The following is a 141,951-nucleotide window of genomic DNA, read 5'->3' as shown; positions in this document are numbered from 1 at the left end:
CCAGGCCCCCAGTTTTCCAGAAGCTTGCCAGTCACACCCACAAACTGTTCCCGGCACCATGTAATCTCATCAACGACCAAGACCCAGATACTATAAACTAAAACTCCTGGAAGAGAACATCAAAGAATTTCCTGGACATTATATTCTATCTATACACAAGCAATACAAAACAAATTGTCTAGCATTGCCTTTTCGGCAGATTTGAGTGGTGGTGGAAATATTGGAAATATCGAATGCAACCAAAGTAGAGAGAGAGTATTGTCTGCCACACAGGCAGGGGAAGGGCTGGAATGGGTGTGGGGAGGATACTGGGGATTTTGGTGGTAGAAAATGTGCACTGGTGAAGGGATGAGTGTTTGATGATTGTATGACCGAAGCTCAAACATGAAAGCTTTGAAACTGTATGTTTCAGTAAATCAATAAAAAGGGGGTAAAATAATAATAAAATTAAATTAACATTCTGAATTTAAAAAAGTAATGTGTAGTTCATGCCCAATTCAATCAATTAATCAATGGTTGGATAAATAGCAGTACTCTTACATTATAAAAAAAAATTAAAAATAAAATAAAAATTAAAAGTTATTCATAATAGGGCTGGGGAGACAGTACAAAGGTTAAGGCACTTACCTAGCATGCTGCTGTAACTGAGACCCTGGTTTGAATCCCAGCACCGCATATGGTCCCCAAGCAACACCTAGTGTGACCCCCGAGCACAGAGCCAGGTGTGGTCCCTGAGCACCAAAGGTGTGGCCTCAAAACCAAAATCAACCAAAAGGAATCCATTATAGATGCTGTGTGACTAATGATATGGTGAGGCAAAGCAGGGCGAGCATGAGGCAGGGCGAGCATGAGTGTTGTACTAACAGAGGCAGAGGGTGACGGGGATGCTGACGTGGTGTCAGATCGGGGAGGACAGGAGCTGGTCTAAGCCTTCAGGGGAAGACAGGAAGGACACGGCTTCTAGGACAGAAGAAAGTGGACTGGAGAGCAAGCTGACGAGAAGATGGGATACACGAGGGTCAAAAGCAGGGTCCTGGGGCTGGAGCATTGCACAGCGGGTAGGGCGTTTGCCTTGCACGTAGCCAACATGGCCAACACAGGTTCGATTCCCAGCATCCCATATGGTCCCCCGAGCACTGCCAGGAGCAATTCCCGAGTGCATGAGCCAGGAGTAACCCCTGAGCATTGCCGGGTGTGACCCAAAAAGAAAAAAAAAAAAAGCAGGGTCCTGGAACTCGAGTCTGTCTCCTCACCTCGTGACCGCCTAACACAGGGAGCCCTTCCAGCTCCCCCTTTGCACTCGGCCTTCCATGGACTCCTCCAAACCCGTCTGCATGGCCGAGTTGAGCAGTACTGGGGTCTGCATCACTGCACAAGAAACCAAGTGCTCCAGCTGCCAAGTCACTTGCTCCGGGTTGCTTACATCGTAGCATGGCTGCTGAGAAGAGGGCGAGCTTTGGGATCGATCTGCAGGGTGGCCTTGGGTCGGCAGGAGGAATCTTGTTTCAGCGAGGTTGTCTAATGGGTCACACAGCAGCAGCGTTCTCAGACCACGTCTCGGTGTCCAGCACAAGCGCTAGCACTCAGTCATGAGTCTCTCCTAGATTCCTTCCTCTCAGGTGTTTTTCTTGCTCTGGATTCTGTTTTTTTTTTTTTAATTTTTATTGAAATCACCGTGAGAAAGTTACACGTTTTCATGTTTGGGTTACAATCACACAATGATCAAACACTCATCCCTCCACCAGTGCACATTCCCCACCACCAATATCCCCGGTATATCCCCCCCTCCCAACCCTCCCCCCGCCTCCATGGCAGACAATATTCCCCATACTCTCTCTCCACTTTTGGGAATTATGGTTTGCAATACAGATCCTGAGAGGTCATCATGTTTGGTTCAATATCTATTTTCGGCACACATCTCCCATCCCGGCTGATTCCTCCACCCATCATTTTCTTAGTGACCCCTTCTCTATTCCATCTGCCTTCTCCCCTCTACTCATGAGACAGGCTTCTAGCTATAGGGCAATCCTGGATTCTGTTCTTACATGGTTTTTTTTTTTTTTGGCGGGGGGAGGGAGCACACCTGGAAGTTCTCCAGGCTACTCCTGCCTTGCGCAGTTGGTGGTGTGTGTGTGTGTGGGGGGGGGGGGGGGAGAGGAGTAGGTTCACACCTGGCCTCCTGCACACACACAAAGCATGCAGCCTGTTGAGTTCTCCCATGGGCCCTCTGTGTGCTTTACATCATCCCTAACATGGTTACTGTTCACGGTCAATCTTCGCCAACCAAGATTCCCCTCTCTAGAAGTCAGTTTCTTCATCCATTTTATCCAAGTGTCCCAGAATCACCATGCAAAGTCCACACCTGCTGTACCTCAGGCCACCATCAGGGGCCACCGAGTGCCAAGGAAGCTTGGGTGGCACAAGGCTGCCTAACACTTCCCATGGCGTCCTAAGAGCCAGACGTCCCAGTCATCTTCAGTGCCCTCCGAAAGGCAAGAGTCGGGAGACAGGGACATCTTCCGCTGATTCCATAGCTGAGGAAGTGGGGCAAGCCTGCTGAGTTTCCTTAATCTCCTAAAGGGATGGTCTAGGAAAGACAGAGGCACTTCTCAAGTTCTTGATAATTAAACTGGGTCACACAGGAGACCTCAGCTTCTCAGTACTGGCTTAAAGCAAGCTCTGCTCAGGGTGGGGCAGGCTGGCCGTGCTCCCCATTGCGGAGCCGCTCTTTGTCTTTGGGGGGTGAGAAGACAATTTCCTTGGCCCAAAAGAAAAGGAAAGGGCTGGAGTGATAGCACAGTGGGTAGGGCGTTTGCCTGGCACACAGCCAACCCGGGTTCAATTCCCAGCATCCCATATGGTCCCCTGAGCACCGCCACGAGTAATTCCTGAGTACAGAGTCAGGAGTAACCTCTGTGCATTGCCAGGTGTGATGCAAAAAAGAAGGAAGGAAAGAAAGAAAGAAAGAAAGAAAGAAAGAAAGAAAGGAAGGAAGGAAGGAAAGAAGGAAAAAAAAGATGGCGGAGTAGGATTATAACTCAGTGAAGAGTCCAGGATAACAGGACATTGCACCCCCCTCCCCCACCTTCTCCACTGGGAGGCCAAGAATTCATTGTCAGCTTCTTCTAGCCCTAATTTTTCCTGCTTTTTCATGAATTCATTGAGAAGACTTAGAGAGCAGCTTGCTGGCAGGTATGAGAACCTGTGTTTGACCACCCAAAAGAAGGAAACACCCAGTTCCACCCATGCAGGAAGGAGGTCATCTCTGGGTGACCCTCTGTCTCTTCATTCCCTCCCTTCAAAGTCCATCACCTCCCCTCACCCCGTCATTCCTGCCCCTTTCCCAGCACCTGTCAACAGAGTCTGACAAGGCTGTGGAGGGGGGGGACCCACAGGCTCTTTTGTTCTCATTGGTCTGTAAGTCCTCACAGCTGATTGTTTGTCTTTCAGATTTCTGGTGCTCAGGTCTTGTGCTTGCAAAAAGCAGCCTACTCAGCACTGGAGGGTGTAAATCTCTCTGGGCCTGACACCTGGCCGTAAGTTGTTGGAGAAATCACCAGAGCAGCTGCCAGAGGCACTGGTGACAATCTGCAGATGCAGTTCACAGCCCCGGCGTGAGTCTAAACACTGCCAAGGAGCTGGACAGCCCTGGGGCGCACCTCGAGCAAGACTCACAGGGTATGAACTCCTGGCTGGCATTTCGGGGCAAGTCTACAGATCAGAACCCTCCCCACCCCCACCCCCCCAAAAAAAGCATCTTTCTCACCTCCTAGGACTGACTGGGTAACTTTCCTCAGAAACGTAGGTGAACCCAGAGTTAGGGCGAGATGGCCCTGACTGGCCTCCGGCTAGAGCCAGACTTCCTTTGGTCTTAAGGGCTCAGAAGTGGAGCCTTAGCCAAGAAACTGTCCAACACACCAGACACCAGACTCCTCACACTGCTTGGGGCCGAAAGGGGGAAGTCAGCTCTGGTATGCAAACATCCTGAGAAATAAAACCTGGGCTCCCAGAGAAAAGGAAGGACCTAGGCCAGGTCCAAGTCACAGCGAACAGCCATATGTGGAAATCCACTGAGGGTAACCTTTGGGTACATCAAAGTTTTATAACTCTGGGGCCCCTGAACCTAGCCAACGCATTGTGTACTGCTGTCATACAGCATATTAAACATTTGATGATTTACTGGGTATCTCGTAAATCAGCCCCGACTATGGTCTTGGCTCAGGGAGTTTAACTAAGAACCCAGAAGATGATCTAATGATTTCCATAGACCTCTTCTTTCCATCAGGAAACCTGATATCTCATAAGCTTCATTAAAACTGAACTGAAGGGCTGGAGCGATAGCACAGCAGGTAGGGCATTTGCCTTGCACACCGCTGACCCGGGTTCAATTCCCAGCATCCCATATGGTCCCCTGAGCACCGCCAGGGGTAATTCCTGAGTGCAGAGCCAGGAGTAACCCCTGTGCATTGCCGAGTGTGATCCAAAAAGAAAAAAAAATCTGAACTGAGAGGGTTAAAGGGAGGAGATAATCAACTGGCTTTCACTGGAACTCTGACTTCAAGAGGACAATAATGTAGCATTTCTGAACCCCAGAAAAGGGGGTGGTAAGGTCGAGGTTATAAAAAAGATGGGAAATGCCACGGTATATTTATAACCCAAGACATCTGACCAACATAAACAATGCTCTGTCACAGACACACACAAACCGGGAGAATAGCTCGGCTCTGGCTCCCATGGCAGTGGGTAGTGGGCAGCCCTGCGTCTGGGCATGGTCCCAGGGTGTGAGTTGCATCTGCCCCAGCCCCAGGCACAGAGGACCCAGTCCCGCCCCCACACACCACTGGGTGCTGCTGGACCCAGATTTTGCCACTCACTGGGAACGGGAACCCCAGCGTTCAGGGAAGGGGTCGGGGGCAGCCTTGTCAGAGGCTCAGGCTTGCTCTTCTTCACGCAAACAGACTTTTCGTTATTTGTTTCATAGACTCAGGAAGAAATGGGGAAGGATTAGCGCAAATTTATAGCGTCTGTCAAAGGTCAGCTCTCAAAGTGAAAGGGAATTACGAAAAGAAAACAAATGGAGAGCAAGGAGGGCGACCAGGAACTGCCTCCCGTTCTATTTATTCATTTGTTTTTCAAAGGAACAGCAATAGTCGGCTCTAATGGCTCCTCTCCCATTGAACTACCCAGTCCCCCCTTCACCCCGAAAATCTGGCTGCTGTGAGGTAGATCAGAGCTATCCTGCCTCTAAGGTGAGGGCGGTGGGGCGGTGGGGCTTAGCGGGTCCACAGTGGGGAGGTCACCGACAAAGGTCCAAACTCGCATCAGTTTTTTTTGTTTGTTTGTTTTTTGCTTTTGGGGTCACCCCTGGCAATGCACAGGGTTTAATTCTGGTTCTGCACTCAGGAATCACCCCTGGCGGTGCTCAGGGGACCATACGGGATGCTGGGAATCGAACCTGGGTCGGCCGCATGCAAGGCAAACGCCCTACCCGCTATGCTATTGCTTCAGCCCCAGTTTTGAGCCTCATCCCCAGAGCACAGAGAACATCCAGTGGTCCGACAGGGTCTGGGCAGGGAAAGCAAAAGACCTGAAATGCCATCTTTGTGCCAAAGACAGTGAGCCAAGTGACGCTGCCCCACCAAAGCTGCCTGGCTGCTCCATGAGCAGGTAGGCACGGCAGGACCCGCTGAGGTAGTGGCCACATCCGGGCCAGGAGTCCAGACGCTCTCGGACACCGAGACAGAGAGAGGCTGTGGATGCCGGCTGGGCACAGGACAGTCCTGCTCCCCCAGAAATCTCCAGGGGCCCAGCCGGCAGGTTCTGATGGGCAGTTTCCCAGAAACTCCACAGGGCGCGTTCTGAACGGAGGCCAGAGGTTCTCCAAAGATTCTGGATCAACGGACTTTATGTTTCTTGTCCTTGAAGGTCACGAAGTTTCCCAGGAAACTCTATGGGAGAAAAAGGGAGGTAACGTTTCTCGGGTTGAGGAGGCAGAAGGTGGGCACAGGGGCACTAGAGGGGAGCAGAGGAGGTGGAGACCCGCCAGACGGGACCTTCTGCGATTGCAGAAAAGCATTCAGCACCCTTCAGCCACAAACGCCCACTCCCATCTCCTACCCGGCCTTCCTGCCACCAGAGGCAAAAACTGGTCCTCAAGTTCCCAAAGAACGTCCCTTCCTGAGCTAGCAAACCCGGGGCGGAGGCCCAGGGCTGCTCTGCTAGTGGGACCCAGCCACGAGCGCAGGAGGAACCGTGGCCCGCGCAGACCCTCGGAGGACAGCCGCCCAGCCGCGGTGCGCGCCCGGGTGCGGGGGACAAAGTCACCCGGGCTGGGGCCCCCGGTTCCGTGTTGGTTCCCTTCTCTCTGGCGTCGCAGAGACCCGCCCTGGCCTCCCTTGTCCCTGCCGAACCCCCAGCCCGAAAGCCGGCCCCAGCAGCCGCCGAGTCCCGGATCCCTCCGTTACCTACCGGTCCGCGGAGGCCGGGCGCGGCCCCGCCGCGGCGGGCAGGGGGCGGCCCGAGGGGGCGTCGGGGCGCCCGCCGCGGCACAGCAGGCGGCGGAAAGCGCTGCGGAAGTCGCGGCTGCGGCAGTAGATGAGCGGGTTGAAGGCCGAGTTGGCGTAGCCCAGCCAGTTCAGGGCGAGGAACACCGAGCCGGGCACGAGCGCGGGGCCCCCGAGGGCGCGCACCACGTTGGCCACGAAGAAGGGCAGCCAGCAGAGCGTGAAGGTGCCCATGATGAGGCCCAGCGTGCGCAGGGCGCGGTGCTCCCGCAGCGGCACGGGGGGCGCGGGGGGCCCCTCGGGAAAGCGACCCAGCTCCCCGCGCAGCTGGCGCCGCTGGCGCCGGGCCACGGCGAAGACGCGCGCGTAGACGAAGAGCATCACGAGCAGCGGCAGGTAGAAGGACACGGAGGAGGACAGCAGCGCGTAGGGCACGTTGGAGGCGAAGGCGCAGCAGCGCGGGTCCGAGTGGCAGCGCTGCGCCTCGGCGTCCGTGCCCACGCGCCACCACTGGCTCATGATGGGCGCGAAGGACACGGCAGCCGACACCGCCCACACCAGTGCCACGGCCGCGCGCGCGCGCCGTTTGGTGACCAGGACGCCGTAGCGCAGCGGGCTGGTGACCGCCAGGTAGCGGTCCACGGCCAGGGCGCACAGCGTCTCGATGCTGGCCGTCACGCACAGCACGTCCACCGATGTCCACAGCTCGCAGCTCGTGGCGCCCAGGGGCCAGTGGCCGGTCAGCGCCAGGCTGGCCCCCGGCGGCACCACCAGGAGCCCCACCACCAGGTCGGCCGCCGCCAGCGAAGTCACGAACACGTTGGTGATGGTCTGCAGTCGCGGCGTCCGCGCGATGGCCACGATGACCAGCAGGTTGCCGCCCACGGTGACCAGCGCCAGCAGCGCCCCCGCCAGTGCCAAGGCGCGCGGCGCCCCCGGCAGCCCACTCGAGTTGGCGGCCCCGGGCGCCAGGGTGGGCGCGTGGGACCCCCAGGCTGCAGAGCCGTTCCCGTGGGGGCGCGGGGGGCTGAGGGCCGTGGGAGCGACGCCCCCGGCCCCGGCCATCGCCCGCGGCTGGAGCTGACCCGGAGCGGGCACCCCCGCCGCCGCCCCCAACTCCCCCTGCGAGTGACGGTCCTTAAAGGCGCAGTGGCCAATCGCCGCTGCGGGCGGGGAGGACGGTGGGGTGGGCGCTCCGAGGACGCTGGGGCGCGCGGCCCCCCGGGCTCCCAGATTCCCTGAAGGTCCCGCAGCGGCTCCCCGCGAGGCGCAGGGAAGCTCGAACACTCACTTTCCTGCGGCAGAGGCCGAGCTGACCGTCCGCGCCGCACACACGGCCCGGGCGCCCTCCCCTCGGATCGCTCCCAAGCCCCCGCCCCACGGGGACTCGCTCTCCTCCCCGCTTCGCTCCCCTCCGCGCCAACGTTTTGTTTTTTCAGTTATTGGAGGGAGCGGCCGGTTCTGGAGAGTCTGTTGCTGCCTGTCCGTGTGTTGTTTGGACGGTCGGTGGGTTGGTTGCTGGACTGGTTGGGAGGGTCACCTTTAGTGGGGCCAGGCGCGGGAGGGTCGCTACTTCAGCTTTGGACTCGAGGGAGCAGGGTCAAGCCCCGGTGTCCGCTGCAGAAATGCGGGCTTCTGCCCTTCCCGCTGCCCTTCTGGCCCTGCCCACTGAAACTTGTTTGTCTTCATGTAACTGGGATGTGAAGAGTTTCAATGTCTCCCTGTTGTGGGGAGAAGTACAAGTAAGATGCTGCCTTGGGTGTCTCAATCCAGGTTCAGTCCCCACTACCACTTGACGGCTGAGATCACTAGGAATGCTCTCGGATTCTAGGCTGGGTGCTATCGCCACATTAAAAAAAAAATGCAGTGAGTAGGATGCTTGTCTAGCACTCAACTGATCCGGGTTCAATCCCTGGCGTTCCATATGGTTTCCAAAGTCCACCAGGAGTGAGCCCTGAGCACTGCTGGGTGTGACTCAAAAATTAAAAAAATAAATAAATAAACACTTCCTTGGAAATTTGATTTAAAAACTTTAAGAACGTAATCCCATCAACGGCCAAGACTCAGAGATTATAAGATCCACCTCCCGGAACCGCGCGGCCGCAAATGCGGCCGTGACATCTTATCAGAACATCTTTTATAACATCTTATCATCTCATTCCTACTTTGGACAAACTTGCAGGCTATCAAATGTAGCCTGCCCACAGGGCAGAGTCTGGCAAACTCCCCGTGGCGTACCAAATATGCCAAATACCAGTAACAATGATGGGTCTCATTCTCCTAAAGAGCCTTGAATATAATCTCAGGGCTAGGATGAAAGAGAAGTTACTGGGGCCTGCTCGAGGCAATCGACGAATGAAAAAGAACGTAAAAGACATTGAGTTAAGTAATTTACAGGTTGTGTCTTGAAGTGTGTGAACCCCTAGGCCTTGTGATTTTGTGCCTGTGAAGTCCGTGTGTGATCCCTCCAAAGGTTTTCTTCACCAGAGGACCCCCAGAGCCTCCTTCTATGTCCCCTGCCCCCCCAAGCCCAGGTCCCCCTGTCACCCTCACCCAGACTTAGGCTGATTATGCCAGCCAGGCTCGCTGATTTGGAAATAGGCTCCTCCCAAATTGGGTGCGGGGAGATGAGACGGGACATAAGAGGCATCCCCAAGTTTAGGCTGAGGGACTTGTAGAGGACTTCTTATCAAGGTGTGCCTTCATCCAGGCCTGTCAGAACCTGGTCCCTGAGCTTTCTTCCCTGAAACAATGGGAAGGGGGGAAATTCATGGAAAAATGCCTCCAGGGGCCGTGCCCTGGTACAGCTCTTTTGAACTGTTCTATATTTCAAAAGAACACTATATAGTCGCTGCTCTGAGCAATCCCTCTGGGAGACTGAACCAGGGGTTGGGAGTCCAAAAGCCTGGAAGGGAAATGAGGACCTAAAATTATCCCCGAGGAAAAAGCACCAGGCTTGTCTCCCAGGGACCCAGCGGCAGCTTTTGCCCTGGTGTGGGATTTCTCAGTGGTTTCCAGCAAACGCCATGCACACCCAGGTAGACCTAAGTAGATCCTTAGGTTCTGGAAATGCCGAGTGGGGGATGGGCAGGGGGAGGCCGAGCCCCGGCCCCCTGCCCCAGTCGTGCAAGTGCACCACAGGCCCCACTTGGCCCTGGCTGGCCTTGGTCTTCTGCTCACCAGCAAGGAGGTCATGCCCAAGTCAAGTTTTGCAACACAGCCCAGTGCTGCCAGTTATCTCAAAGGGCTGTCAGAAGATTCTGGAAGAGGGAAAATACATGCCATTCAGCATTTCTGTCCAGGGCGCTGGAGTGGGGAAGGACAGGGGTGTCAGGAAGACAGTTATCTTCAAATGATGGTATTGTGTGTGTGTGTGGGGGGGGGGTTGAGAGGTTGAGGGGGGGTTGTGCTATGCCCAGGAAGAGTGTAAAAAAAAAGTGTCTACATTTTCAGAATTTTCAGAAATGGTCAGATTTCCCTGATTGGGTTTGGGGAGCAAAGAGACTCGTGAGCGTATAAGATTGAGAGTTCCAGGCCCCTGTGAGTGAGTGAGGGTTCGTCTACAGGAGCTGGGCTGAGCCACGCCTGGGCTGCTTCTGCTTCCGCCCCCCCCACCCCAGCCACCCTCCCCGCCAGTTCCCAGTCTGCCCCTCTACATCCCCCTGTTTTTGCCATGTCCATCTGTGGCATGATTCTTTTTTCAAGCTTTAAGGGTTTTTCATTTAAAATTTTTTATTCACATTATCAAAATATACAATTGTATGTCTGAGAGCCGTGCCTTCATGAGGGTTTCCCTCAGGCAGTGTCAGGGGTAAAACCCCGGCTCCTACATGCACAGCCATGCTTTAAGTCTCTTCCTGGCACTCATCTTTCAATAGAAGACCACCATTAGTCTCTTGAGTATCCTTGCAATGAAACATTAGATAGGAACCGGAACTGTAGTACAGAGGGTAGGGTATTGTATGCCTTGCATGCAGCCGACCTCATATGTTTCCCTGAACACTTCCAGGAGTAACTGCTGAATGCAGAGTCAGGAGTAATACCTGAGAATTGCCGAGTGTGACCCAAAAAAACCTATACATATGTGTATATATATGTATATATATGATAGACATTAGGTTTATATACATATGTACATGTATAAGTCCAATTCATTTGTCCCTACCTTCCCATGCAAATAACTGTCAAATATAGCCACTGTTCTGGGTCCAGAGAAAGTATAGCAGATAAAGCATCTGACTTGTCTATGACCATCCCAGGTTCAATCACTGACACCACTTACTCTGCAAGCCTTGCCAGGAGTGACCCCTGAGAACAGAGTCAGTAGTAAGCCCTGAGCACAGCCAGGTGTGACCCCAAAACAAAATAAAAATAGCCACTGTTCTTTTTGTACCTTATATTTTAACTTAGTAAGTTTTAACCCTCATCTTTTAAGACTAGTACACAAAAGATTCCCTTTTAATATCCATTGTATGGGTGTAATATAATCTATGAAGTCAATGGACATCTAATTACTCCTTTACTATTAAATAATCCTTGTTAATAGATAACATTTTGCATGTGTGTCATTTCACTCATTATGCATGTTTGTAGGTTAACTTTCTGCTTTTAAAAAACTGCTATTGGTACTGACTGGAGAGACAGGACAGTGGGCAAAGTACTTACCTTGACATGGGTTCGATCCCCAACACACCATATGGTCTCCTGGGCCATCCTGCAGGAGTGATCCCTGGGTACAGAGCCAGGAGTAAGCTCTGAGCACAACCGTGTAGGTCCAAATTCAGACACAAATTTAAAAATAACTGTTAAGTATGCTAAAATATGTATCCATATATTTATGAATTATAAAAATATTGACCAGCTCCCCTATGCCCAATCATTACCCCTCATCAGCATTTTGATGACTTAGGGGTTTAGGCAAGAGACCTGGGCTCTGGGGAGTCTCCTGATGACGGGCTTCGGGGAATTAGAACTGCCTGGTGCATAGAGGTCAGCCAAGTCTGGACAGGAGCATGTGCTGCCCTGAGAGAGAGTTAGTCTGCCCTGGGCCCCTAGATGACCTTTATTCTGTACCCTTGGAAGCAGGCAAGGAATGAGGGCCACTGAGTCTCCTGTTTAGACCTCAGGTTTTATCCCTGACACTGCCTGGTTTCCTGTGCACCTCCAGGTGTCGCCTCCCCCGATAAAAATAAACACAAGAGAAGAAAAGCCTGCATGAAGGCGAATGTTTTTTCTTTCTGTTTTTTTTTTGGGGGGGGAGGGGTCACACTCGGCGATGCTCAAGGATTACTCCTAGCTCTGCACTCAGAAATTACTCCTGAAAAAAAAATTACTCTTGGAGTGCTCAGGGGACTATATGGGCTGCCGGGGATAGATCCCGGGTCAGCCGTGTGCAAGGCAAACGCCTCCCCTGCTGACTCTCGCTCTGGCCCTTCAGGTGATTTTCTATGGCATACATTTTGTATATGTTGATAACGGCCAGGATCCAGAGATTATCACACTCAGCTCCCGGGAAAGAACAAGGCAGAGTCTTCTACCCTGTGCCTGACTGTCTCCACCAGGGCCCAACAGCTGAAGACCTCCGGGCCCCAGCCAAGGCCATGCTGGGACCACTCTCCACACACTTGGATGAGCCTCACGCATAAAAGAACTGGCAGAGGAACCCAGGTTGTGGGACCCGGGACTGAGATCTCCAAGCCTGCACGGTTTGGGACTGGACCTGACAGTAGCTAGACAGTTACACCCACCAACTGCCGTGTAACCCCAACAACGGCCAGGATCCAGAGATTATCACACTCAGCTCCCGGCCGCGCGACATCTTATCATCTCATTCCTACTTTGGACAAACTGGCAGAATGTAACCTGCCCACACGGCAGAGTCTGGCAAACTCCCCGTGGTATACCCAATATGCCAAATACCAGTAACAATGATGGGTCTCATTCTCCTAACCCTGAAAGAGCCTTGAATATGGCACTTTAAAAAAAAAATCTCAGGGCTAGGACGAAGGAGACGTTACTAGGGCCTGCTCGAGGCAATCGACGAACAACAGGATGGTCGTGATAATGTGCACATAAATTTTAAAATGAAAAACCCTTAAAGTCTGAAAAAAGGAGAATTATGCATCAATACTCCACAACAAGGTGTGTGTGTGTGTGTGTGTGTGTGTGTGAGAGAGAGAGAGAGTACTCCACAACAAGGTGTGTGTGTGTGTGTGTGTGTGAGAGAGAGAGAGAGAGAGAGAGAGAGAGAGAGAGAGAGAGAGAGAGACATATGCATGACCAGGTAAGAAGAAATCTGGGGAGTTGAGTTGAGGTAACTGCAGCCTCTGCCTATCCAAGATGCCACTTGTGGGTGGTATTGTGTTCTACGGGTCATAAGTGACACCTTCTGACTATGCAATGCTCAGAGTGTCCCTGCCCCGGCACAAGTGTGTGTGCCACAGTGACCCTAGTGAGAACTACAACTAGAATGCACACAAACCCACAATGAAACAAGTGCCACCTGCAGTGAGCACCTGGGCACGCGCCACTGAAGTGTGTGAGCTCCTGGGAACACAGTGGCTGAGAGTGTGAAGACCTCCCCCCGTAGTACGGTCCATGGCAAGCATGACAACGAAGTGTGTGTGACCTTCAGTCATCACACAGTGTCAATCAGTGCAAGGGAAGGGGAGAAATAGAATAGAAGCTCTTTAGGGGGGGAAGGGGAACAGCTAGTTGTGCTCTGGGTTTGTTCCTGGCTTTGTGCTCAGGGATCACTCCTGGGGGTGCCATGGATTGAATCCAGGTTGGACACATGTGAGGCAAGGAACCCTACTCGCTGTACCTCCTGGCCCTACAAATAAAATATAAAGTCCTTGGGAGGGAACAAAGCTCAGTGGACATGTCCCCATGCTCTCCCCTGCCCATCTGCTCCAGAGCCTTCTGTGAGCGTCCACTCAGTACTTTCAAAGGCTGTGCATATGGGAACAATTAGTTTGGCATTTCCTGTTTCTCCTTTTGTCACATTAAGTCCAGGGGGTTACAGAATCAGAGTTGGAAAGGCTGTTATGGAACCCAACACCCACAATGTAGAGAATTGTTTAATTCTCTAAAAACAGAGGCCCAGAGCGGGAATGGAGACTTGCCCAGGATTATGCAGTTTGTTCTTCAAAGATGTCCTGCAGGGCCTGGAGAGGTAGTCGAGCAGGAGGGGCTTTTGCCTTGCATGCTGCCAACCCCGCACTGATCCCCAGTCCTGCCGGAAGTAATCCAGAAAGGCAGGGCCAGGAGTGAGCCCTGAACACATTGGGGTGTGGCCCAAAACAACAAAAAAACAAAGGTGAACTGTAGCCAGTCAGCTGGCCTATCCACCAAAGCCTGGAGGGTTCTGGGCCACCATCACTCTATCCTCTAGGGGGCGCCAGCATGGACCGTGGCCCTTCTCCAGAACTGAAAAGAAGCCCAAATCCAAGGCCTTCTTGTTTCCCTGGAGAGGCTGCCCCACTTCCACCTCGACACCTCTGGGCATCTGATCCATAGGAGCCTGGACAGCAGGCAGGGAAGGGGCCTCTCGGCTTAGAAGCAGAAGGCCCTGGGACCCGGCAGTAGGGAAGGGCATGCATGCTAAGAACATGAGGCTGTGCTTTTTCTTTCAGTTCCGGGTCAGCAATGGAAGAAGGGACCAGGGGAATATTAAGTTCATGCCTGAAAAAAGAAAGATATATGCGGGTTCTAATCGCTTTGAATAAGCACTGTAATCCTTGTCGGGGGCAAGGAGGCTGGAACCAGTACACCAGGTAGGTCACTCGCCTTGCACACGGCCAACATGGGTTCAATCCCCAATACCCCATATGGTTCCCTAGCCTGAGCCCCAGCAGACGTGAGCACAGGACCAGAAGCAATCCCTGGAGGAGTTCGGGAAGGCACCTTGCACATTTCTCTAGGAGACAGGGGAGAAATGCAGTCAGTGGAGGAGGGCGAACAGAAAATGGGTGCCCCTCCCCCACAGGAAGTACCCCTCCTCACTGCCCAGGCCTCCTGGCTACTGCTCTGCTGTCCCTTTCCTTGGGGAGCAGGAGGCAGCCTGGCAGGGGCGGCTGTCCAGGGCTGCTGGGAACTGAGAACCTCCCGCACCCCTGGGAGAAAGTGCTGGAGCCTGGTCACTCAGGGCCTGCTCCCCAGGCTGAGTGAGCTCCAGGACCTCTCACACTCACTCTGCACGACTGCTCTCCCCTGGGAGGCACAGTCTGAAAGGAAACAAACAGAGCAAAGGAAACAATGGCTTCTCTCCTCCCAAAATTGAGGCCTCTGCACTGGACAGTGAGGTCCGGTCCCACAGTGACGAGACACGCAGGGCCTCACGGGATGGGGGTGGAGCCCGTCCTTGTCTTCCCCCACCCCAATGAAACCCCAAGTTGCCACCCATGAATGGACCCTCCGGCTACTGATTAAGCTGCTTAATGGCCATGATCCCAGAGACACACAAAGGAATCTCGGAACCCAGTGGCTTTTGGCAGAAATCCCTCCAGATTTAATTATTAAGATTTCAGAATTCCAACATCGCACACTCACTGCAATAGCATAGATATCATATGCTGTTCATAATCAGCAATAGAAAATAAATTGTTTCATGTTGCCTTTTATGGCAGGTCTGGGTGTTGGGGGAAAATCCCAAATAATAATGTTGGGACCAGTGTTGAAATATTGAATGTAATCAAAGTAGAGAGAGAGTAATGTGGAAATCATCTCCCACACAGGTAGGGGGAGGTTGTGAGATAGGGGTCTACTGGGAGTTTTGGTGGTAGAAAATGTGCACTGGTGAAGGGACGGGTGTCTCACCATTGCATGGCTGAGACTTAAACCTGAAAGCTTCGTAACTGTTCTCACAGTGATTCAATAAATAAATGTATATTTAAAAAAAAAGAAAATTGTGTGGGATGGGGGGGTGGGAGGAATACTGGGATCCGTGGTGGTGGGAAATGGGCACCGGTGGAGGGATGGGTATTTGATCATTGTATAATTGAAACCCAAGCACAAAAATGTGTAAGTCTGCAACTGTTTCTCATGATGTCTCACTATTAAAAAAATCTTTAATAAAAAAAAAGTTTTAAAATATAAAAAAAAAATTGAGAGGCCTCTCATGATTGCTCTTCACGTGAGGCAGGAGCCAGCTGAAGAGCACGGGAATTCAAGTCCAAGCACTCGTGACACATGGGAAGCCTGTGCCCAGTTGCCGGCCACCACATGGTCCCCCCCACCCAGCAACAAAAGTAGGCCCTGAGCACTGAGCTGGGAGTAGCCCCCAAAACAAACAAAGAAATCAAGGGCCAGGGAGATGGCTCAATGGGCAGAGCACAAACTTTGCATGCAGAATCTCTGGCACCCGTGGTGTCCTGCGCACCATCAGGAGTGATACCACCTCTAAATAAATAAATAAATAGAGCCAGGAGAGGCACTTGAGCACCACTGGTGCGTCTCCAAAAAAAAAAAGAAAAAGAAACCAAGCAGAGTGTCTCGAGGGGGGACTGTGGAGGAAAGGGCTGACCTTTTAAGATATCACCAATAAGGAAAAAGCTTCATTTCCCATCCCAAAAGAGTCAGAGCACTTTCTTTCAGGTCCGGCTAGAACTATTCACCCTTCCCGCTCTTCAGGGCACATCCTCACTGGCTGGTCCCTGCTGTCCGGCTCCTGGCCACCTGACAGAGTGACCCCGACCAGCCCCTGTCCCCAGAAGGCGCCCTGAGCCCCCCACCCGCAGAGGCCCTGCCTCATCCCCTGCTGGAGAAGGATGCCTCTGGGGACACCACGGCCACGTCCTGGAGGGGGGCCAGCTGTCATTTCCCCCGCCTCCTCGGAGCACTCAGGCCCTTTCCCACTGTCAGGAGGAGAGATGCGACTTGACCCTCTGTCCTCCTTCACATCCGGGGCTGCCTGGGCCAGGCTGTGCGCGCCCAGAGCTGCACTGGAACCGCTGCCCCAGGCAGGCTGTCCGTGCGGGGCGCTGCACCTGCACTCAGGGCCGGGCACACAGTGAGGAGCCACCAGCACAGGAGAGGGGTGGACTCCAGGGCTCGGGGTCGCTTGCCTGCTCACTCTCTCCCGCTGGCCGCAGGAGCAGAGGGCAGTGAGCCCGCAGGCCGGAAGCCGGTCGCCCCATGACCCTCCTCTGCTTCCTGGAATTTGAAGTGAGGCCCTGAAGGACACAGATGGTTTAATCCAGCAAATGGATATGGAGGGAGAGTGGGTGATGGAGGGCTGGGCCCCTCAGCAGGAAGGAGGACTTTGTTTGCAGGGGCACAGTTTGTCTGTAAGCCCGAAGTCAGGACGCCCTGGGAGGGGGAACACTAACCAGGCTGGTAAGGTCAGTGGTCTCTCTCAGAGAAGCAGCCCCGCAGGACTGGCCCAGGTTCCCACAAAGGTCTCCCCAGCGGGCACCTGGACCCTGTTACGGTCATGCAAAGGATGCCACTGGCTCTCCAGATCCTACAGGAGCACAGAGCACCAAGAGGTGGTGAAGAAGAGCGCTGGCCGTGCTGGGACTCTCACCCCAGTGCTCTGGGAGCTCTGGGTGGAGGCACCTGGGGCAGCTTTTGTCCTTGGCAGATGCCTGGAGAGCGGCCTGTGTTCACTCGGGGTGGCCGGCCACCAAAGCAGAGACACACAGCAGGCGGACTCAGATGGGGCCTGTCACATGCAGCCTCATGCGCACACATGTACATACACACATAGACACACACGCGTGTGCGCACACACACAGACACCACATACACATATACACACACGCGCACATACACACGTGCACACACACACGCATGCATGCACACACACACACATACACACACACACACACACAGTCAGAATCAAACAGCCTCACCTACCCCCAACCATCTGCACAGCCAGCCATGAGCAGCTAGCCTGCGTCCACCTTTCCACAGACACCAACCAGTGCCCACGTGGGAGCCCAGCGTTTTTGCTGCATGTAGATACACCCTACCCGCTGGCCAGGAATGAAGCCCCAAACTGCCCCAAACTGCATGGCTGCACAGCTCCATGCCCAGGGCAGAGAGAGGCCTCGCGGGCTTGGCTGCAGCTCTGGAGTGGTGCTGATGGCAGGGAACCTCGGGTCCAGGCCTGCCGTGGGAAAGTCCTGTGAAAGCCGGGGAGGCACAACAGCCTAAATTAAACTCAGCCCCAGGCCTGCTCACATGGAGGGAAGGAAGGGATGGCGTCAGCCCCACGTTCACTGTCTCCTGGCTCAGGGAAACTCCTCAGGCATGGCCTTTTTTTTGGAAGAGGATACCTGAGAAAAAACGCCTGGTCAGCTGGAAGAGCTCATTCACAGGTGGGCTGGCTGCACCAGGCGGGGCAAGGGAGACCCGTTCCCAGCAAGCAGCATCCCTGGAGGTGACACTTGACCACAGTGAAATCACTGTCCCAGCACGGAGAACACTCGCCTGCGACAGAGCAGGCAGGAGGCCCGGGTTCCATCCCCAACATCACATGGTCCCCCAAGCACTGCCAGGAGGAACCCTGAGCATCAAACCAGGAGCCATCCCTGAGTACTACTGGGTATCATCCTTCACCCACCTCAACCTTCCAGAAAAGATCATTGCAGGGGTGAGTGGAGGAGCGAGCATCTGGGACAGCAGCGTCTAAGCGAGAATAAATCACTTCCAGATGAAATTTCAAAGGAACAGAAAACTTCTCAAAGATGTGAATTGAACTTGAGTGTTAACAAATGAGTAGGGCTTGGAAAGACATCGAACAGGAAGAAACGCATCCCAGGTGGCAGGGCTGGCATCAACAGACACTCTGAGGTGCTGGTGGCCGGCTCCTCTAGACGGCCTTGCCACCTGTCTCTGTACCAAGCATCCCAGCACCCCTTGTGTCTGCTAGAAGTCCCAGCCTCACTCTCAGACGCCTCGCCTCTCTTTATTCATTTATTCTGGTTATATTCAAACTTCGGACACTACCTCCACTACCCAGCCGCAAACAGGATGAGAATGCTATTTGGGTCTCCCAAAGAGGAATTGAAAGAGCTATGCTTGGAATATCACGTTTTACTCAAATGAGAGAAAGAATCCGGAGTTCCGACCTCTGTCGACGATCAAGAATCAGGGACGCTGTCTCGTTTGCCAAGGTATCAAAAATCAGATGGGCTGGTCACGTAATGAGATTTAAAGACGACCGCTGGACTAGAGCTGTTACCGACTGGATCCCACGGGATGTCAAAAGATCGCGCGGCCGCCCCCCTACCAGATGGTCAGACTTCTTCATCAAGATCATGAACGATCAGTTTAAGGCTCTTCGTGTTCCTAGAGCGAACAGACGCCATTGGGCTACACTAGCATGCGACAGGGACAAATGGAGACATTCCTGGCGCCCACTCGAGCAAATCAACGATTAAGGGGAAGTCAAGTGATCAAATAATATTCAAACTTCAAACTTGATGTTTCAATACATTTTGTTTTTCAACTCTCATTTTAAATTTAGCTAAGTTTAACCTTCCTACCGAAAAGGTTTCTCAGGACCAGACAGCACAGTGGTTAAGGTTCTTGCCTTGCCTATAGTGACCCCAGATGGATCCCAGCATCCCATATGGTCCCCCGAGCACCGCTAGGAGTAATTGCTGAGTGCAGAGCCAGAAGTAACTGCTGTGCATCGCCGGGTGTGACCCAAAAAGCAGGGGGAAAAAATCTCCCAAGGAACAAAAGCCTAAAAAAAAAACAGTCCAGGTGGATTCTCTGATGAGTTCTTCCAAAAACTACATACTCCTCAAGCTCTTCCAAAATATTTAAACAGGAATCCTTCCCAACAACTTCTGTGAAGCCAATATTACACAACACTGAGAGCAGAAACATTACTTTAAAAAGGAAGCTACATGGCTGAGTTATGTTCAGAATTTAGTTACTGATACTTCGATGGGCTGTAGATTCTTTTCAGTGATTTCTCTCTGAACATCACTTCCAGTTTATTTTTTTATTCTTTCTTCCTTCATTCTCTTGAAATGTTTCTATTAGTTATTCATTCAGATTATTCCTCTAGTCAGCTCTCCATGATTTAGTCTCGAAACTGTTCATCCTTTGTTCATAACTTGTTATCACTTGTATCACTTGTCATCCTGTTGCTCATCGATTTGCTCAAGTGGGTGCCAGTAATGTCTCCATTTGTCCCTGTCTCGTGTTAGTGTAGCCCAGTGACATCTGCTCGCTCCCGGAACACGAAGAGCCTCAAACCGATTGTTCATGGTCTTGACGAAGAAATTCAGCCATCTTGTAGGTGGGCAGTCAGGCATTGTTTTGACGTCCTGTGGAATCCAGTCGGTAACGGCTCTAGTCCAGTGGTCGACTCCAAATTGCATTACGTGTCCAGCCCATCTGATTTTCGACGCCTTGGCAAACAAGATAGCATCCCTGCTTCTTGATTGGAGATGAAGGTTGGAACTCCAGATTCCTTCTCTCACTTGAGTGAAGGGTGATACTCCAAGCATAGCTCTTTCGATTCCTCTTTGGGTGATCCAAATAGCATTCTCTTCCTGTTTTCGTAGGCCCAAGTCTCAGAGGCATGTGTTAGTGCAGGAAGAATGGTGGAGTCGAAAAGATGGGCCTAGGGGACCTCATGGGAAGGGGGGCTTTGTGGGCCGTCCCCCACGCCCCACCGAGGTCGCCAGCTGCCCCCCACGAGCGGCTCTCCGGCACGGCCACGGCCCCGGAGGCACAAGGACTTAGCACAGAGAACCAGCCGCTTGGAGCAGAAAAGCAAATGGACTTGTGTTGATCCGCGCCACCAAGCCTGCCCGGAGGGGGAAGGGCGTTGACCAGCCCGCCCGCTCCTCTCTGGAAAGAAAGATGGCGGCCGCACGGGAACCTTGTGGAAAGCGGGTTTGAGCCGGGCTCGGGGGAGCGGCGGGGACCTCATGGGAAGGGGGGCTTTGTGGGCCGTCCCCCACGCCCCACCGAGGTCGCCAGCTGCCCCCCACGAGCGGCTCTCCGGCACGGCCACGACTCCAGGGCACAGAAACCAATCTCTTAACTAGCTAACTTTTAATAGAAATTCTTCCAGGGTCAATAAGTAAAATAGCAGAAATTCAAAACCGCGCGGCCGCTATTGCGGCCGCGCGACATCATTTTATTCTTAAACCAAGTTGTAGAAAGCAAATCATTTCACAACGCTGTTTCAGCATGTCTGATTGGGGGGGGGGGGTGGGTCGTAAACTCTAAACAATAATTGTGCATCTTCTATCGAAATAATCTATCTAGTCAAAGTAGATAGAGTATTAACTAGAACTCATCTGCCTCATAAGAATTGGGAGGGGTGGGAGGTGGGGGTCTATTGGGGTTCGGGGTTAAAAATGAGTATTGGTAAAGGGAAATGTGTTCGGTATCTACATGACTGAGACCTAAACCCGAAAGCTCTGTAACTTTTCCCACAGTGATTCAATAAATAAATAAATTATAAAAAAAAAAAAAGAAAAGATGGGCCTGTAGGTTCTTCGTCCTCTTAACAACTTCTTTGACACTCTTGAAGGTGTTCCACGCCACTCTCTTCCTCCTACTCAGTTCTGGTGCCAAGTTGTTCTTGGAGGACTCTCTGGCAAGTCAAGCTTGCAGGGCTCTCCAAGAGGAACAGGGGCTTTTAGGGAGGCCTCTAATCATCCTTACAGGTGTTCCCAGTACACCAAATGTGAGCTTTCGGTTGACTGACATGTTGTAATGGTCTGCATGCTAACAAACATGCACCTGCCTGCATCTCTGGGCAAAGCACCTGTTGGTTCACTCTTCACTGGTTGGCACCATTGCTACCCCCCACCATGATGAAGTGGTGAACCATCGAGGGGAAATTGCTATATATTAGGTATATATGAGGTTATAGCATAATATTTAATTTATATTTTATTACTACTAATGATAGACAAAAGTATACAAATTATCATTTTATTTATATCATACATACATTATAAAGTATCATACATACATTGTAAAGTATCTATATTGTGTAAGTTGTACACAAATTCTATACGAATAAATAAAATATATCTACACTATTAAAAATAACAATAAATAAATAAAAAGGAAGCTTCTGCAAAATATTCTGATGAGCCTGGATGCAAAATTCCTCAAAAAAGTTCTAGCAAATCAAGTCCAACAGCATACTAAAGCACATCATGTTCAAGTAGGAGTCATCCTAGAAATACAAGAATTACTCAATATGCACAGTGGTGGAGGAAAGGTGACAGGGGTGGTGGGAATGGAATATTAAATGCCTATAACAAAACTTCACTTGATCACTTGATCACTTGACTTCCCGTTAATCGTCGATTTGCTCGAGCAGGTGCCAGTAACGTCTCCATTTGTCCCTGTCACGTGCTAGTGTAGCCCAGTAGTGTCTTTTCGTTCTAGGAACACGAAGAGCCTCAAACCAATCATTCAGGATCTTGTCCTACCTGAACACCTGAAGAACCTGCCGTCAGTACTCATCAATACGCTGACTCGGCTCTTCACACGCTACCTGTCTGAAAGCAAGGTTCTGTCCCAGTGGAAAACCAGCAGGACTGTACTACTGTACAAGAAGGGAGACATCCATGACATTGGCAACTATCACCCAATCTGCCTATTGTCTGTCATCTACAAGTTGTTCACTCGTGTCATCCTGAATAGGATTGGCAGAACACTAGATGAAGGACAACCATGTGAGCAAGCTGGGTTCCGCAAAGGATTCAGCACCATCGACCATTGATTGCCTCGAGCAGGCCCCAGTAACGTCTCCTTCATCCTAGTCCTGAGTTTATATTCAAGGCTCTTTAGGAGAATGAGACCATCGACCATATCCACACGATAACCAAGCTCATTGAGGTTTCTCAGGAGTTCAGGATGCCGCTCTGTCTAATGTTCATTGATTTAAAGAAGGCATTTGATTCTGTTGAGACTGAAGCAGTCGTTGAAGCCCATCAGGGCATTCAAACTCAATACATCAGGATCCTCCGTGAGCTGTATTACGGATTCACTACCAGGATCTCACCATTCTACAAAGAAGTAATCATCCATGTCAAGAGAGGGATTCGGCAGGGTGATACCATTTCACCAAAGCTCTTCAGTGCCACCCTCGAGAACATCATGCGACGACTGGAATGGGAAGGAATGGGAGTGAAGATAGATGGTCAGCAACTACACTACCTCCGCTTTGCTGATGACATTGTTTTAATAACACCAAACATTAGCCAAGCGGCACAAATGCTGGCCGACTTTGACCGTGAGTGTGGAAAGGTAGGACTACAACTGAATCTTATGAAGACAATGTTTATGAGAAACAGCCTCGTTCCTGACACCCCATTCCCAAAGAGGAATTGAAAGAGCTATGCTTGGAATATCACGTTTCACTCAAATGAAAGAAAGAATCCGGAGTTCAGACCTCCGTCGACGATCAAGAATCAGGGACATTGTCTCATTTGCCAAGGTGTCAAAACTCAGATGGGCTGGTCACATAATGAGATTTAGAGATGATCACTGGAATAGAGCCATTACCGACTGGATTCCACGGGATGTCAAAAGACCGTGTGGCCGCCCACCTACCAGATGGTCAGACTTCTTTATCAAGATCATGAACGATCGGTTTGAGGCTCTTCGTGTTCCTAGAGTGAACAGATGCCACTGGGCTACACTAGCACGCGACAGGGACAAATGGAGACGTTACTGGCGCCCGCTCGAGCAAATCGCCGATTAATGGGAAGTCAAGTGATCAAGTGATCAGATATGGCATGGCAATTCTGGAAGATGAGTATTAAGTATCTTATAATGTGTCGCGCAGCCGCAAAGCAGCCACACGGTCTGGAAAGCATCCTGGAGCGTGGCAGCAGCTGGGTAATGAAGGTAGTGGAGGTCAAAATTTCATAAGAAATTTTGTAAATTATTATGTTTAAATAAAATGGGGGAAAATAGAATGGCTCAATATGCAAAAATAAATTAATATAATACACCATAACAACAAAGGGAAAGATAAAAACTATATTCCAATCAACACAGAGAAAGCTTTTAACAAAACTTAACATCCATTTGTGTTTTATTAAAAAAACTCAACAAAATTGGTATAGGTAAAATGTTTGAAAGAGTAATGTCTATTTACAACAAACTCACAGCCAACATACTCAATGGCGAAAAACTGAAAGTCGTCCCCCCCAACCCGAGATCAGATATAAGGCAAAGATGTTCACTTTCACCACTACTTAATATGGTCTCAGAAGCCTTCATCATAGGAATTAGACAAGAAAATAAAATCAAACTCAAGGGACCAGAGATATAGTATAGCTAGCCTTGCAAGTGGCTGACCCAAACTCAATCCCTTTATGGTTCCCAAAGATCACCAGGGCAAAGTAAGGAGTAATCCCTGAGCATAGCTGGTGTGGCCCAAAAAACAAAAAATAAAATAATGAAATCATAAACTCAAAGTGGACTAAAGACCACAATGTCAGGCCAGAAACCATAAAATACATTTGAAAAAACATTCTAGAACTCTCCAGAAAAACTGACCTCAGTGGTATCGGAGGATTGTCACAGAAAAAAAGACAACAAAACCCCAAATAAACCAGTGGGACTATCACTTGATCACTTGACATCCCATTACTCATCGATTTGCTCGAGCGGGCGCAATAATGTCTCCATTCGTCCCGGTCACGTGCTAGTGTAGCCCAATGGCATCTGCTCGCTCCAGGAACATGAAGAGCCTCAAACCGATTGTTCAGAGTCTTGATGAAGAAGTCTGATCATCTCGTAGGTGGGCGGCCACACGATCTTTTGACGTCCCGTGGAATCCAGTCGATAATGGCTCTAGTCCAGCGGTCGTCTCCAAATCGCATTACGTGGCCAGTCCATCTGATTTTCAACACCTTGGCAAACGAGACAGCGTCCCTGTTTCTCAATCATCAACGGAGGTTGGAACTCAGGATTCTTTATCTCACTTGAGTGAAGCACAATACTCCAAGCATAGCTCTTCGATACCTCTCTGGGAGACCCGAATAGCGTTCTCATCCTGTTTTCATAGGGCCCAGGTCTCTGAGGCATATGTTACTGCAGGAAGAACAGTGGAATCGAAGAGATGTGCCCGGAGCTGGAGGGTTTTTGTCCTCTTAGCTACTTCTTCGATGCTCTTGAAGGCATTCAAGCCACTCTCTTCCTCCTGTGCAACTCAGGTGCCAGTTCATTTGTCATGTTGACTTCTGGACCTAGGTCCACATAACTGTTGCATTTGGAGATGTTCGTTCCATTGAGAGTGAATGGAACGTCAGGAACGAGACCGTTTCTCATAAACATTGTCTTCGTGAGATTCAGCTGTAGTCCGACCTCTCCACACTCATGGTCGAAGTCGGCCAGCCATTTGTGCCTCTTGGCTAATGTTTAGTGTTATTAGAACAATGTCATCAGCAAAGCAGTGACAAGAAGGGAGACATCCACGACATTGGCAACTATCACCTGGTCTGCCTGTTATCTATCATCTACAAGCTCTTCACTCGAGTCATCCTGAATAGGATTGGCAGAACACTAGATGAAGGACAACCATGCAATGAAGCCAGTTTCTGCAAAGGATTCCGACCATATCAACACAATAACCAAGCTCATTGAGGTTTCTCAGGAATTCAAGATGCCGCTATGTCTAACGTTCATTGATTTCAAGAAGGTCTTTGATTCTGTTGAGACTGAAGTGGTCATCGAAGCCCTAGCTAAACAGGGCATTCAAACTCAATACATCAGGATCCTCCATGAGCTGAATTACGGATTCACTACCAGGATCTCACCATTCTATAAGTAAGTGATCATCTATGTAAAGAGAGGGGTTCGGCAGGGTGATACCATTTCACCGAAACTCTTCAGTGCCATCCTTGAGAACGTCATGCGACGACTGGAATGGGAAGGAATGGGAGTGAAGATAGACGGTCGGCAACTACACCACCTCCGCTTCACTTAATGGGACTATATATATATATATATATATCCAATTTAAAAGTTTCTGCAGAGCAAAAGTAACTCAAACTATATACATATATATAATAAAAAGATAAAATTGATTTAAAAAATGTTTGCACACAATACATCAGTTAAAGGGCTAATAGCCAAGATCTATAAAGCACTCACGAATCTCAACAGCAAAAATTCCAACGACCTCCCCTGCCCACCTCCAGCCCCATCCCATAATGAGGTGAGAAGGAGGAAGGAGCAATCGGACTGCAGGGAGGATGTTTGCCTAGCAGTTTCCAGCAACTTGGAAGGAGTTGGAGGGTTTTAGGTAGAAGATACAAATACAAGATGATTCCACTCATCAGTGGTATACAGAGTCTGTAGGTTGCAGAGAAGCTGTGCTCTGTGGCACTGATATATTCACTGTGAATGTCATGAAGCCATGTGGTCGGGCCCCAGCACATGACAATCTAGCACATGTGCTTCTCATGAGTTGGCCTGTTTATCTTATTGCATGGGCCACGAATGATGCTGTGAACATCCAAATGACCCTTGGCAGAAAGAGTAGTTCCTCACCTTGGAACTTATGATGCAGGAACTTACACACCATGAAAAACAGTGGAGCGTCCTGTCAGATGCTTTCCAGGTTCTTTGCCTAGAAGAATCAACACAATGGAGGGGCAGATAGCGAGAGAACAGGGAAGGGCTTGCCTTGCATTCAGCCAAGGCAAGCTGATTGATCCCCGGCACTCCAAATGCTCCTCTGACCTGCCAAGCGTGATCCAGAGCACAGACCTAGGAATGAGCCCTTAGCACCCCCATGTGACCCCCAAATCAAAAAACAGTTAAAATATTGCCAGGGAGGTGGCTTAATGGGAAAGCTATGTCTTCCTTGTGTTAAGCACCAGCAAAAATCAAGTTCTGATGGGGAAGTAATTCGCCGAGCTGTAATGCACGCTTCACATGATTAGATTGTGACTTGTACATGTTCATGTGGCTGAGAAAAACTCATGCTGGGGAAGGAGTGTGCACAGTCAGGTAAGCAAAAGAAACAGATATTTAAGACTTTTAGCACTGCCAAGAGAGAAAAGGGAAGGGAAGGGCTGTTCTTGAGAAGGGGTGCTCTGAGTTAGGTGAAAAGAAATGGGGTGTCACAGTACAATGTGTAGGCCGCTTGTTTTGCATGCGACTGACCCAGATTCAATCCCCGGCATCCCAAAGAGTCCCTTGAGCATCACTACGAGTAATTCCTGAGTGCAGAGTCAGGAGCAAGCCCTGAACATCACTAGTTGTGCCCACAACAGAAAAATGAAGAGAAGTAAGAAGTTCTAGACAGAGAGAATGGCCTGGCACAGCATGAGCCAAGATCCAGATGAATGAACTTGGCCTGTTCAGAGGACAATTTGTTCAGCATTGCAGAGTGTAAAGGTGTGAAGATGGTTTTTAGAGCGTCCCCCACACCCCTCAGGGGCTGGTAGTTGTGATAGTTCTGCGCTGGGTGGGCTGGGCAAACCTTGAGAATGCTTGCTCTTCAAGCTCATACTCTTCCTCAAACCCGTCACTTGCTCTGCATATCTCTGCTTGCCTTCCCACTCTGGAAAAAATACTTCCTACTCTTGAAAAAATACTTCCTCTCTTTCTTTCCCTTCAAACAGCTTTCTAAGTTTTCCTCAATGAAACTATCTGGCTTCACAAAAAAAAAAAAAAAAAGTCCTTCCTGCAAGGATGCCTGTTTGGGGGCTGGAGGGATACCACAGTGGATAGGGCATTTGCCTTGCACGTGGCTGACCTGGGTTCGATTCCCAGCATCCCTTACGGTCCCCGCAACACTGCCAGGACTAATTCCTGAGTGCAGAGGCAGGAGTAATACATGTGTATCACCAGGTATGACCCAAAAAGAAAAAAAAAAGGACTTTATTTTTTTTTTTAATTTTTTATTAGTGAAACACCATGAGGTACAGTTGTAGACTTACAAATAGTCGAAGTGACATCTGCTTGAACTTGTTTGTTCATTGCAGCACTCTTTGCAATAGCCAGAATCTGGAAAAAACCTGAGTGCCCGAGAACAGATGACTGGTTAAAGAAACTTTGGTACATCTACACAATGAAGTACTATGTAGCTGTTAGAAAAGATGAAGTTATAAAATTTACGTACAAGTGGTACTGAAAAAGGGTGCCTGTTTGTCAACGGGAATGAACACACCCAGGCACCAGCCAGGAGCCCTTACGGGGCACTGGAGCAGCGTCCACCTCCCAGGGAAATGCTGGATAGTCCAGCAGCTGAGCAGTGACTAGCCACCCCGCAAAGAAACCCCCAAAGAAACCCCCTGAGTACGGGGCTTTACCCCAGAACCCAGGGCGCAAGGCCTGTGTGTCTTGAGAATCCCAGTCCTCTGAACTCTGAAGGACAAAGAGCCAGAATCATGTGGAAAGGGAAAGGGAGTTTCCATTAGACGTGTCCTCTCTGACATCAGCAGAGGGTGTGTTCTCGAAGAAACAAGGAAAGAGGTGTAGGAGCATGCCGGACACACATGCACCAAGGGGCACTCCAGCGTCTGGATGTCACGTTGGAACTACTATGGCCCGCCACGTGGGCAGAGGCAGGACTGGGTGGCCATGAGGATTCCACGTTCCTGTTTCCCCTCAAGGCCCGGCAGAGGTTTGGAGCATATGTCGCGGTTCCCTTTTCTGCACAGCAACCCACTTGCAAGCCGCTCTGCCACGCCAGATGAGCATCCTGAGAGATGACAGCGTCCCCATCCTGTTGGCAACCCCAGGGGTCAGGGCCAGGGCTGAGGCATGCAAGGCAGGCATTTTACACGAGCCGCACCCAAGGACACTAAAACTTTTCTTTTTTTTTTTTTTTAAGTTTTTAGGCCTCACCCAGTGATGCTCAGGGGTTACTCCTGGCTTTGCACTTAGGGATTACTCCCCGTGATGCTCAGGGGACCACATGGGATGCCGGGGATTGAACCTGGGTCACCCGTGTGCAAGGCAAATTCCCTCCCTGCTGTACTATCACTCCAGCTCCTGAGAGCCTAAAATTGTATTATTGAAACTGATTCAAGACTGTTGGTTTCCACTGTATTGCTTGTATTATTTTGCTGCTGCTCTGCCTGTGAAAAAATCACAGAGGTATTCAAAAAAATTTTTGCACACACACACACAAAATTGTAAACTTCATTGATTACTTACATGAAATTTTTTTAAAGTAGGTTTAGGGGGTCCGGAGTGATAGTACAGAGGGTAGGGCGTTTGCCTTGCACTCGGCTGACCCGGATTTGATCCTCAGACTCCCACATCCAGTCTTTTGAGTCAACTCTCCATCTAATAAACCTGTTTTATTATTATTATTATTATTATTTTGATTTATCGCTATTGTTATTTTGGTCTTGGGGCCATACCCGGGTGGTCCCCCAAGCACCTCCAGGAATAATTCCTTAGTGCAGAATCAGGAGTAACCCTGAGCATCGCTGGGTGAGAACCCCCCCCACACACCTGCAAAAAAAAAGCAGTTGTTGGAGAGATAGTACAGCAGATAAGGCTCTTGCCTTGGATGCAGTTGACCAGGGTTCAATTCCCGGCATCCCGTATGGTCTCCTGATACTGGCAGGAATGATCTCTGAGTGCAAAGTCAGGAGTAACCCCTGAGTACCACCGGATATGGCCCCAAAACCAAAATAACATAGCACAGCGGGTAGGGCGTTCGCCTTACAAGCGGCCAACATGGCCGACCCGAGTTCGATTCCTCCGCCCCTCTCGGAGAGCCCGGCAAGCTACCGAGAGTATTCGATATGCCAGACACAGTAACAACAAAGTCTCCAATGGAGACGTTACTGGGCCCGCTCGAGCAAATCGACGATCAACGGGAGGGCCTTTACCTTTACCTTTAATAATAATAATAATAATAACAGGTTTATTAGATGGAGAGTTGACCCAAAAGTCTGGACGTGGGAGTCTGAGTGTAACCCCAATGAGTGTGCGCACACACATTTTAAAAAGTGATCCCAGGGGCTGGAGCAATAGCACAGCGGGTAGGGCGTTTGCCTTGCATGTGGCCGACCTAGGTTCGATTCCCAGCATCCCATATGGTCCCCTGAGCACCACCAGGAGTAATACCTGAGTGCATAAACCAGGAGTAACCCCTGTGCATTGCTGGGTGTGACCCAAAAAGCAAAAAAAAAAAAAAAAAGTGATCCCAGAGTGATGGTATAGCAGGTAGGGCACTAACCTTGCCCATGGCCAACCCAGGTGATCCGCCGCACCCCAGATGGTACCCAGAGCACTGAGCCAGGAGTTAGCTCTAAACAACACTGGGCGTGGCCAACAAGCAAAAAAACAGCAGCACACGGTAAGCAGAACTGGAGAGAGACTGAGCACCCAGCTTCAATCCCAGCTCTGCAGGGCCGAGTCCTGCCGAGAGCAAGGGGGTAGCTCAGAGGCGGGGCGCGTGTCTTGCGCGTTCAGAGTCGCCTGCTGGGAGCCCAGCAATGCACGCTCCTGTCCCCGCTCGGGGTCCTGCGTGTGCCTGATGGAGAGCTGTGACAGAGCATGAGGGGGAGACACCCGGGGAGTGGCAACGCCGTCACGTGCCCCTGCCCCGGGGCCTTTGCTCCGCGCTTCCAGGGCGCAGCAGAAGGAGTCGCTGCAAGGAGCAGCGGGGAACCGTGCCTGCTTCTCTGCAGAGGGAGCGTGCTCGTGGCTAGACGGCGGCCTGGGGAGAAGCCCCCAGAGGCCCGAGGGTGGGACAAAGGCTGGAGACGCTGGCCCGGGGGGCTGGCGCGGGGGGTTAGAGGGGCGCGTAGAGCAACGCCGGCCACGCCACCGCCACTTCCCTCCGCCCACCTTCTCTCCAGGGCTCAGTGCTGCTCCGGCAAGGAGCCTGCAAGTTCCCTGGGGATGCGGCTGAGAGTTTCGCCAGGACAGGGGGCAGGACCCAGATGGTGCTCCGAGAACGTGGTCCCGGAACCTACTGGCACCTGCCCCCGAGGGCCCCGTCACCAAGCTGTCACCCTGTGCCACCACCCGTCACCCCGTCCCACCACTGGGTGGGAGCAGGAAGCTGAGCCGTAGGAGTCCGCAGAAGTCAGGCGGTCTCTGCTGGCCCCCCGGAGCGCCGCTGGGCGTGGACCCCACACTGGGCTGCAAGGGGGTCAGCCCCGCCGGGTGGCCCCAAGCCCGCGCGTTCCGGAAGAATAGTCTTCCAGGGCACATGAAGGTGATGGGGGGCGGGAAAGCACGCAGGGGACCCGGGATCCCCCCAGGACTGCATGGTCCCCCCAGCACAGCTCGGCCAGGGCCCTGAGCCCCAGGCTGCTGCGGCAGAAGCGATCAGGTAGTCCCGGAGCACCACCGCTCAACGAGAGGAAAGGAAATGCTCCAAGTTAAAGTTCAGGGCCCCTCTGCAAAGCGGGTTTTGCGCAGGCACTGGGCAGATTCTGCCCCCGTCACAGCCCACCCTGTGGGACCAGAGGCTGATGCGACCCCCTTCAACCAGGGTTCTTCACCAAACGTGAGACTGAGACTGCAGGACCGGATGGGCGGGCTCCCTTGAATTTAGTCGGTTGCTTTTAACCCACCATGGAACAGGTAGCCAATCCCAGTAGATAACGGACAACAGGTAAAAGGAGGCGCCCCCCCCCCCCGCCCCCTCCCTCCCTCCATCTCCCTCCCTCCTTTTCTCTCTCCCTCCACCCTCTCCCTCCCTTTCTCTCCCTCCCTCTTTCCTTCTCTCTTTCCCTCTCTACCTTCTTCTCTCTCCCTCCCTCCTTCCGACTCTCTCCCTCTCCCCCTCCCCCTTCTCTTCCTTCCTCCCTTTTACCCTCCCTCTCTCTTTCCCTTCTTTCCTCTCCCTCTGTCCCTTCTCCCTCTCCTCCCTTCTCTCTGACTCCTTCTCCCTCTCTCCCTCTTCTTCTCTCCCTCTCTTTCCCTCCTTCCCTCCCTTCCTTTCCCTCCTCCCTCCCTTCCCTCCCTCTCCCTCTTTTCCTCCTTCTCTCTCCCTCCTTCTTTCTCTCTCTCTTTCTCTCCTCCCTCCCTCTTCCTCTTTCCCTCCTTCCCTCCCTCCTTCCTTCTCTCTCTCTCTTTCCTCCCTCCCTCTTCCCCGCTCCCTCCCTCCCTCCCTCTGGCCCCCCTAAACCCAGACAGGGGCAGAATAGAGAGAATAGAGAGCCGGGGAAGAAGAGCAGAGCTTGTGTGCCAGGAAAGCTCAGGTTCGACCACACTCGGATGCCAGGGTAGGGAGGAGGGTGGGCACCGGGTCTCACCCACACACACCAGGGCCGGGGCCAGAGACTAGGAGGGCTGAGAGGGGGTGACAAGAGCCACTGGGGCACAGTGGAGAGGCCAAGGGACAGGCGCAGAGCACAGGCAGCAGGAGACAGGGAAAACTGGAACTAGACATCAGGAACTGTCCCCAAGGGCCCAGGGACGCAAGTTCCGAGTAGGCAAGCGCTCAGGGGCCAGAGAGTGACGCAGGGAGGGGTCATCATAGACGAGAGGTGAGTAGACCATCTGGGACAGGCACGGGCAGGACTGTGGCATCATACAGAGGACAGGGCAGCACCAGGGGCTGACAAGTGACAAGGGTGAAGGACAGGCCCGGATACTTGGGGAGGAACCTGGACCCATGGACTGAAACTGTATGATAAACTTGAACTTCTGAACCTTGGAGTTTTGTTTGCAAATCTTCCTGACAATTCTCTGGAACCTGCCATTGTAGAAAACCCACTTTGACACTGGTGAGACCCGCATCAAGGGTGTTTCTACTCACTGTAGACCGGAGGGCCTGTTTGGGGCTGAACAGCCCTGCCAGGAAATCCTGAGACCCCCCAGGCTGGGGGAACCTGGGTCTGAGTGTTCTCTGGAGTCCTCCAACGGTCTGTCCACCTGCTGGGAGCAGGCCTGGGCTTAAGGAAAAGCACATCCTAAGGGATGCAGTGAGTTGGGCAGAGTCACTCTTGATCCTAGAGTCCTCCCTTAAAGCTGCTTCCTTCCCCGCCCCTCAGAGTCAGTCCTTTTTTGTTTTGTTTTTGTCCACACCCATAGGTGCTGGGGATTACTCCTGGACCAGGGAACTATTTACTGTGCCTCGAGCTCAAATGGGATTGGTTGTTGTAGCTTTGCTTTGGGGCCACTCCTGGCAGTGCTCAGGGCCTTACTCCTGGTTCTATGTCCAGGGGTCACTCTGACCTGGCTCAGTTGTATGCAGTACAACTGTATGACCTGTATGACCTGGCTCGGTTGTATGCAGTACAGTGGGTCAAACCAGGTCGGGTCACATACAAGGTAAGAGCCTCCCCACCGTGATATCTCCCTCCACTCCGGGGACTTTTTTTTTTCTTTGGTGAGAGGTCCCACACCTGGCAATGTTGCTCAGGGGTCACTCCTGGCTCTGCACTCAGGAACTACTCCTGTGGGTGCTCAGGGACCATACGGCAGGCTGGGGATCGATCGAACCCGGATCAGCGCCCTCCCTGCTGTGCTACTGACTCTCTGGCCCCTCAAGGTACTTTTTAAGAAGTGGAAACAGTGGGGTTGGAGAGATAGCACAGTGGGTAGGGCGTTTGCCTTGCACGCGGCTGACCTGAGTTCGATTCCCAGCATCCCACATGGTCCCCTGAGCACCGCCAGGAGTAATTCCTGAGTGCAGAGCCAAAAGTAACCCCTGTGCATTGCCAGGTGTGACCCAAAAAGAAAAAAAAAAGAAGTGGAAACAGGAAGAGAAAGAGGAAGGGTGAAAGGGGAAGAGGAGGAGGAGGGTGAGGAAGAAAGGAAGGAGGAAGAGGAGGACTGAAAGGAGGAGGGTGTGGAGGAGGCTGTAGGGCCCTAGTTGGACCCCGGCACCCCATAGGGTCCCCTGAGCTCCATCAGGAGTGAGCACTGAGCCAGGAGTCAGCCCTGAGCTCCCCTGGGTCTGGCCCCAAATCCTCCCTGGTCCAAAGAAAGTAATCCCATGAAGACAGCAGCAGGAGCTGGGGGAGCTTGGAGGCCACAGGCAGAGCCCAGGTCTGAGTCCTGGCACCCCGTGGTCCCCTGCTGGCTCCTGCACACTGTAAGTGACCCCAGGTCCCCTCTGCACTGCTGGGACACCACCCACTCCCCACTGCCCCCAGAAGAAAGCATTGCCAGGAAAGTAAAGAACCCCTGAGCTTACAGAGCTCAGATGGCACCAATACTCACCAGGGAAACGCAATGGGGCCCCCAGAGCACGCCCCCATGGCTGCTGGGAATTGAACCCGGGTATCTCTGTAACCGTTCCTGGTGTCTGGGGTCTTTGGGGTGCAGGAAGGAAGTCCCTCCAGTATAATCTTGCATGCCCTCTTCCACCCCCCCATATAAATGAAATGCTTGTCGCCTGCGAGGTCACTCACGCCTGCTTCCACTCCAACCCCCCTCCAGTTGCCCCCAGCCGCCCCCACTCCATGTGCCACTGAGTGGAAGAAGAGGAAACACCAGCAGGACGGGGAGCTGGCGCCTCACAGGCCCTGAAGCAGAGCTCCCTGGAGAAGGGGTCACTCTCGGAGCACTTCCTGCCCAGGCTGGTGCTGGAGGAGGTGCCCCTCTGAGGGCAGGCCTGTGATCTTGGGTTGCTGACCCCTCTTCGGGTAGACAAGAGGCCTGCGAAGAGAATATTCCCACAAGCACTTTCATCTCCGTGTGTCTATCCTAGAAGCAGATGCCCCTGAGAGATGCAAAAACGCACAGGGAACGCTCATATCTCACCCGGTGTCGTTGTCTATGATTGGATCCAAAGGCTATTCAGAATGCCAATGCCGATGGTGAGTGATGCCCATGCAGAACCGAGTCTCAGATAGGCAGGGGCTAAGCAGGAAGGCTCCTCAGAGGAGCTGAGTTTTGATTTTTTTGTTTGTTTTTTTGGGTCACACCTGGCGACGCACAGGGATTACTCCTGGCTCTGCACTTAGGAATTACTCCTGGCAGTGCTCAGGGGACCATATGGGATGCTGGGAATCGAACCCGGGTCGGCCGCGTGCAAGGCAAACGCCTTACCCGCTGTGCTATCTCTCCAGGTCCTGAGTTTTGATTTTGAACACTTCCTGGTGGTTGAGGGCAGGGGAAATGTGGGTAAATGAAGTTAATGAGTACTGTGGCATACCCTGCTAAGGGCAGCTGTCCAGAGAAGCACGCACGAACAAACTTTGGTTTCTCCACACCACTGCAACAACAAAAAAAGTTAAGTTAGAGATGAGGTGAGCCCAGCTACAGTTATTCAACAATGCGGGTGTCAGCGTTAGAGAATACCTGGTAGACATGCAGACACAACACACACCTTTTGCAGACGCCACTCACACCTTTCTCTCATGTCTGGAAGCCAGGAGACAGCTCAGAGGGCTAGGATCTAGCCCAAGCTGGCTGTATGCAAGGCCTTGCCCATTGGACCATCTCTCCAGCCCTCAATCATGCCTCCTAACTTTAATTTGAAGCAAATGCTACCCTTCCCTTTTCTTCTACTAAATAAGAGCTTGCTTGGGCCAGGCTTAGATGATCGAGAAGAGGGCACCTTGTTTGTTGCTCCCCAGAACCACATGAGGTCCTCTGAGCACAGCCAGGAGTGACCCCTGCACAGAGCCAAAAATAAGCCCCAAGCACAGCCGCGTGTGGTCTTCCAAAAATAAATGAGAGGCCACAAGAAGGCCACACAGTATATTCAGGACTGGGTCGAGCATGCAAGTATTAACCAGAAGTGAAGCATACCAACTGCCTGTGGATTGTGTGGATTGTGTGTGCATCAACACACCCAAGAGAAGGTGGCCAGAACTGTGGCACCATGGGGAGGGCACTTGTCTTGCACGTGGCTGACTGGGTTCGATTCCCAGCATCCCATATGGTCCTCCGAGCACCGCCAGGAGTAATTCCTGAGTGCAGAGCCAGGAGTAAGCCCTGAGCATCGCCGGGTGTGACCCAAAAAGCAAAAAACAAAAAGATATCATCTCTCACCTGTAAGAATGGCACTATAGCACTGCCGCACTGTCCTCCCGTTGTTCATCGATTTGCTCGAGCGGGCACCAGTAATGTCTCCATTGTGAGGCTTGTTGTTACTGTTTTTGGCATATTGAATATGCCATGGGGAGCTTGCCAGGCTCTGCCGTGCAGATGGGGTACTCTCGATAGCTTGCCAGGCTCTCCAAGAGCGATGGAGGAATTGAACCCGGGTCAGCTGCACACAAGGCAATTATCTATTAGTCTATAGAAACGTATTTTATTTTTGTGTGTATTATAGAGAGTATTCAATTTCACTGTATGCCTCTTACCAGGTGTATTATCTCTCTTCCAAGGACTTTAATCCTGCCATCTGCAAAAAACGAACAGTTTCGTTTCTTCCTTCCACCCTATATGCCCTTGGTTCCTTTTTCTCTGATTTATACCAGGCTAGAACTTCCTGTACCATGTTAAAGAATACTTCTACTACTGGCCTAATGAAAGAAATAAAAGGGGCTATTCCCTCCTTCATTTTCTCCTGGTAGGGATTAAGTGAAAGTGTTGCTTATTTTTCTTTAAGCATTTGGAAGAATTCTCCAGTGAAACTACTTACTCCTGCAGAATCCTTCACGGAAGCTTTGTCCACCTTTGATTCAAGTTTGCATTTCTTTGTTCTGTTTTGTCTTGGAAGGCGGGACGTATTCGACATGCCAAACACAGTAACAAGTCTCATGATGGAGATGTTACTGGGCCCGCTTGAGCAAATCGATGAACAACGGGAGGACCGTGATCACCGTTTCGTCTTGAGCCACACCCAGTGATGCTTTAGGTCTATTCCTGAGAGCAGGGATTGCGCCTGGCCAGCACTGGGGACCATCTGAGGTGCTCTGGATCAAACCTGAGTTGGAATGAGATATCATCTCACACCACAGAGACTGGACCACATCCAAAAGAACAAAAGCAACTGGAGTTGGCGCAGATGTGGCGAGAAAGGGACCCTCCTTCACTGCTGGTGGGAATGCCGACTGGTTCAACCCTTTTGGAAAACAGTATGGACGATTCTCAAAAAATTAGAAATTGAGCCCCCATTTGACCCAAAAATACAACTTCTGGGAATATATTCCAGAGAGGCAAACAAGTACAGTCGAAATGACATCTGCACTTCTATGTTTATTGCTGCCCTATTCATAATAGCCAAAATTTGGAAAAAAAACAGAGTGCCCTAGAACAGATGACTGGTTAAAAAAACTTTGGTACATCTACACAATGGAATACTATGCAGCTGTTAGAAAAGATGAAGTCATGAAATTTACATGCAAGTGGTTCTACATGGAAAATATCATGCTAAGTGAAATGAGCCAGAAAGAGAGGGACAGACATAGAAAGACTGCACTCATCTGGGGGATATAAAGTAACAGAATGGGAGTTGAACACCCAAGAATAGTTGAGATAAGTACCAGGAGGTCTGCTCCAGGGCTTGGAAGCCAGCAGCTCAGATAGAGAAGGGGACACCAAGTAAAGGTGTTTGGAGGACTCGCTCGGGTTGCAAGATGTGTGCTGAAAGTAGACTATAAACTGAACACGATGGTCACTCAATACCTTTATTGCAAACTACAACACCCTAAAGGAAAGAGTGAGCAAAAGGGAATTTCCTGCCACAGAGGTGTGAGGGGGGAAGGGGGGGAGGGCTACTGGGATCATTGGTGGTAGAGAATGGGCACTGGTGGAGGGATGGGTACTTGATCATTGTATAACTGAAACCCGAGCACGAAAGTTTGTAAGTCTACAACTGTACCTCATAGTGTTTCACTAAAAAAAAAAAATTTAAAAACCTGAGTTGGCTGTGTGCAAGGCCAGTGCCCTTCCATCCCCCCACCAAGACCCTGAACTTTGTAAACTCCCCCACTTGCTTTCTCCTCAAGGAGAGCAAATACTTCCCCGTGGCTAAGCCCTCCTCAATAAGATTCCCCAAATCCAGGGGTGGAGCAGGAAGGACAGAGGTCAGACAGGGAACCAGAACAGAGCTGGGGGGGCCAGGACCAAAGTTCTGACAGCCCAGGGCAGGAGGAAGAGTGGGGATAGGGCTTGCCTCGCACACACCGACCCTGCTTGCATCCTCGGCACCCCTTCTGGTCCCTTGAGCATCACCGGGAGTGATTCTCTGAGCATAGAGCCAGGGGTAGGCCCTGAACACAGCCAGGTGGGCCAAAACTTAATCACTTAATCACTTAACTTCCTGTTAGTCATCGATTTGCTCGAGCGGGCGCCAGTAACGTCTTCATTTGTCCCTGTCGCGTGCTAGTGTAGCCCAATGGCATCTGTTCGCTCTGGGAACATGAAGAGCCTCAAACCGATCGTTCATGATCTTGATGAAGAAGTCTGACCATCTGGTAGGTGGGCGGCCACGCGGTCTTTTGACATCCCGTGGAATCCAGTCGGTAACAGCTCTAGTCCAGCAGTCGTCTTTAAATCTCATTACCTGACCAGCCCATCTGATTTTTGACACATTAGCAAATGAGACAGAGTCCCTGATTCTTGATCATCCACAGAGGTTGGAACTTTGGACTCTTTCTCTCATTTGAGTGAAACGTGATATTCCAAGCATAGCTCTTTCTATTCTTCTTTGGGAGACCCGAATAGCGTTCTCATCCTGTTTGCGTAGGGCCCAGGTCTCTGAGGCGTATGTTAATGCAGGAAGAACAGTGGAATCAAAGAGATGTGCCCAGAGCCGGAGGTTCTTCGCCCTCTTAGTTATTTCTTCGACGTTCTTGAAGGCGTTCCAAGCCGCTCTCTTCCTCCTGTGCAGCTCAGGTGCCAGGTCATTTGTCATGTTGACTTCTCGATTTAGGTACACATAGCTGTTGCATTCGGAGATGAGAAAGGAGAGGCCGATAAAATCTCAAGGCCGACGTAGGCTGCCACAACGAAGGAGGACAAAAATGATCGTCTGTACTTTCAATGCACGTACACTAGCATCAGATGCATCCATCGAGGACCTGATGGTACAAGCGTGAATGATCAAGTATGACATCATTGGTCTGATCGAGACAAGAAGGCATGAATCTCACCATGCCGTTTTCGACACTGGAGAAGAATTTTTCCTCGGAACATGCGATAAAAGAGGTGTCGGAGGCGTCGGTGTCCTTGTCAACACAAACTTGGCCATGAGCATTGATTCATTCGAATGCCTAACAACCTGAATCGGACGTTTACATTTGAATAGAGGTGGGCCAAAACAATAAATTAAATTCACAGACACGGTCACAGTCCTCCCGTTGTTCATCGATTTGTTGTTCATCGATTTGCCCGAGCGGGCCCAGTAACGTCTCCATCATGAGACTTGTTGTTAATTAATTAAATTAAAACCAAAGAAAGTTTGGCAACCAGATCTCCCAAGGGAGTGCATGGGACTGAGAAGCTTGGGGACCAGCTCCCCCTGTTGGTCTGACATGCACTTGCAACAGACATTGGAGCAGCCCGGGAGGCTGGCCCACACCTTTCCAGACAGGGCACGAAGTGCAGGAAGTTAGCACTCCAGGTCACACTGTCTCAGTCTGTCTTTCTCTTCCTTTCTTTCTTTCTTTCTTTCTTTCATTCTTTCTTTCTTTCTTTCTCTCTTTCTCTCTATCTCTTTCTTTCTCTCTCTGTCTTTCTCTTTCTTTCTTCTTTCTCTTTCTTTTTGTCTTTCTCTTTCTTTCTTTCTTTCTTTCTTGTAAAAACAGTTTTTATTTGGAAGTTCTGAGGAAGAGGAGAGAGAGAGGGAGAGAGAGAGGGAGAGAGAGAGGGAGAGAGAAAGAGAGGGGGGAGAAAGGTAGAGAGAGTGGAAGAGGAGAGAGAGAGAGAGAGAGAGAGAGAGAGAGAGAGACTGCAGATTTCTGCAGAGAGGAGAGGCCTAGTCCACAGCCAGCATCCAGGTCCTCAGGTACGCACGTACACACTGGACAGGACCACGCGACGCCACAGCAGTACATGGGCTGGACGGCCTATACGGCATGTAAGTTTTTCCTCCAGTTGAAAGACAGCAGGAGGGGGGTATGGTGCCACCAGCAGGTCAGTCTGTAATTGTGAGGCGAGCGCATCAGCAGCCTGGTGGTGCTTTCAGACTTCCAGATACCCCCAAATTGCTGCTGTGCCTTTGGCCAGACCCCAACAGCTTGGGGCCAAGTTTACCAAGAAATTAAACAGCCAAAAGTTAGGTGTGTGGGAGCCATGCCCACAGACGCTTCTGGCTCAGCTATACAAGCTCATTTATTGGCCTTATTTCAGAGAGCCATAGATAATTCTCGAAAGAAATCCAAAGCCACAGTTAATCTTGGACCCACGCATGGCTGAACAGACTGGGGAAAACCCGAGAGGGGTAGGTTAGCCTGGTGGCCCGCCCGAGCAGAGCCCTCGCAGCAGCTAGTTGCTTTCACAGTCCAAAATTGCCTCCACAGCCCCAGCCTCACTCCACCGTCTCAGGACGAACCTCACCAAGATATAATCTGCTGAAAATTGGAGTATCGGGTTTTGTGACTGAAATCTCCAGGCTTTCTCAGAGTGTTGGTGGGCTATCTCCCCCCCACTTCCCAATGCACATAGAAGCACTGGCAGTCACCCCCACGAACCAGCTCCAGCGCCACCCTTTAAGCTCTACTGTTGGCCTTGCTTCAGAGACCCCCAAATAAATCTCAAAAGAGACCAAAAGCTGCAGAAAAGCTCAGACCCATGCATGGCTGAGCAGACCGGGATAAATTGGAGGGGGGCAGGTGGACCTGTGCCCACCCAAGCAGAGCCCCCAGCAGCCACTTGCTTCCAAAACCCAAAATCACCACCATACCCCCAGCCTGACTCCACCATCTCAGGATGGACCTCACCAAGTTATAATCTGCTGAAAATTTTGTAATATGGATATATAATATATAATAGGAATAAATCATCATGAACAACTTGGGGCTGGAGCGATAGCACAGCGGCTGACTCAGGTTCGATTCCCAGCATCCCATATGGTCCCCTGAACACCGCCAGGAGTAATTCCTGAGTGCAGAGCCAGGAGTAACCGCTTGCATCACCAGGTGTGACCCAAAAAGAAAAAAATCATCATGAACAACTTTATAAAAATTAAAAGTGTTCTAAAGTTAACTCTGACCCAGAGACACAGCAGCAAGTCCCGAAAGACACCACAGCACCAGAGGTCTCTCCAGGCCCCACACGGAGCCAATATCACCAGGGCACCCCAGATGGAGCAGGTGCAGTCTCCCCACCTACTCCAGACGGAATCCCAGTGACCAAGAGCTTCCACAAGCAAGGCCCAGGTATGCGGGTTCCAGGACTGAATCTCCAGTCCATATGGTGGCAGAAGACCTGGGTTCTCCCTCCCCGGGTCCCCACCAGCGCAGCGGACTGGCTGTCATGCCCACAATTTGCCTCTGGGCTCCAGCTTAGCACACTAACAGCCCTAGCTAGCCCAGAGACTCCCAGTTGAATCCCAAAATGGATTAGTGTCATGCAGAGATGTCTCTGGAACTCAATTATTTACAATCTAGAAATTTACAGTTACAATTGCAGCCATGCGAGCTCTCACGATATTCAAAATGAGCAGTGGAAAATAAATTATCTAGCGTCTGCCCCTGGCAGGTAGGCTTGAATGGTGGTGGGAAATCTTGAGCAAAACAGAGCACTGTAGCACTGTCCTCCCATTGTTCATCGGTTTGCTCGAGCGGACACCAGTAACGTCTCCATTGGGAGACTTCTTGTTACTGTTTTTGGCATATCGAATATGCCACGGGGAGCTTGCCGGGCTCTGCCATGCGGGTGAAAGTCCGGGCTCTCTGAGAGGGACGAAGGAATCAAACCCAGGTCAGCCACATGCAACGCAAATGCCCTACTCACTGTGCTATGGCTCCAGCCCCGATTTCCATAGATACATACCAAGATAAATTATATATATTTTTTGTATCACATCTGGTATGCTAGGGAGTTACTCCAGGTTCTGCTCTCAGGAATTACTTCTGGTGGAGTTTGGGGGACCATATGGGATGCTGGGATCAAACCCATGTAAGCTGCATGCAAGGCAAATGCCCTACCCACTGTACTATTGCTCCACATGCCGCTCCACTGCCCCATATAATATCATTGAAATGGTAAAAACTAAAGATAAAGGGGAAGAGAGTTTTCATCTTTGCCTGTTCAAAGCACAGGTTTGGCACAGCATAATCCCCTAAACACAAGCTGAGGGGAAAAAAACCCACCCTTCCTCAAAGCAATATCCCAGAGTAAGCCCTTATCAACACCAGGTATGATGCAAAAAAGATGATAAGGACAGAATATTAAAAACATGTACACTTCCAGTGGAGCTCACTGATAGAGCTTCACATATGTGGGCCCATGTTCAATCCACAGCATCAGAAGATAAAATAAAAACCAAACATGTTAGGGTCAGAGAGATGGCTCAGTGGGCTAATGATGGGCTCTGTATGTGGGAGACCCAGGTTTGGTCCCTGCAGCAACTGTCCCAAGGGAAACTCCAGGTGTGGCTTCTACGCACTGCAGAATGTGAACCAAAAATAATAACTTTCCTCTTTTTCCTTCTCTCTCTTCTCTCTCTCTCTCTCTCTCTCTCTCTCTCTCTCTCTCTCTCTCTCTCTCTCTCGGAGTTGGGGGAAAGGGCTTAGCCACACCTGCCAGTACTTAAGGCTCACTCCTAGCTCTGTACTCAGGGGTCACATTTGGATTGAATCTGGGCTCAGTCGCATTTAGGGTAAGCACCTTAATCCCTGTGCTAACTTGCTGGACCCAGGAATGACAATTTCTTAATCTAGAGAAAAATGAATCAGGTACAGGGAGACCCCTATTAGATTACCTATGATTACTTGGCAAAATCTTTCCAGGACAGAAGTGAAGCACACGCTATAGAAATAGTGCTGAAAAGAAGGGTTGTTTCCCTTTCCTTTTTGGTTTTCAGGTCATGCCTGGAAATATTCAAGGGTTACACCTGGCTCTGTGTTCAGGGGCTGCTAGACTACCACCCGGAATTGAAGTACAAAGGTTTAGGCACTTGCCCTGCACTCTGCAAACTTGGATTCCATTCCCATACAAATGATCCCCTGAATACTGCCAAGAGTGATCCCTGAGCACAGCCAAATGTAGCCCTCAAACCCAAAATACATAAACAAACAAAAACTAATGAGGGGGGATACGCTAGGACAATGGCAGGCGGGGTTGGGGGTAGCCAACTATACTCTGGTGGAGGGTGTAATCCTCGAATGTTTTATGCCCCAAACCCTGCCTTTATCAGTACTGTAAATCACATTGCTTAAAATAAAATGGAAAAACTGAAAATAATTTTTTTAAAGAATGATTTATAGGGTTGGAGGGAAGTACAAGCCTTAAGGTGCTTGACTTGCATGAGGCTGACCTCAGTTTGATTACCAACACTGCATAGGGTCTCCTGAGCACCACCAGGAGTGATCCCTGAGCACAGATCCAGGAATAAGCCCTAGGCACTTCCAAGTTTATCCCCAAAGCAAACAAACAAGCAAAAAGAATGAATTATAACTGAGTGATGTGTAGAGCTTCTTGGAAGGAATCTGGACCATCTCTGACATTTTCTCTCACCTCAAAAAAATAAACGACCACGACCACGATCATCCTGTTGTTCATCGATTGCCTCAAGCAGGCACCAGTAACGTCTCCTTCTTCCTAGCCCTGAGATTTTAAAAGAGCCATATTCAATGCTCTTTCAGGGCTAGGAGAATAAGACCTATCATTATTACTGGTATTTGGCATATTGAGTATGACACGGGAAGTTTGCCAGACTCTGCCATGTGGGCAGGATACTTCGGGTAGCCTGCCGGGTTCTCCAAAGTAAAAACGAGATAATAAGATGTCACGCAGCCGCAAATGCTGGGTTTTATAGTCTCTGGGTCTTGGCCGTTGATGGGACCACCTGTCACCAGCAGCAGCTGGAGAGTGTAATGCCTACCTACGGAAGATGGGGGATCTGGGTGGAGAAGGCCCAGTCCAGGTCCAAACAGGCTTGGAGATCGCAGACCGGGGACCTGCATGCCTGGGTTCCTTCATGCATGAGGCTTGTCCGGACTTGTGGAGAGTGGTCTCAGCATGGTTGTGGCTGGTTCTGGAGGTCTTCGACTGCCGGGGCTCTGCTTGGCGTGGGGAGGGAAAGTCAACCTGACCCCTTCCAAGGGGCCCCGGTGAGGACAGCCAGGCCCAGGGGCTGGAGACTCTTTTTTTTGTCAAAAAAATGGACAAACTATCAAAAAACCTCATCCAATTTTGGACTCCAAGGGGGAAAAAAAGGGCACAGTGTCCTGAGCTCCTGGAGATACTAGGGTGTCAACAATCGCACTTCTCCTGGACTGCAGAGATAGTTAAAAGGCCTGGTGCACACGCTGGGCATGTGGGAGCCCCAGACTTGATCTCTGGCTAGGAACAATACCCTAACACGGAAATGGGCACTGTTGAGTGTGGCAAAAACAGCACTTTCCCTCCCCTTTCTCTCTTCTGGATGCATTTGCAGATACTATTTTCTGAATTTTAAAAAATGAATAGTAGTAAAAACTAACAAGAGTGTCAGGGAAGAAGTGCATAAGAGGTGAGCCTCTAGGAAAAGGCTGCCTTTGCAGTCAGATCGCTAAAGTCTGGAGGGTAGCCCTAGAGTTGAAGGCTTTGTATCATAAATAGGGAAAATTGGGCTGGAGTGATAGCACAGTGGGTAGGGCGTTTGCCTTGCACGCGGCCGACCCGGGTTCGGTTCCCAGCATCCCATATGGTTCCCTGAGCGCCGCCAGGGGTAATTCCTGAGCGCAGAGCCAGGAGTAACCCCTGTGCATTGCCAGGTGTGACCCAAAAGAAAAAAAAATAGGAAAAATTGCTCATCTTTTACACATTAGATTTTTAGGTTCAAAAACACTACCCACCTGAATATAAAGTAACAGAATGGGAGACGAATACCCAAGAGTAGTTGAGATAACTACTAAGCAGGTGGTCTGTTCCATGGCTTGGAAACTGGCAGCACATGCTGGAGGAAAAGACAGCTCAGATAGAGAAGGGAACACCAAGTAAAATATGTTTGGAGGATTCGCTCGGGATGCACGACGCGTGCTGAAAGTAGACTATAGATCAAACATGAAGGCCACTCAATATCTCTATTGCAACCCACAACACCCTAAAGGAAAGAGAGAGCAAAAGGAAATGCCCTGCCACAGAGTTGGGGCGGGGCGGGGCGGGGCGCAGCGGGGAGGGCTACTAGGATCATTGGTGGTGGAGAATGGACACTGGTGGAGGGATGGGTACTCGATCATTGTATAACTGAAACCCAAGCACGAAAGTTTGTAAGTCTACAACTGTACCTCATAGTGTTTCACTTAAAAAAAATTAATTAATTAAAAAAAATACTACCCACCTGTATTTGATTTGAGTTCATTATGACTTTTATTTTTTGGGTTTGGTTTTGCTCAGGGCTCTGTGTTTAGGGATCATTCCTGGTCAGGAGACTAAGTATGGTGCCAGAGATCAAAATAGAGCCTCCCATATGCAACGCATGCAGTGAGCCCATTGAGATATCTCTCCAGCTCAAAAATACTTTAAAAAATGAAAACTACTCCCAGGAGGGGAGATGCATGTCGAAAGTAGACTATGGACTGAACATGTTTGCCACTCAATGCCTCTTTTGCAGACCACAACACCCAAAAGGAGAGAGAGAACACAGGGGATTGCCCTGCCACAGAGACAGGGGGGATGGGGGGATGGGGGTGGGAGGGATATTATCCATGGTGGTGGAAAATGGGCACTGGTGGAGGGATGGGTATCTGATCATTGTATAATTAAAACCAAAGCACAAAAAATTGTAAATCTACAACTTTAAAAAAATAAAATAAAATAAAGGGGAAAAAAAAATGAAAACTATGGTATATAAATGGGTGATGATCTTTCTGGCAGTTCTGGTAGGTGTCATCTCGATCTTATGGTATATATAACACCCTGAGAGCAAATTTCTGAGAGCAGCTCCACCCACACAAATAGCTGAGTGATCTGGGCATATGGAGGTTCGAGAGACAGTTAAGGAGACTGCTTACCTCCTCACGATCACGATCACGACCATCCTGTTGTTCGTCGATTGCCTCGAGCAGGTACCAGTAACGTCTCCTTTGTGCTAGCCCAGAGATTTTTTTAAAAGTGCCATATTCAAGGCTCTTTCAGGGTTAGGAGAATAAGACCCATCATTGTTACTGGTATTTGGCATATTGGGTACGCCATGGGGAGTTTGCCAGACTCTGCCGTATGGGCAGGTTGCAATGGGTAGCCTGCCAGTTTGTCCAAAGTAGGAATGAGATAATAAGATGTCGTGCTTCCGGGAGCTGGGTTTTATAGTCTCTGAGTCTTGGCCGTTGATGGGATTATACAGCGCCAGGGTGCCAGTTGGTGGGTGTGACCCCTGCCTACTGGAATTTGGAGGATCTGGGTGGAGGATGCTCAGCCCCGATCCGAGCAGGCTTGGAGATCTCAGTCCCGGGACCCGCATGCCTGTGTTCCTCTGCCGGTACCTTCATGCGTGTGGAGAGTGGTCTCAGCATGGTGGTGGCTGGTTCTGGAGGTCTTCGGCTGCCGGAGCCCTGCTTAACTCCTCAAAGATAAGTAAATCCACTGCACCACCACATCTGACTGCTAGTAAGCAAGCCACACCCCACAGAATGGGAGTTCGATGTAGCTCTTTCAAAGGTACCCAGTTAGAAAGGGGATTCCACCACCTGCTGTGCTCCCTGCCAAAGTGGGTGCTCTGTCATTAGCTGAGCCTGAGGCCCCCAGAGTCAGCACCTGCTTGTGGGATGTAAAAAAAAAAACATTGTATGAAACTAACACCCAAGACAGTAGAAACCTTGAGCTGTGGTTGGAAGCCTGCCTCAAGGGCTGGGGGAGGGGGCATCTGGGATAGAAAAGGGACCACTATGACAATGATGGTTAGAGGGATCACACTGGCTGGGGGAGTTGTGTGTGAAAGTGAGTAAAAGACCAAACATGATGGTTTCTCAGTATCTATATTGCAAACCATAATGCTCAAAAGCTGTGTGTGAAAGAGAAAGAGAGAGAGAGAGAGAGAGAGAGAGAGAAGAGAAGTGCCTGCCATAGAGGCAGGGGTGTGGGGAAGCGGGGTGCCAGAGGAATATGGAGTATATTGGTGGTGGGAAATGTACACTGATGAGCGGACAGGTGATGGAACAGCTTGTGTGACTGAAACCCAATCACGAAAGTTTTGTAACTGTATCTCATGTGATTCAATTAAAAATTTTTTAATTGAAATTAAATAGAATTGGAGGCCGGAGCGTTAGCACAGCAGGTAGGGTGTTTGCCTTGCACGTGGCCGACCTGGGTTCGATCCCCGGCATCTCATATGGTCCCCCAAGCATCACCAGGAGTAATTCCTGAGTTCAGAGCCAGGAATAACCCTTGAGCATCACTGAGTGTGACCCAAAAAGCAAAAATAAAATAAAATAAAAATAAAACTTCCATTACCCTCTTATAAAGGTAAAAGTAAAGGTAAAGGCCCTCCCGTTGATCGTCGATTTGCTCGAGCGGGCCCAGTAACGTCTCCATTGGAGACTTTGTTGTTACTGTGTCTGGCATATCGAATACTCTCGGTAGCTTGCCGGGCTCTCCGAGAGGGGCGGAGGAATCGAACTCGGGTCGGCCATGTTGGCAGCTTGTAAGGCGAACGCCCTACCACTGTGCTATCACTCCAGCCCCTCTTATAAAAAAATAAATTGAATTAAATTAAAATTTTAAAAAAAGATAGTGCAGCAGGTAAAGCACTTTCCTTGCTGACGGCTGACCCTGGCACCCCATATGAGCCCACCTGGGGTGATCCCTGAGAGCAGAGCTGGAATAACTCCTGGGAACAGCTGGCTGTGCCCTCCTCCCTGCCCCATCCACAAAAACACAGACTCCATCTCCTCTTAAACTTACCCCATCATAGCTTCCTTAGCCACCATTCAATGATAAGGCAGCCTGTCATTGCTCAGAACACTCAGATTCGGTCCCACAGCAAGGGGTTAAACTCACGACTGAATTCCTACTTGCCCCAGCTTAGTACAAAGCACCCTCAGCCACAGACTCCCAGTCAACCCTTCAGCCTGTTAGAAGTCAGAGCCACAGTTCGGGTTAAGACTCATGGCTGAGTAAGAGGTGGACTAGGAAGAACTTAAGTGATGTAGGCAGGTAGATAGGGAAAGGCCCTTTGCAATGAAAGAAAGTTTCATGGAAGAATTCTAGGAATGACCCACCTTGTGGATACAGAAAACAAAGGCCTGATAAGACCACCTGCAGACCCTGAGGATTTAGGCCTCCTCCCCATGAAATTCCTCTTTTTGGACCTCCCCTTTAATCTGATTAACTTTAGTGATTCAGCCCAAGGAAGACCATCACGGCTCCCAACCTCCCTGGTAACCTCCTTAGCAACGGACTTTTACCTGGGAAGAAGCTTCACGTGGGGGCAGGCTGGAGAAACCCTATAAAGCCACCTTGAACAAAGGAAGGACGTGCATATGCTGCCCGAGCCCATGTGCTGCTTGCGCCCACGTGGCTGAGCACATGTGGTCCCCGAGCACAAGTGTCACCCGCATCTCCCCTCTTGAGATGTGTACTTTCATGCTTTCATGTCTAATGCTAGGATGTGTGTAGGTTCTCTCTCTCTCTGCCCTTGGAGAAGCCTGTGTTCTCTCTTGAGTATCTCTCTCTCTCTCTCTCTCTCTCTCTCTCTCTCTCTCTCTCTCTCGCCTCTCTCCCTCTCTCTCCCCCTCCGCACCTGAAAATCCTCCAAATAAAATCTATTTCTTTCACTGCTTGTCTACTCCTGAAATTCCTTTCTGCAAGGCGAGACAAGAACCCAGTAACCCTGGGTCCCAGGTGGCAGCGGCGGGTGGGGAGAAAGTGACCGTCTTTCTCCTCCCCACTTTCACATAAGTCACCCGTGGGGCCCACATAAGGACCGTGGTGAAGGGTCTTGAACATTTTGGTAATTGTAATGATGGAGTCACTTTGCACAGCAAAACCATATAGGAGGAGGAGAGATGGTACCATGAGTAAGGTACTTGCTGTGCATGTGGTTAGCCCTGGCACCCCATTTTTTCTCCTGAACCCCGTTAGGAGTGGTCCCTGAGCACAGAGCCAGGAGTAAGCCCTGTGCACAACCAGATATGGCCATGAAACAAAACAAAAACATAAACACTTAATATTGTTATAGATGTGCCTAAAATTCTAATAAAAATAGAGGCAGGGCCTAAGTACAGCAGGTAAAGTGCTTGCCTTGCATGTGACTGATCCAGGTTCAATACCCAGTGTGTAAACACAAAAAGGGCCGGCGACAGCGGTCTCTCTCTCCTGCCGCCCGCGTTCGGTAGTCTCAGGCCGTTTCCCCCACTCCAGGGATGTCGATGACGATGGGTAAGCAAAGGAAGGAAACGAGGGCCAGGCTGGTTGGTCTTAGTAGCAGTTTATTACAAGGAAGTTTATCCCATAAAAGAAATTTATGTTATGGCTGGGCCCAAGATCTCTCTAGCACGTGTTCTCCAGAGAGCCCCCAAAATCTCCTTACATAGATCATGGTACCTCTAAAGTGCGCAATACAGATTGTTAATAAAGGAGTTACAGAAAGAACATGGGGGGGGGGGCAAAAGATACATTGTTTCTTTACATCTGCAGGCCAGTGTTTTTGGCCTCTGGAAAGAAGATACAAAACCAAGACTGAAACCTTTCACAAGCACTTTCACAAGCTACAAGCACTTGGATTTGCATCCCAAAGACCAGTCTGCTAGAGCTTGGAATCTACATCCCAAAGACTAGCCTGGCTGGAGCCGGGATCTAGGGAATCTTCGTCCTAAAGATCAGGCCTGGCTAGCGTCTAAGATCTGTGTATCTAAGACCAGCTAGGTTTCTGTGAGAGAAGGAAAACTGCCTCTTACAATATACTGAAATTATTTACTGAAGGCAGTTTGAAGGGGAGAAATGTTCAGCCTCATCCAAGCTAGTCAGGACACACGGGAAAGCCGTTTCTAGGACAGATTCTCATTTAGCAGATCAACCCACCCTAGAGGGGAATTCCCTGGGTGTGTTTCTCCTCTCCTTGTCCAACAACGTATAAGCATACATAATATAAATCATTTTGTATGGACACAGTAAGAAAAACTTTAAGCTTATAGAAGAATTGTTCTCCTAGGGCCATCTCGATCTCAGACTACAGCGCTCAGGCCAGATAGTCTTTCCTATCCCTAGCAGGTCTAGTCTCGATGTTACTTTTGGATCGTGACAATATTTGTCTATGATCAAACTCCTAACTTATAGTTAAGAAACGTGGCGCTTTGGCCTGGCCCATCTCGATGCCAGGGTAGCACATAGCTTATCTGCTTGCCCTGGTTCCATCCAGTCCCTCATTTGGGATCCTGCTTTGGGGGGGCACTGGAAGTGAGGGCAACTGAGGCTTAAGTTGAGAAAGCAGATGCCCGGGAGTGAATAATATTCAAAGCCAATCAAATCCTAAGTTACAAAGCATAATATTAATTGTCTTCCTGTAATATAATATTGTCTTCCAAAAAGGACATTGCATTAAAGTAAACTATTCAAAAGACATAAGGAGAGGAGAAAGGCGATATTAGCTTATAATACAAGCTCAGTGTCCTAGAAGGATCCGAACTTACAAATTAACAGATTCTCATTAGGGGAAAGCTGATTAACTGGTCAGGGAAGAGAGCATAAAGAAGTGGTTACACACAAAAGAATGGAAGTGACTCGGGAGCACTGTGATGGGTGTAACCTGATAAACCTAAGCTCCTTTTATTCCAACACCCAGCACCCCATTTGCTCCCCCAAGACTGTGTGCAGAGCCATGAATAAGCCCCAAGCACAGCTGTGTGTGGTCCAAAAGTAAACAAAAGCTCCAAACAAAATAGATGCACACCAAGAATTATTATAATTAATTATTTTTACGGTTTTGGGCTATACACAGCAATGCTCAGGGGTTACTTCTGGCTCTGCACTCAGGAATTATTACTCCTGGTGGTACTCAAGGGACCATAGAGGATGCTGGGGACAGAACTCAGTCAACCACATGCATGGCAAGAACCTACCCACTGTCCAGCCCTAGAAACATTATAATTTAACTGGCAAAAATCAAAGATAAAGAACCCAAAATAGCAAGAACATGTAAGAAGTCATATTTAAGGGACTCACTCCCAAAAAAAGACTATCAGATACCTCCACAAAATTTTTACAGACTTATTACGGGAAGATAGTTCTATAGCAAGCAGATAGGTTGGAGGGCCCTGGCAAAATGTTTTTTTCTGGAAATAAAACTTACGATGAATTTATGAGCAAAACATAATGCCCAAAATTAGAGAGAGAGTATTGGGGAAACTGTCTGCCGTAGAGGCAGGGTGAGGACTGGGATGTGGGTGGTAGAAAATGTGCACTGGTGGAGGGATGGGTGTTCTATCATTGTGTGGCTGAATCTCAAACAAAAAGCTCTGTAACTCTATCTCATGGTGATCACGGTCACGGTCCTCCCATTGTTCATCGATTTGCTTGAGGGGGCCCAGTAACATCTCCATCATGAGACTTGTTGTTACTGTGTTTGGCATATTCACCGGTAGCTTGCCAGGCTCTCCGAGAAGGGCGGAGGAATCGAACTCGGGTCGGCCATGTTGGCCGCTTGTAAGGCAAACGCCCTACTGCTGTGCTATCACTCTAGCCCTCTCATGGTGATACAATTAAAAATTAAAAAAAAAAAAAAAAAGGAAAAAGAAAGATGGCGGCGCACGGGAGCCTTGTGGACAGCAGGTTTGAGCTGGGGGTGGTGGGAGCGGCAGGGACCTCATGGGAAGGGGGGCGTAATGGGCCGTCCTTCACGCCCGACCGAGGTCGCCAGCTACCCCCCACGAGCGGCTCTCCGGCACGGCCATGACTCCAGAGCACAGAAACCAATCTCTTAACTATCTAACTTGTAATAGAAATTCTTCCAGGGTTAATAAGTAAAATAGCAGAAATCCAAATAGCGACATCATTTTATTCTTAAGCCAAGTTGTAGAAAGCAAATCATTTCACATCGCTGTTTCAGCATGTCTGATTGGGGGGGGGGGGGTCGTAAACTCTAAACAATAATTGTGCATCTTCTATCGAAACAATGTATCTAGTCAAAGTAGATAGAGTATTAACTAGAACTCATCTGCCTCACAGGAATTGGGAGGGGTGGGAGGTGGGGTTCTATTGGGGTTCGCGGTTAAAAATAAGTATTGGTAAAGGGAAATGTGTTTGATACTTACATGACTGAGACCTAAACCCGAAAGCTCTGTAACTTTTCCCACAGTGATTCATTAAAGAAATAAATTATAAAAAAAAAAAAAAGTAATGTGGAGTTCATGCCCAACTCAATCTGCTTAATCAATGGCTGAACAAACAGCAGTACTCCTACATACTAATTAAAAACAAAAAAAGGCAGCAGGATCTGGAGAGGTAGTGGGGGGCGGGGGGGAGGAGAAGAGGCGCTCTCCTTCCACAAGGCCCACCTGTCCCTTAGGGTCTCCCAAGCACCAGCAAGGGTAATTCCTGAGCCCAGGGCCAAGAGTAAGCACTTAGCAGCTCGGGTACACAGAAAAGGGGGGGCAGAAAAGGGAACTGGAAAGAGAACAAAAGGGTAAGATGCTTATCTCACATGTGGCTGACCCTGGGTCGGTTCCTGGCAATGCATAGAGACCCCTGAGCACAGAGTCAGCAGGAAGCCCAGCGCCCAGGCCAGGTGAGGCCCTAAAATCAAAAGAAAAAATTCAAAACTTGGGGACTGCAGAACTAGTTCAGCAGACACTAGTCTCTGTCCCTGGCTCCCCACGTCCCCCAAGACCCTCCCACAGTGACCCCCGAGAGCAGAGCCAGGAGGAAGCTCTTAGAACCGCCAGCCATGACCCCAACCAGAGAATAAAACACAACAAAGCAGAAGATCTGGGATGGTGCTCCACAGCGGAGCACACACACGCCTCACATGTGTGCTGCTGTGGGCTCAGTTCCCAGTACCCCAGAGGGCCCCCGGTAACAGCAGGAGTGAGCTGAACACTGCTTGCTGAGCATGGCCCCCAGATAGTTAAATACACAAACAACTTCAGACAAAGCTGGGCCCACAAGGAGGAGTGAGGCATGCAGTCCCCTGAGGATGTGGGCACGCCTCATCAGCCCTGAGCCCCAAACACCATACTGATCCCCGCTAAAAGCAGGCAAAGGAAGCAGAAGAAAGTGTGGATGGATCGGGCCACCCCACAGCTCACAGCACACCCCCCGCACTCACCCATCACCGTGAGCAGCCCACAGAACCTCTGCCACCAAGATCACGTGGCCATGCACCGTCAACCAGACTGCCACTGACCATAGGTAGTACTGGACACTGGAAATGTGAAAGCACCACTAAGGAATTTAATCTCATCTCGATTTGGTTTTGTTTGGGGGTCACACCTGGCTGAGTTCAGGGCTTACTCAGGCTTCTGTGCTCAAGGGTCACTCCTCTCGGGGCTCAGGAGAACATGGTATGCTGGGGATCGAACCCAGGTCAGCAGCATGCAAGGCAAACTTTTTTTTTCTTTTTGGGTCACACCCAGTGATGCTCAAGGAGTTACTCCTGGCTCTGCACTCAGGAACTCAGGAATCACTCCTGGCAGTGCTCAGGGGGCCATATGGGATGTTGGGAATTGAATCCAGGTTGGCAGCGTGCAAGGCAAATGCCCTGCCTGCTGTGCTGTAAGGGCTGGAGCCATAGCACAGTGGTAGGGCGTTTGCCTTGCACGCAGCCAACATGGCTGACCCGAGTTCGATTCCTCCGCCCCTCTCGGAGAGCCCGGCAAGCTACCGAAAGTATCTCGCCCGCATGGCAGAGCCTGGCAAGCTCCCCGTGACGTATTCCGATATGCCCAACACAGTAACAAGTGTCACAATGGAGACGTTACTGGGCCCGCTCGAGCAAATCGATGAACAACGGGAGGACCGTGACCGTGACCGCTGTGCTATAGGTCCAGCTCCAAGACAATCCTCTTTACCCTTTACTATATTTCCAGTTCCCTTCTTCCCTTCCTTTTCCTAACCTGCTATACTATCTCTCCAGCCCGAATCATATCTAATTTTAATGAATTTCAGTACGATCGTGTGCCTCTAGTAGAGACTTTATCAGACAGTGCAGAGCTAAAGGAATCCCTGGAACTGGTAAATGCATTTGTGAATAAAAGTAAACGTGGGTTGGGGACTGGAGAGACAGTACAGAGAGTAGGGCTCTTGCCTAATTCAAGTTCAATCCCCGGCATCCCATATGTCCCCCCAAACACCACCGGAAGTGATTTCTGAATGCAGAGCCAGGAGTAACCCCTGAGCATCGCTGGGTGTGATCTGAAAACAAAACAAAACAAAATGCTTGTGAACATCATACAAACAAACACTGTCCTCCCCTTGTTCATCGATTTGCTCGAGCGGGCCCAGTAACGTCTCCATTGTGGGACTTCTTGTTACTGTGTTTGGCATACTGAATACTCTCGGTAGCTTGCCAGGCTCTCTGAGAGGGGCGGAGGAATCGAACCTGGCTTAGGCCAGGCTGGCTGCATGCAAGGCAAACGCCCTACCGCTGTACTGTCACTCCATAATCTATAATAATGGAAGGAACACTAAGATTTAATGCTGGCTGTGTAAGCAAACATACTGTGGCACGTCACTTGAGAATAATCCAGGGGTCTGGAGCCATAGCACAGCTGGTAGGGTGTTGGGGCGTTTGCCTTGCACGGGACGGACTGGGGTTCAACTCCCAACACCCCATATGGTCCCGGGCCCCTGCCAGAAGTGATCACTGTGTGCCTGGCACAAAACAAAAATCCAGCGGCTGGAGCGATAGCACAGCGGGTAGGGCGTTTGCCTTGCACGCGGCCAACCTGGGTTCGATTCCCAGTATCCCATATGGTCCCCCGAGCACCGCCAGGAGTAATTCCTGAGTGCAGAGCCAGGAGTAACTCCTGAGCATTGCTGGGTGTGACGCCCCCTCCCCCCCCAAAAAAAACACAACGCAATAGAACAAGGAACCACTAGGGGGCGCCGAAGCCTGGCAATCAGGACTCAGTATGCAACTGGGCTCTTTGGGTCTCCTGACACTTCCCAGGGTAGTTCCAGAAGAGGAAGTCCCAGCTGCCCCACTTTCCCATCAGGCCCCTTGTCTCTCTTTCCTTTTCATTGGCCCACATGGTTTGTCACATGCATAAGCTAACTCAGAGGTCAGCGACTCTCAGTGGTAGAACGCTTCTATTCGTTTTTGTTTGGGTGCCATATCCGCAATGCGTTGGGGTTCCTCCTGCCTCTGCACTCAGGAATCACTCCTGGCAGACTCCAGGGACCATACGGGATGTCAGGGATTGAACTCAGATCGACCGTGCAAGGCAAGAGCCCCTCCCACTGCACTATGGCCTCAGCCCACGTGGAACGCTTTTTGGTTTTTTTTTTTTGCTTTTTGGGTCACACCCGGCGACGCTCAGGGGTTACTCCTGGCTCATGCACTCAGGAATTGCTCCTGGCGGTGCTCGGGGGACCATATGGGGTGCTGGGAATCGAACCTGTGTTGGCCATGTTGGCTGCGTGCAAAGCAAACGCCCTACCCGCTGTGCTATCGCTCCAGCCCCGTAGAGCACTTTTATTTTTTTAAAAATTATTTATTTATTTATTTTGAATACCCATCCCTCCACCAGTGACCATTTCCCACCACCGCGGATCCCAGTATCCCTCCCACCCCCAACCCTCCCCAACCCACCCTGTCTCTGTGGCAGGGCATTCCTTTTTGTTCTCTCTCTCCTATTGGGTGTTGTGGTTTGTATAAGAGTTAAGCCTGATTTTCAGGGAGAAACGTTGGATGATTTACTTTCCGTTGATCACTTTGTATAAACACGGCTGCGCGGTTTGGAGGAAAAGTCCTAGTTCCCGCATACTCGAGCTATGCTTGTAGAGGCTTCTGGTCACCGGGGTTCCATCTGGAGGAGGCGGGATGTGGCACCTACCCCATCTGGGACTTCCCGGTGATCTCGGCTCTTTTTGGGACCTGGTGTCTTCTCCAGGAGCTGTGGAGCCCCCCCCATGCGGCCTTTCTTCTCTGCCCAGCCCCGTAGAACACTTTTAAACACCACCTTTTCTTTTCTGCTTCAGATACAGGAAAAGAAGAAGAACAGGCAGCAGCCTGGGCCAGGGAATCCTAGGTGAATTTCTAGACCCCTGCGCCTTGACTGAATCTCCCTGTCCCAACACTCACCTGGCCCAGGGTGGGCAGTGGATGTTGCTCCCTCCCACACACAGACCTGGAGGAGGATTTTTGGTTTGTTTTCCCTTTTGTCCATTTTGCTGTTGTGCTCAAGCACCTCCAGGCTACTCCAGGCACTGTTCAAGGGGTCAGTGGTTTCAAAGGCTCAAATCCAGGCCCTTAAACATACCACCGTGGGCAAAAGAAATAGTACAGTCAGAAGGGCACTTGCCTTGAATATGGCAGACCTACCTGGGGCTGGAGCGATAGCACAGCGGGTAGGGCGTTCGCCTTACAAGCGGCCAACATGGCCGACCCGAGTTCGATTCCTCCGCCCCTCTCGGAGAGCCCGGCAAGCTACCGAGAGTATTCGATATGCCAGACACAGTAACAACAAAGTCTCCAATGGAGACGTTACTGGGCCCGCTCGAGCAAATCGACGATCAACGGGAGGGCCTTTACCTTACCTTACCTGGGTTCAAGCCTCGGCACCCCATGTGGACCCCCAACCCCTGCCAGGACTCATCCTGAGCACAGAACCAGAAGTAAGTCCTGAGAATTGCAGGGTGTGACTCAAAAACAGAACAAAAAGACAAACATGTGAACCACACATTCTGTCACTTGCGCTCTGTCTCTGGCCCTGAAAAAGGATTTTCTTTTAAATATTTGGATGTTGACTCTAATGGAGTTCCAGGTGTACATTGCTCTGACTCCAAACCTTCCACCAGTGTCATTATCCCTCAACCAACATTCCAAGGTTCTCTGCCAGCCCGAACCCACTTTCTTATCATTCATTGTTGGAGTTAACTGTCATAGTTTGGGTCACATGTTTACAGCAGTGCTGGCTCTAGTGGTTTTGTTGGTTTGGTTTGGTTTGGTTTGGTTTGGTTTGGTTTGGTTTGGGGTGGGGGCCACACACAGCGATGCTCAGGACGTACTCCTGGCATGTTTGGGGATTGAAAGTGGATTGGCTGTGGGCAAGGCAAACGCCCTGCTCAGTGTGCTCTCAGCCCCTAACAGTCCTGGTCCTCCACACCACTAAGCCCCCAAGGCCCCCCTGGAGATCCCTCAAGGCCAATCCGCCTCTTCACTCATCCTCCTCCTTCCTGCCTTGTCTTCTCATTTCTGTCATCTCAGGCGGAGTTTGCTGCCTCTGCTCCTTTCACTTCCTTGTCTTATACCTTCCATTCCCTACTCTGTGTACCCCAGATAAGGGAGGATACTTGGTATTGGTCCCTCTCCCTCACGTAACAAATGGCAGCAAATTGCATCATTTCATGCTTCCTTGGGTCATGTAGTACTTTACTGTGCATATACAGCACAACTTCCTTATCCTCTGATCTGCCGTTGGGCATTAGGCTGGTTTCCATACCCTGGCTACCACAGTAAGAACTGCAATTTCACCCATGTTCATTTTTTTTTTACTCATTTTTGACTCAATTTTATGCTTAGGGGGTATATGCCAAGAAGTGGAATCACTAGGTCTAATGGAAGTTCTATTCTTACTTTTTGGAGAAATTTCCGTATACTGTTTTTCCAAAGGGACTAAGCCAGACAGTTCCACCAGAAGTGAATGAGAGTTTCTTTCTTTCTTTCTTTCTTTCATTCATTCTTTCTTTCTTTCTTTCTTTCTCCAGATTTTGAGCTTTACCTGGCTATGTGCTCAGGACTAAATTCTGGCTCTGTACTCCTGGATCATTCTTGGCAGTGCTCTGGGGTCCCTATGTGGTGCTGGGGGTCTAACCACACCTGGATGCAAGCAAGACAAGCAAGCACCTTATCCCATGTACTGGCTCTAAGTCCCCTTCACCTAACTTTTTGAAGGGAACACATCCTCCTGTGCTTGGGCTGACTCCTGACTCTGCACTCAGGGATCACTCCGGGTGGGCTCGGGGGACCATATGGGGTGCTGGGGATCAAACCCAGGTCAATCAAGTGCAAGGTAAGCACCCTACCTGCTGTACTATCTCTCCGACTCATAAATGAATTTTTGACCCGAGAATGTTTTATCTACAAAACCTGGAGAACTAACACTATGCCATAGGCTTTGAGTTCTTTTCAAATACCTTACTAAGTCCGGAGAAAGCGTAGAAAGGTAAGGTCTTGCCTTGTACACAGCCTGGTTCAATCCCCAGCACAGTATATTGTTCCCCAAGCAACGGCAGGAGGGGACCTGAACATAAAGGCAGAAACAGCCACTAGCACCATGGAGTGTGACCGAACCCCTCCCGCAATATTAATTACTGAGGGTGTTCAAGGGGCTGAGGTACATTTTTACAGCAGGAACCTAAGGTTCAACCCACAGCATTGCAGCGCCCCCAAACAGCTCCCATGTACCCTCCTTTCCAAAAAAATTAGTCATAAATAATAAGAGGGGAAAACTGCAGGAAAGATGTTACTCTGGGGCTGTAGAGAGAGTATAGCAGGCAGGGCGTTGCCCAGATTCCATCTCAGCTCCTCAGAGAGTCCCTGAGCACCACCAAGAGCGATGCCTGAGATCAGAACTAGGTGTGACCCCCAAACAAACAAACAAACAAATTTTTTTTAAAAAGATGTTACTCCTGAGAGCATCACTTTCTGAGCCATCCGGTGGGGCCAAATGAGGGCTGGAGGCAGGAGGGACCTCTCACCCAGAGAGAGCCTGGCAAGTTGGTCAGATTCCTGTTAGGAAATGTTTTACTTCCCACTCTTGGTTTGGGGGACTTTTTTTTGGGGGGGTGGGGTTGGCAGGCCATTTATGGTGATGCTCAGGGGTTTCTCCTGGCTCTGTATGTACTCAGGAATCACTCCTGGCTGTGCTCGTGGGATATGGGTTACCGGGGATTGAATCTGGGCCCTCTGTGTGCAAGGCAAGTGCCCTCCCCTCTGTGCTATGTCTCCACCACTCACACTTCATTTTCCTCGATGCTTGACTTTTGGCTTTGTTCGTAGTGCTGTATCCACCCAGGACCAGGCTGAAGCTCTAACCCGGAGCTAGCCCAGTCCAGCACAATGAGGCTGAGAGGGCTTGGTCAGCTGAAGAGTCTCTGGCAAGGGAATGCTCCTGCAGGCACAGGGCGGGCAGGGACTCTGGAAGTGCTCACTGCCTCCTTCCTATCTTGTCTGCCAAAAATGTCAAGGACACTTTGCTGTGAGCAGAACCTTCGGGCCAAAGAAATCCTCAGGCCTGAAGCCAGAGCAATCATCAGGTTAAGGTAAGCGGTTTGCCTTGCACATACAGACCCAATTTTGTTTTTGGTTTTTTTTTGTTTGTTTTTTTGGGTTTTTTTTTTTTTTTTTTTTTGCTTTTTTGGGTCACACCCGGCGATGCACAGGGGTTATTCCTGGCTCATGCACTCAGGAATTACTCCTGGCGGTGCTCGGGGGACCATATGGGATGCTGGGAATCGAACCCAGGTTGGCTGTGTGCAAGGCAAACACCCTACCCGTTGTGCTATCGCTCCAGCCCCACAGATCCAATTTTGACCCCCAGAGCCTGGTATGTTTCCCCGAGCTCCACCAGAAGAGATCCCTGAGCACAGAGCCAGGAGTAAGCCCTGAGCACTCCCAGGTGTGGCCCCAGTTCCCCCCCCCCCCACATTAAAAAGAGGGACAGAGCATGTCCCTAGCACTGGGAAGCCCTGAGCCCACTGAACGGGACCACCAGGCACACAGCGCCTAGACACACTTCTCTGAAAACAGCAGCTTCCCCCATAACCAGCACTGGGGCAGGGGGTGGTGCAATTTCTTTAGGGGGTGGGGTCACACCTGAGGGTGCTGGAGCTTACTCCTGGCTCTGTGCTCAGGGATCACTCCTGCCAGTGCTTGGGAACCAGGTGCCATACCAGGGACAGAACTGGGATCTGTCACATGCACACCCAGTGCCTTAACCCTGGGCAGATGTCTCTTGTGAGGGTGAGGGACCCACACCCGGTGATGCTCAGGGCTTCCTCCTAGATTTGCACTCAGGAATTTCTGCTGGTGGCGCCCAGGAGATGCTGGGGATTGAACCCAGTCAACCACGTGCAAGGCAAGCGCCCTCCCTGCTGAACAATCACTCCAGGCCCCAGATTCTGATTTTGAAAAGGAGAACGGCACCTTAGTTTTTATTTATTGTTGTTCTACTCTACATTTACGGTTATTAAAAACTAACACAAGGGGGCTGGAGCGATAGCACAGCGGGTAGGGCATTTGCCTTGCACGCAGCCAAAATGGCCAACACAGGTTCGATTCCCAGCATCCCATATGGTCCCCCGAGCACCGCCAGGAGCAATTCCTGAGTGCATGAGCCAGGAGTAACCCCTGAGCATCGCCGGGTGTGACCCAAAAAGAAAAAAAAACTGACACAAACAGGACTGGAGAGATAATACCTTGTCTGGCACGTGGCTGTCCTAGGTTCGATCCCTGGAACCCCAGATGGTCCCCGGAGACCGCCAGGAGTGATCCCTGAGTTCAGAGCCGGGTCCATCGGGTGTGGTGGTTTAAAAACTGACACAAACAAAATCTGTGCCCCAAAGTGCCCCAAATCACATGACTGTGAAATGGTAATTTTGGGAGACTTCGTCGCCGGAACCCCTCTTTTCCCCACCTCGACCACTTCCTGCAGCAATTGTACTTTCCTTGGATTTCACCTTCGGTTCTGCACCCAAGCTGCCCGGCAGAGCAGAGTAGAGGCTAGCCTGTCCTTGAGTTCTCCGTGTTTGTGTCTGGACAGCTTGTCTGTTTTCCAGGGCCATTTTTAGAACCTTAAGATGCATATTTCGAGGCTGGAGAGACAGCACAGCAGGGAGGGCACATGCCTTGCACACCTACCTGCTCATTCAGTCCCTTAAGTAGGAGTGATCCCTGAGCACAGAGGCAGGAGTCAACCCTGAGCACAGCTGGTGTGGCTCAAATATCAAAAAATAAAATGTAGAAACAAAGTGTGTATTCAGGATGACATCCACACCTGTGATTGGCCCGTGGGCCTGAGTTCCATTCTTTTTTTTTTTTTTCACTGAAGAACTGTGATTTACAAGCCGTGATTTATTGATAGTTGAGCTTTAGACACATAAGAGTCAACACAATCCCTGCACCCATGTTTGTACCCTGCTCCACCCCCTCACCCACCCACCTGCCACTTTGACAGGCCCTGACAAAGCTCAGGGCTTGAGCCCAGGTCTCGTGTTCTCAGGGTTGCGGAGTCCCATTCTTTAATGTGGTGATTACAGTGTCATGACTCAGTTTCAGCAAAAATCTCAAGTGTTTTGGGGCTGGAGCGATAGCACAGTGGGTAGGGCGTTGGCCTTGCATGCAGCCGACCCGGGTTCGATTCCCAGCATCCCATATGATCCCCTGAGCACCGTCAGGGGTAATTCCTGAGTGCAGAGCCAGGAGTAACCCCTGTGCATCGGTGTGACCCAAAAAAGCCAAAAAAAAAAAATCTCAAGAGTTTTGGGACTGGAGAGATAGTACAGTGGGTAGAGTGCCCACCTTGCCCACAGCCCAAGCCAGGCTGAGTCTCCGGCACCCCAGATGGTCCTCCATCCCTTTCAGGGGTGATTCCTGAGCACAGAGCCAGGAGTAAGCCCTGAGCATGGTCGCGTGTGACCCCCAAACCAAAACCAGACTAAACCAAAATAAAATCTCACAGGCAACAAAGGCGGAGGGAAAACGAGAGTGCTGGTGGGATTGGTATTGAATGCCTGTAACAAATCATCATAAACAACTTTGTAAACCACAGTGATTAAATAAAGTGTAGGGGACACAAAATATTAGATAAGGCCTGATCTATTTCATGTAAACTCCAAAAGATATCAGCACATAATTCTTTTAGAGTTTTATTAATGACAGTTAAACCATGATAATTACCACAATGAGATCTAAAGTACAAAATAAAATTTAATGTAATATAATTTAGACTCCAGAGTTGAAAACTTACTCAAGTGAGAATAGGCATTTTATTATATTCTATTAACTGTTTTTCATTTCGTAACTTACATAGATTAAAATCCTATAGCGGGGCTGGAGCAATAGCACAGCGGGTTCGATTCCCAGCATCCCATATGGTCCCCTGAGCACCGTCAGGGGTAATTCCTGAGTGCAGAGCCAGGAGTAAACCCTGTGCATCGCCAGGTGTGACCCAAAAAAGCCAAAAAAAAAATCTCAAGAGTTTTGGGGCTGGAGAGATAGTACAGTGGGTAGAGTGCCCACCTTGCCCACAGCCCAAGCCAGGCTGAGTCTCCGGCACCCCAGATGGTCCTCCATCCCTTTCAGGGGTGATTCCTGAGCACAGAGCCAGGAGTAAGCCCTGAGCATGGTCGCGTGTGACCCCCAAACCAAAACCAGACTAAACCAAAATAAAATCTCACAGGCAACAAAGGTGGAGGGAAAACGAGAGTGCTGGTGGGATTGGTATTGAAATATTGAATGCCTGTAACAAATCATCATAAACAACTTTGTAAACCACAGTGATTAAATAAAGTGTAGGGGACACAAAATATTAGATAAGGCCTGATCTATTTCATGTAAACTCCAAAAGATATCAGCACATAATTCTTTTAGAGTTTTATTAATGACAGTTAAACCATGATAGTTACCACAATGAGATCTAAAGTACAAAATAAAATTTAATGTAATATAATTTAGACTCCAGAGTTGAAAACTTACTCAAGTGAGAATAGGCATTTTATTATATTCTATTAACTGTTTTTCATTTCGTAACTTACATAGATTAAAATCCTATAGCGGGACTGGAGCGAGAGCACAGCGGGGAGGGCGTTTGCCTTGCACGCGGGCGACCCGGGTTCGATTCCCAGCATCCCATATGGTCCCCTGAGCACCGCCAGGGGTAATTCCTGAGCACAGAGCCAGGAGTAACCCCTGTGCATCGCTGGGTATGACCCAATAAATAAATAAATAAATAAATAAATAAATAAAAATACAATAAAATCATAATAACAAATTGGCTTTTACTGATTTTATTTTCTGGTCATTCTATTAGCCATTTCTTTAAGTTTTGTTGGAATAAGCAATACAAGGTACATTTGTTTTATGTCTGAGGGGACAGGTTAGGGTTGGGAGGGAAACTGGTGACATTGGTGGAGGGAAGGTCACATTGGTGGTGCAGGAACACCAAATGCCTGAAATAACTGTATTATGAATAACATTGTAAATCACAGTGTTTTGACAAAAATGAACAGAATATATGTATTTTAATCTCCAGGGTTTCATCCGAGCTGCGCACCACAGCAAATAAGAGTGAGGGGACCAGCGTGTGAAGGGCCAAAAGTCCTGCTGCCTATCATAGCACGTGAGACAGAGCATCCCGCGACCCTGATGTCAGGGTCACGGGCACAGGGACTGTCCTCCCTCCTGTGCTGTGTACACATGTGCTCAGGCCAGGACTTGTTCCAAACGACTTCCCCACAAACACGCCTACTCAATCACTCCATTCTGGAATCTTCTCCCATCCCTTTGGATCCATTGCACCCTTCTCAGCTTGGCTCCGGGCCGCAGGGTTTGGCCTTTGGGCCCTGAGTTAAAGGGCATGAGTACCCTTTGTCCTTTGTCTTCTGCTGGCCTGCGTCTTAGGGAAGCCGGCAACGCCAATGAGGTTGAGCTTCTGCTTCCTGGCTGGCTCCCTGTACCCTGCCGGCACCTCTGTGACCCGGCCACGCAGCCCACAGCACACAGCACGCTCCCTCTCGCTCCAGAACACAGGGCTTGCCTACCTCCAGCTCATACCTTTGTCAATTGTCCCTTTATTAAACTCTGGTTGGTGGGCCGGGAAGATAGTACAGTGGGTAGAGCTTTAGCCTTGCACACAGCCTACCAGGTTCTATGCCCGGCACCCCATAAGGTCCCCTGAGCCCACCAGGAGTGATTCCTGAACACAGAGCTAGGAGTAAGCCTTGAGCACATCCAGGTCTGGCCCAGAAACCAAAAAGTTACATTAAATTAAAATGATAACTAGATATGTTAAAGGAAAAGCCAGATTTTTTACTGACCTGGGATAATGATCTTTGACAAGAAAATATCTGAGTGGGCCAGAGCGATAGTACAGTGGGTAGGACGCTGGCCCTGCACACAGCAGCTGGGGAGGGGGGAGGGTGTCTGTCCCCAGCACCTCATATGGTCCTCCAAGTCTTACTAGGAGTGATTCCTGAGTGTAGAGCCAGGAGTAAGCCGAGTGTGACCCAAAAAAAACCAAAATAGCTATCTGAGTAACACTATGAAAAATAACAACCTTGCCATTTTGTTTATCAGAAGCAAAGGAGAACAAGGCTCCTGACGTCCCCGCACTGGGCACAAAGAAACTGAAGGTTGGGATGTGGTTTGTGAGCAGGACCAGCCAGAAAGACAAAACAGAGTGAAAAGGGACAGGCATGCTCGGGAGATAAGAACGCTGGCCTTGAGGCCACATTCTGGAACTGGTAAGAACACACCAAAGGGTCCTTTTTTGTTTTTCAGCCTCCATTTGTTTTGTTTTGTTTTGAGGCCACACCCAGGGCTGACTCCTGGCCAGCTCAGGGGTCCCTCCAGGTGGGCTCAGGGAACCATGTGGGATGATGGGGATTGAACCCAGGTCTGCCGTGCAAGGTGTCCCCCGCCCCGCTGTACTATCACCTGGTGCCCAAGGCTTATTAATTTTATTGAGCTTCCAAAAACAATGTATCTGTTGGTTTCACGGAGTTCGTCTTTTCTTCCTTCCCTTCCCTCCTTCCTTTCTTCCTTTCTTTCTGTTGTTGTGTTTTGACTGCATGCCAGGCGTGCCCAGAGGTCATTCCCAGGACGGTGGCTGCTGTGCCAAGGCCGAGCTCTGCCTCTGCTCGTGGGTATGTGTTGGCCAGGCCTCACACGGGCCTCCCTGCAGGGCTCGCACTTCCGTTTCTCACCGAACATTCCCAGCTCCTAGTTCAGATTTTCCGGGTTTGGGATCAGGCCCCACACTGATGAGCAGAACCCGCCAGAAGTCCTTAGTTGCCAGGAGCCCCGAGAGCAGAGCAGAGTGAGGACTCCAGGACTCCCTCCAGGACTCCCTCCCGTGTGGGGAGGTGCTCTACCCCTCACCCCCTCAAGATGAACACTGGTGGGCGGAGCGATAGGACAGTGGGTGGGGGGCGCTTGCCTTGCACCCGACCAATGTGGAATCAATCCCTGGTATCACCACTGCCACTGTAAACTAAGACTGTAAGCTTGAGATCTCCAAGCCTGCTCGGATCGGGGCTGAGCATCCTCCACCCAGATCCTCCATATTCCAGTAGGCAGGGGTCACACCCACCAACTGGCCCCCTGGTGCCGTGTAATCCCATCAACGACCAAGACCTAGAGACTATAAAACCCAGCTCCCGGAAGAGAACAGCGCAGAGTCTCCTGCCCCCGCACCTGGCTTTCCTCGCCAGTGCCCCTTGGAGGGGAGCTGGTTGAGTTTCCCTCCCCGCCCCGACCAGGGCTCCGGCAGCCGAAGACCTCCAGAACCAGCCACCACCATGCTGAGACCACTCTCCACACACATGAAGGTACTGGCAAAGGAACAAAGGCATGCGGGTCCTGGGGCTGAGATCTCCAGGCCGGCTCGGATCGGGGCTGAGCATCCTCCACCCAGATCCTCCATATTCCAGTAGGCAGGGGTCACACCCACCAACTGGCCTCCTGGTGCCGTGCAATCCGATCAACAGCCAAGACCCAGAGACTATAAAACCCAGCTCCCAGAAGCGCGTGGCCGCATTTGTGGCCGCACGACTTCTTATTATCTCATTCTTACTTTGGACAAACCGGCAGGCTACTGAATGTAACCTGCCCACACGGCAGAATCTGGCAAACTCCCCTTGGTGTACCCAATGTGCCAAATACTGGTAACAAAAATGAGTCTCATTCTCCTAACCCTGAATGAGCTTTGATCTCAAGGCTAGGACGAAGGAGACGTTACTGATGCCTGCTCGAGGCAATCAATGAACAACAGAATGGTCGTGATCGTGATCGTGATCACCACTGCCAGGAGTGACTCCTGAACATACTCAGTGTGGTCCAAAACAGACATGAACGCCAGGCTGAGGAGACAATCCAGCAGTTAGAGCACATATCTGGCATGTGACTGACCTGGGTTCTGTCTCCTGAACACCACCAGGAGTGGTCCCAGAGAACAGGACCAGGAGTAAGCCCTGAACATCACTGGGTATGACCCCAAAGCAAGCAAACACCTTGGGGGCTAGGAAGATAGCTCAAACCACTGGAGTCCCTGCTTTGTATGCAGGAGGCCCAGGTCTGATACCCAGGACCGCATGGCCCCTGAGCACCATCAGGAGGAATCCCTGGGCTCAGAGGCAGGAGGAGCCTCTGCTCACCGTGTCTGTGGCCTCCTAACCAGGAAGAGCTGCAGCCAAAATATGAACCCTCAGAGCCTTGCCATGTGCGAACCCTGGTTTGCTCCCTAGCCTGGCAAAAAATATTAGCCCTGTCTTATCCCTCCATAACATACATGTCCTATCCCCACAACATACATGTCTCAACTAGGAGTGGGGGCCGGTGATCATATGAAGGTCCCACAAATCGGAAGAATGCAAGCTTGGTGAGCACTGCAGCCTGCCTTGTCCAGATATGCTGCAGCCGGTGCGTGGGCAACCTCTGGTCAGCACAGCCTCAATATCAGCAGGAACCCTGAAGGGAAGCGGGGCAAGGGGGAGGCAGGATACAACATGAAATAAATCAGGAAGTACATTTTTTAAAAGGAATTTTTAAAAAGTGAAGCAAGGGGCTGGAGCGATAGCACAGCGGGTAGGGCGTTGGCCTTGCACGCGGCCGACCTGAGTTCGATTCCCACCATCCCATATGGTCCCCTGAGCACCGCCAGGAGTAACTCCTGAGTGCAGAGCCAGGAATAACAGGAATAACCCTTGTGCATTGCCGGGTGTGGCCCAAAAAGCAAAAAATTTTAAAAATTTAAAAAATTTAAAAATAAAAGAGAGGGGCTGGAGAGATAGCACAGCGGGTAGGGCGTTTGCTTTGCATGTGGCCAACCCGGGTTCGATTCCCAGCATCCCATATGGTCCCTTGAGCACCGCCAGGAGTAACTCCTGAGTTCAGAGCCAGGAGTAACCCCTGTGCATCGCCAGGTGTGACCCAAAAAGCAAAATAAATAAATAAGTAAAATAAAAGAGAAGCAAATGACAAGTGGATCATCACCAAGTTTTTACTGTCATCTTCAGGTTTTGGGTTTTGCTTTTTATTTGGGGGGCCACACCCAGCAGTGCTCAGGGCTTATGACTGGCTCACTCCTGGTAGGGCTCAGGGGACATGTGGGGTACCAGGGACTGAACCCAGGTCGGCCGGCCCCGGGCAAAGCAAGCACCTCACACGCTGAACTCTCTCTCCAGCCCCTCTGTCATCCTGTTGTGGAGGAGGCTGGAGATGGACCGGGAAAGTGTGGCTGAGGAAGCCTCCACTGGAAGCCCGGGAGAGGGCTCTGAAGGCAGGAGTCCTGATCTAGATCCCTGGCACCACCAGGAGACCCTGAGCACTGCTGAGGGAGTTGCCCCAGCATCCTAGGATGTCGTCCCCCAAACAGCAACAAAATCCAAGTGGACCGCCAAAGTTTTATTTTATTTATTTATTTACTTATTTATTTTTGGGTGGGGTGGTCCAGACCCAGGAGTCTTCAGAGGCTACTTCGGCTCAGTGCTCAGGGGCACCTCCCAGCGGTGCTTGGGAGCCAGGTGGAGCCGGGCGTGGAACGCGGGGGGTCTGCCCAACCTTTTGGTGGGCCACACCAGGCGTGTGAGGCACTTGTCTGGCCATTAAGTATCTCTCTGAGCTGTCTCTCCCAGTTCAGCGACTGGGCTGCTCCAGGGTCAGCTCTGCATGACAACCGTTTTTGTTTTCTTTTGCTTGGTTTTGGCTGTTGGTGCAGGGGATAGAACCCAGGGCCTCAGCCCTGCAAGAACGTGCCCTGCCCGGAGCTCCATTCCCCCTGGGTGAGCCTCTCAGAACGTTTCATGCAAGCAGCACGGGGCCTCCGGGTCTCGTTGGCATCCAGAGAAATGCCACTTGGAGTGGTGAGCCCACCTCCCGTGCCCCCCTAGCTGTAGGACCAACACTGAAAAGTGTCCTCTGCCCTGCACCCAGCCTTCTCAGCGACACCCTCCTGCTTGCTTCCTTTTTTTCCCCTTTCAGTTTGGAGTCACTTGCTCAAGATTTCCAAAAGCCTCAGGGGTCGAAGAGACAGTACTGGGGTGAAGATGTTTGCCTTGCACGCACCCTGGCTCAACCCCCAGCATTACGAAGGGCCGCCAGGCACTGCCAAGAGTCACCCCCGAGCACTGCAGTGTTGACTACAAAACCCAATCAATCGCGCCTCAACCGGCAGACAGGAATAACGACGTTTGGCCAGGCCAGGGCTCTTGTGGTAGCTGTATCTGCCTCTCTCCATCCTCTGCAGCGGCTGGGGGTGAGGTCTCGCAGGCCTCCAGTGAAGAGGACACGGACCCAGGTCCACTCAGCCCCCAGCCCTTAGGCTGCCCTCCCTCCTCAGCATTCTGGAATCTTCTAAGCAGAATTCATTATGAGTGCCTCCCTTCCTCCTTTTATTTCTTGCTTCCTGCCTGCCTTCCTTTCCATCAAGGGTCACTCATGGCAGTGCTCCAGGACTATCTGCAGTGCCAGAGATCGATCTGGGTCGGCTGCATGCAAGGCGAGTGCCTTGACTTCTTGGTTTCTCTCCAGCCCGCATGTTGAGCTCTCCTTAAGGCGAGAGGGTTTCTCTGGAATCTGAGAACTCTGTGAGGTCAAGGCCTCAGCTCCAAGCATGTGCCCACCCAGTCAGGACCCGGCAAGCCTGTCTAAACAGCTTCTCCCCATAGAAAAGGAAGGGCCACTTTGTCACCGTCGTTGTTATTTTTCTGTGGGGGGGCGCGCCCAGATGTGCCAAGGCTTACTCCTGACTCTGCACTCAGAGACGTCGCCTGGTGGTGCTCGAGGGGCACTCGGGGGTGCCAGGGATCAAGCCCAGGTGAGCGGCATGCAAGGCCAGCACCTGCCTGCTGTTCTGTCCCTCTGGGTGCTCATTTTATTTCTAGGGTGATGAGAAAGGTCCAGGACGGAAGGGAAGGAGCCTGGGTTCCCCCTGGTTACCCACCATGCTGTGTGGCCTCGGGTAAGGCCTTGCACCTCTCTGGGTCTCTGGGATTTTGTTTCTCTTTGAGTAAGATGTATTATGTGTTCCCAGGATTGTATCCCAACTGAGTCAGGTGGGTTCCCTTCATGCGGTCCTGTCACTCTGACCTGGGGGTGCTCAGGGACTGAACCATGTGGCACTGGGGCTTGAACCCGGGCTACACGCAAAATAGATTTCTTGTTCTTTGAGCTATCTCTTTAGCCCCGGGGGTCTTTTAAAACTAAAAAAAAAAAAAATTAGTCCTTCTATTTGACTTAAAGTTTTAAATCAACTTTTAGGGGGCTGGAGTGATAGTACAGTGGGGAGGGTGCTTATCTTGCACACAGTCAACCGGGGTTCAATCCCTGGCCTCCCATATGTTCCCCTGAGCACCGCCAGGAGTGATTCCTGAGTGCAGAGCCAGGAGTAACCCTGAGTATTGCCAGGTGTGGTCCAAGAACAAAACAAAATTATAAATCAACCAGCCAAAACTGGTATTATTATTCTCAAAATGTAGCAAAATGCAACATATGTTTCTAAAAATATTAGAGGGGCTGGAGTGATAGCACAGCATGTAGGGCATTTGCCTTGCATGCAGCCAACCTGGGTTCGATTCCCAGCATCCCATATGGTCGCCCGAGCACCGCCAGGAGTGATTCCAGAGTGCAGAGCCAGGAGTAACTTCTGAGCCTCACCAGGTGTGACCCAAAAAGCACTTGACCACTTGACATCTTGTTACTCATCGATTTGCTTGAGTGGGCGCCAGTAACGTCTCCATTTGTCCCTGTTGCGTGCTAGTGTAGCCCAGTGGCATCTGCTCCTTCTAGAAACACAAAGAGCTTCAAACTGATCGTTCAGGGTCTTGACAAAAAAGTCTGATCATCTCGTAGGTGGGCGGCCACGCGGTCTTTTGACGTCCCGTAGAATCCAGTGGACCCAAAAAGCAAAATAAATAAATAAATAAATAAAAATAATAGCACTGTAGCACTGTCCTCCCATTGTTCATCAATTTGCTCCAGCAGGCACCAGTAACGTCTCCATTGTGAGGCTTGTTGTTACTGTTTTTGGCATATCAAATACACAACAGGGAGCTTGCCAGGCTCTGCCATGGGGGCAGGATACTCTCGGTAGCTTGCTGGGCTCTCTGAGAGGAATGGAGGAATCAAACTTCGGTCGGTCGCGTGCAACGCAAACACCCTACCTGCTGTGCTATCGCTCCAGCCCCCCCAAAAAATCTGTCACTGTCCTCCCGTTGTTCATCGATTTGCTCGAGCGGGCTCAGTAATGTCTCCATTGGAGACTTTGCTGTTACTGTGTCTGGCATATCGAATACATCTCGGGGAGCTTGCCAGGCTCTGCCGTGCAGGGCGAGATACTCTCGGTAGCTTGCCAGGCTCTCCAAGAGGGGCGGAGGAATCGAACTCGGGTCGGCCATGTTGGCTGCGTGCAAGGCAAACGCCCTACCGCTGTGCTATCGCTCCAGCCCCCCCCCAAAAAAAAATAATAAAATAAAAATATTAGAATAGGGCCTGAACTTTGCAGTACAGCCCGTCAGGCTCTTGTCTTAAATGCAACTGACCCAGATTCAATCCTCTGCAGTACAGATTCACATATGTTCCTTGAGCACCGGGCATCACCAGCAGTGATTCCTGAGTGCAGAGCTGGGAGTAACCTCTGAGCATCACAGGGTGTAAAGTAAAGTAAAGGCCCTCCCGTTGATTATCGATTTGCTCGAGCGGGCCCAGTAACGTCTCCATTGGAGACTTTGTTGTTACTGTGTCTGGCATATCAAATACTCTCGGTAGCTTGCCGGGCTCTCCGAGAGGGGCGGAGGAATCGAACTCGGGTCGGCCATATTGGCTGCATGCAAGGCAAATGCCCTACCGCTGTGCTATCGCTCCAGCCCACAGGGTGTAGACCTCCAAAAAAAATTTTTAAAAATAAAAATATTAGAGTAATGAACAGATTAGGAATCGTAGTATAACAGAGTAAAAGTGGCCACGGTAATCAAAACACGTTAAAGCTCTACCCTTTACTTTAACCATTGTGACTGGCAAGCAAACAGGCAAAGTCTCCTCATCCCAGGAGACAGAATTCCTGGTGCACTGACGTGTATTCTCAGTTCATGAGGTCAGCGTGGGGTGACAAGCTGCTCTGTCAGTGTCCTCTCTATCTTTAGCAGAACCATTTTGTCATGCTGTCCCGGCAGTGGGTTCTGAGGCCCCACAGACCCCTCCACAGATGGACCCAATATGAAGAGGAGGGAGTAAAAAAAACTGAGGCCCCGAAGAAGACCCCGTGATGGGAATTCTGCCCTTTGGGAGGAGGATAAACCCACTTAATCTTCCCACTGCTCTGGGGGTGGGCTGGAGTGATAGCACAGCGGTAGGGCGTTTGCCTTGCACGCAGCCAACATGGCTGACCCGAGTTCGATTCCTCCGCCCCTCTCAGAGAGCCTGGCAAGCTACCGAGAGTATCTCGCCCGCACGGCAGAGCCTGGCAAGCTACCCATGACGTATTCAATATGCCAAACACAGTAACAACAAATCTCACGATGGAGACGTTACTGGGCCCACTCGAGCAAATCCATGAACAACAGGAGGACCATGACCATGACCGTGGCCGTGACTGCTCTGGGGGTGAGCGGGGGGGGACATCACTGTCATGGAGTTACGGGGAATAAACACAGTTTGTTGAGTACCAATTTGTTGAGTCTGCTATTCTATATTCTGACTCTGAAAGTTTCCAAGGTATTTAAAATTTATTTTTATTTATTTCTTTTTTATTAAATCACCCTGAGCTACACAGTCACAAAGTTGTTCCTGACTGAGTTTCTGTCATACACTGTTCCAACACCTGTCCCTTTACCAGTGTACATTTCCCACCACCAATGTCCCAAGTTTCCCTCCCCTCTCTGCCTGTCTGTCTCTGTCTGTGTCTCTGTGTCTCTCTGTCTCTGTCTGTCTGTCTATCTGTCTCTTGCTCTCATTTTGGTCTTTATGGTTTGCAATCCAGGTACTAAATCACGTACCACCTTTCAGCACTCAGTTCTTGTCCAGGGTGATCATTTCCATGTGTCATTGTCATGGCGGACCCTTCTCTGTCCTAACCGACTCCATGCCACCTTGCAGCCCACTTCCAGCCCCAGGGGAATTTTAATGGAAGGGCACTGGGGGCTGCAGGGGGGTCTCTCCCTGGCAGTGGGACAGAATGCTCCTGGCCAAGTGCTCCCCATTCGACTGTGCCAGGACTCGATGGCCCACACTGAGATGCTCCCATGGCGTTCACCCACCATGCCTGGTGAGGAGGCAGAGACTGGGGCTCTCTGCAGGGCTCTGCTGGGCCTGGGTCACTCTACCGCTGCCCTGTGGCCTGCTTGCTGCCACCTGTCACATTCATGCCTGGCTCTGGGATGAAGTGCTCCCTGGTTTGTAGCTGAGTGTGCTGAGAAGCTCTTGCAGCGGCTGGAAGCTGAAGGACTTCTGTCTCTGGGGCCGGAAGCTGAAGGACTTCTGTCTCTGGAGCGGCCACTGAGAGAGGACCACTGCCTCAGGGCTGGGGGAAGAACTGAGACTACCCTAAATAAGCAGATCCGAGATGATGAAAGAGGAGGCGGTGTCATGTGAGGCATTTTCTTTTTGTTTTCTTTTTTTTTGTTTGTTTTATGATTTTGGACCACACCCAGCAATGCAGCAATGCTCAGGGGTTACTCCTGGCTCGGTAGATCAAGCCCGGGTGGACCCACGCAAACCAAATGACCTACCCACTGTACTATCACTCTGGCCCCAAGCGTTTGTCTTTTTTTTTAGACCCATAAATGTCTGGCATTGGTGAAGAGTCCCTAGAATTGAATTCAGGGCAATATTGGTTATGGGGATACGCTGGATTCACATGGATGCTGTTGAATTCAGTAAGAAAAAGACAGAACCAGACCAGAAATGACTGGGAGACAGCTCAAGAGCTGAGCACAGGTTTCATACGTGCACCCCTGAACCCCAAACACCGTTGACAGTGAAAACCCTCCCCAAGCACAAAGCCAGGAGTGATTCCTGAGTGCAGAGCTAGGAGTAAGCCCTGAGCATTGCTAGGTGTAAACCGAAAAGAAAAAAAAAATGTGTCTTGGTGAAAGAGCTTAGAGAAAGATGAAGACCTTCAGGGGGAAAAATAAAAGTTTTTAGTGAAATTTATTTAGAAAGATGTGAGGGAAGAGGAAAGAACGCAGGCCTCTCCGGAGTGGAAAGAAGCAGGCAAAGAAACAGAGCAAGTGAGATACGTGTTCAGGGGCTTGATGAGCAAGCCACAAAACTATTTTTGTAAAGAAAAGACGAGACAAAACAAGTCACCCCCAGAGAACAAGACCAAACAGTTCTAATTAAGGTAAAGGTGAAGATTTCTGGAGGTGAGGTTAGCTCTGCGTGACCTAGAATGCACACAGTCAGATCTAAAGTTTGATGAGTTCACAGTTTTCTGAGAGGAAGACACCGAGCATTTTTTGTTGGGGAAGGAGGCCGGGGTCCTACTCGGTGGTGCTCAGGGCTTAGGGAGTCTCTAGCTCAGCCATCACTCCTGGTGGGGCTCAGAGAACCACACATGGTGCTGGGGACCAAACCCGGGAGTACAAGGGAAGCGCCTGGACACGGGTACCATCTATCCCAACTCATACTGAATACTTTGGGGTTACTCACATGCTGCCTCATTATTGAACATCACTGTACAAAATACATATCGATATAATATCTATTTATTTTATTTAGGCACCGTGATTTAAAAAGCTGTTGAGGGGCTGGAGCAATAGCACAGCGGGTAGGGCGTCTGCCTTGCACGCGGTCGACCCGGTTCGATTCCCAGCATCCCATATGGTCTCCTGAGCACCGCCAGGGATAATTCCTGAGTGCAGAGCCTGGAGTAACCCCTGTGCATCGCCAGGTGTGACCCAAAAAGCAAAAAAAAAAAAAAGTTTAAATAAAAAGCTGTTGATGACAGAGTTTTGGGCATTCAGTATTCTACTCTAAAGCCTCTGCCAGTCTCCCCCACCAGTGACCCGAGATTCCTCCCCCTTCCCAAACTCATTCCCTTAGCAAACTTACACTTATACACACACACACACACACACACACACACACACACACACATACACACATACATTTTGGGGCAACACCCAGAAGTCCTTAGGGCTTACTTCTGACTGTACTCTCAGGGATCACTCCTGGTATAGCTCGGGGACCATATAGGGTGCCAGGGTGGAAACAGGGTTGGCCTCATGTAAGGCAAGTGACCTCCTCACTGTTCTATGGCTCTGGTCTCTTCACGTATGCAGTTGCCTCACCTCTAAACCACATATACACGGGCCAGAGTGATAGCACAGCAGGGAGGGCATTTACCTTGCGCATAGCCAGGCCAAGTCAATCCCCGGCATCCCAAATGGTCCCCAGGGGGCTAGAGAGATAGCACAGTGGGTAGGGCATTTGCCTTGCACATGGCCAACCTGGGTTCGATTCCCAGCAATCCCATGTGGTCCCCTGAGCACTGCCAGGAGTTACTCCTGAGTGCAGAGCCAGGAGTAACCCCTGTGCATCGCTGGGTATGACCCAAAAAGCAAAAGACAAAACAAACAAACAAACAAACAAACAAACAAAAAACAACCCAAATGGTCCCCAGGAGTAATTCCTAGTGCAGAGTCAGGAGTGATCCCTGAGTATCACTGGTTGTAACCACTTAAAAAACACACACACAAATAAACCACAAAAATGTCTAAGCCTCTTAACCAATACCCATATGTTATCCAGATTCTCCTTCCTCCTCGCACATTCTCATTCTCTCCCGTGGAATTCTCATCTCTGTAACTGAGGGGCAGGCTTTGCTATAATTTGATAACTCTCATTCCCGTCTTGTCACTAGAAACCATAGGACCACTCACTTTGTATTTGCCCTCCTTATTCATTTTAGGTAGAAAACTGCATGGTTTTATCTTTTTCTATAGCTGCATAGCATTTGTATAAATGCATATATATATATTATATCACAACGTCTTTATACATTTGTCCAACATTGGAAATTTGCTTGTTTCCATATTTTCAAGTCCTGAGTATTGTATTAAGTGCTGCAATGAACATAAGTGTGCATATATCTTTTCAGATTAATGTTTTTTTTTTCTATTTTGATGGTAGATGCCAAAAAAGTGGACTCGCGGGGTCATATGGGAGCTCCATGATTAGTTGTTTGAGAAATCTCTACAATGTTTGCCATAGAGACTAAACCTGACAGCATTCTCACCAGCAATGAACGAGAGTTCCTCCAAAGAAAGATAACGAGGCATGGGGCCAGAGCAATAGAACAGCGGCAAGGCACTTGCCTTGTGGGCACCTCACCTGGGTTCGATCCTTGGCATCCCATATGGTCCCCAGGCTCCATCAGGAGTGATCCTGACGACAGTGGGGGATCAGTCCTGGTAAGCCCTGAGTACCAATGGGTGTGGCCCAAAAACCAAAAAGAAAAATAAAAGAAAGAGAAAGAAAAGAAATATGTTGAGTCACATGTGTGTGTATGTATTTCTCTTAGTCCCATTAAAAAATGTCAAACAAAAATGAAGGGGCCAGAGGTGTGACTCAGCGGCTGCGTAGTCTGAAATGTGGAAGAACTAGGTTAGAAATCCTGTCTGCCTTGCCCCAGAATGACTGGATGTGGTCTCCTCTGAAAATAATATTCAGGTGAATTAGCTTTAGAACATATTTTACTTAGCACAATATATACAAAACACCATTATTTGAGGGAGAGGGGTTGGGTCACACCAGAAGTGCTCAGAACTTACTCCTGACTTTGTGCTCCGAAGTCCCTCCTGGTGGGGTTCAAGGACCATTGTGGTACTGGGCATCCAATCCAGGTCAGCTTGTACAAGGCAAGTGTTTTACCCACTGGACTATTTCTCAGACCCCTCAAAACATTATTTTAATGTTGTATCAATATAAAACAAAATTTTGAGATATTTCACATTTTTTAATGTCTTCAAAATCTAATGCATGTTTTATACTTGTATTCATGGACTAGCCCCAATTCAAGTGCTCAGAAGCACGGTACCCAGAGTTTAGTTCAGGAATAACCAAACCCAACCAGTCTTCTTGCCCCATACTTGCTACCATTTATTCTTAGCCTCCAAGGCCACCAGTTAGATTTCTGAAAACCTACCCACCCATCGTAAAGGATATCTGCTCTTCGTACCCTGATAAAACAAAGTGGAACAGTTTGGGGGCTTCAGAGAGAGTGAGGTGGGTGAGGTGCTTGCGGTGCCCCTGACCTGGGTTGATCCGCAGCATATGGTCTGCTGGATGCGACCAGTACTGTTCCCTGGACTCCGGAGTAAGTCCTGGGCACAACTGGGTATGGCCCCAAACCAAACCAAACCAAACCAAACCAAAAATGTTCAAAGTGAATTATTACTCTTGCATGGTTCACTTTCATTTATTTCTATGTTGTTGTTGTTGTTTTAGGGACATACTGGCGATGGTCAGAAGTTACTCCTGGCTCTGCACTCAGGAATTACTCTGGAATTACTTCTGCTGGGGCTCAGGGAACCGTAAAGGATGCCAAGGATCAAACTGGAGGGACCACATGGGATGCAGGAGATTGAACCCAGGTCTGCTGGAAGCAAGGCGCTTGTGCCCTACCCCCTGTACTATCTCTCCAACCCATTCAGCATGATTTAAAAGACAGGTCACAAAACTGAGGGGGATTTACTCCAGGCTTACTCCTGGCTCTGCATTCCGGGATCACGCCTGGTGGGGTGCAGGGGTCCCTGTGCCAGGGGTGGAAGCCAGGCTGGCTTCGCGCAAGGTATGCGTCCTGCCCGGCCCGACTATGCCCAGCCCCTCGGTGCCATTTCTTCCAAGCTGGGCGCTTTGGTGAAAACCCAGTAACCCCTCGACTGACCCAGGTCCACTTTCGCATTCGAGGACGGGACAGGGACGGTGGAAAGGAACGTCCGGCCCTTAGTCCCGCCGTAGAAAGCCGCGATCCCCCGGCCCCCACCCCCCGGCCCCTGCCAGCCCCGATCGCCTCGGACCCCGGGCCGCAGGGACCCGCGGCGCGGCGGGAACTACAAGTCCCGGCGGGTGGCAGCGGGAGGCGGAAGGGGCGGCGGGGGCGGGCCGAGGCGGGGCCGCAGGGGCCAAAAGGGCCGGCGCGGGCCACACGGCCGCCCAGCCAGCATGTCCCTCCCGAGCGGTTGCGGTCAGACCCCCAGCCGGGACATCCCCGCCGCGCCCAGGGCGCTTCTGGACGGCGGGCAGCTGCCGCCCGGGGTCTACAGCACCACCCCCGGCGGCACGCTCTTCAGCACCACGCCGGGAGGTAGGCACGGGGCGCTGGGCAGGGGGCGCAGGGCAGGACGCGTGGGCAGGGGGCGCGGGGCAGGGCGCGCGGACGGGGGCGCGCGGGCGGGGCGCGGGGCGGTGATCCGGAGCCCCCCGACTGTATGGGCCACTGCGCTCCGGGCCCCGATGACCCTGAAGACCCAGGAGGCGGGGAGGGTCCCAAAGAGGGTCCCAAAGGGGGTCCTAGAGAGCGAGAGGGGGCGCCGGCCCATCGCCTGCGCCGGGTGACTTAAGTTCCCACCCAAACAGATCCTCCCCCTTCCAGGGTGGTCTCCTGTCGGGGTGGCGTTGGGGCAGCCCCGAGGCGCAACCGGGCGGGGTCAGAGTGGCCTGCGGGTCACGGAGTGGCCTGGCCACGGGGGCGCAGGCATGGGACGGGACCCCGATGGCTCTTGAGACATGCCCGCCTTGGGGTTTTGTTTTTGGGTCGCAGCCGACGGTGTGCGGGGCTCGCTCCAGGCTCTGCGCTCAGGGGGGCGGGGGAGTCCCTCCTGGTGGGGTCGGGGACCCTATGGGATGCGGGGATCGAACCCGGGCCGGCCCCGTGCAGGACACACGCCCTCCGCGCCGTCCTGGCGCCCGGCCCGAGGTGTCCCCATCTGCTTGCGCTCGGCGCGGCCAGCGGCGCGTTTGGCTGACCGCCCGTTTTACGCAAGGGGAACTCCGTGGCCAGCCAGGGACAGCGCAGGGAACTGCCGGGGAAACCCCGTCCTGCGGGGCCGGGGCCGGAGCAACAGGGCACGGACGCTGGCGCTGATCCCCGCACCCCGGTGGCCCACGAGGAGGGACCTCTGGGTGCAGAGCCAGGCGAGAGCCGGAGCGCGGGCAGGTGTGGTCCAAACCCAAACAAAAACACTTTGCATCCGTCTGGGTGTCGGGAGGGAGCGAGGGAAACGCGTGGCCGCCCGGGGCAGGGATGGGGAGGAGAGAGGAAGGAGGAGCTGGCACGGGCGGAGCCAAGGAGTTCCGCACCCGCGGCCCCTGCGCCCAGGCGCGGAGGAGGAGGAAAACGCTCAACTACGCTGCATGATGAAACCCTGGCGGCTCAGCGCTTCCCTCGCACGCCCCTCACGCACCCTTGGCCTCTTTCTCCGGCCGCTCTCAGGCAGGTCCTGGCCGGGGGCCGCGCGCTCGTCTCCGTCGGCGGCGCGCCCACACCAGCAACGCCGCCCGTCCCCAACCGTGCGGCGCTAGAACTGCTCAGACTGATTAGATGTTCTTCTTGCTCAGCCGCGCCCCTCAGTCTGCAGAACACGTCCACGTCGTGGAGGATTCTCGTCCGTTTTTCCAAGACAGAACGTTTCCCCAGACTGACAAGCAGTCGTCCAGCGCAGTGGGGACAGTTGCTTTCTTTCCTCTTAAAAATGATTCAGGGGCTGCAGAGATAGCACAGCGCGTAGGGCGTTTGCCTTGCACGCGGCCGACCCGGGTTCTTCTCCCAGTATCCCATATGGTCCCCCTGAGCACCGCCAGGAGTAACTCCTGAGTGCAGAGCCAGGAGTAACCCCTGTGCACCCAAAAAGCAAAAAAAAAAAAAAAAAAGAAGATTCAGCTCATGGGCGGAAAATACAACATCTAATGATGGCCTTGTATCCAGCAGATGTAGGCTCGAACCCCCCAGTCCAAGTAAAAGTCCCCAGTCATGAGTCCAAGCCATAGTACAGGCCACTTCCCTCGCAAGTGGCTGACCCGGGTTTGATCCCCAGAACCCCATGGTGCCCCAAAGTGATCCCGGAATACCACTGGGTGTGGCCTAGGCCAGCCACTCTTGCACTTACTGTGGGTGGGAGCGTCTGGGTCATAAGGTACTGCCCAGACCTGGGGGTGGGAAGGCCATGTGGGGCGCGGGAGTAGCTTTGACTTGCCAGACAAGAGCTTCTGCTATAGCTTCCGGGTTTCCTGCCACTCTTGACTGAAATCCTTTGCCCGCTGGGCTTTTTGCAGGCCTTCCTGTTCTTTCTCTGTCTCACCATGTGTCTACTAGAACCTTTCCTGACAATTTGGAGAGTTCTTTTAAAAGTGGGATTCTGCATCTCTGCTTGATTCGTTGAAGGTGTTCACTGGGGCGGGCCTGAAGATCCCGGAGAGCTGAGGTCCCCAGCCCATTGGGGAACTCTGCATGCGTCTGTGGACCCTCTGATCCCGAGTACCAGGGGAGACTGTAACCTATTCTCTCCTAGAAGGTATTTAGTTGTGGGAGCGGCCTGGGGTTTCTAAATCAAGTGCTACTTCGTTTTACGGAAACAGCTGTTCCAGGATGCTGCAGCCAGGCTTGTCTGACCTCAGGCGTTCTGCCCAGCAGGCAGAGCCCAATAACCCCAGTCACTCGTGTCCACCTCTTTCTTCAGAGACACAAACAGGCTGTGGAGCTGCTTTTAACCCCTTTGCTTTTGTGGAGAAGCTAGATTTAAAGCGCAAAGGTCATTCCTGCATCAACTATCTGGGGTATTCATTTAAATGCTGATTTCCTTTTCCATTTGAATGCAGATTCTGAAATTCTGCTTGTCTGGCTAGCTCCCAAGCTAGCTAAAAGACACTCTGGGCACTCACACAACAGGAAATTAGGCAGTCTTACTTCTCTCAGTTGCAGGCCTGAGGGGTCTGGCCTGTAGCTGAGATGTTTCTATCCCTGGAAGCTTCTCTGGAGGTCGACTTTGGCCTTTAAAATTAGGGTCTTGGAGCTGGAGCAATAGCACATCGGGTAAGTCGTTTGCCTTGCACATAGCCAGGGCCAACCTGGGTTTGATTCCCAGCATCCCATATGATCCTCTGAGCACCTCCAGGAGTAATTCCTGAGTGCAGAGCCAGGAGTAACCCCTGTGCATCGCCAGGTGTGACCCAAATAAGCCAAAAAATAAATAAATAAATAAATAAATAAAATCAGGGTCTTAAAGGTCAGAGAAGTAGTTCCAACAGTTAGGGCCCTTGCCTTGTATGTGGTCAACCTGGGTTTGATCCCCAGCATCCCAGGTGGTCCCCAGAGCACCACCAGGAGTGATTCCTGAGTGCAGAGTCAGCAGTAAGCCCTGAGCATCGCCGGGTGTGTCCCAAAACTAAAAATAAACTAGAGTCAGGAGAGAAGGTTTTAGTGGGTGTCAGCACTTTCTTCATTGCAGGAAGTGCCAAGATCTATTGGTGAAAGGTTCAGCCGCTGGCTCTGCCGGAAATGACTCCCTACCGTGTCTTAAGGAAAAGGAGCTGCACTCCACCTGAGCTGTCTCTGTTTCTCTCTCCGTGGACATCAGTCTCCCTGTGAGCAACTGATCTGAAGATAGGGGTCTGGTGAATTTAAGAGAAATTTGCTGCAGGGGTGGCTCTAAACCGGAAGGTCTGGTTTGTAGCTATTGCTCAAGAGACCTGTCAGTCAAAGTGCAGAGATGGACTCACTTGTCTGTGTGGTTATGAGAAGCAGCGTTTTGTTCAGTTTTTGGGGGTTTTTTGTTTTTTAGTTTTGGGGGCACACCCTGGCGATGCCCAGGGGTTACTCTTGGCTCTGCACTCAGGAATCACTCCTTGGCAGTAGTGCTCAGGGAACCATATGGGATGCAGGGGTTGGAGCGTGGATCAGCCACGTGCAAGGAAGCACCATCCCCTCTGTACTATCTCTGGCCCCTTTGTTTGGATTTTTCCAGGGTGTTGAGGGGAGGGGGCTTACCCCTGGCTCTCTGCTCCGGGATGAGATCACTCCTGGGGGTACTCAAGGATATATATCATGCCAGGGAATCAAACCTGGGTTGGCCTCATGTAAGCACCTTTCTTGCCACTATATTATCTGTCCAAACCAGAGAAGCAGGTTTTTTTTGTGGGAAAAGAGAACAGGGTAGCACATTTTGCAGGAAGAGCTGACAGCAAGCTGCTGGGTTCCAGGATGGTCAGTAAATCCCCTCTTGGGCTGACCCTCTGAGGCACACTCCATGTTATCTGCAAGCTTAAGCAGATAGCGTTAAAATACTTGCATGGGATACAGCTGACCCTAGTCTAACCCCAGCCCCTCAGTTGCCAGGAGTGGTCCTTTTTTTTAATTTTTAAGTAAAACATTTTATTTGGAGGGTTTTAAGGTGTGGAGAGAGGGTGAAAGAGAGAGTAACACATTCAAGAGAGAAGGCGGAGAGAGACCCTAGACACATTCCAGCATTAGACACAAAAGCATGAAAGTACACATCTCAAGAGGGGAGATGCGGGCGACACATGTGCTCGGGCACCACATGTGCTTGACCACTTGGGCGCAAGCAGCACACGGGCTCAGGCAGCATATGCGCCAGGAGTGGTCCTTGAGCTCAGCGCCAGAAGTAAGCCCTGAGCATCTCTGGGTGTATGACCCCTGCCTAGGGAGGGAGGGAAAGAGGGAGAGAGGGAGAGAGAGCGCACTAAGGTTAAGGGCTTAATCCATGCTTATCTTAAACTTTCTGGGAAGGGACAAGGTGAGGAAAACCGTATCTGGTTTTATGTGGTGCTGGGAATTAAAACCAGGATCCCCCCACATGTGCAGGTCACGTGCTCCAGCACAGACCACATAGCTGACTAGTGCACTGTTTCTATTTTTATTTTCTTTGGAGCTTGGCACCATAGCCAGTGGAGCTCGGGGGCTCTTCCTGGCTCTGTCCTTGAGAGTGATGCTCTGGTGGTGCTCGAGGGACTGTGGCCCTACATGGTACCACAGCTGAGCCCAGGTCAGCTGCCTGCAAGGCCCATCCAGCTTGTTGGCCCTAATTAGCTCTTAATTTCTTCATGGCTGGGTTCATCTGAGTATGAGGATCTGTACTGTGGAGTCATGAAACATTCCAGTGACGCCGCCTTCGTGTTCATGGTTCCATGTTGGAATTTGAGGGGTTTGGGGGTTTTTGGGTTTTGCACCATACCTAGTGGCACTCAGGGTCCCTGTGCTTAGGAAACCGTATGTGTGTGACCAGGGATTGATCTAGGATGGTGTGCCTTAGCCCCTGTGTTAGTTCTCTGGCTGCTGTCTTGGCGGTTTGACCCCCAGAGTCTGCAGGGCCTGTAGCTTGGGTGGCCGTCCTGCCAAAGCCCCCGCCAGGTAGGTGAGCGCAAGGCAGGCCTGCCAGCTGCAGGTGTACATGGGGGCTGCCCAGGACGTGCACCTGGAGCCGACAGTGCTAGAAAGGGGGACACGGCTTGGGTGCTGGAGTTTGGGTACAGCAGCGTCCTGAGGCCTCAATCCCGGGGGATTCACCCATTATTGAGGACACATTGGCCGGAGCAGGGAGACAAGCGGCCACTCCTCAAATGGGCCTGTTTCTTTTTCATTGCTCAGGGTGTTCTACTCTGTCACTCCTGAAAGACTGACAGGGGTCCTGGTGTCAAGCCCCCAAAACTCCTTCCCGTGCCCACAGGCCTCCCTATTTCTATGGCATTCACCACATCCATCATTGGCTGGCAGTTTGATAATGAAGGGCCAGAGCGAAGGTACAGGGTTAGGGCGCTGGCCTTGCACCTGGCTGATCCTGATTGAATCCCCAGCACCCCATATAGCCCTCCCAAGCTTGCCAGAGTGATCCCAGAATGCAGAGCCAGGAGTAAGCCATAAACACTACTGTGTGTGTGTGGGGGGGGGGGGGGGCTGCAAAAAAAAAAATGAAAACTTGGGCCTGGGGGGTGGCTCAAGGAGCTGGAAGCCAGGGTCCACCCCCAGCAGAGATGGTTCCCAAGCACCTTTGGGTGTGTCCCCCAACAAAGGAGAAGTCATCCCTGAAATCCCATCACAGGTGGATCTGATGGAACAGTGGGGCCAGAGAAATAGCACAGTAGGTGATGTGCTTGCCTTGACCTTGCTCCCCAACACCCCCAGGTGGTCCCCTGGGCCCAGCCAGGAGGAAAGCCTGGGCATCACCAGGTGTGGCCCAAAAGTGAAAGAAAGAATAAAATGAGGGCAGGTAGTCCCTGGTCAAGATGCTTGCATTCAGCTGATTCAGGTTCGAGCCCCAGCATTCCTGGGGTCACCCCGAGCAGAGTTGGAAGTCCTGAGCACTGCTGGGTGGCCCCGAAACAAGCAAAACCGCTGAGGCACATCCCGCAACCAGGGCCCACCTGGAGGACCTGGTCAGAGCGGCCCACGTCAGCCTGGTGAGCCCACCCTCGTGCACAGGCACACCCAGTGGCTATGACTCCCTGCAGACGCAAGCATTCTCCTCTCAGTACCCTGGAGATGGCAGGCCTTATTGGAATGATGACTTTTTTTTTTTTCCTGAGAGGACAAGAAAAAAAGTCCTTTAGCATCAAATTTGGTGAGGGTCCAGGAGACTGGTATCCAGTGTATCCGTTTGGTATAAAGCTATGAGACATTTTCTTTCCTTTGGGGGATGTGGGCGCACGCAGTGGTGATGGTGTCCTACCTTTCCTCGGTCCTGGGGACTATTCCCAGTGGTGCTCAGAGAATTGTGAAATAGATCAAATCCAGGCCTCCTGTATGCAAAGTGTATGCTCAGCCTGCTAATCTTTCATGCTGTTTGCCCCCCACTTTTTAAAAAAAAAAATTTGGTTTTGGGGCCCCACCTAGTAGGCTAATGGCCTCCTCCAGGCTCTGAGCTCAGGGCCCAAAAGAGGTGCCAGGGATCAAGCTTACTGTGTCCAAGGCAATAACTCTGCCTCTTTCTTTAAGCGAAAAGAAACAGGCCAGAGAGATAGTATGGGGGTAGGACGCTTTCATTGCACGTGGCTGTTCCAGAAGAATTAGATTTTGGGACTGGAGCGATAACACAGTGGGTAGGGCGTTTGCCTTGCACGCAGCCGACCTGGGTTCGATTCCTCAGTCCCTCTTGGAGAGCCCGGCAAGCTGTCGAGAATATCCCGCCCACACAGCAGAGCCTGGCAAGCTCCTCGTGACGTATTCGGTACGCCAAAAACAGTAACAACAAGTCTCACAATTTGTTGTGAGACGTTACTGGTGGCCGCTTGAGCAAATCGATGAACAATGGGAGGACAGTGCTACGGTGCTACCAAGATTCCTACCAATATTCTTCCTCCTTTTTGATTCGTAACAAGTGAATCCTGCATATTTGTTTACCTGTTTGTGATGCTCAGGACTGACCCCTGAGCACTCCAGATAGTTTGGGGACCACATGGGGTCCTGAGGCTGAAACCTGCATCAGTCACATCCAAGATAATACTCACTGTATTATCACCTTGCCCCTAGATAGGAAGTGTTTTCTAACCGCCTTAGTAATCTTTGCATCTCTAGGTTCAGTGCCAGGTCAGGTGTAGAGGGGCGAAGGGTTGAAGACAATGTGAAATGGCAGCCTCCCAGGTGATCAGCTCTGGGCCATGACACCTGGGTCTGGGCTACCTTCAAGATCTCCTTTAAATCTTCCTTCAGTAGCAGGATATAATTGAAGATTTATAGCTCAGAATACCCTGGGGGTAGAAACCAATTTCTCCTGGAATCTTCCCATTGATTTTCCAGTACTTCAGATAACTGTATAGTGATACTATTTTCTCTAATATTTGTTACCCAGAAAGTCTAAGGAAGTGGATTTTCCCCATACTCAACATTTCCATTCCACGGGTAGCGTTTCAGAGACTGGAATTAATTCTAATTATCGACTTCTCTGCACCCAGCTCTGATGAGTTGGCAGGGGTAGTGATTTCTTCCTGCGGCTGCCCAGAGACTCTTGTCTGACTGGCAATGGCCGTATCGGTAAGCAGTTGCTGATTTGCCATTCCCAAACATGGCACCTTGAGTGACAGCTACCTATTACATCTCTCCGTTCTTTGGCTGTTGGGGCATCCTTCGATGACCTTCCCTGACTTCAGTCATGTCTGCGAACAGTGACAGAGGCATCTCCAGCCAACAAGGTCCAAGATGGCATGACATGTCTCAGGACAGCAGGAAGTTCGAGAACTCTCTGGGTTCCAAGAGTTAGTTCAGGAGTCTAATCCTAAGGCATCCTTTGTTGGTGTTTTTTGTGCCACACCAAAGTTTTTGGCTTTATTCCTGGCTCTGCTCAGCGATCACTCCTGGCAGTGCTCAGGGGACCGGGTTGCCCATTGCAAACACTTTAACCACTATGCTATCTCTCTGCCAGTCCTTGAGTGAGAGAAGCCACACATGCAACCAGGGCTGGTAGGGTTTTTTCCACAAGGATTAAGCACGAAACAATGGTCCTTTAAGGGGCCAGAGAGGTGGAACAGGGGTTAATGCTCTTGCCGTCACATGTAGCTGACCCCGGTTTAATACCTTGCAGCACGTGTGGTCCCCCTGACGCAGAGCCAGGAGTGATCTTGGGTCATGGGCACCTCAGGTCCTTGGGCAGCTTGTTTCACTTTCTGTCACCCAACCCTGTTCCCCTTTCAAACTCCAGGTCTTGGGGGGCCCTGCGCAGGAGACCCCACTTGTCCTGCTCCGCCCGTCTGAACATCTTTAATTTCCTGGAGGTCTGGCCAAGGGATGGAGCCCGTTTCTGAGTCTGGTGGTCCAGAGAGAGTAGGCGTGAGATTGCCTAGAGGTACTGCAGCTTCGGAACTCTCTTGGGGGTCAGCGATAGTACAGCAGGTAGGGCACTTGCATGAGTCAACCCGGGATCAATCACTGGCACCACATATGGTCCCCAAGTCACTCCAGGAGTTATCCCAGAGCCACGGGACAGATATAAATCCTGAGCACGCCAGTTGTGACCCTCCCCTCCCCGACAAAACGACAGATTTAACAGGAGGAACAAAGTTTCTCAATGGCAGTGCTCAGGGGGACTCTGGGTGGCCCTGAGGATGGAACTGGGGCCATTCGCACACCAGGCCAACGCCTGATGTGCTCTACTATCCAGCCCTTTTCCTCTCTTCAGGGATTTTGATTCTCTCTAGAACTGTTGGTGGCGGAGGTGAATTAAAATCTGGGGTCTAGGCAAATTCTTTCTCTCCCAGTTTCCCTAACAAGACCCTTTGCCTGGACGGAGAGCGACTGCCAGCCAGCAACTGCCCGACACATTTGGGCCGGGGCAGGGGGGCTGCGGCCAGAGCCAGGCACGTTGGGAACGTGTCTCCATGCAGACACGCGCTCCCCCACTGGGAAGTGCAATCCCTCTCCTTGGAACAGGAGCAGCAGTTCTAGGAACTCGCCCCTGCTGGCCTCACCATCCAAGTGTGGAGAGGGAAGAATGCGGAATGCACCCTGGGGCAGCCCAGGGCGGGCTGAGCCGTGTCAGCTTACAGACATGGACCAGTCCAGCTGTCACTGTGCAGACAGTGGGCTCCTGCCTGCCCACATCCTCAGAGGTGAGCCTCTGCAGACTCAGCAAGCTTCCTCAGTATTCCAGCACATGTTTTATATGCAGGAGATCTGGGTTCCAGCCCTGCACTGCAGGAAAAAAAGGAAGAAAGAAAGTCTGAGGGGGAAGGATTAGGGTGTTTACCTTGCATGTGGCTGACCCCTGATTCGGTCCCTAGCATGGTATATTGGGTTCCCTGAGCATCCCGGAGGTCTCTCCTAAGTACAGAACCAGGAGTACTGCTGGATGTGTTCCAACCAACACACACACACACACACACACACACACACACACACGCACCCCAAGATGAGCCTGAGGGTCCTGGTTTCTGGCTTGCTGCTTTTTGTTTTTGTTTAAATAGGATGATTTTGGGGGCTGGAGCGACAGCACAGTGGTAGGGCGTTTGCCTTGAATGCATCTGGCCTGGCCAAGCTGGGTTCGATTCCTCTGCCCCTCTTGAAGAGCCTAATAAACTCAGAGTATCTCACCCGCACGGCAAAGCCTGGCAAGCTACCCGTGACGTATTCAATATGCCAAACACAGTAACAATAAGTTTCACGATGGAGACGTTACTGGACCCGCTCGAGCAAATCGATGAATAACGGGAGGACCGTGACCGTGTGATTATGGGATGGAGCAGCGAGGGGTAGTTTGCTGGCCTGACCGGGGTGCTTATTGGTCCCCCCCCACCCCAGTATACTCGGGAGGGGGCCCGAGAGGATCAGCCCCTAAGGCTTCCAAGGTGGCCAACTTGGGTTTGATGCCTGGCACTGCCAGGTGTGGCCCTAAAAGAAAGCACCAACAACAGAAAACAAACAAGAGTTCATAGAATGGGTCCCAGTCTCCATAGTCCTAGTATTCTTTGCGATTGTCAGCTTGATCCCCTCTGCCCATGCTCCCAACCCCTTTTACTTTCCTGTCCCCTCTGGTAGCTGCCACGTGGTCTCTGTCTGTCTCAGTTTTGAGTCCTCTCAGCTGTGCTCAGGTGCTGAGCCCAGACCTCCTCGGTGTGTGTACCATGCGCTCACTCTGCACTCTTCCTGTCATTGCTCCTGTTTGTTCACTGGAGAAGAGGTGCTGGCCCACATACACCCCTGTATGCTCAGAGGCAGTTCCTGGTTCTGCTCAGGCACATCGAGGACCACAGGTGGTACCTGCAGGGCAAACACCTGACTTCCTGGGCTGCCTTTTTGCCCCCACCTGAAGTCACATGATTTGTTTTCATTCATAAAAATCTTTTTCTTTTTTCTTTTTTTCTGGGGGGGGTACACAGGGGTTACACAGCAATGCACAAGGGTTACTCCTGGTTCTGCCCTCAGGAATCACTCCTGGGGGCTGGAGAGATAGCACAACGGGTAGGATCACTGTTTGCCTTGCACGTGGCCGACCCGGGTTCGATTCCCAGCATCCCATATGGTCCCCTGAGCACCGCCAGGAGTGATGCCTGAATGCAGAGCCAGGAGGAACCCCTGAGCATCGCCAGGTATGACCCAAAAAGAAAAAAAAAAAGGAATCACTCCTGGAGGTGCTCGGGCGACCATATGGGATGCCGGGTTGACCACGTGCAAGGCAAACGCCCTACCCATTGTGCTATTGCTCCAGCCCCTCATGAAAATCTTTTCTCTAAAGGATTTCTTGGCTTCTGAAGAGCGCAGAGCAGAGAAGAGCATAGGCCGTGCGTATGTGAGACCCTGGGTTCAAACCGCGGCAGCTCCAGATCCCTGAATGTGGCCGCACTGGCTCCTGGCACCACTGGGAGGGTCAGTGCTTCTTGCAGAGTCAGCCTTGCTGTGGGCATGAGGCTCCCCAGGGCTCTCATAGGCGCCTGTCGTTCTCCTGCTGCCCCCTGGAGATGCAGCCTCCTTCCCTGCCTGTGTTCGGCAGCCTGTAAACCCAGGGAGAAATGCTTTTCCCTTCGCTTGGGAAGGCTCCGGGCCACTGTGCTTGGCGTCCAGCTTTGCCATTCTTCTCTGCCAGCCTGGTGCCCACCTGCTGTTTGCCCCCCTTTCTGGAAAACGTAGGATTCTCTTTCTCCCTGGTGTGATGAAATGTCACAGTGCACACTAAGGCTCCAGTGTGGTGTGAGGGGGGGCCCTGGCCTGCCTCCCCCGACCCCAGACCCCTGAGCTCCTTGCGAGGCCCTCATGCCCCCTGACCCTGCATGTCCACATCCTGCCCATTTGCCCCTTTTGTGGCACCCATTTCTCGTTCCTGCGCTTACTTCCTGGTGTTACTTCCTTTTTTTCCCCATGGAGACGTTACTGGGCCCGCTCGAGCAAATCAATGAACAACGGGAGGACAGTGCTACAGTTATTGGGCCATACGCAGTGCTGCGGACTCTGCACTCAGGGGTCACTCCTGGCCACAGTGTGGGGTGCTGGGGTCAAGCCCAGGCTGGGGAGGCTCTTGGATCACTGTTCTCAGGAGCAGAAGGGTGGTGGATTCTGCGCAGAGAAGGGAGAAGCCGGGTTGCCCTGTGGTCCAGAAACCATGTCTCCAGGGACTACTGCTAGCACTGTGCTTGGGGGTCACTCCGGGCAGTGCCCGGAGGACCTGGACATCCCTGCCATTGACCCATGAGGGCTTCTATGTGCAACATATGCCCCCACCCCAGGGCAGTTCAGTTGCTGTTATTTTTGGATCACATTCAGCTATGTGTGTGGTGTGGGTGAGGGGGTAGGGTGACTCCTGATTTGGGCTTTGGGGTCCCTCTTAGTGGTGCTCCAGGAATTGAACCCAGGGCCTCACATGTGCCCTACAATTGGTCCAGGTCACCAGCCCCCAAGATAGTTTATTTAGTTTTACTCGGGGAGAGGGAGTCTTTGGGGGACCCTCCAGTATAGGATATGTAATTGGGTGGGCACCTTATGCAAGCATTTTATTTTATTTATTTATTTTTATAATTTGCTTTTTTATTAGCAAAATATATATATATATATATTTATTTTTATTAGTGGAACACCATGAGGTACAGTCGTAGACTTATAAATTTTTTTTTTTTTTTTTTGCTTTTTGGGTCACACCCAGCTATACTCAGGGGTTACTCCTGGCTCATGCACTCAGGAATTGCTCCTGGCGGTGCTCGGGGGACCATATGGGATGCTGGGAATCGAACCTGTGTTGGCCATGTTGGCTGCGTGCAAGGCAAACGCCTTACTCGCTGTGCTATCACTCCAGCCCGACTTATAAATTTTTGCGCTTGGGTTTCAGTTATACAGTGATCAAGTACCCATCCCTCCACCAGTGCGCATTCTCCACCACCACTGATCCCTGTATCCCTCCCACCCTCCATCCCCCCCAACCCACCCTGCCTCTGTGGCAGGGCATTTCCTTTTGTTCTCTCTCCTTTTGGGTGTTGTGGTCTGCAAAAGAGGCAATGGGTGGCAATCATGTTTGGTCTATAGTCTACTTTCAGCATGCATCTCCCATCCTGGGAGAATCCTCCCAACACCCTTTATTTGGTGTTCCCTTCTCTATCTGAGATGCCTTTTCCCCTAGCATATGAGGCTGGCCTCTAAGCCATGGAGTAAACCTCCTGGTACTTATCTTGGCTATTCTTGGGTGTTAGTCTTCTATTTTGTTACTTAATGTTCCCCTGATGAATGTCTGTGTCTTTCTATGTATGTCCCTCTCTTTCTGACTCATTTCGCTTACCATAATACTTTCCATGTAGTACCAGTTGTATATGAATTTCATGACTTCATCTTTTCTAACAGCTACATAGTACTCCATTGTGTAGATGTACCAAAGTTTCTTTAACCAGTCATCTGTTCTCGGGCACTCGGGTTTTTTCAAGATTTTGGCTATTGTAAAGAGTGCTGCAATGAACAAACAAGTGCAGATTCACTTCGACTATACATTTTTGCCTCTCTGGGATATATTCCCAGGAGTGGTATTGCTGGGTCAAATGGGAGCTCAATTTCTAATTTTTTAAGAATCGTCCATACTGTTTTCCAGAAGGGCTGAACCAGTCGACATTCCCACCAACAGTGAAGGAGTGTCCCTTTCTCGCCACATCCGAGCCAGCATCGGTTGCTTTTGTTCTTTTGGATGTGGGCCAGTCTCTGAGGTGTGAGATGGTATCTCATTGTGGTTTTGATCTGCATCTCCCTGATGATGAATGATGTAGAGCATCTTCTCATGTGCTTTTTTGCCATTCGGATTTCTTCTTTGAGAAAGTTTCTGTTCATTTCATTGCCCCATTTTTTGATGGGGTTGGATGTTTTCTTCTTGTGGAGTTCAACCAGTATTTTGTATATCCTGGATATCAACCCCTTGTCAGATGTGTATTCGGCAAATATCCTTTCCCATTCTGTAGACTGTCTTTGTATTTTGGTCAGTGTTTCTTTGGAGGTGCAGAAGCTTCTTAGTTTAAGATAGTCCCATTTGTCTATCTCTGTTTTGACTTGCTCGGCCAGTGGCGTGGCATCTTTGAAGATACCATTAGCTTCAATGTCATGGAGGGTTTTGCCAACTTTGTCTTCAATGTACCTTATGGATTCTGGTCTAATGTTGAGGTCTCTAATACATTTTGATCTTACTTTTGTACATGATGTTAGGTAGAGATCTGAGCCCATGTTTTTGCATGTAGTTGTCCATTTTTGCTGGCACAATTTGTTAAAGAGACTTTCCTTGCTGCACTTCACATTTCTTGCTCTCTTATCAAAGATTAGACAATCATATGTTTGGGGGGAGATGTCAGTATATTCAACCTTGTTCCATTGGTCTGCAGCTCTGTCTTTGTTCCAGTACCATTCTGTTTTAATTATTACTGCTTTGTAGTAGAATTTGAAGTTAGGGAGGTTGATTCCTCCCCTTTTCTTTTTCCCAAGAATTGCTTTAGCTATTCATGGGGGCTTATTGTTCCATATGAATTTCAGGAGTGTTTGCTCCATTTCTTTGAAGAATGTCATGGGTAACCTTATAGGGATTGCGTTGAATTTATACAGTGCTTTGGGAAGTTTGCCATTTTTACAATGTTAATTCTTCCGATCCATGAGCAGGGCATATTTTTCCATTTCCTCGTGTCCTCTTTTATTTCCTGAAATAGCCTTTTGTAGTTTTCTTTCTACAGGTTCTTTACTTCCTTAGTTAAGCTGATTCCTAGGTAGTTGGTTTTCTGGGGCACAATTGTGAAGGGGATTGTTTTCTTCATGTCACTTTCTTCTCTCTCACTATTTGCATATAGGAAAGCCATGGACTTTTGGATATTGATTTTATAGCCTCATGCAAGCATTTTAACCCCTGTGCTCCATCTCTAGCCCTAAAGAGGGTTTAAAAATTCTAGATCCCCTGAGCATCGCCGGGTGTGACCCAAAAAGAGAAAAAAAATTTTTAAGTAAAAAATAAAATTCTAGATAGAGGGGCTAGAGTGATAGCACAGCATGAAGGGCGTTTGCCTTGCACACTGTCGACCTGGGTTCGATTCCCAGCATCCCATATGGTCGCCCTAGCACCACCAGGAGTGGATTCCTGAGTGCAGAGCCAGGAGTAACTTCTGAGCATCACCAGGTGTGACCCGAAAAACGAAATAAATAAATTAATTAAATTAAATTAAATTCTAGATAGATTGATTCCATTGCTGCAGAAAACTCGGAGCCTGAAACCTGTTTGCTGAAAAGAAGCAGCCCGTTGAGGCTCTCCCTGGTAGCTGCTGGTGCTGGGAGCCCAGGGGTGCCCGAGAGCAGACGGGGTCCTGCCCAGTCAGGCCCAGGGCCCTCCACACCCGCTTGCATCCTGTGCCTTAGGAAACACTCCTTTCCAGGTCGTCCAGGCCGCTGCCCTAGGCTGGGCGTGGGTGTAGTTTAAAGAGCGTGAATTAATTCCCTGAGACAGGCCACCCAGAATGACTCTCAGGGAAGGAGCAGGGAGAGGAAGCAAAGACGGTGCTGGAGAGATACTACTGCAGCTACTTGACCCAGGCTTGATCCCCGGCACTGCATATGGCCCCCTGAGCTCAGCTGGTTGTGCCCCCTGGCAGCCCCCAAGAACAGACAAAATGAGTGACTCACCTTTAAAAGCCTTGGTTTGAAAACACTAGGGCTGGAGAGAGAGATAGCAAGGAAGGCACTTGCCTTGCATACATCTGACCTGTGTTCGATTCCCGTCACCACCTATGGTCCCCTTATAGCCCTGCCAGGAGTGATCCCTGAGCACTGCTGGGTGTGGCCCAGGAAAAAAAAAGGAAAGGGGAAAAAACTTAAGAGTCTGAATATCGGGGTTGGAGCAATAGCACAGCGGGTAGGACGTTTGCCTTGCACGCGGCCGACCCGGGTTCAATTCCCAGCATCCCATATGGTCCCCTGAGCACCGCCAGGGGTAATTCCTGAGTGCATGAGCCAGGAGTAACTCCTGTGCATCGCCAGGTGTGACCCAAAAAGCAAAAAAAAAAAAAAAAAAAAAAAAAGAGTCTGAATATCTCATGTGGGTACTCTACAGACAGAACTGGACAATGAACTTAAACAGTTCTCTCAGAGACTATGACAATAATAGCTGGGAATGATCATGCTGGATAAGATCTGAGGGTTAAAAGGGATATTCTTGATAACCTTTCAGTATCAGTATTGCAAACCATGATGCCCAAAAGGAGAGGGGAGGGGGAGGGAGAGAGAGAGAGAGGTGCCTGCCATAGAGCCAGGCAGGGGTTGGGGGGTGGGGGTGATGGGAGGGAACCTGGGGACACTGGTGGAGGGGTGGGTGTTGGAACACTGTAAGACTGAAACCTAATCATGAACAGCTTTGTAAGGATCTATCTCACAGCGGTTCAATAAAAAAGTAAAATAATAATAATAATAATAATAACAGTTCTATCCATCAGGCACGATCATCTCAGGCAATAAGAGGGAGCATAGTTGATAAGGGCCCTATGGGAAGGGCCGGGGATGCACACAAAGCTGGGGTGCAGTCCATATCCACTCCCTTCCCCCCCCCCACCAACCCCCTAAGAATCCAGCATCTCTGCTTCCTCTGCGGGACAGTGCCCAGGATGACTCTCCCGTACCCCTGCCCCTCTGCCAGGCACCAGGATCATCTACGACCGCAAGTTCCTGATGGAGTGTCGGAACTCCCCTGTGAGCCAAACCCCGCCGCGGGACCTGCCCTCCATTCCCGGGGTCACCAGCCCGGCCTCAGAGGAAGCGGCCGCAGACGCCAGGCAGAGCCACCCGAGCAACAGCCCGGAGGCGAAACCGGCGGGCGCTGGTGAGTGGTGGGCTTGGGTCTGGAGGAGGCTTGCCCTGGAGAAGGACCTGGGGGCCCCTGCGACTCTTGGGACTCTTAGGGACTTTGCTGGGGAGGGAAAGACAGTGACCACCCCACCCCACCCTCTTTGGAGCAGCTCAGCCCGAGGCTGGGAGGATGGGCAGAGATCTAGAATGTTCCCTGGTACCAGCTTTCCCTATGAACGGGACTCTGCCCACTAGGAAGGGTGAATCGTGTGTGAGTAACCGGGTGGTGCCATTAACTGCCCCTTCATAGCATCGTCCCCAAACCCATCACCCACCCCAGTCCGTGACACACGGTCTGTGCGGCTGCCCCCTGCCAGGGCCATCCTCAGTGACCTCATCCTGAAGAGAAACGGCGCAAGCAGCTGGCTCTGAAGGCTGACGCGACCCCCAGGTCCTTGCTGGTGGCTCTGACTCCACGTGGCTCCGTGGCTCTGTGGCCCCACTGAGTCAGGCGGGAGCCAGGTGTGGTGGCCCCCGGGCCCTGCCTCCCTCTCACCTCACCCTCTGTCCTGCTCTCCCCAGGTGAAGAGTCACAGTTTGAAATGGACATTTAACAGACCCACCCGCGGACCAAGCAACGCCTCTGGGCCCCCCAGGCCCTTCCTGGGGGAGCATCCCACGAGCCAAGCCGAGGAAAGTCCCCGTCCTGGGCGGGCACTGAAGATGGGGGCTGCACACCCTGGACACTGCTCCCTGTCGCAGGCAGCACCAGTGATTCCCTCCACATGCCTGCTTTGAGCCAGACGTGCTGCCTGATGAGCAAACCCGAAGCCAGAGCCGGGGCTGGCCTTTACCCTTTACCGGCTCTTCCAGTCACACCCCTTCCTCGGGTCTGGGTGCGGGAAGCCCCCGCCCCTTCTCCAGAGAGGAAATAAAAGTCACCAGGCCCTTGGGCAAGGGCTGGCCCAGTCTGACCTGCCTCCACTCCTGACACATTGCCAGCACCCGCTCCCTCCGCTTGCCAGGAAGCCTGTGCTCTGGGCGACCTCCCTCCCAGCGACCGCATGCTTACATGCTCACACACACTCACGCTCACACATACACACGAATACACACGCATTCACGCTCACGCATACACACGCATTCACGCTCACATACACACACGCTCACATATACACGCATTCACGCCACACACATACATTCATGCTCATGCATACACACGTTCACTCATACACACTCATGCTTCCTCACACACATACACACACTCATGCTCACACAAGCATGCGTGCGTGCATCCCTCCCTCCCCCCCAGACAATCTCTGCCTTGACGACTCCACTGTTTTCGGAGAAGGCGGCATGAAAGGCACATGTGGGGTCAGTTCCTGGGAAGTGGGGCTTCGTGGCCAGGGTGTGCTATGGGTCTGAGTGGACGGAGGGAGGCGAGGGCCAAAACCATCAAGGGCAGGTGGGTGGGCTTGGGGTGGGGTGTAGCAGGATAGGGCGTCATGGTGCCTGCTTGGGCCAGAGTAAGTCGGCTCTGGGGGTCGGGATGGTCATTTGTTGGCTGTCCTGTGCTTTTCTTCCTGGTGGCCAGGGAAAGACCCAGGGATGAACCCATGCCCTGGTCCTGCCGTCGTCCCACTGGGGGTGTCTGGGGTCACATCAGCTGTGCTCAGGCTGACACGCGGCTCTGCACTCTGGGATCACTGGCGGCACGGGGAACCCGGCGGTTGCCATGTGCAAGGCAAGTGCCTCCCCACTGCAGTGTCGCTCTGGCATGAAACCAGCTGAGTGATTCCTAACACCACGACATGGGCTATCCTCGGGCCTCAAACACCAGGCGAGGTCTGTGGATGGACGATGACCTGTGGTCCAGCACTGGCCTTGGTGCAGGTCACACTTCCACGTGGAGCATCTTGGAAAAGGTCCCTTCCCCATGCCTGCGCTTTCCTGCACCAGGTGGGAGAGTCGCCCGGCCTGCCAAAGGGCCCCACAGCCCAAGGAGGGCACCATGTACGCCTGCCAACGCCAGGGGTCACTCCTGAGCATGGCTGGGTGTGGGCCCCACCCTACAAGGAGGGGAAGAAGAAAAGCAGAGATCCCCAAGCACCGCGTTGGCTCTGATGAGGTCTGGGGCTGGAGAGCCCCGTGGGACGCGCTCATGCAAAGCAGGAAGCCCAGGTTTGACCCCGGCACTGTGGGGACAACCGGGGCCCAGAGCTGGCTGTGGTCTTTGCCACAGAGGCTCAGGAAATGGACTACAGGGCCGGAGCCATAGTCCAGTGGGGAGGGCGTTTACCTTGCACCCCACCAACCCAGGTTTGAGCCCCGACATCCCACGAGGGCCCTCAGGCACCGCCAGAAGTGACAGAATAAAACCCAAAAAAAGGGCAAAGCGTGACAAACTCTCCTTAGCCGTCCAGACATCTTGCTTTCGTCTGATGTTTAAATCCTAACAGCCTGGATTCTGTCTCATGATTCAGGAGGCAGGGCTTTAAGAGCAGGCTTCTCTGAGTGTTCAGAACCGCAGGAAGAACTGTGACAAGAGTACACCTTTCCCACAGGGAAAAATCAGAAAACCCAGGATATTGGGCAAGTGCCCTTCCTGTATGTAGTGTTTCTCTCTCTCTCTCTCTCTCTCTCTCTCTCTCTCTCACACACACACACACACACACACACACACACACACACACACCCTTATGCCTTTTTGGGTACACCCAGCGATGCCCAGGGTTCTGCACTCAGGAATCATCCTGGTAGTGCTCAGGGAACCTTATGGGATGCCAGGGATCAAACCCAGGTTGGTGGCATGCAAGGCAGATGCCCTCCCCACTGGACTGTCGCTCCAGCCCCTGTAGTCCATTTCTTGAGCCTCTGGTGGCAAAGACCACAGTCCTTGTCCTTGGGAGGTTAGAACAGCATTCTGTCCCTGGGCGTGGAGCCTGGGAGGTTTTGTCAAGATACTTCCAGAAACAGTTCAGTCTGTTCGCCCTCAGACACCAGAGCAGTTTCTGCAGGTGTGGCGTATAAGCCATGGGCAATGAGCCAGAAACACAGGTGTTTTTTAGGCTGCTAAGGAACTCACAAACTGTCCTGGACAGGAAAAGTAGTGGGGGCCATGAAGACACCCAGAAATCTCATAAGGTCACACTTTTCACTGGTCGCTGCCTGCAGGTGTCCAGGCCATGAGGGAAGGAGCTGTGAGGCTGTGAGGCCTTAGAGGGGACGGGACCAGGGAGTTCCAGCTTAAGACTCTCCCGGATGAGTCCTGTAGTGTCAAGGACCTGTCCTTGAAGGTCCAGGAGTGTCAAAGCTGCTGGGCTTTCAGGCAAGAAGCTCCCCGGGACACAGGCGGGACTGGGCTACTGGGGACGTCACTGGGGAGGGGACAGAGCGGCGTCCAGGGTTGGGGCCTGCCTGGAGTCACCCAGGAGTGAGGCCAGAAAGGAAGTGGCAGGCTAGGAACTGTGCACAGTGAGAAGCCAAGAGCAGGACCTTGGGAGTGTCCCGCGGGCACAGGAGCCCTCTGGCTCTCCTTGAGGTGCTGAAGAAGCCTTCATCCTTCCAGTGTGACAGTCACCTCAGAAATGACTCCAGGAGTGGCCCGGGGACACCAGCCAGCTCGGAAGTCCCATGACTAAAACCAGTATTTCAGGAAGAATGGGGTTGGACAGGACCAGACTGAGGTTGGCCTTCCAGCTGAGGCCAACCTCTGTCCAACAAAAATAGCAACTGAGGTGTCTTGAGCAACACTCGAGTCCAGAGGGCAGGCCTGGAGGCAACAACAAGGGATCTCAGACAACACCCAGGAGAAAGGGGGGTGCGGGGCAGGAGTGTGCAGATAAGGGGACTCGCCAAAGGCCCCAGGAGCCGTAACGGAAAGGAAACAAGTGGGGATGAGATGTTTGGGGGACAGCGTGAGGGTACTTGGGCAAGCTGGGGTAGGGTAGGGTTTCTCACTGAAACAGACGCTTTCTGTGTTGTGACTGGAGCTTGACCAGTCCACCCACGGGCCTCCGGACGTAGAAGCTGTTCTTGTCTGACCCAAGCCTGTGGCCGGAGCCATCAGATCTGGGGGCCCAGGCGCTGGCTGCAGAGCCCAGGGTCAGAACCCCTGTTGGCCAGAACTAAGCTTGGCCTCTTTAGACCTTGCACTACAGGTGGCGGGAATTTGGAAGTATCAGAATGAGGCAGTGCAGCCCCTGGGCCCCGAGCACCCAAGGGCGTGTCCCCCCTCCTCACCCCTGCAATAAGAGAGAAATGCACCGGCTGGTAGAATGAATAGAGCTAGGGTCAGCAGGTCCTTTAGCTCTTGGGGGTTGCTTAGAATTTAGGAGGGTGGGAATGAGATAGCAAAGCAATAAAAGGAGATTAATGACCCCTCTCAAACATTCACGGGCTGCCCCCTGAGGGTCCTACACCTATACCGTGGACCTAGCAGGGTCCGGCCTCCAGGCCCTCTCCCAATAGTCACTGATTTTCAGGGATTCAGACAAGGAGATTCTCCTTTCAGAACATTTGGCTTTCTCTGTTGTCACCACAAACGTTGCCTTCTCGAATTAAGGGGCAGCATGAGGGCCAGGCCCTTCGGTCCAAGCAGATGCACACACCTGGCAGGGACAGTTAATCCTGCCGGGAGATTAGCGCCTCACTCAGCTCAGGGAGGCAGGTTTCCTAGAAGAATCAGAACATCATTGGCAGGATAGGATGGTAAGGAGTTCTCTCTCTCTCTCTGCAGATTGATTCAGGGTGGGGCATGAGAGGAGGATTATAGGGCTACAACTCCAAATAACTGACTTTCCTCAGTTTCCTCCAGTCTGATTTCTTTTTTTCTTTCTTTTTTTTTTTTTTTTTTTTTTTTTTTTTTTTTTTTTGCTTTTTGGATCACACCCGGCGATGCTCAAGGGTTCTTCCTGGCTCTGCACTCAGGAATCACTCCTGGCGGTGCTCAGGGGACCATATGGGATGGCTGGGAATCGAACCTGGGTTGGCCGCGTGTAAAGCAAACGCCCTGCCCACTGTGCTATGGCTCCAGCCCTTCTCCAGTCTGATTTGACTGTCCCTGCGGGGAATTAGGGAAGGGGAGGCCCATTGGCCAAAAAGGAGAGAACTTGCCCTGACTTCCGAATGTTCTTCAGAGGCATTGGCACAGGAAGCGGGTTTTAGAGGAAGAGCCATTAGGGGTCATTTCCTCTCCCCCCCTTAATTCCAGTTTCTCTCCAGGTTTGGGATTTTTTGGTTTCCAGTTTCAACTCAGTGCTGCCCTCTGCTGGGTAGCCGTTAAAACCAGAAAGGTTGCGCGGGGCTAACCCAGGCTTCACATAAGGACCCCTGAGCACCGCCAGGAGTGATCCCGGAGCACAGAGCCAGGAGTAAGCCCTGACCACAGCCAGGTGTGGCCCAAACAAGAAAAAAAATTTTTTTGAAAATTTTAAAAATGTGAGCTTCGCAACGAATCTCAGAAAAAAACATCAAATCACCCCATATGCGTTTCTGGGCCCTTCTGGGAATGGGGGAGGGCAAATTCCAGCACCTCCCCCCCACACAGACACACACCTGACACCCTCCAGCATAGAAATACACAACAGCTCCACAACTGAGCCTCATCAAACTGTCACACCACCAAGCCCTCCCAGCTGCATACCTCCAAAGTCCACAGTACTGACAGCCCAGCAAATGTGGTGGGAAAGCTGGGTAGAGACTCACCAAGCTCAGCCAACAACAACAACAAAAAAAACAATAACAGAACAGCACCAACTGGCCCAAACTCGGACAATGACTTCAGAAACACCACGATGAGATGAAACAATGATCACAAATTGACTTTTGCTGGTGTGTTTTTTTGATAATTTGCCATTCTGACAAGCAATATGAAGTCAATGTGTTTGTGTCTGCTCAGGGGCCAGGCTGAGGGAGGGGTGGGGCCCCCGTGGAGGGAAGGTGACTCTGGTGCTGGGTTAGTGATGGACACTGAAGGCCTGAAGCTGCTGTGGGGAGTCAGTTTGTACCACAGTGAAGCAGGCAGCAGGCAGACATGGAAATGAGATCTAGGAACATGTAAAACCAGTAGCCCAAGGCTGTCAAGGACCACCTGTGGACACAGGGAGTAAGGCCTGGTAAAGCCTTTACCTGGCACCAGCACAGACTGGAGAAGGCAGGGCAGGGGGGCCAGCAGGAACAAAGGCCTGGAAAGGGATGTCTAGGAAGAGCAGCAGCAGCCCCAACCCCTGGGCAGCACCCTAGGACAGACTCTTACCCAGAAAAAGCTTTCTGGGGCAAGTTGCGAGAAATCCTGGAAAGGAACAGCGCAGGCCACGCCCATGCTGCCCAGTGCTGTCTGTGCCCGGCCCTGGCTCAGCCACTGGTCCCAGGACATGTCACTGCATCGCCCCTCCTGAGATGCTGAAGCCCATACTTCCATCTCTTTATGGAGAAACCTGTATATGTGCACTCTCTCTCCCTCCCTCTTCCTCCCTCTCTCTCTCTCTCCCTCTGTCTCCCTCTCTCTCCTTCTCTCTCTCCCTCTCTCCCTCTCCTCTCTCTCCCTCTCTCGTCTCCCTCCCTCTCTCTTCTTCTTCTCTCCCTCTCCCTCTCTCTTCCCTCTCTCTCCCTCTCTCCCCCCCTCTCTCCTCTCTGTCTTCTTCTCTCCTCTCTCTTCTCTCTCTCTCTCTCTCTCTCTCTCTCTCTCTCTCTCTCTCTCTCTCTCTCTCTTCTCTACCCCTCCCCTTCGTCAGAATGTCCAAATAAAACCTGTTTTTATTTTTCTGCTTGTCTCCTCCTGAATTTACTTTCTGACCGGCAAAGTCAAAGGACCCAAAAGTCCTGGGAAAGTTTAGGACTGACTTTCCCGCAAGGAGCAAGGCTCACTGCTGACCCTTATGAGGCCTCAGTTTCCCTGAACGTTCCCTGGGTGGCAGATCCCCTTCTCCAGGCTGCCGCTGCCCTTCTCCCCACTTCACGGGAGCCATCCATGGGCCCCACCAACATCAATTATGTTTAAATACATTAAAAAGGGAGCGATAGCACAGCGGGTAGGGCGTTTGTCTTGCACGCGGCCGACCCAGGTTCGATTCCCAGCATCCCACACGGTCCTCCGAGCACCGCCAGGAGTAATTCCTGAGTGCAGAGCCAGGAGCATTGCTGGGTGTGACCCAAAAAGCAATAAATAAATACATACATACATACATAAAAAAGACTTTAGGGGGCTGGAGCAATAGCGCAGCGGGTAGGGCGTTTGCCTTGCACACGGCCGACCTGAGTTCGATTCCCAGCATCCCATATGGTCCCCTGAGCACCGCCAGGAATAACTCCTGAGTGCAGAGCCAGGAGTAACCCCTGTGCATCAGCCGGGTGTGACACAAAAAGGGGAAAAAAAAACTTTAGGTACAAATGCAATACCTGTAAAATGATAATGTTTTCATCTTTTTTGGCAGGGGCCACACCTGCAGGACCCGGGCACCATATGGGGGTCAAGCCTGGGTTGGCTGGGTCAGGCCTGGCCTCACCTGCTGTACTATGTCTGCAGATCTCTGCAGTCCTTGTCTTTTTGTGGTTGTTGTTGTCGTCTTTTTTTCCTTTTTGGGTTACACCCGGCGATGTTCAGGGGTTACTCCTGGCTCTGCACTCAGCAATTACTCCTGGCGGTGCTCGGGGGACCCTATGGGATGCTGGGGATCAAACCTGGGTTGGCCATGTGCAAGGCAATTACCCACTCTATCCCCTCTACTATAGCTCCAGTCCCCAGCCCTTGTCTTTTGAAAACGCGGTTTTGAAGTCACACCCAGCTATGCTCAAGGCTTATTCTTGGCTCTGCGCTCAGGATCACTTCTGGAGCACTCAAGGGACCATGAGGTGCTAGGGAGCCAACCCAGGCCAGACGTGTGGAAGGCGTGTGCTCTGCCTTACCCTCTGTGCTATGGCTCCAGCCCCTGCCTTTGCTTTCGGGATCACAACCGGCAGTGCTCAGGGACTACTCCTGGTCTGGTAAATTGGCAGTGGGCATTCCTGGCTGTGCTACAGAACCTGGCAATACTGGGGCTAGAACTAAGAACTTTTGCACAGACTACAAAAGTTTATTTTTGATTTTTGCCACAGTTTTGTAATGACTGATCAACCCAAGCCTTGCAAGATGCAAATTTTGAAAGATGTGCAAATACTGGATAGCTCAAAGGGCTATACCCAGCACAGGTGTGTGTAGCCCCATTTTAAAAAAACAATCTGCTAGTTCCTGGTTTGTTATAAAGCTTTCTTTCAGGAACATTTTTGGGGGGTGGGGGTGTCACACGTGGCAGAGCTCAGGCCCCACCCCCACCCCCCAGCAACTTTTTGTTTGTTTTGTTTTGTTTGGGGGTCACATCCAGTCAAGCTCTGGGGACACTACTGGCTCTGCACTCAGGAATCACTCCCCTAGGAGAGCTATCTTCCCCAACCCTCTAGTAAATATTTAAATTCCTTTCTGTTGTTCTGTGAAACAATAGAACGTTCTTTTTCATCCTGCCCTAAGGCTCTTTTGGTCAAAGAAGCACTTTTGAGTCGGAGGGGAAGCTTTTTAAGTGCTATCAAAGTACCTGGAAACTTCCAGAGTTTGACTGTATTGTTCAGAACTGAATTCTCTCTCTTGGGTTTTTTTTTTTTTCCTTTTGGGTCACACCCAGCAATGCACAGGGGTTACTCCTGGCTCTTCACTCAAGAATTACTCCTGACAGTGCTGGGGGGGGGGGGGGGGGGGGGACCATATGGGATGCTGGGAATCGAACCTGGGTCGGCCGCGTGCAAGGCAAATGCCCTCCCCGCTGTGCTATCGCTGCAGCCCAGGAACAGAATTTTCTTAAGGCCACCAGGTAATTCTAACGTCTCGCCAGGGTTCCGAGCTGTGTGGTTGGGGGTTAAGCAAGAAGGACGTGTAATATGGAGACCACAGAGCAACTCCAGTCCTGTCTCAGAGTTTATTCTGCCGCATTAGCTAATAGTTGGGCACGGGTCCGATGAAACGCTGTTGAGGGGCTGGAGCAATAGCACAGCGGGTAGGGCGTTTGCCTTGCACGCAGCCAACATGGCCGACACAGGTTCGATTCCCAGCATCCCATATGGTCCCCCGAGCACCGCCAGGAGTGATTCCTGAGTGCATGAGCCAGGAGTAACCCCTGAGCATTGCCGGGTGTGACCCAAAAAGCAAAAACAAAAAAAAACAAAAAAACAAAACGCTGTTGAGAGGAGCCACATCAGAGGGAGAATGAAACTCAGTTCCGCTCTCCTCCTCCTCCTCGCTATGCAAAGCTCGAATCCCGGGACTGGCCGGTCTGGTCTCACCAGCTGGGAGCCAGATAGAAATGCAAACATCACAGCCCCACCCTTTGGTGGAAGGAAGGTCACTGCAAAGTGCAGCTTCACTTCTAAGGGCAGGCTCCGGGAGGCAGAAGGTCTGGGTCTAGCTAGGGATTTGAGCTGTCGAGTTTTCTGGAAAACTCCATTCTTCTTGGTGGGAAACAGCAAACCATTATTCACCGAGAAGAGTGAGAGCGTAGTTGGAGCGACAAAAACAGGCATGGCTTGGGGTAAGTGTCGGGGAGGGAACAACCAGGACCTCATGCTCGCAGGTCTCTTTGCCCTCCCCCCTCTTCTCTTTCCATTTTTTTTTTTTTTTTGCTTTTGGGTCACACCCAGCGATGCTCAGGGGTTACTCCTGGCTCATGCACTCAGGAATTGCTCCTGGCGGTGCTCGGGGGACCATATGAGATGCTGGGAATCGAACCTGTGTCGGTCATGTTGGCTGCGTGCAAGGCAACCGCCCTACCCGCTGTGCTATCACTCCATCCCTTTTTTTTTTTGCTTTTTGGGTCACACCTGGCGATGCACAGGGGCTACTCCTGGCTCTGCACTCAGGAGTTACTTCTGGCGGTGCTCAGGGGACCATATGGGATGCTGGGAATCGAACCCAGGTCTGCCGCGTGCAAGGCAAACGCCTTACCCGCTGTGCTATCTCTCCAGCCCCTCTTTGCATTTTTGGGGCACACCTGGCAGTGCTAAGGGGCCCCTGTGCCGGCAGGTCAGAGCCTGGCCATCTAAATGCGCGTGAGCCCTGAAACCATCTCTGCTTTTTGATTTTCCCTTCTGCTTGGGGGCTGCTGTTTCTGTACCCTGGTTGTGGTGCTTGCCGTGTGCCATCAAAGGTGGGAAGAGCAACAGGCAGGCTTTCTAAGTCTATGGTTCCGGGAGAACAGCTGTGGGCATTTTGAGTGCAGTATCTGAGAATATGAGAAGTGCTGGGGCTATTTGAACCCTCAGCTGGACCCAGGCCATTCTCGGGTCAGCTGCTTGAGTCTCTGCTGGGGACAGAGAGCTTCTTAGAACCTGCTCTGGGGGCTGGAGCGATAGCACAGCAGGTAGGGAGCTTGCCTGGCCCGTGGCTGGCCTGTGTTTGATCCTTGGCCTCCCATATGGTCCCAGAGTCCAGGGCCAAGAGTAACCCCTGAGCGTGGCCGCGGTGGGCCCCCGAGTCAAACCTCCACCCCCACGTGCTGTCTGTGACCCTAAATAACCTTTCCTTGCGAAGGAATTCCACTCTGGTGGGTCCTTTGCTTCCTAATCCAAGAAATTAGGAAATTGGGTGGGCTGCCCCCTGCCTCTCCCGCTGGCACTCACTGATGTGGGGAGGGGGCAGAGAATTCTCTTTCAAAGGGGAACTCAGGGTCGGAGCCATAGTACAGCCTTTCACGTGGCCACACCCCATATGGTCTCCAAGCCCCACCCAGAGTAACCCCTGAGCATCAATAGCGCCCCCTGACGGCGAGCCCCCGCTATGTTCACTATGTTCCCTTGTTCCTGCCTACCACCTCACCACCCGCCCCCACCCCGACCCCTCACCCCTCCTAACTGCACACACACCTTCATATCATCTTCCTCCTTCCCTTCAGCCTTGGGAGATGATTGCATTCCCTCCTGGCCATCAATCAAGTCGAACATTTCCAACTCTGCCAGGTGACATCGCCACTACACTTGCTCCCTGTTTGGGGGCCATACCCAGTGATAACTCAGGAGCTACTCCTGGCTCAGTGCTCAGGGTTGCACCTGGATCAGTGCTCAGAGGAGCATAGGGTGCCTAGGGCTGACCCTGAGCCTTCTGCATGCCAGGCGTGTCTCCAGCCCATTTAGTTGGCTCTAACCTTCACCTATTTCATTTTAGTTCCTTATTTGGGTGGTGGGGGCTAGAGGGAGGGGGTCTGAGCTTGAGTCTCACTACTGAGCCATATTCTTGGCCTCTGCCCATGTATTTATTATGCAAGACTGGTGTTTTTTTGCTGTAGTATGTGTTGTGTGTGTGTGTGTGTGTGTGTGTGTGTGTGTGTTTCAGTTACACCTGGTGATGCTCAGGGGTTACTCCTGGTTCTGTGCTTAGGGGACCATATGGGATGCTGGGGATGGAACCCGGGCCAACACCCTCCCGCTGTGCTATGGCTCTGATCCGAGCCACTTTCTCTAGAACGTCGTTCCATCAAACATTAACTTCTATGTTTCAGCCTCTGACAAGTGAATAAAACTGTTTTATTAGCTAAGTCCTCAACTCTTCATCCTCCTTCCACGTAGCATCTGCTTCTCCGCTCCTGCAGACCACATGTGTGCGGCTCTTCACACGCTGAAGCAGTTTGACTCATTACGTTTCAAACAGACATATTATCATGACTCAGGGGTTTTTTTTTTTGTTGTTTTTTTTTTTGCCTTTTGGGTCACACCCGGCGATGCTCAGGGGTTACTCCTGGCTCATGCACTCAGGAATTACTCCTGGCGGTGCTCGGAGGACCATATGGGATGCTGGGAATCAAACCTGGATTGGCTATGTTGGCTGCATGCAAGGCAAACGCCTTACCCACTGTGCTATCGCTCCAGTCCCAAAGTTTCAGGGGGGAAATGGAAAGCTTTGTCTGTATTATTTCTACTGCCATCTCTTCACTTCTCATTCCCTTAGACTGTGAATTCTAACTGCACCTCTCCAGTTAAATCATTCCTGACTTTTCGCTAAAATGAATTACTGGAGGGCCAGCATAAGTTCAGTGGGTTAAGTATTGGCCTGTGTGCTAGAGGCCCGGGTTCGACTGGCCCCACAAGCTCCACCCTCAAGCACTGCCTAATGTTGGCCAATATCCCGCAGCCACCAAACCCACAAGTTAAATGGATCACTGGCGCTGGGGTGAGCACAGGCCTTGCTGTGTGGGACCCTGAGTCTGATCCCTGATATCACCTGTGCTCGCACCCCCGTCAGGCCTAGCCTTGGGAGATTGTGACTCCTATAAAACCAAGGGCCTGAGCAACCATCCAGGTTTAGGGCTTTGCTTGTGTGTCGTGACTTATCCCCATTTCATCCTTGGCCCCCATTTGTTCCCATCAGCAGTGCCCAAGCATCACTTGCGAGCACAGAGCCAGTAAGGACTCCTGAAGAGCCCTGGGTATGGCCAAAACAAGTACATCATTTTTTTTTTCTTTCTGGCCTTTTTTGGGTCATACCCAGAGATGCTCAGGGCTTACTCCCAGCCCTGCACTCAGGAATTATTCCTGTGGGAGTAAATGACTGTGTGGGATGCCAGGGATTGAACCCAGGTCGGCCACGTGGGTATACCCTACCTGCTGTACTATTGCTCCAGCCCCCAAAACATACTTGATTATGGAAGAAACATGAAGAATCATAGAGTTCCCCTCTACCCTGACCCACTTCCTGTGTGGTACAGCACTGTGCCAGGGATCAAACCAGGCTTGGCCGCATGCAAGGCAATTGCCTGAGCCCCTGTACTACATCTCTTGACCCCACATTATGAGGCGAGTTGCTCATCAAGCTCACACACTCTGACCTTGGAAGGACTTAATTCAATCTCCCAGAGTACTGACTAGCAAAAGATTTAGTGGTCTTTTGTTAAAAGCACCACTACAACTAATACCTGGGGGAAGATTCTTTTGAGCTGTTTAGTATACTGATTAATTGGGGTTTCAACCTAATTTTGGCACTTGTCACCAACAATCTTTTTATTTTGTTTTGGGTCCCACCTGGAGGTGCTCAGGACTTCTAGCTCCGCACTCAGGGATCACTCCTGGCAGTGCTCTGGGGACCATATGGGGTACCAGGGATTGAACCCAAGTTGTCTGCGTGCAAAGCAAATGCCCTACTCACTATACCATCTCTCCAACCCCTTGTACCAACAGTTTAAAAAAAAATAGCCAATCAGCTAGTAACTCAGTTAGGTATGCCTGCAGTGTATGGCCCAAGCTCAGCCCCTCGCAGGGCAGAGCCCCCCCTGGAGAGCCTCAGCCTGCTGTTCCTGTTCTGTTGACTATGAGGAACTGTGAAACCGGCTGGGAAATTGCACAGGTGTCCTTCTGGTTGTTGCCCTGAGACAACAGATACAGCTTGGTAAGAGTAGATCCTGGATAGAGAGCTGCACTTTCCTTTTCTAAGGTGGGAAAGACATATCATTAGGCAGTTTACTAGAAATTCCGATCTTAGCACTGATCTCCTGAGAACCTGGGAGGTGGGGGCGGGTTGTGCTGAGTTTGGGGACTGAGGTTCTGAATTATTCTACTTCAGTGATTTCATCTACCAACAATCACTGATTTTCAGGTAAACCATTTTTTTTTAAATTTTTATTAGTGAAACACCATGACGTACAGTTGCAGACTTACAAATTTTTGTGCTTGGGTTTCAATTATACAATGATCAAGTACCCATCCCTCCACCAGTGCCCATTTTCCACCACCACGGGTCCCAGTATCCCTCCCACCCCCCAACCCCCATCCCACCCTGCCTCTGTGGCTTTTTTTTTTAATAGAAAAACTTTGTGATTTTGGGGTTTTTGTTGTTTTTCATTTTGGGGCCACACTCAACAATGGTCAGGGGTTACTCCTGGCAGTGCTCAGGGAACCATACGGGATGCTGCTGATCCAAGCTAAGAATCAAACCCAGGTGGGCTGTGTGCAAAATAAAGGAATTTATTCTTTATTCCTTTAAAGAATACCTGCTTTAAAGGTGCCCTACCTGCTGTCCTCCGTCTCTACTCCCAATAGAAAGATTTATTGTAGAGAAAAGGAAAGAAACTCCACGAAGGGGGAGGAACTTAGTATAGGACTAAGTTCAAATAAGTCATTCTTACACGTTCCATTCTCTGAGCAAGCAAATGCTAAATTTCTTTCTCTGTCAGTTTTATTTTTGTTTGGGGCCACATCTGGCAGTGCTCAGGGCCTCCCCCTGATTTCGTCAGTGATTACTTCTTTTTGGCCTGTTGGGAGAACCCATATGGGGCATGGGGATAGAACCTGCCTGCTACGACTGTCCTAAGCTCTCCACCTCCTAAATTCCTTTATTTTGTGGGGAGGGGTGCTTGGAGACTGTATGGAATGCCTGGGACATCCACATGCAAGGCAAATACCCTACCTAGGCAGCAGGGTCACTCTGCCCTTCCCCCCCCCCCCAGCCCTCCCCCCAAACCTTGCTTTTTCCGCCCTGGTGGTGCCAAGTCGTATCCAACTTGGGTTGACTGTGTGCAATGTCAATGCGCGTTAATTTCTGTCCTATCTCTCTTGCCCGCAAACTTTCTAATTCTTTTCTTTGTTGGGGGGTGGGGGGGGTCACACCTGGGAATGATCAGGTTCCCAAGGGTTGCTCCTGCCTTTGCACTCCAGAATCACCGGTACCGTACGGGATGCCGAGGAGGATGGAACCGGGTCGGCGGTTGGCAAGGACAACGCCCTCCCCGCCCCGTCCCATCCCACGTGCTCTCTAGTGCTAAGTCCTCACGCCGGCACCTCTCCTACTCTGGGGCTCCCGCTCGCCGCCTCTCACGGCACTGGCCTCTTGTGCTTGCCTCTCCCGCCTGCCTGCACCCACTCCCCTGCCCGCCCTGCCCCCCCTCGCCTCTACCCGTCGGGGCCCCCCCGGGTGAGGTCCAGATGCTCGGCCACACGGGCGGTGCCAGGGCTTGCCCCTGCCTCTGCACTCGAGGCACGGGGGCGGGGCCTGCACCAGCTGCTCTGCAAGGAGCCGGCGCTCGGACGCTTCTCCCAATGGGGGGGGCTTTCACTCGGAGCCCCCGGAGCCCGGCTCCGTGCAGCGTGAGCCCGCAGAGTCCCGTGCCCACCCTCAGGTCACCTGCCAAGGCTCCGCCGGCCCCTCCCACGCCGGGCGGGATGCGCAGGCTCCGCCCCCTTAAAGGGACCGCGAGCCCTCGGCCAGGCCTTATTTATTTAATTCTGCTGTTTGGGTCACACCTGGCGATGCACAGGGGTTACTCCTGGCTCATGCACTCAGGAATTACTCCCGGCGGTCCTCAGGGGACCAGATGGGATGCTGGGAATCAAACCCGGGTTGACCGCATGCAAGGCAAACGCCCTCCCCACCCTGCTATCACTCCCGCCCCCTCGGGCAGCCCTTTAAAGGGGCCGCGAGCGCCTCTGCACCCGGCGGGCGGCCCGGTGCCCTCCGACACGGCCCGCCGTCAAGTCGCGCGAGAACAGGGTTCTCACGAGACGTGTGGGAGGCGGCAGCAATGGCGGCGGCGGGAACCGGCCTCGGTCCCGGGGTCGGTGCAGCCCCCGGCCCGGCGGCCGCGGCTCCGAATGCAGCCTCGGCGGAAGAAGGGGACGCGAAGCCCGTGGTGGCGGCCGCTCCGGCCGGAGAGGGACCCTCCGCGGCGCCGGCGGCGGAGGCGGGGTCCGGGGAGGCCGCGGAGAGCGGGTGAGGCGGGCTGGGGCGGGATGCGGCGGGACGGGGTGAGGGGGGCTGGGGCGCGGTGGTCTCTCCCTCCGGCCACCCCTCCGGGCCCAGCCCTTTGCAGACAGGACCCCTTTCCGCTCTGGGGAGCAGGGGTGATGCCCCGCCCCGCCCCGCAGGGGGCTGCCGTGGCCTGGTGACCCTCACTGTAGCCCGGAGAAGAGATGCTTTGTGTGCACAAGCTGGAGAAAGTAACTTGGGTTCTGGTTTGCAGGTTTGGTTTGGTTTGGGAGCCGGTGGTGCTCAGGGCTCACTCCTGCCTCCGAGCTCAGGAATCACTCCTGGCGGTGCTCCAGGAGACCCTATGGGATGCACAACCCCTTGCGTGCAAGGGAAACGCCCTCCCCGCTGCACTGGCTCTCCTGCCCAAAGGAGTAGCAGGCACGGTTCTGCATCTCTGCAAACCTCCCTTAGATCAGTCCCATTCCCGTGTAGTCCTGCCACCCCTCCGGGCCCAGCCCTTTGCAGACAGGACCCCTTTCCTCTCTGGGGAGCAGGGGTGATGCCCCGCCCGCAGGGGTCTGCGGTGTCCTGGTGGCCCTCACTGTAGCCCGGAGAAGAGATGCTTTGTGTGCACAAGCTGGAGGAAGTAACTTGGGTTCTGGTTTGCAGGTTTGGTTTGGTTTGGAAGCCGGTGGTGCCCAGGGCTCACTCCTGCCTCCGAGCTCAGGAATCACTCCTGGCGGTGCTCCAGGAGACCCGATGGGATATGCACAACCCTTGCGTGCAGGGGAAACGCCCTCCCGCTGCACTGGCTCTCCTGCCCAAAGGAGTAGCAGGCACGGTTCTGCATCTCTGCAAACCTCCCTTAGATCGGGCCCATCCCGTGTAGTCCTGGTCTGCAGGAGCCGGCATGGGTGTTGTTGGTGGTCCTGTCCCTCCCAAGCCTGGGCTTCCTGTCGGAGAAGAGACTTTCCTGGAAAGAGCGGTAGGAGGAAGGAGATCAGCTGCTCTGAGCTTTTTTTTTTTTTTTTTTTTGACCATCATCCCTGGGAAGAGGCATTTTCAGGTGGGTGTGCCTGAAAAACTAATGGATGCTTTCATTCTCTTCCAGGGACGCGAATATGGTTGATGTGAGTGGTGGTTTGGAGACAGAATCCGCTAATGGAAAGGATACCCTGGTATGGATTAGTTTGGGATTGTTCTGAAGGCAAATGGAACTTTCATCGTCCTCCAGAGGCTGAAACTATAGAGTCTTGTCAGCTGACTTTGTTCCCTTTGCTCTGTGGCTGCAGGAAGGTTCCGGGGATGCGACAGAGGCCATGGATACTCAGGCAGGCTCTGTGGATGAGGAGAACAGTCGGCAGTTGGGAGAGGTAGAGCTCCAGTGTGGGATATGTACAAAGTGGTTCACGGCGGAAACCTTTGGCATAGATACCACGTGAGTATTTTCGCGTCGTTTTTTGTAAGGCTTGCTTGGGTTTGGTTTGGGTGCTGGATAGTGACCGGTCAGTCTCAGGCCACACCCTTCAGCTGCAGACTTTGCACACCTCTGTGCAGTGAGCGATGAGTGGTGGCCCGGGGAATCGAGCTTGTGAGGCAGGTACTCTAACTCCAGAGCTGTGTGTTGGTTTTTTTTTGTTTGCTTTGGGGCCACACTCGGTGGTGCTCGAGGATTGCTCTTGGCTCTGCGCTCAGGGATCACTCCTGGCTGGAGGGTTGGGGCAGAGGAACGACCTGTCTGCTTTGTGGTGCGAGCCGAGTTCCCTACCAGCTTACTCTCCAATCCCAGGTCTCTTCGTTTTTAATTTTGTGGGGTGAGGGGAATTGGCACATGTGCCCCCAGTGATGCTCAGGAGTTCCTCTTGGCTCTATTTGGGGATTGAGCCCAAGACTCCTGCATGCGGATTATGTTCTCTACTCTTTGAGCTGTTGGGCTTCTCCTGGTCCTGGTTACTGAGGGATGGGGGTGGGAGTGCATATGAGCTTGTGCTCAGGCTTACTCTGGGGACCATATGGGGATGGGACCTGGGTCAGCCATGTATAGGCACGTGACCTGCCTGCTGTACTATTCTCTCTGGCCCCTTAGTTACAATTTTAAGAAATGTCTTTATACACCTGTCCCCTTTTTCACGGGGCTTTTTTACAATGTTATTAACACCTACAATAGATACTTAATACAATTAAAAGCCATTATGTAAAGGAGCTACTTTGTCTTCCCTCTCAACTAAAGTAGAATTCATACTGAACTATTTCCCCCAAAAGATCCAGGAACAACCTTCCAGGTGCTAAATTATCCACTGGTAATCCACAGGGTCTTAACTAATTTTTGTGACAAAATTTCAGGTATTTATAACAGGGAGTCTTTTTGGTCTTGGTCTGTTGGGGTTTTTTTGTTTGTTTGTTTTTTGCTTTTTGGGTCACACTGGGTGATGCACAGGGTTTCCTCCTGGCTTTGCACTCAGGAATTACTCCTGGCGGTGCTTGGGGGGGCATAAGGGATGCTGGGAATCAAACCTGGGTCTGCCACGTGCAAGGCAAATGCCTTACCTGCTGTGCTATCGCTCCAACTCTGGTCTTGGTCTGTTGTTAACTTTGTGGTTATTGTTTTGGTTTGCCTTGTGGCCACGCAGCGGGTCAGGCATCGCTCACTTGGCTGTGCTCGGGGACCCAGCTAGAATCAGCCCCTGCAAGGCATGGGCTACCCTTTGCTACCTCTCTGGCTCTCCTGTTTTGTTTTGTTGTCACACCTGGCAGTGCTCAGGGCTTAACTCCTGAATCTGCACTCAGGAATTACTCCTGACAGGGATTGGGGGACCATATGGGGTTCTGGAGAATTGAACCCGGATTGACCATGTGCAAGGCAGGAGTCCTACCCGCTGTATATCTCTCCAGCCACTGGGCCTCCTTTTAAAAATTTTTTTTTGTCTTGTGGGGTTTTTTTTGGTGGGGATTCCGGGGGTGGGGGGATGGGAAGGGGGCACACTGGATGTATTCAAGGTTTACTCTTGGCTCTGCACCCAGGAATCACTGCTTACAGTGCTCAGGGAACCATATGTGGTGTTGCGGATTGAAACTGGGCAAGACAAACTTCTGATACCTGCTATACTATCTCTCAAGCCCCCTTTTAAAGTTTTTTTGTTGTTGTTTGTTTGGGGGATACACTTGTCGGTGCTCAAGGCTTACTCCTGACTCTGTGCTCGGGGAACCATATGGGATGTCAGGAGTTAAACCTGGTGAAGTACTTGTAAGGCAGGATCCTTATGCACTCTGGTATTTTTTCCCAGTCCTTGTCCCCCCACCCCCTACTTATTTGTTTGGGGGCCACACCTGGTGATGCTCAGGAGTTACTCCTGATCCTGCACTCAGGAGTTACTCCTGCTACTACTCTGGGGACAATATGGGATGCTGGCAATCGAACCCAGGTCAGCTGTGTGCAAGGCAGACTCCCTGTCTTATGCGCTATCTCTCTAGGCCACCGCCCAATGCTTTAAGTTTTAAGAGTGCCTTACAGACTGGAAAGAGTATAGCTCAGTGGGCTGGAGGGCATGCTTCACATGCAGGGTATGGATTCAGTCCCTGGCACCCCATTGTCCTCCTGAGCAACCCCAGGAACAACCTCTAAGGTCTGCGTTGGAAATTTGGAAATAGCCCCTGAGTTACCTCACCCTGAGCACTGCAGGGTGTGACCTCCAGATACACAAACATAGTCAGTATATTAACAAGACAGAGGGATAGTCCACCATGGAGATGTGCCTGGCACGTTTGAGACCCTGAGTTCAGTTCCTGGCACTACTCACTGCCCCCCAGCACCAAGCGGTGCAATCCCCTTAGGAGGTTCAAGGGACCAGGCACTTACTTGCCTTTCGCGTGTGGGACCAGCCCCGTTTGGTCTTCTGTACCACATATGGTTTCCCAGTTTCTAGCAGGAGGGACCCTTGAGCCCAGAGCATGAGTAAGCCCTGAGCTTACCACTGGGTGTGGCCTCTGGAAAAAGTAAATTAAAAATTTTAGGTTTTTAAGTAACTTTTTTTTTTTTTGGTCACACCTGGCAATGCACCGGGGTTATTCCTGGCTCATGCGCTCAGGAATTACTCCTGGCAGTGCTCAGGGGACCATATGGGATGCTGGGAATCGAACCTGGGTTGGCTGCATGCAAGGCAAATGCCCTCCCCGCTGTGCTATTGCTCCAGCCCCTTTAAATAACTTTTCAGCCAACTTTTCACAAGGGAGAGTGAAGATGACTTCTTACGGGGAATTGCGTGTTCAGGAGTTCCCTCATTTGTCCATTCGACTACCTACAGGTCCTGCCTGCCGTTCATGACCAACTACAGTTTTCATTGCAACGTGTGCCATCATAGTGGGAATACCTATTTTCTGCGCAAGCAAGCAAGTAAGAACAAATTGTGGAAGGTTACACAGTGTTTGTCCTCTGGTCAGCACCCCAGGGATGGGAGGCAGGGCACAACATGGGCTCCGCTGAATCAGGAGACCTCTGCTCGGCAGTTGATAGAAGTTAGGTCGGGGGTTAGTGTTGAATAATTGCCCTTCTCTATTTCAGACCAAATGGTGATTTAGCTCTTTGTTGCTCTGGTTGCTGGTTTGTGGGTGACTTGGTTTGGTATTCTTTGGTCGTCGGAGTAGAATGCTATAGGTGACTCTGTCATCCTTTATATTTTTCGTAGACTTGAAGGAAATGTGCCTTAGTGCTTTGGCCAACCTGACATGGCAGTCTCGAACGCAGGATGAGCATCCAAAAACCATGTTCTCCAAAGATAAGGTAGGGGTGGGATTAATGGACTTATGATCTTGCCAAAGAATCAGGTAGGACTTGGAAATGTGTCTGTAACAGTATGTACTTTCAGGCTGGGGAGTTACCACCAAGGACAGGAGCACAAGCTTTGCTTGCTGGACCCTTGGGGTTGATCCCCAGTGTCGCATGGTCTCCTTAGTGCCTGTAGGAGTGAACCCTGAGTACTCTGCTGGGAGTAGCCCCCAGCTCCCCCTAAAAAGGGCAGGAAGTGATTTCATTCTGATTTTTATAAATATGACTACTGATTCAGTGGTCAGTTTTTTGTTTTGTTTTTGGACCATAACTGGTGATGCTCAGGGCTTATTTCTGGCTCTGTGCTCACACTCCTGGTGATGCTCAGGGACCATATGGAGTACTGGGGATCGAACCTGGGTCAGCCGCGTGCAGGGCTGCTGTACTATCCAGCTCCAGTGATCACACTCATGCTGCACTAACTTCCTGTGGAATACACATTATAATATGCCAGTTGGCTTATTTGTAGTCTTTTAAAAGCATGCAGTCGTATATGTGTTATTTTTGAGGAGAACGTGATGAAGAAGGGGGTGTTTGTTTCAACATCACCCAGTGGTGCTCATGGGGCCCATAGGTAGTGCTAGGGATCAAACTCAGTTCAGTCATGTGCAAGGCCAACATTTTACCCACTTAATTTAGCATATTTATATCCACCTGCTTTGATTTAAATCTTAAAAAAGTTGCACTGAACAATGCTTATCCTCCCATCTTCTCCTCCTTTACACTGATATTTTTCTCTCTCTCTTTTTTGGTGGTGGTATTTGTTTTTGTTTTGGGGCCACACCCAGTGATGCTCAGGACTTACTCCTGGCTCTGCACTCAAGGATCACTCCTGGTGGGCTCTAGGGGCCCACCAGGAGTACTATTTCTCCAGCCCCAAGTAGCGTGTTTTAAGAGAACTGCATTGGGCCAGAGATACAATACAGCAGGTGAACTGTTTGCCTGCACTTGGCTGACCTTGGTGTGATCCTCCAAGCTCTGCCAGAAGTTGTGCCTGAACTCCTTTGGTTGTGACCCAAAAGGGGGAAGAAAGGAATATTTATACAGTGACTTAAGACTATCCGGAGTTTTACTCTTGATTCTGGGAAAATGTCATTTTTTGTGAATGTAGCTTTGAAAGTAGAAATAACAGTCTGATTTTTTTGTTTTACAAATTAGGACATCATACCATTTATCGATAAGTACTGGGAGTTCATGACAACCAGACAGCGACCTGGAAAAATGACATGGCCAAATAACATTGTTAAAACAATGGTAAGTAGACAAGTAGGGATTAGATTTGATGATTAGAAAGTGAGTTTGTAAGCACTGAATTAATTAAGCAATTAGGAACAACTTAGTGTTTTTTTTGTTTTGTTTTTTTGCTTTTGGGGTCACACTCAGCAGTGCACAGAGGTTACTCCTGGCTCATGCAATCAGGAATTACTCCTGGCGGCGGTCAGGGGACCATATGGGGTGCCGGGAATCCAAGCTGGGTCGCCCTCTGCAAGGCAAATGCCCTACCGGCTGTGCTATTGCTCCAGCCCCAAGGACAACTTAGTTTAAAATCTGAGAGTTTGTAGCACAGCTGCATGTAAATATCAACCTTCAACCCTTTCTCTCAAAGTGAGATGCACATTGTATCTCTTTCTGTTTGTTTTGTTTTGTGGCCATACCTGGCTTTGCTGGGGGACCATAAGTGCCGGGTGTGGAACCAGTGCACCCTCCCCTCTGTGTTATGACTCCGGTTGAGTCCCCAACATGTGTCTCCTTTTTTTTTTTTTTGTAGGAGTACTGCTATTTGTTCAGCCACTGATTAGCTGATTGAATTGTACCTAAACTCCGCCTTACTTTTTTTTTCCATTTTTTATAATTTTATTTATTGAATCACTGTGAGAGCAGTTACAAAGCTTTTGGGTCTAAGTCTCGGTCATACAATGAAACACCCGTATCTTCACCAGTGCCCATTTTCCACCCCTAACAACCCCAGTATCCCCCCATCCCACACCCTCCCCCTACCTGTGGGGCAGATGATTTCCGCATTACTCTCTCTCTACTTTGATTACATTCAATATTTTGACACCAGACCCACCATTATTATTTGGGATTTTACTCCAACACTCAGATCTGCTGAAAAGGCAACAGTAGACAATTTGTTTTCTATTGCTGGTTATGAATAACATATGATATCGCATGGCTGCAGTAATGGCCGCGGGATTTTGAAATTCTGAAATTTTAACACTTAAATCTGGAGGGATTTCTGCCAAAAGCCACTGGGTTTCGAGATCTGCTCCTGAGACTCTGGGATCATGGCCGTTGAGCAGCTTGATGAGGAGCCAGAGAGGCCGTTCGTGGGCGATGACTTGAGGTCTCATTGGGGTGGGGAGGACATGCCCAGCTCCACCCCATCCCGTGAGGCCCAACAAGTTTTGTCACTGTGGGTCCAAGCCTGACTGTCCAGTGGCCTCTGGAGGATGACGGCCACCGAGCCGCCAGAAGGAAACAGGTAGAGGGATAGCACCCTTTCCCCCCTGGGGTGGCCCGGCAACAGTAACCTACTGCGGGGTCCGGACACATTTCTGCCAAAAGCTGCTGGGTTTCGAGATTTGTTTCTAAGTCTCTGGGATCAAGGCTGTTAAGCAGCTTGATCAGGAGCCAGAGAGGCCATTTGTGGGCGATGACTTGGGGTCTCGTTGGGGTGGGGAGGACAGGCCTGGCTCCCGCCCATCCCGTGAGGCCCAACAAGTTTCGTCACTGTGGGCCCAAGCCTGACTGTCCAATGGCCTCTGGAGGATGACGGCCACTAAGCCGCCAAGAGGGAGCAGGCGGAGGGACAATACCCTTTTCTCCCTGGGGTTGCCAGGCGACAGTAATGTACTGTGGGGTCCGGACGCATTTCTGCCAAAAGCCACTGGGTTTTGAGATTTGTTTCTGAGTCTCTGGGATCATGGCCGTTAAGCAGCTTGATCAGGAGCCAGAGAGGCCGTTCATGGGCGATGACTTGGGGTCTCGTTGGGGTGGGGAGGACAAGCCCGGCTCCACCCCCATCCCGTGAGGCCCTGTGTGTCTCGTCACTGGGGGCCCAAATGTAACTATCCCAGTGGCCTCTGAAGGATGGCAGCCCAGAACAGGCCAAGGCACGAAACCTATTCCCACCTGGGTTGGCCCAGCACCGGTAGCCTACTGCAGGGACCGGACGCATTTCTACCTAAAGCCGCTGGGCTCCGAGATTCGTTTCTGAGTCTCTGGGATCATGGCCATTAATGCAGTTCAATCAGGAACCAGAGAGGCCGTACCTCCAATTATATAGCTGAGCCGGAGGTGGTTTGTGGGTGTGTTTCCCACATACCTAACTTTTGGCCGTTTACTTTCTTGGTTAACTTTGCCCCAAGTTTTTGGGGTCTGGCCAAAGGCACAGCAGCAATTTCACAGTATCTGAAAGTCTGAAGGCGCCATGAGACTGCTGATGCACTCGCCTCACAGGTACAGATTGACCTGCTGGCGGCACAATACCCCCTATGTGTCTCCTTTTTTGGATTCAGTAGGTCAAGCCCATGGCAGGCCTCAGACAGGTAAAGTATGTGCCCTCCCACGGAGAGCCATTTCCCTGGGCCTTTTTTTTTTTTTTTTTTTTTTTTGGCTTTTTGAGCCATACTCTTGAGTTCTCAGGGGAGACCATATGGGCTGCCCTTGGTTCCCTGGTCAGCTGTATGCGAGGTAAACACCCGCCTGTCTGTGCTCTTGCTCTGGGCGCTGGAGCATTGTTTAAGAGGCTATCATCAGTGGTATAGTTTTTGCTGGACTTTGAAACCCTTGTCCACTGCTCCTTGATATAATTCTATACTGAAATTGGAAACAGCTTATTTTTTCTGAAAATTTTGTTCTAAAAAAAAGATTCTTTTCGGGGCCTGAGCAAAGCACAGCGAGCTGGGCATTTGCCTTGCACAGGGCCAACCCGGGTTCAATCCCTGGTATTCCATATGGTCCCCCAAGCACTGCCAGGAGGAATTCTTTTTTTTTTTTTTTTGAGGGGTGGTCACACCCAACAATGCTCAGGTGTTTCTCCTGGCTCTGCACTCAGGAATTACTCCTGGCCGTGCTCAGGGTCCATATGGGATGCTGGGAATCAAACCTGGGTCAGGCCTCTTGCAAGGTGAATGCTCCACCTGCTGTGCTATCACTCAAGTCCCAAGAGTAATTCTTAGAGTACAGAGTCAGCAGAGACCCCTGAGCACTGTGGAGTGTGGCCCCCAAAATCAGAATAAAGAAATGAAAATGTTTGTTTTATACGTTTAGAGCTGAACAGATCTTAGTCACTTTCTTTGCTAAGTTTGGTACCTGGCACCGTACTTTTTCTCCTGAGCCCTGTCAGGAATGATCCTTGAGCACAGAGCCAGCAATAGCCCCAGAGCACCTCAGTAGTCCCCACCCACAGAGTTCAGGCCTCTGTGAACACCAGTCTCAGCTGTGCAAGCCCCGCAGCACAGCCAAGCCTGTGTGTAGTCCCGCCAGTAGGGCAGTGAAGGGCCCGGAAGGGAGAACAGGCTCTGCTCCAGGACATACGGGATGCCAGGCAAGCTCCTTTCCCTCCGTACTGTTTCTTCAGCCCCAGTTTATTTTCAAAGAGGCATCTTGGGGCTGGAGTGATAGCACAGTGGGTAGGGCGCTTACCTTGCACGCGGCCGACCCGGGTTCTATTCCCAGCATCCCATATGGTCCCCCAAGCACTGCCAGGAGTAATTCCTGAGTGCAGGGCCAGGAGTAATCTCTGAGCTTCAATGGGTGTGACCCAAAAAGCAAAAACAAAACAAAATAAGGAGCATCTGAAGAATCTTGTAAGTAAATTATTACATTCTTGTGTACTGAAGTGGAGGATTAAGTTAAGATTATGAACGAAAGGGGCTTGGACCACACTCAGCTGTACTCAGGGTTACTCCTGGCTCTGGACTCCAGGATCATTCCTGGCAGGGCTTGTGGTATCATATGGGGTGCCAGGGGGTGGACCCCATATGGTTCAAGTTCTGTGTGCAAGACAAGCGCCCTCCCCGCTGTCCTGCTGTACTATCTTTGGCCCTTCCCTTTTTTTTTCTTTTTGGGTCACACCCAGCGATGTTCAGGGTTACTCCTGGCTCTATGTAGACTCAGGAATTACTCCTAGCGGTGCTCGGGGGACCATATGGGATGCCGGGGATCGAACCTGGGTCAGCTGCATACAAGGCAAACGCCCTACCCGCTGTGCTGTCGCTCTTTCTTTCTTTTTTTTTTTTTTTGGTCCCAAATTATTCTGCTTCAATGCTTTTTGCCAAGAAAATACTTTTTCTAGAGATGGCATCTTGGGGTTGATTTCTGGCATTGGTGGTCGATCATCAGGTAATTCTATAACGTTTTTCCTTTTTCAGAGTAAAGAGAGAGATGTATTCTTGGTCAAGGAGCACCCTGACCCTGGCAGTAAGGACCCAGAGGAAGATTATCCGAAATTTGGACTCTTGGATCAGGTGCGTTCATGTGCCATGTGCTCCCCTTGGTTCTGACGTCTTGGAAACAGGGTGTGCTTGTGTGTGGGCCTCCTCAGCATACTGCGGCCCTCTGCTGTGTGCCCGTCCCCATGTCTTCATAGCATCGTCACCTTCTTAACTTCTGTTCCTGCATGTGAGCTTAAGCGTGCTGTTTCAGGTGGCTGGGAGGTAACTCCCCAGCACCCAACAAAAGCGTCGCCTGCAGGAGCTCCTGGCTCAGTCCCAGCACCACAGAAGCCGTGCCGCCCCACCTCCTCTGTGCTTTCCTTTTGCCTAAAATTTTGCTCTTGAATTTTATTTTTGTTGTTTAAGGGCCAGAGAGAGTACAGAGGTAAGATGCTACATGCGCCCCACTCGGTTTGATTCCCCTCACCTGCACCACACACGGTCCTTCAGCCGGGAGTGACCCCTGAGCGCAGAGCCAGGACTAAGCCCTAAGGACTAGCTGGTGTTGCCCAAAACAAAAACTTGATTGTTGGCCAGGGATGTAGCTCAGAGAGAGCACCTGCCTTGCACGTGTGCACCCTTGCTCCAAAACACAAATAGTTGTGTGGGAGTATTTGTTGTTTTCACTAGTGAAAATATCCAGCTGGAATAATGCTATGCCATGTAGACCAGCAGAGGGCCAGGGGGATCACAAGTAACTGTTGTGAAGATCCATATTGCCTTACTGTGCATAAATGGAGGGAAGACAGTTTCCACTGTGTGTTCAGTAGCAGAATGCAGAATTTTTTTTTCTTTTTGGGTCACACCCGGCGATGCTCAGGGGTTACTCCCGGCTCATGCACTCAGGAATTACCCCTGGCGGTGCTCGGGGGACCATATGGGATGCTGGGAATTGAACCCAGGTTGGCCACAGGCAAGGCAAAGTCCCTACCCACTGTGCTATTACTCCAGCCCCAGAATGCAGAATTTTTTAGCAGTGCCATAAAATACTTGATTCACATCACTGAAAATTGAAAGTAACACAAAGAGATTCAGGTTCTTGTCTTACCAATTGAGAAGCATTGGGCCTGCATTCTCAAGGAGCTCACTGTAGGGGGCTTGGTTTGCCTTTTCTCCCTCCGCCACTCCACTCACATCTGCCTCAGCCTAGCCTCCCTCCTTACTTGGATATTTTTTTCCTCCAGGATCTTAGTAACATCGGTCCTGCTTATGATAACCAAAAGCAGAGCAGCGCCATGTCTACCGGTGGAAATCTAAATGGTAAGTGTCCACGTGTCTCGTGGATGAGAAGTTTGTGAACTGTTGTATCCAAGTGTGCCTAGCCAGAATGGGTGTTCTTTGGAGTTGACTTTTAACTGGCTGTTTAACAACTGGCTTTAAGTCCCAAGCTCAGTTTCAGGGGCTAGCCAGGGAGTTGACAGATGGTGGTGGAGAGCTGTTTCCACTGCCACCACGATTGGTCTCCCAAGTGAAAGCGATAACATGAACCAAGTACAGTTTGGAGGTCAGATTCACTGTTTGTACTAACTAGGCCCCCCGCTGCTGCCCCTTCTTCGATGGTCCTGCTCTTCACGCTCATTCCTTCCTTCAGCTGTAACATTTAGCATACTTTCTATGCCCATCGTTTGACCTTTCGTGCCTCTAAAGTCTGACTTTATTTGCATGAAAGCATGTCCGTCTTGATGACGTGGCGTGGCATGTTCCCCCTCAGGAGCCATCGGGCAGGAATTCCTCCCCTTCGTGACGGGCAGCGACCTCGGGAGGGTTGGCGAGATGCGAGGTCGCCAGCTCTTCTCTGACACCTGGCTTTATTACCGTGCCTTTCCGCGTGGCAGTGCCATAAGTAACAGTCACTTCCACTGTCAGGGGTGTCCTAAGGTAGTTTGGAAAGAGCAAGTGAAGTTTTTCTCTTGTTACGCCATTCCCCCACCCCCACCCCGCCTGTACCTGTTAAACTCTGACAAACTTGTGGTGCCACTTCTGTTCCTGCAGGTGGAGCCTCTCTGGGAGGTGAATTTCTCCTTTGTCTTCTTTCTGCCCCTCAGACTTAAGTATTTTGTGGCTTGGAAAGTGCTTTTTGCTGACTTGTGGTAGTAGCTGAAACTAAACTTCAGGTCGAAAGCATTGTGGAAATGGTGGCAGTAGCTGTAGTTGGAAATGAGAGCTCCCGTTGGACGTAGTAACTAAGAGCTTGTATGTTGTCATATCCTGCCCGGCCTGGCCAGCAGTCACCTTTACCTTTTTTGTTTTGCTTAAGACCTAAAACTTTTCTTGAAGGAATTGAAATGCTGATGAATTTAAAATTATTATTACTTTTGTTTACTAACGTAAAAATTGAGCGATACTCACTGCAGCATTTTGTGAATAATGCCTGCTATGATCATGAAAGGCAATTGCTTAAGTCTGGTCCTGCGTGTGCAGAATATGACCTGCCCTTGGTGTCTTGATTCTTTTTTATTGCAGCAAAACTGCTGGTCATTTCCAAGCTTGTCCCAAACTAAGATTTAGTACCCTCTGCAGTTGTTTAATATAAAGGTGTTTTCCTGCAGTTTAAGGACATTTTTCTGGATTGGGGGCAAAAATGAACTCACTGAGAGGAATTGAAAATAAACAAAAATTTTAGAGTAACTGCTTCAGACATGTACAAGGTAGTCGTATTCCTCGTGGCTTCATTTCACAGCTAAATTTTTGGGGTTTTTTTCCCCCACACACACACCTGGCAGTGCTGAGGACTTGTGCTTTGTGCTCTGTGTTCCGGCAGGGCTTGGAAGTGTTGATGAGGTACCAGGGTTTGGGTCACTGTGTGCAGCCAGTGCCCTACTTGTACTAAATGTAGCCCTGCTAAATTGTTGGCTTTTTTTTTTTTTTTTGCTTTTTGGATCACACCTGGCGATGCTCAGGGGTTGATCCTAGCTCATGCACCCAGGAATCACCCCTGGCGGTGCTCGGGGGACATGTGGGATGCTGGGAATCGAACCTATGTCGACCATGTTGGCTGCGTGCAAGGCAAACGCCCTACCTGCTGTGCTATCGCTCCAGCCCCTGCTAAATTGTTTTTATAGGAAATGTGTAAGTTTTTGCGGTTGGGAGGATGGCTGCTGATGCACGCCCAGCACTGCACGGCCTGGCAGAGTCCCCTTCTCTGCCTTGGGCACTGGAGAGAAACACCTTTTTCCTTCTTCTGTCGTCGTTTTCCATGTTTGATGTACCCGTGTCCTGTTGGGGAGTCGAGTGCTTTAGCAGATACTGTCCTTATGTTGCTGAGATTCACGGTGCAGCTCAAGCACGTGTGAGCATCCACTGCAGCGAGGATATTCTCTCTCTGTGGATGTTTGTGTTGATTTGCAAAATAACGCAGTTGTTGCAAAAATAATGCGGCAGTCGAAGTCGTTCTCAGCTGGGTGTTTGGGATCTGAATGTGTGGAACTGCATCTGTGTCACATCCTCAGGAAGGCGCCTGGTCCTTGCAGCTCATTAAGAGAGGACAGGCGGAAACGTAACACAGCCTGGCACTCAGCTGCTTTCCTCCTGTTGGTGTCACACAAATGCGTGTTGAGAGTGGCAGCCCCCTGGGGTTTCAGTTTCCACGAGGCGCCCGCCGCAGTCTCAGCGCACCGGAAGTGATGTGCCTTCTCTCCTCAGGGGGAATTACCGCCGGGAGCAGTGGGAAAGGAAGAGGAGCGAAGCGCAAGCAGCAGGATGGAGGGACCACAGGGACCACCAAGAAGGCTCGGAGGTAGGCGGAGACCCCCTGCTGTGAATGTTGATTGATTTGGTTCTGGGGCCACACCCGGCGATGCTCAGGGCTGACTCCTGGCTCTGTGCTCAGGGGCCCGTCTGGATTGCTGGGGAAGCCAGGTCGGCTGTGTGCGAGGTCAGCAGTTTACCTGCTGTCTTACACTCCGGCCCCTGCTTGGGTATTCTTTGGGTCTTAGTAGACTGTCCGAGAGATTGGCGGGAACCCCAAAGGACTGGAGCACGTACTCTGCATGCTGGTATCGGGTCTTATCCTGCACTATAGGATCTTCCCTAACCTCTTCCTGGAGCTATGCTTGAGCACCACTGGTGATTTGACATTTAAAATATGTGGGCTGAAGTGCTAGTACGGTGGGGAGGGCATCTGCCTTGCACGTAGTCAACCCAGGTTTGATCCTGCCCAGTTCAATCCCATATGGTCCCCTGAGCATGCCAGAAGTGATTCCTGAGGGCAGAGCCAAGAGTAACCCCTGAGCATCACCGGGTGTGACCTCCCCTCATTTTTTTTCTGAATATGTAAATGTAATACAAGATTGTAGTAATATATTGGTTTTTGAGAAACCCACAGTTGTCGAACTTATTTTTTGGGTTTTTTTTTTTTTTTTTTTGCTTTTTTTTGCTTTTTGGGTCACACCCAGCAACGCTCAGGGTTCACTCCTGGCTCTGCACTCAGGAATTACTCCTGGCGGTGCTTGGGAGACCATGTGGGATGCTGGGAATCGAACCCGGATCGGACGCGTGCAAGGCAAACGCCCTACTCGCTGTGCTGTTGCTCCAGCCCCTATTTTTTGGTGTTTAAAAGGTTTTTTTGCTTTTGTTGTATTTTAAAATAAGTATATTGGGGGCAGTTTCAATACATGTTTTTTGAGAGATTTCTGTGATTTTTTTTTTAATTTTGGAGGAATTTTCAGTAAGTTTGTTTTCATTTTAAAGGGGTTCAATAATTTGTTTTTGTTTTTGGGTCAGACTGGTGGCGCTCAGGGCTTATTCCTGACCACACAGGGGGCCATATAGGGTGTTAGGAATCACTCAGCTGGTTTCATGCCAGGCAAGTGCTGTACCTGCAGTAATGCCACTCTGGCCCCTGTAAATGTTGTGTTTTACTTGCATTGCCTAGCAAGCTATCCGTGACGTATTTGACATGCCAAACACAGTAACAGGTCTCACCATGGAGACATTACTGGCCCGCTCGAGCAAATCGATGAACAATGAGAGGACAGTGCTACAGTGTAGTGTCTTAGAGTGCCTGAATTGTAAATTGAAGCTAGCATAGATGTGTGTATCTGTACACTAGAACAAAGTGTGATGTCTCTTAGATTGGGTGCAATCTGAAGTCTCCGGCATCTAACCAGGGTTTTGGAACATATTTCCTGAGGATAGGGAAGACAGTTGTGCCCTTCGTATCTCTGATGTCTGAGGCTAAGGCCGGGCCAGAGGCTGGAGAGATTGCTCAACGGGCGCGGGCACAGGCTTAAGGCCCCAGTACTACAGGAGCAAGCCCCGAGCAACCAAACCCCCAAATTAATTCCATATTAATTAATTTTTCTCAAACTTCATGACACTTTTTTTGGGGGGGGGCACACCCGGCGGTGCTCAGGGCTTACTCCTGGTTCTGTGCTTCAGAGTCAGTCCTGGTCGGGCTCAGGGGATCACATGTGGTGCCAGGGATTGAACCCAGTTGGCAGCACGCATGACAAGTGCCCTACTATTGTACTGTTGCTCTTGCCCCAAACTTGGCAGTGCTTTGAAGAGTTACTTTACCATGCAGTACTCCTGCTGAGACAGTTGGGAAGTAAAGTCTGTTAAGGCGTCTTAAGAAAAGATAGAAAAAGAGGGACCAGAACAAGTTCTGTAGTTCATTCAGAGTTTAGTCTGGGATCTCCGGGCGTGAGCCCTGAGCACTACCAGGAGTGACCCTTGAACACCGACACAGCCAGGAGTGAGCCCTGAGCACAGAGTCAGGAGTCAGCTCTGAGCACTACCAGGAGTGAGCCTTGAGCACAGACACAGAGTCAGGAGTGAGCCCTGAACACAGAGCCACGAGTGAGCCCTGAGCACTGCCAGGAGTGAGCCCTGAGTACTGCCAGGAGTGAGCCCTGAGCACAGAGTCAGGAGTCAGCTCTGAGCACTACCAGGAGTGAGCCTTGAGCACAGACACAGAGTCAGGAGTGAGCCCTGAACACAGAGCCACGAGTGAGCCCTGAGCACTGCCAGGAGTGAGCCCTGAGTACTGCCAGGAGTGAGCCCTGAGCACAGAGTCAGGAGTCAGCTCTGAGCACAGAAGCAGGAGTGAGCCCTGAGCACTGCCAGGAGTTAGTCCTAAGGAAGCACTGCCAGGTATGGCCCAGAATTTAAAAAAAAAATTTTTTAAGTCTTTAACTTTCTCCCTGGACTTCATGTATGTTCCCTTATTCAGTGTTATGGAGGTAATAAAAGCAGTACATTTCCTCTTTCCTTTTCTTTTAGGGGAGGGTGGTCTGGGGGCCATACCTACTGGTACTTAGGGATCACTCCCTGCAGGGCTGAGGGCTCGTGTGCTAACAGAGTAAGCACCTGACCCGCTGTGCTGTCTCCAGCCCAAACATCAATCATTTCTTACACTGACAACAGAGAGTAAGTACTCCTATCTCTTGAGTTTCTAATCATCTCATATATAATAATAAATATCTTAATGAGAATTGCCCCGTTCATTTTTTCCTCCCCCCCGCACCCCTCCCCCCCAGTTAAGCTTTCTCATTTCATGTTCCTGTAAACCAAGAGCAGTTCAGTCCAGCTTTGCAAATAAAGGCAGTCCTTTGCATTTCCCTGTTTCGCCTGCAGAGGGCAGAAGGATCCGTTTGAATAAAGGAAAAACATTTGTGAAGTCATGTAAGCGAGGCCTTTTTGTTTGTTTGTTTTGTTTTGGGCCACACTTGACTGTGCTCAGAGCTTACCCCCAGCTCCGTGCTCAGGAATCCCTTTTGAAAGGGCCCAGGGGGCTCTTAGGGGTCGAGGAGCAAACCCTGCCTGGCTTTGTGCAAGACAAACCCTGTACTGTCGATCCAGCCCCAAGGATGTTCTTTTTGCCTTTTTTTCGTCTTTTTTGCTGTTTTTTGTTTGTGTGTGTTTGTTTTGGGTCATGCCCCGTGATGCTCAGGGATTGTTACTCATGGCTTTGCACTGAAGAATTGCGGGGGCCCCGCCAAACCACTCTCCGGCCCTCGGAGGTGGCCCTAGGATCCGTAGATGCAAGGAGGGACCAACCGAATGAATGAACACAAGACACAAGAGACAGAGTGCAGTTTAGAAACAGAGAGAAAAAGGGGCAGACTTTATTGGGGGCAATCAGGGTATATATCCATTAGTGAGGCAGCTGCACAAAAGGTCGTGCCCATACATGGTTAGGAAGGTTTGTTTTCACATATCACGCATAAAGTTTTTGCGTATCTTGTACCAGACACGAGGTCGTTACACAAAGGGCCATGTCCATATGATTTACAAAGTTTATACGTATCACGTACCAGACATGAGATAGTTACTTCTTGTTACTGACAGCCATGACAGATGTTCTCTCAGGATAACCATACATCAAGATAACCATACATAGCACTGGCTTTGCCTGTTGCGGGGTCACGTAGGTCAAGATGACCATACCTAGCACAGGCACGTAGGCAGGCCCTTGGTCAGTTAAAGGGCCAGCTTCCCACAAAGAATTACTCCTGACAGTGCTCAGGGGACCATATGGGCTGCCAGGGATCGGGGATCACACCCCGGCGTGGCCGCGTGCGAGGCAAGCACTCTACCTGATATACTGTCGCTCTGGCCTTTGATTAAAAAATAGAATTAAAGCCTTGGACTAGAGAGTTTTAATTCTTGATTTGTTTCTTTTGTTTCTTTCTACAGTGACCCTTTGTTTTCTGCTCAGCGCCTGCCCCCGCATGGTTACCCCTTGGAGCACCCATTTAACAAGGACGGCTACCGGTACATTCTAGCGGAGCCCGACCCCCACGCCCCTGATCCGGAGAAGCTTGAGCTCGACTGCTGGGCAGGGAAACCTATTCCTGGAGACCTCTACAGAGCCTGCTTATATGAACGGGTTTTGTTAGCCCTACATGATCGAGGTATGTCAGGTCTTTTTTTTTTTTTTTTGCTTTTTGGGTCACACCCAACGATGCTCTGGGGTTATTCCTGGCTCTGCACTCAGGAATTATTCCTGGTGGTGCCTGAGGGACCATATGGGATGCCGGGGATTGAACCCAGGTCGGCCGTGTGCAAGGCAGACGCCTTACCCGCTGTGCTATCACTCCGGCCCCGATATGTCAGGTCTTGTTTGGATTTTTGTTGGTTTTGGCAGGAGGGGACTCACACCTTGTGGTGATTCCTGGCTCTGGCAGTTCTCAGGCGACTGGACACAGTATCCAGGGTAACAGGTGGGCTTGGCGGTGTGCAGGACAAACACCTTATTTCCCATCTTACCTCTCCAGCCTATGAGAGAGAAAAAGTTTCTGGGCTTTTTTATTACTACTTTTTTTTGTTTTTTTGGTGGGGGGGCCATACCCAGGAGTGCTCAGAACTTACTCTTGGCTCTGCTCAGGAATCACTGCTGGTGGGACTCAAACCCAGTTGAGCTGTGCAAGGCAAGTGCCCAGCCCACTGCAGCCCCTGTATATAAAGCTTTAATGTTTTTGTTGGGACTAGGGTTACTTTGAACTACTGTTGTCATTCCCTTCCTGTGTAGAATGATATATACATGTCATGTAAACCACTCGAGGCCTTTATATGTCTTATCTGTTTTGAACTGAGTTTGGAGGGGAGCATTTGGGCCACACTCAGTGGGCTTGGAGACTACTCCTAGATCTGTATCAAGGATCAAAACTATTTTAAATTTAAAGTAAAGCTGCCCCCCCCCAAAAAAAGTCACTCCAGGGGCTGGAGGGATAGTTAAAAACAAATTTTTCTCTCCTTTCCTTTTTTGCCACACCCAGCTGTGCTCAGAAATCGCTCCTAACAGGGTTTGAGGACCAGACACACCTTAACCTCAGTACTCTCTCTAGCCCCTACATAAATACTTTTTTAAAGTTAATATTGTAGGTCCAGGGACATGGTTTGTGTTTGTGAGATTCTAGCACCTCAAAAAAAAAAATAGCAAGTTTATGAAAGCAGTCTCTTTTTGTGTGTGTGTGTGTGTGTGTGTGTGTGTGTGTGTGTGTGTGTGCGCGGTTTGATTGATTGTTTTGTTTTGTTTTGTTTTTGAGCCACACCCAGCAGTGCTCTGGGCTTACTCCTAGCTCTGCACTTCAGATGTTTGGGGAACCATATCTGGTGCCCCGGGTCGAACCCAGGTCAGTGTGTGCAAGGCAAGCACCCTCCCTGCTGACCTGCTTTACTGTCACTCTGTCCCCGAAAATTCTTTTTGTCTGTTTTGTTTTGAGGCTACACCAATGTTACTCAGAGCTTACTCCTGGTTCTGTGCTCAGGGGTCACTCCGGCAGAGTTTAGGGAACCATATGAGGTAATGGGGATTGAACATGGGTCTGCTGAGGAATGGGCAAGTTACTTACCTGCTGTACTAGCTGTCTGTCAAGGCCAAAAACTTAAAAGCATAATTTTTTTTTTTTGGGTCACACCCGGCGATGCACAGGGGTTACTCCTGGCTCTGCACTCAGGAGTTACTCCTGGCGGTGCTCAGGGGACCATTTGGGATGCTGGGAATTGAACCTGGGTCGGCTGCATGCAAGGCAAACGCCCTACCCGCTGTGCTATCTCTCCAGCCTCAAGCATAGTTTCTTGCTATCTAGATCAGAGCTTCTCAAACATTGATCTAGTATTACCCTACCTGTTTGAAAAAGTTATTACTAGACGTTGGTTGTTGGAGTTATTTTGTTTTGTTTTTTCTTTTACTTAATCTTTTTCTTTTTTTTTTTTAATTGGATCACTGTGTGATAGACCATTACAAAGCCTACAGCCTGCTTCCATGGCAGGCTCTTTTCTTCTTTCTCTTTCTTTTTTTTTTCTTTCTCTTTCTTTTCATGCATTGCCTGTGTCACCTTCCCGTGGTGACCTGGGATCCTCTGTTGGGTTTGGGACCAGTAACCATCCTTACTCCCCACACCCCGGCTGATGGATGAAGGAACAGGGGCCACAGGCTGGTAACTAGTGGTTGGTAGTGAGTGGCCGTTTCTTCAGATCTCTCAGCGTTAATTTTAATTAGAGAGAAATCATGAAGGGTTGGGGGTAGCAATTACACATAGGTGTGGTTGAATATTATCATAGATGGTGAACAGATGTAGAGCCCCTCCAGGGGAAGTTCTTTGAGGAGATCCACCTAAGGACAGTATCTCATCTAGGAGATCCGCCCAAGGGCATAATTCCACCTAAGGGCGTATTGCTTTCTCCTTTCCTTTAGTGCTAATCCATTTAAACAATCCTTATTAGATTCATTTCTTAATAATATTTCTAGTCACTTAGTATGAACCCAGAGATGCAGGCTTTTATCGATGCCCGAGATTAAGCTAATGGGCAGCTCTTCCTGGGGAAACCTCGCTGTGTATCCCAGACCACAGTCCTCAGACCAGCTTAGTCTTTCCTGAGCCCAGCAGGGTCCTTATCCAGTTACTTTGTTTTGGGTCATGACAGTTTGTTCCATGACCGTGCTCTTAATTTATACTTCTTACGGTGCTTCTTTTGAAGCCAGGGTAGATTGTGGCTTGCCCTAAGTCCGTCCGTGTCCCTCGGTGGGACTCACCTTTTGGGGGTGTTAGGAATTAAGATCAGTCTAAGGGCCACTGAGGCTTAAGTCAAGTAAATATGATGGGTGCCCAGGAGTAAACATTATTCAGAGTCACAAAAGCATGTCATGATCTGTCTTCCTGTGTCTATACAAAAAGGAGGGCTGGAGCGATAGCACAGTGGTAGAGCGTTTGCCTTGCACGCAGCCAACATGGCCGACCCGAGTTCGATTCCTCCGCCCCTCTCGGAGAGCCCGGCAAGCTACTGAGAGTATCTCGCCCGCACGGCAGAGCCTGGCAAGCTCCCCGTGACGTATTCAATATACCAAACACAGTAACAATAAAGTCTCCAATGGAGACGTTACTGGGCCCACTCGAGAAAATCGATGAACAACGGGAGGACCGTGACCGTGACCGTGAATACAAAAAGGACATTGCTCTAAAATAAACCAAGGCGAAAAGCAAGATTTTGCTTACAAATACAAAATCCAGAGTCATCAGAAGGTTTGAGTTTACAAGTTTTGTGTCTGACTTGGAGATATTTGTGACTACCAGGTAGGGGAAGAAGAACACATAGAAGAGGTTTGGGGTAAGCAGGATTGGGAGTGCTGATGGAATTGGGAGCACTGTGGTGGGTCTAACTCAGTTAACCTAAGCTCCCTTCGGAGGGGAAAGGACAACCCAGTGTTAAACCTGAACTGTAATCCAACAGTGCGTTAGGGTTTGCAGTACAAGTACTAAGTAGTCATCTTGCTTGTTCACTTGATAGAAACTCAGTGTTTCTATCAGGAAGGTACAGTTGGAGTAGCTTTTTTTTCTTACTGGGTGATGACTTTGCGGTGTGGATGTGACTGCCAAGGCTTCCAGAAGTACAGGGAGGTGGCGGGGGGAGAGGGGGGCAGGGAGGGTAGGGGCGGTAGCTCATCCCAACTCCGAGAAAGCCTTGAGATTTCAGTCACAAAGCGCTGATACCCCAATTTTCATCAGATTATCACAGTAAGGTCCACTTGAAAACGATGGAGACTGGCCATGGGCAAGTAGCTGCCGGGGCCTCTGTTTGGGCGGACACTGCAGCCCCCTCTGATGTACCTGAAATTATTCAGCCATGTGTGGGTCCAAGAAGATTTATGAGATTCTGGAGCAAGGTCAACAGATGAGCTTGCGTGGCCGGGTTGGAGGTGGTTTGTGGGCGTGGCTCCCGTGTACCTAAATTTTGGTGGTTTTAATTTCTTGGGAGTCTTGGTCCCTGGTTGTTGGATTCTGGCCAAGGCATGGCGGAAGTTTGGTGGCATGGGGCAGCCAGAGGACATCATCAGGCTTCCTGCGCTCTCGTCTTTGCGCCCTTGGGGCCCTCTGGTGATGGTTACAGCGGCCTTGGCAGGTGCCAGGAACAGGGCCAGGGCAGCTCTCGTGCATGGCTCGGGCATACTGGGCGGGCCACCAATCCACAGAAGCTGACCGGGGGAAGTCCTCTCTCCAGCCAATTGGTGCACAGGGAGATTTTCCTCCGTAATATGTGGCAGTAAGGGCTAACCTGGGGCATGTGGCTGCTGGGATCCCCTGCCAGTGGTGGTGAGCTGCGGGGAACCTGGGGTCCGCGCTCCATGCCTGTTCATCCACACAGGAGTGCTGCCATCAGGGCTTCAGAGCCCGTGGGCACTACCCCATCTTCCTGAGTCCTGCTCCTGCCAGTGCTCCGCCCAGGTGCCAGCTCAGTTCCGCTTCCAGCCACTCTGAGAGAAAAGACTCAAAAGGCACTTAGAATCATTCACACAGACCTTGTCGGCCTCTGTGCAGAGCACCGGGTGCTGCCCCAATTCCTGCCCTCCTGCCGGGCTGCCATATTCTCTGCCCTCAGAGTCCTGAATCAGTTTTCTGTAAGCGAACAGAAGTAGCCCACCCCGTTTCACCTTACTGCCTCCTCTCTGCCCATCCATTGTAGTGACCCGGGCGTGGGGGTGCCCACTTTGGAAACATGAATCCATGATCACTTACCCTTGATTGTCTCAGGTATCTGCTTATCTTGCCAAAAATAATAATTACCAAGGGAAGATGCTAACTTCACAGACAGACCCGCTTGGTTCCTCCTTAACCAAAGAATCAGGATTTAGGGGCCATGGGGACGACTCAAGGGCTGGAATGTCGACTCTCCGTCTGGCTTATGCTGTCAGTCCGTGGTGCCCTGAGCATGCTGGGAGTATCCCCAGAGCACTGCTGGGTGTGACCCCAAAACAGAAACAAAAGCTGCTCGAGAGAGAGTTCAGCAGATAAGGTTCTGCTTGGCACGCGTCTGACCCAGTTTATCACATTACCCTGGACGGTCCTCCAGAACCCCCAGGTGTAAGGCCTGAGCACCACTGGGTGTGACCCACCAAATAGGTAGAGCTGTTTTGATGCCCACTTTCTCATACTAAGCATCAAGAGGTACAACATTGCCTCGGGCCTGGTCTGAAGGGGAGGAAACTGGCCTGAGTTGGTCTGCCTGCCGAGGGCTCTGCTCTTCAGCCAAGGGAGTGGCTGCTTAACTCACCTAGACGTGACGGCTGCGGTCTCATAGTTCCTGACCAGGCAACTGGTCATTTGGCTTAATTTGAGAATGTTGTGGCTGGGTTCATTTTCTAGGTTTGATAATTATATCGTGACCCTTAAGTGGTGTTGGCATTTGGGGAAATTAGTGAAGGGCATATGAGGATTAATTTGGGGGGCACTGTACTCCTGGCACTCAGGGGCCGAACCTGGGTTCATGTTTGCAAAGCGTTGTTCTAACCCTTTGAGCTATCTCTGGGCCACTGAGAAGTACGTTACTTATTTATTTGGGGTTTGGGGCCACACCTAGCATTGCTCAAGGACTATCCCTGGCTCCGTGCTCAGGGGCCCGTATGTGGTGCCCAGGATTCGAACCAGGGTCAGCAGGATCCATAGGAAATTTCTTCCCCCCTGGACCTTCTCACCTGACCCTGAGGACTCCTATTTTTGAAAGTCTGAAATTGAAAGTCAGTTTCCAAATGAAGAGTCAATTGGTTAATTTGGGGGGTTGGGGATTGAACCTGAGGTGTCCTACGTGAGATATACTCTGCCACTGAGTTACATCCCTTGGCCCCTTGTGCTGCGTCTGAGGTCGAGAGGTTTTTAAGTTCCTGAATTCATATTTTTTTTACTTTTGTTTTGTTGCTGGGCCACTCCCCGCAGCGCTCAGAGGATCATAAGGGATGCGGAGGGTCAGACCTAGGTCGGCCACATGTGAAGCAAGCGCCTCCCCACTATCGTGTCTGTGGCCGCCTGAATTCAGATTTCAAATTCCTGACCTGACTTTGATCTGCAACCTTGTCCCTCTGGGTTTTGTCTTGTTTTCCTGGAGCTGAAGGGACCCATTTTTGGGGCATTTGTCTCCCAGCTTCCACAGATTTCATCTGTTTCCGACTGCGTGTTTCCCTGTCACTGCAGCTCCCCAGTTAAAGATCTCTGATGACCGGCTGACTGTGGTTGGAGAGAAGGGCTACTCCATGGTCCGGGCTTCTCACGGGGTGCGGAAAGGCGCCTGGTACTTTGAGATCACCGTGGACGAGATGCCGCCCGACACTGCTGCCAGGCTGGGGTGGTCCCAGCCCTTAGGTGAGTGGGGGTGTGCCTGTGCCCTGCTAGAGGCGGGTGGTGGATGCAGGACTCCGGGCCCGTGCTGGTGGGTGTAGAGGCATGTGTGCGCGCATGTGTGTGTGTGCGTGCATGCTTGTGCGTGTGCGTGTTAGAGGGATCTTCCCTAGCTCTACCATGGACACACTGCAGTTCCCAGAGCACAGCGGGTAGGGTGTTTGCCTTGCACACGGCCGACGTGACCAACCCAGGTTCAATTCCTCTGCCCCTCTTGGAGAGCCTGGCAAGCTACCGAGAGAATCTTTGCCTGCATGGCAAAGCCTGGCAAGCTACGCGTGACGTATTCGCTATGCCAAACACAGTAACAAGTCTCATGATGGAGACGTTACTGGGCCCGCTTGAGCAAATCGATGAACAGTGGGAGTGACAGTGACAGTTTTGTTGTGGGCCCCACCATGCAGTGCCCGGTGCTTGCTTCTGCCTCTGCTCAGGGGGTTGTTTTGGGGTGCTGGCTAAACCCGGGTCCGCCACATGGGAGGCAGATGCCTTGCCTGCTCTATTACTTCTCCGGCCCCTGTTATTCTTTGTCTATAAGAAACCTTTTAGCAATTTTTATAAAACTGACCCCAAAATTAAAAATAGCCTTTTATTAGCAAACCGGAATTGACTTGCTTTTATATCTTTTTTTTTTTTTAATTGCGGCAGGTAACCTTCAGGCTCCCTTAGGTTATGATAAATTTAGCTATTCTTGGCGGAGCAAAAAAGGGACCAAGTTTCACCAGTCTATTGGCAAACACTACTCGTCGGGCTACGGGCAGGGAGATGTCCTGGGGTTCTACATCAATCTTCCTGAGGACACCGAGACCGCGAGGTCACTGCCCGACACGTACAAAGACAAGGTGCGTTGGTCTCGGAGATTCTGGCCTGTTCTGTGTTTTGGTGTTTGGGCACAGCGGCAGGGTCCCGGGGACCGTGTGTGTCTGGAGATGGAGCCTGCATAGAATGACGGGCTGGCTGGCTCCGGAGGCCTGTGGCAGCGGCACCCACAGCCATGCCTGCTCGGTCTCTGCTGCCGGCCTGTCATTCTTTAGGGGGAGCAGGGTGGGCCGCACCCAGCAGGCTCGGAATGCCCTGGCTCGGCTGGTGCTGGGCATCAGATCCGGGTTGTGTCTCGGCCGGTGCCTGATGCCTGCACCCACTCCCTGGTCTTTGCCGGACTGTACTTCTTCCCAGCATTCCCTTCTGCGCATTTTCACATGTATCAGAATTAGAAGGACCTGGGGCTGGAGTGATAGCACAGTGGGTAGGGTGCTTGCCTTGCACGCAGCCAACATGGCCAACCCAGGTTCGATTCCCAGGATCCCATATGGTCCCCCGAGCACCGCCAGGAGCAATTCCTGAGTGCAAGAGCCAGGAGGCCAGGAGTAACCCCTGAGCATCGCCGGGTGTGACCCAAAAAGCAAAAAAAATAAAGAAGAAGAAGAATTAGAAGGACCTAAGCCAGTGTCTGAGTAGAGCCCAGCTCGCCTGCCGTGACTTACCGTTTCACCCAGTCCTTCCTCCTGTATCTTCTGAGTTTGGGAGCCACACCCTGTGGTTCCCAGGGGCTACTTCTGAGTCTGCTCAGGGCACCAGGTGATGCTGAGTATTGAAGTGGGGGCTCCCGCATGTGAAACCTGCCCTCCCTGCTTTGAGCCACCCTCGGCAGTTCCCAGCCAGCTGGGTGGATCTGAGGCTGGGCCGCTACTCGGGTCTCTGGGGTTTCCCAGCTTTACCTGGCAGTGCTGGGGGGTGGGGCTAGGGAACACATGGTATCACGGGTGGATCCGGAGTTGGCTGCACACAAGGCAGTGCTTTCACCCCTAGGCTATCGTTCGGGTCCCAACACCAGGCACTTTTTAAATTTGGTTTGGTTTGGGGACCACACCTGGCAGTACTCAGGGGTTACTACCATCTCTGCTCAGGGGTCATTTCTGAGAGTGCCTTGGGGACCATATGAGGTGCTGGGAATAGGACCTGGGTTGTGCAACACAAGCACGTCACCCCCTGTTCGCTCTCCAGCCCCACCCCAGGTGTTTTGTAAAAGGCACACGTTTGTTAAAAGCCTTAGGACGTTAGCTGCAAAGATTTTGGAATTGCTGCTCTAGGTCCCAAGGTCTTGGTACTCCTGGAGGATTCGGCTTCTTTCCTTCTCACATCGTGACGTACACGTGTAGCTGGTGCTTTAATATTCTCCTCTCTTGGGTTCTGCTGTTTCTTAAGGCGTTGATAAAGTTCAAGAGTTACCTGTATTTTGAGGAAAAAGACTTTGTGGATAAAGCGGAGAAGAGCCTGAAACAGACTCCACATAGTGAGGTGAGTCCCAGTTGTCAAAACATCAGAACTGCAAGTCCCTGAAGATCCGGGCCGACTGACCGACAAGGAGAGGAACAGGGTCTGAGGGGAAGGAGGGGCTTTCTGCTAACCAGCTATTTGCAGGATGGGCCCTGCCACCGCCTGTGTGTGTGCTCTTTCTCTGGTACTGGGCGGCAGCCAGCAGTGAGTGACAGGTGTTCTTTCGGGAACATTCTCGAGGGTAAAACAGTGGTCCAGTAAGAAAACCTGTAAGATTGTCAGAACAGTTGAGACGGGAAGAGCACGGGCTGCGAGGATGTTGGCCTTGCTGTGTGTGATCTGGAGGCACAGACACCCACCATTGGTGTCTCTGGAACTTTCCCTGCCTGCCTTCCCCAGGGCTGACGGGAACATACCTACCGACATCGTAGCTCAGGTGGCACACCTGGACTGGCCACTCGACTAAGAGTAGAAGAGAGGTGGAAAGTTCTGGGCTGGAAATACTTTTACAGAACTGCTGGGCTGTCACCACTACAGACACAGAAGTGAATGTAGATGTAGGAAAACCTAGGGTGCCAGTTGATTTTAAGGAAAAAAATGGTAAAAGGAAACAGGTCTGTGGAGGACGAGGCAGGGAAAAGATAACTCTTGCCAGGAAAAAAAGCAAAATGAATGTTTTAAAAGGAGTGACTTTTTCTGAAGTCCATATATATTGGTTGAGAATATTTAGTCGTCAAGAGAACTTTTAGGAGAGAGGCAGGAAAGGAGAGCGCAGGAGAAAGATGTCTGCCCACAGCAGTTGTGCTCAGGGTTGTTCTGGCTCTGCCTGGGCTCCCCCTAGCAGTAGTCGGGCCATGCGGGGCCAGGGATTGAACTTGGCCCCTTACTAACAAAGCATGCACAGAGCCCATTGACCTGTCTCTCCACCCCCAAAGACTGAGAAACTTTGACAGAAAATCCTACCCAGATTTTTCAAAAGAAAAATCTTTTGAATTTGCAGAAGAGCGAACTTGCTACAAGGAAAGGAGACAGATAGATGGGTAAGATTCCACGGGAGACCAATGGATTTTTTATTTTTCAATTGGGCTGGAGCCATAGCAGAGCGGGTAGGGTGTTTGCCTTGCATGCAGCCAACGTGGCCGATCCGAGTTCGATTCCTCTGCCCCTCTCAGAGAGCCCGGCAAGCTACCGAGAGTATCTCGCCCGCACAGCAAAGTCTGGCAAGCTACCTGTGACGTATTCGATATGCCAGACACAGTAACAAGTGCCACAATGGAGACATTACTAGGCCTGCTCGAGCAAATCAATGAACAACAGGAGGACAGTGACAGTGACAATTGTTTTGTGTGTTTTGGGTCACAGCCAGCGATGCTCAGGGCTTGCTCCTGACTCTGCCCTCAGGGATCATTCCTGGTGGGGCTCAGGGGACTATTTGGGGTGCCGGGGATCAAACCTGAGCCTGTCACTGTAGTGTCACTCAGGTCCCAAATGAAGATTTGTTTTGGGTTTGGGTCCTCATCTGGTGATGCTCAGGGCTTACTCCTGGCTCTGTGCTTGAAGTTACTCCTGGCAGTGCTCAGGGGACCGTATGAAATACTGGGGATCGAAACTGGGTGTCTGCGTTCAGGGCAAGCACCCTACCAGTGTTGTATCTCTCTGGCCCCGGGCATCAAATGGAATTTTAGAAACGCAATGTAGCATGTGATAATAGAGCTCTCTGGTGTAAGTAGCATAGGAATTTGGATAGAGCACAAATCTTAAGACCAGCTAAAATAGTACATGAAGATAGGCTCAAGGGGTCAGAACAGTAGCACGTAGTAGGTGTTTGCCGAACCCAGGTCGGCTGTGTGCAAGGCAAGCGCCTGGCCCAGTGTACTCTCTCTAGCCCTGTCTTGTGTTTAGAAATTTTAAGTAAAACCCTGACTCTTGTTTCAGATAATATTCTATAAAAATGGCGTCAATCAGGGCGTGGCCTACAAAGACATCTTCGAAGGGGTGTACTTCCCCGCCATCTCGCTGTACAAGAGCTGCACGGTGCGTACCTCGCCCACTGCTGCCACAGGAGATGGGCCTGGGCCCTCCCCTGGCCTTCCGGGCCCCCTTGATTTGTGTTTTCAAAATATGAGGAATAGCGCAGCCTGTTAGGGTTTTCCTCTTTGGGTTCTAGGTGGCGGAAGCATACCCAGCAGTGCTCATGGGTGGGGGGCTGTTCCCAAGGCGGGCCGAACCCCGAGGGCACACCCTCCCTCGGAACGCTCTCCCCTGACATTTTATTCCGGGGGTGGGGTGGGGGCATCCTGAGTCATGCTCTGGGATTCTGCCGCGCTGGCTGGCTGCCCCCTGTCATGTGCAAAGCACACACTCGGCCCCCGAGGCTCCATTTGGACAGAGAAATGTACTGTGTCCAAATTAACATTTTCACTGTTTTCTTGATCTTTTTCTTTCTTTTTTTTTGTTTTTTGTTTGTTTGTTTTTTGGGCCATGCGTGGCAATGCTCAAGGCTTACTCCTGACTCTGCACCCAGGAATCATTCCTGGTCGTGCTCAGGGGGCCATATGAGGTGCCGGGGATTGAACCCATGTAGGGCAAGACAAATGCCCTACCCACTGTACTCTCTTCCTGGCCCCATAACTTTTTCTCTGTTTCGTTCTGTTTACTACTGCTGCTTCTCTGATCCCAGGTTTCCATTAACTTTGGACCATGCTTCAAGTTTCCTCCAAAGGACCTCACTTGCCGCCCAGTGAGTAAGGCTGACACTGGGGGTCTGTGCCCGCGTGCTCGGTGCTGTGGTTACGCCCCTCACCGGTTCCCTCTCTTCTCCTCCCCCAGATGAGTGACATGGGCTGGGGCGCCGTGGTGGAGCACACCCTGGCTGACGTCTTGTATCACGTGGAGACGGAAGTGGACGGGAGGCGGAGTCCCCCCTGGGAACCCTGACCAGGACCCTCTCTCTCTTGTCTCTGCTGACCTGAACTCTGGGGAACGGGGCGGGCTGGGTGGGGGGTGTTGGGAAACGCCGCAGATGTGTTCTGGAAGAGGCAGCTCAGCCCGGCCGGGGCAGGTTCAAGCACTCCTCGCTCCTGCTGGCTGCTCTGTCTTGTGTGCCCTTTGCCAACACCTGCTGCCCTTGCCCTGCCTGCCCGAGCCCCCTGTAAAACTGGTGCTGTGTGCCACCTGCCCCACCACTGGGACTTGTCGTCTCACTGCGTCTTCTAAAGCGTGAAGCTTCTTGTCCAAACCACTCGTGGAAGGCCATGTCCTTCTGTGCTCAGTGGTATCACCCGGCCTGACTTCCAGGAAGCGGTGGACAGTGAGGACAGCTGAGGTCAGTGGCTGCCCACTCCAGACCACGCCGGAACACCTTCCCCAGGGGCGGGCTTGTGTTCTTGAGTGTAAAGTAGACTTGACACTGGCGTCTGCGGCTGCTGGGCCTGTGGACCTTCCCTGAAGGGAGCGTGCTTGCAGCCTGAACCATCAGAAACTTCCCCAATAAAACTTGTCTTCAACGTGGCGTGGCACTTTTCCTTCCCTTCCGGCCAGGTTTCTCCCCGACAGGTTTGGGAACGTGGGCTGAGTGAGGCAGTGAGTGACAGGACTCATTGCCACTTCACTCTCCCCCGCCAGCCCAATACGCCCTTACAGCTACGAAAATCGGATCCCAAGGAAGCGAGCGAGTTTAAAAGGCCTCGTGGCCTCCCTCCAGCTCTTCTGTTTGAGCAAGCGTGTTGGTGAGTGCAGGTTTTCCTGCCTTATCAGCCTTTGCGATAGCCGAGGACCGAGGGTGGGTTTCAGAATAGACTCCAAGTGTAGAATGAGATGCCCTTTGGGGAGCAGATGGTCTGTGCGCTGCTCCGAGCCCTGACCCACAGCGCCCTCCAGTGCTGGCCCCGAGATGTGTCAGGGTGGGATGGGGGTGGGCGCTCAAGGCCCCCGGCCTGACGTGTCGGCCCCCAGTGATGTTAGACCAGCAGTGTCGGGAATCTGCACAGATGGTCCCTCAGTCTCGACTTCCTGTTTCACCCTGCCCACAGCCAGTCTTGATAAAATTGAGTTGAGCAAGAGTCACGCGGAGGTTTCTTTTATCTCCCTTTTTTTTTTTTTTTTGGCTACACCAGCTGTGCCCAGGGCTTACTCCAGGCTCTGCTCGGAGATCCATGCTTGGGATGGAACCCGGGCCAGCCAAGGCCAGGCCAGGTCCCTACCTGCTTCCTAGCACTGCGGCCCTCACCTCCCTTTTGTAGACTGAGATATTTAGTATGTGCCAAATTCACCACAAATCATGCCTGTTTACTCATTTGAGGTTGACCAAATTTTTTTCTTTAAAATTCTTGATTTGGGGCCACACCTGGCAGTGCACAGGGCTTACTCCTGGCTCTGCACTCAGGGCTCGTGCTTGGTGGTGCTCAGGAACTATGTGGAGTGCTGGGGGTCAGACCCGCTCAGCCGAGTGCCAGGAAAGCACTTAACCCACTGCCCTATCGCTGGCCTCCAAGGTTTGGCTAAATTTCACCAAATTTCAAATGGTTATTTGTATTTAACAATGGTACCTTTGGCTGATCTGTCTGTCCTCTAACAAGTAGCCAGGTGCTTTTTTCAGTTTTGTATAAATGCAGGCTAAGGCCTGTCCTTCACCCCCAGGCACCGCACCTGCTCACTCACAGCTGGTTTGGTGATAGCCTCTTCGTTATCAGAGTTGGAGACATTTTTTTTTTTTTAAAGCGAAGTAAGGTAGTTTTTATTCATCAAAACTTGCTTAGAAAGATGTGAGAGAATGGGGCTGGAGCGATAGCACAGCAGGTAGGGCGTTTGCCTTGCACGCGGCCGACCCGGGTTCGATTCCCAGCATCCCATATGGTCCCCTGAGCACCGCCAGGGGTAATTCCTGAGCACAGCGCCAGGAGTAACCCCCGTGCATTGCCAGGTGTGACCCAAAAAGCAAAAAAAAAAAAAAGATGTGAGAGAAGACGCGATGGGGAAAATGGGGGTGGGGGGTGGGCACTTGCTTGCATGGGACCGACCTGGGTTTGATCCTCACACCCCATAATGGTCCCTAGAGCCCCACCAGGAGTGCAGGAGTAAGCCCTCAGCCTGCTGGGGGTGGCAAAAACCAAAACAGTCTCCAGACTGCAGACAAGCAAGATTGGTGTTCAGAGAACACGGCTTGAAGAGTGAGCCTGAAGGTACTTTCAAGGTGGGGGTGCTGCTGTTGAGAGGAAAAACAGGCGAAAGATTTTTTGAAGGAGAGGGTGTGTTCGGGCCACATGCAGCAGTGCTCAGGAGACTCCTGTTCTGTGCTCAAGGGACCAAGGCCGTGCTGGGGGTGGGGCCCAGGCCTCCTGCGTACAAAGCACGTTGAGCATCTCTGGCCCCAAATCTTTGTTAGGTAACAAGTGAATGTGTAAGCTGCGGGCCCAGTCTCTAGCTTGTATTGTCCTTCTACAAAGTAGAGGCTAGAGAAATGATAACTTTGCCAGTGAATCCTTGGGTTGCTTCCGTTTCCCCCTCCCCGAGGGCTCAGGCTGCCGGCCCTGTGCTCAGGGGAGTGAGCAGTGCTCAGGGTTGAAACCGTGCTCCCCTATCCATGGAGTGCTTCAGTGAGACGGGAGGTGACTTCAGGAGGGGTCAGTAGGAGGGCTCACTGGGCATGCGCCGGCCTGTGCGCAGTTCCCTGTCACGTGGTTTCTGCGGTACAGAAAGAAAGGGAGGGGCCGGGCAATAGTACAGTGGGGGGGGGTCTCCCCCCGGGGTTCGATCCCCAGCACCCCCTCAGGAGGGATCCCTGAGCATAATCAGGAGAGTCATTCATGCAGCTGGGATTGATTCAGGAAACCAACCAAGGGGGGCAGGACAGTTGGAGGACCTGGGTTTTGTCCCCGCATCCCATGTCACCCCACCCCCACCAAGAGTGAGCCCAGACACAGAGCTAGGAGTGAATCCTGAGTACTGCCAGCGTGGCTCAACAACCAAAAAATGAAAAATGAAGGACTAGGGGCCGATGAAAGTAAACCTTGGACTCTGATCTCGGGAGTGCTGGCAGGTCTTGATCACTGTGGTTAAGGGGCGGTGGGGATGCTGCCACTGTACCGGTAGAGGGTATGTTTACA

The 141,951-nt window shown here is 51.3% G+C and overlaps 3 protein-coding genes across 4 annotated transcripts; 2 read left to right on the top strand and 1 right to left on the bottom strand.

The window, feature by feature from the left end:
• Positions 1-6,464: 6,464 nt before the first annotated feature.
• Positions 6,465-7,568, bottom strand: ADRB3 (adrenoceptor beta 3). Its single transcript, XM_056116664.1, has one exon. The coding sequence runs from the start codon at positions 7,566-7,568 to the stop codon at positions 6,465-6,467; it is 1,104 nt and encodes a 367-aa protein (XP_055972639.1).
• Positions 7,569-76,927: 69,359 nt separating this feature from the next.
• On the top strand, positions 76,928-94,441 carry EIF4EBP1 (eukaryotic translation initiation factor 4E binding protein 1). The gene is made up of 3 exons (XM_056116921.1): positions 76,928-77,101; positions 93,357-93,539; positions 94,088-94,441. The coding sequence occupies exons 1-3, from the start codon at positions 76,960-76,962 to the stop codon at positions 94,117-94,119; spliced, it is 357 nt and encodes a 118-aa protein (XP_055972896.1). The 5' UTR covers positions 76,928-76,959; the 3' UTR covers positions 94,120-94,441.
• A 14,578-nt stretch (positions 94,442-109,019) lies between these two features.
• ASH2L (ASH2 like, histone lysine methyltransferase complex subunit) lies at positions 109,020-138,813 on the top strand. Of its 2 annotated transcripts, XM_056116723.1 has the most exons (17): positions 109,020-109,217; positions 110,308-110,374; positions 110,489-110,634; positions 113,498-113,586; positions 113,879-113,973; positions 115,177-115,272; positions 119,397-119,492; positions 120,644-120,719; positions 121,452-121,469; positions 123,102-123,195; positions 127,098-127,315; positions 133,367-133,534; positions 134,219-134,412; positions 135,776-135,868; positions 137,783-137,881; positions 138,528-138,587; positions 138,677-138,813. In XM_056116723.1, the coding sequence occupies exons 1-17, from the start codon at positions 109,030-109,032 to the stop codon at positions 138,782-138,784; spliced, it is 1,905 nt and encodes a 634-aa protein (XP_055972698.1). In that variant the 5' UTR covers positions 109,020-109,029; the 3' UTR covers positions 138,785-138,813. The 2 variants fall into 2 exon arrangements, with proteins under 2 accessions (XP_055972698.1, XP_055972699.1); XM_056116724.1 differs by lacking the exon at positions 121,452-121,469.
• Positions 138,814-141,951: the final 3,138 nt, after the last annotated feature.

This window comes from Sorex fumeus, unplaced genomic scaffold (genome assembly GCF_029834395.1).
Source record: "Sorex fumeus unplaced genomic scaffold, SorFum_2.1 ptg000033l, whole genome shotgun sequence".
NCBI lineage: Eukaryota > Metazoa > Chordata > Mammalia > Eulipotyphla > Soricidae > Sorex > Sorex fumeus.
This window is presented reverse-complemented; position numbering and strand designations above follow the sequence as displayed.

Coding starts and splice junctions, on each gene's coding strand:
- EIF4EBP1 (XM_056116921.1), top strand. CDS start 76,960: ATGTCCCTCCCGAGCGGTTGCGGTCAGACCCCCAGCCGGGACATCCCC. Junction 77,102..93,356: donor CTTCAGCACCACGCCGGGAG/GTAGGCACGGGG, acceptor CCCCTCTGCCAG/GCACCAGGATCATCTACGAC. Junction 93,540..94,087: donor GGCGAAACCGGCGGGCGCTG/GTGAGTGGTGGG, acceptor TGCTCTCCCCAG/GTGAAGAGTCACAGTTTGAA.
- ASH2L (XM_056116723.1), top strand. CDS start 109,030: ATGGCGGCGGCGGGAACCGGCCTCGGTCCCGGGGTCGGTGCAGCCCCC. Junction 113,974..115,176: donor CCATGTTCTCCAAAGATAAG/GTAGGGGTGGGA, acceptor TTTACAAATTAG/GACATCATACCATTTATCGA. Junction 115,273..119,396: donor ATAACATTGTTAAAACAATG/GTAAGTAGACAA, acceptor TTCCTTTTTCAG/AGTAAAGAGAGAGATGTATT.
- ADRB3 (XM_056116664.1), bottom strand. CDS start 7,568: ATGGCCGGGGCCGGGGGCGTCGCTCCCACGGCCCTCAGCCCCCCGCGC.